A 144,179-nucleotide genomic window follows, 5' to 3' on the forward strand; every position below is an offset into this window, starting at 1 on the left:
TCCCTTTCGATAAATGAAAAACACCCCCCAAACACCAGCTGAACCCCGCAATTGGTGGGGACGCAGAAATCGCGAGGAAGCGGTGTGGACCCGCAAACCGTGGCGACTCTCTCCTTCCATCTCCCCTTGAAACGGCGTGAAATAGAAAGTCTCCATCAGATTAGGAAATATTTGCGGAGTTTCCTTTTGCTCTTTCGCGGAGTGAGGAATACCACACGCCAGCCACTGTCTGCTCAATGGGCAGATTTGTTATAAACAACGACCTGTCCTCCGCGCTCCCTCTCCCTCTTTGTATTTGCAGCAAGCACCCTGCTCATCTTTTGAGACGTCCCTTCTAGCGGGCTGCACCAGTACTTTCAGCACTTCCCAACAGGGAGATTTGCTGGAAGACTTCGTCCGCCGATCACCGCCCATCGCTGATTAAGGTTGATTTTTTTTTCCCCCCTCTTATTTTATGCACATATATCATTTATATTTTATGGGCGGGCTAGCAAAATGCTGGGTAGGTCAGGTTAAACTGCAGGGGTCATAAATCATTCGATTCGAGCCGGGGCAAAGAGGGGCTTGAAGACTGGTGGAGGGAGCTGAAGTAAGTGGTTTCATATTTTTTTGTTGGTTTCTGATCAATTTAAGGCGACCACGTGGCGCTTGTGAAAGGCACTGAAGCGCAAGTGGCAATCGCCAACATCTCCGGGCTGCACGGATTCATTCTCATGGACAATCTCAGCCAAGGTTGCCTGAGTCCCGAGGAGTGGGGAAAGAAAAGAAAAAAAATCACCAACCAACTCTCTGGCCGCCGAGTGCATAATTAACTAAAGGACCGACTGTGCAGGGCGACGGGATGCAACTAGCTAACTTGTTGGAGTGTGGGGAGCAAAGGCAGATTTAAAGTCAGTGGGGAGTTTCAAATCTTCAGCCGCACTTAAAAAGGCAGAGCAATTGTCAAATTGGAACAGTGACGGTAAGATTGGCCGCGAGTTAAACCCCGTTTAAGTAATTCCCCCCGTTGCTATTAATGAAGGTTTCATTTCAAGTCGTTTCAGCCAAGAAATGCCATGTCCCATTATTCGTGTTCTTTGACCTTCTCCCCTGCTCTTTCACGTTCTTCGATCTATTGTGTGCAGGGCTGGGTTCTCTTCTCCTGTCCCAACCCGTCCCCAACACTGGATATATGTGAGAGGTGTCACTTCGTAGAAAACAAACCAGGATGAGGTACTCGGTTCATCCGCTCCTCCTTATTCTGCTGCAATGTCTTTTGCATACGGTGAGTGGCAATTGTGCATGGTTTTTCTTTACGAACTTTTTGTATTAGTGTGGGATGAACGTCGGCTGCCGCAGAGTGGCCGAACCTTGGCGCAGGCTGGCGATTACTTCGTCCGCTGAGTTGATGTGAATTTCGCCCCCTTGTTAAATACTTCACCGTAACTGTTGCAGTTGGTGCTTCCTATTAAACTGCGTCTTACACTTTGCTTAGGTGTATGGTGCACAGTTAATATCAAGAACTTATCATCATAGAAGGGTCAGCACAATGATTTCACTGAACGTATAATACTGACGAATAAGAACGATGAACCGTGCGGGTTATTTTTTTGCGTTTTAATGGATACCAATGGATTGCGGGGATTTGCTGAAAGTTGGGGTCACGATTCAGCGTTCTCTCACGCGAGTCAATGTTTATTTTTAATCTTGGGAATTTCGAGTGGCGTCTAAAGAAAATAATTGTCTGAAGATATTGGCGAACTTCCTTGCTACTGCTTAAATCCAGCCTCCAGAGACTCCTCGAATGCAAGCGACAATCGTGTTTTATTTTGTTCAAAAACGCGCTCGGTGGTAATTCAGTAATACAACTTGCGAAGATTAAGCACTCTACTTATGCACTAGCCTCTGATGTTCCAGCAAGGAGTTGATTGATTAGTTTTTGAATAAGCTTATGTCAGAATCTAATCCGTTTTTGGATTGTGTCAGTGTTGTAATGTTTTCGACTGTGGTGCTTTATCATTGCAATGAATTACAGAGCTGCAGCCGGGAGATAAGACGTTCAATGCTTCACACCATGCCCTTCCTTTCAACGAGCCAGCCTTTTGTTCCATCCTTTCCCACAAAGTTTCAAATCAAATTGCTTTAAATTATAAGTAGACTTCTGGAGACCAAAAAAAAGCGCCTAATTTCCATTTTGATAATTGCATAAATTGCACGCAGATTTAAATCCTCGGCTAGCCTGAGAATGTAACAACGCCTGTCACTTTAATTCCGCAGCCAGACATATAGATTTTCAAGAAGAAATCTGAAACTGGATCTATTCTGTGCCAAAATCTCGAACCAACCTAGACTATTATGGATGCGATATGTTTTTAAGAGTTCACAAAAATTGCAAAAGTGGCCTGAGGCTATCAGGAATTACATCAGATGCCCTAACGATTTGAATTCCTAAAATGTGCAAAATGATACATATTTACGAGTTTATTTTTTAATATATATAACCGAACTGTGGCTTCCAGTGAGTGCTAATGCATTTGTCCAGCATTATCTAATCTCTCGTGTGTATGTATATAAGTGCTAAATAGTACTTTTCAATACAAACCTTGGAGGGTTGTTTCATTTTGCAAGCTATTGTATCACTCAATTGAGAGAAGGAAGCACTGGTGCCCAGCGTGCATGATATTACAATGCATTTGTACATTACTCTGAATTAAAAATTATAACTGAAAATATAAAACTTGCACCATTAAATATAAAATTGCATCTATTATAGTAGCTGTGACATGGTAAAGGTAGAGCAATGGTGTCATAAAGATCAGAATGAACAATATCTGTGTATCTGAAGATGTCTAAAAAACATAACCCATAACCCAAAAACAGGCCCATAACCTGTCAAATCTGCTCTGCTATTTACCAAGATCACAACTGATTAATTGCCTCAATCCACTCTGCGACTTGATCCAGTCCCTAATTCCACCTCTGTAACATTGACTGACTCCACCTATGCCTCTGGCTTAGATCTTCTGTCAAAACCTACACCCCATCTGTGATACCTCTGCTAACAATATCATCATTCACATTAGGTCCTGATCACCCATTACTCCTACACTTACTGACCTTTACTGGCTCGTGGTGAGGGAATTCTTGATTATTAAAATCTGTTTCTCTGTTTTCGAGCCACTCAATGGATTTGTCTGGCTTTATCGTTGAAATTTTCGCCACATCTACAATCTTAATAGAAGCAAAAATAAATCCAAATGCTGGAGAACTGAAATAAAACAGAAACTGCTGGAGATACCCAGGAAGCTTCTGTGGATAAAGAAGTAGAGCTAATGTTTTAGGTCAACAACTTCTATTTGTTATGATGTAAACCTTTAAAGATATTTGTGTCTGACTCTCTATTTTCCTTCTCTTTCCTTTTCCATGTCACACCATAAAATTTCTTTTTTTCTGAGTGGGTGGGTCCTATAATGTGGTATAATTTTGAACTATGTTTGATAATATTCTTGCGATATGCCTTGGGACATTTTCGTACTTTAAAGGTACATTATAGATATAGATTATCATCATTATTGATGTTGTTAATCTTCCTCCTCTTTAAACACCGAGAGTCCAAAAATCCTCTGCTCTCAACTTTAAATACACTCGGTGAATATCCATGTATTTCTGGGGTTAAGAATTCCACAGATTCACAACCTCGGATAAAAGAGATTTCAAAATTGTGAGAGGCATAGATAGGGTAGGCAGTCAGGACCTTTTTTCCCAGGTTGGAAATGTCCAACACCAGAGGGCATAGCTATAAAGTGAGAGGGCAAAAGTTTAAAGGAGATGTGCAGAGCAAGTTTTTCACACAGATGATGGTGAGGGGCTGGAACACGTTGCCAGGGGTGGTGGTGGAGGCAGATACAATAGGGGTGTTTAAAATGCATTTGGATAGGCACATGGAAATGCAGGGAATAGAAGGATATGGATCATGTACAGGCAGATAAGATCAGTTCAGTTAGGCATCATGTTCAGCACAAACATTATGGACTGAAGGGCTCGCTCTTGTGCTGTCCTATTCTATGTTCTATGAGCCAAATGTCAGTGAAGGAAGACACCTCCAACCTTTTACCAGCACAGCTTTACAGCCTTCTACTAAATGAGGAATGTTTGCTCAGAGATTTTAAAAAACCCTCAAATATTGCACCAAAGTCACCGTCTACCATGCGACAATTACCCTTGAAGAGATGGACAACTTGCTGCATACTTTCTTCCTAAGTGAATAACTGCATAAAATGAAAAATACTGGAAGCACACATGAATGGGGAAAGAAACAGGTCTTGCCTGACCTGTTGAGTATTTCCAGCATTTTCTCTTTCTTACAGATTTCTAGCATCTGTAGAATAATTGCTTTTGAATGTATTTCCCCACATTATACCCCATTTGTCAGGCCGAATGGCCTATTTCTATGCTGTAAGACTGTATGACTCTCTATGACTGTCACTTTCTTTCCTATTCAGGTAACCCATCATTATTCTTTTACAAATTAGTTACATCCACTCTGCACCATCATTTGGCATCTATATCAACTAACCGGGATATATCACATATTTCTGCATCATCTTACTCACTACTACAAAGTTTTGAAAAGATAAAATCCCATTATTTATTTTAAATTAAATATTGGAGATAATGGAAATCTGAAATAATAAAATGAATATTGGAAATATTCATCAGACCACATCTGAAGAAAAGTGGTCAGATTAGCGTTTCAGATTGAAGAATGTTCAAGGAGGCTCATTATAATGGATGTGGTCCAGCACCTAGGTAATTGGTCATTTGTTTACTATCTTTCTTTACCCAAACTAACATATTACATCAAAATCTGACCGGGAAATCTCACTGTAGTGTGAGACTTTATGAAAATTGGTAGATATTGAATTCATTAGTTTTCTTTATCTACACTGTTAGATATAACCACAAAAAACCCATGAAATTGTTATATCTAATTTTTCTTTGGTAAAAACATGATGTCGCTGCTTTATCACATCATAACTGTTTTAAGTAGTCTGTAACCTTAAAAATTCTGGGTATTTTCCAAGACTGATGTCAGGCTAATTGATCTATGATTTCCTATTTTCTCTCTCTTATCTTGAAGACCGGTTACATTTCCAATCTTCCTGTACAGTGCAATCTTTACAGAATCGAGGAAATTTTGGAAAATCACTTCCACCATCTCTTTGGCGATCTCTCTTTGGAATCAAGGGTGCAGGCCATCATTTTCAGGGCAACAGTTATATTTTATTCCCACTAATTCCTCCAGTAGTTTTCCTCCATTTCTATAAATTGCTTTTATGCCCTTTATTCCCACTTGACCCTTGGCATATCTGTTTCTGATTTCTATTGTTATGTCAGATCAAAATACGTTCATAAGTGATAGGAGCAGAATTATGCCATTTGGCCCATCAAGTCTACTCTGCCATTCAATCATAGCAGATCTATCTCTCCCTCTCAACGCCATTCTCCTGCCTTCTCCCCATAATCCCTGACACCCGTACTAATCAAACATCTGTCAATTATTACCACCTTAAAAATATCCATTGCCACAGCTGCCTCTGGCAATGAATTCCACAGATTCATTACTCTCTGACTAAAGAAATTCCTCCACATCTCTTTCCCAAAGGTACATTCTTTTATTCTATGACCTCTGGTCCTGGACTCTCCCTTTAGTGGGAACATCCTCTCCAAGTCAAGTCAAGTCAAGTCAAATTTATTTGTCACATACACATACTCGATGTGCAGTGAAATGAAAGTGGCAATGCCTGCGGGTTGTGCACAAAAAGAATTACAGTTACAGCACATAAATAAAGTTAATAAGTTACTAAACATAGCACAAAAAGTGTCGACAAAAATTTAGTCTCTGGGGTTATCAAAGTTGACAGTCCTGATGGCCTGTGGGAAGAAGCTCCGTCTCATCCTCTCCGTTTTCACAGCGTGACAGCGGAGGCGTTTGCCTGACCGTAGCATCTGGAACAGTCCGTTACTGGGGTGGCAGGGGTCCCTCATGATCTTGCTTGCTCTGGATCTGCACCTCCTGATGTATAGGTCCTGCAGGGGGACGAGTGTAGTTCCCATGGTGCGTTCTGCCGAACGCACTACTCTCTGCAGGGCCATCCTGTCCTGGGCAGAGCTGTTCCCAAACCAGACTGTAATGTTGCCGGACAGGATGCTCTCTACAGCCCCAGAGTAGAAGCAATGAAGGATCCTCAGCGACACTCTGAATTTCCTCAGTTGTCTAAGGTGGTAAAGGCGCTGCTTAGCCTTACCCACCAGTGCGGCAATGTGCGTTGCCCACGTCAGATCCTCTGCGATGCGGACTCCCAAGTATTTGAAACTGCTCACCCTATCCACAATAGACCCATTTATCTCCAGTGGCGTGTACGTCCTTGGATGTTTAGCCCTTCTGAAGTCCACAATCAGCTCCTTTGTTTTAGTGACATTCAAGAGGAGGCTATTGTCCTGACACCAGAGTGCCAGATCAGCCACCTCCTCCCGGTAGGCCTTCTCAGATCTGCTCTATCCAGGCCCTTCACTATTTGGTAAGTTTCAATGATGTCCCCCCCCCCTCATTCTTCTAAACTCCAGCGAGTAGAGGCCCAGTACCGTCAAACGCTCATCATATTTGTTCAAAACCTCAGCCATTTCCTTAGTTTCTTTTATATTTTTTCTACGTTAAAGGTACCTCCATTTAGTTCCCTTTACTCTTCTGTTTTGTATAAACAGAAAGATCACAAACCAAGGTCAACCAATAACAATCAAAAAACTTACACTGTATTGAATGATCTGCCCTGATATTACCACAATGGTTTTTAGCCTTAGCAGAGTAATTTTCTTATAGTTGGTGTTAAAAGATGTCAGAAACCTCAAAACAGTTCTGAAAGCAACCCAACAATGACAGCTCAATACTCTTCTCTGCTCCCCCCTCCAAAATAAATTAATGCCCTTTGCTGATGAGCTGAGCAAGTTTGGTGAAACCTTCAAAATTCAGCATTACAACAAGGGCCATAAGTTTCTTGCCTGATTAAAGAGAGTATCTGTCTCATGTAAACCATAAGAAATCACATCAGGAGAGCCTGATCATCCTTTCAATTACATTGTGGCTGGTGCAAATTTAGCTCCATAGCCCCCCTGCCTGCTCGTTCACCAGAACCCTTGGCTAACCTATTAAAACAGAATTTACTTTGGGTTTGAATATATTCCAGGTTTCAGCTTTCGTAGGTCTCTGCAATGAAACATATCATTATACGCTGATGATGTACTTTTGTACATCACAAAGCCTCATATCACTATACCCAATATTTTAAATTTAATTGAGGATTTCGGTTCATTTTCAGGTTACAGAATAAACTGGAGTAAAAGTGAAATCATGTCAATAAAACCGAAAGATTCTATACATCTCGTACAATTTCCTTTTAAAATAGCGGGGGGAAAATTTAAATACTTGGGCATTGAAATTACTAGAAGATACCAAGACATGTTTAAAGCAAACTATAACCCTATACTTAAGAAATTACATAATTTAATTAAATTCTGGAAAACCCTCCCGATGTCTTTAATAGGTCGAATAAATGCCATAAAAATGATTTTTTTACCTCAAATTCTATACTTGTTCCAATCAATCCCACTATATTTACCCAAAAAGTTTTTTTAAAAATTGGACTCAGATATTACAAATTTTATTTGGGATTATAAGACCCATAGAATACAAAGATCACACCTGAATAAACCCAAAGTAGTAGGGGGATTAGCACTCCCTAATTTTATGTATTATTATTGGTCGGTAAATATTAGAAACATGATTCAATTGTTGGATAACGCTCTTCATCAACCGGAATGGATCATTATGGAAAAAGAGGATTGCTCCCCATTTAATATTGGTGCAATCCTTCTTTCACCAATGACGGTGAATAACACAAACTACAACAAAAACCCAATTATACATAGTACAATCAGAATTTGGAAACAAATAAAACACAATTTAAAATTAAGAAACTTATCTCTCCTATCTCCTATTGCTAAAAACCCTTTGTTTAAACCCTCGATTATAGACAAAGCATTCATACATTGGGAAAGAGTAGGAATTAAAACTTTGGGAGATTTGTATGATACGGGAAAACTATTATCATTTAAACAATTACAACTAAAATACAATCTGGGTAGCAATCAGTATTTTAAATATTTCCAAATATGTGATTATTTGAAAAAACATGCGCATGAATTTCACAACGTCCCATCAGACTTACTAGATGAAGTAATGAATACAAAGGCGGAATCACCAAATTTAATTTCACATATATATAATATTATACTAAATGCAGTAATACCAACAACGGAAGGTATTAGAGGTGAATGGGAAAATGAACTAAGCATAAAAATTTCCACTGAAAGGTGGAAACAATACTTATTAAATGTGCACAAATGCTCAATTAACGTAAGACATACTTTAATACAATTTAAAATCATACATAGATTATACTACTCAAAAACTAAATTAAATAAATTTTTCCCTAACGTTTCACCAATTTGTGATAAATGCCATTGTCAAGAAGCTACTATAGCGCACTCATTCATCTTTTGTACAAAAATTCAAAAGTTTTGGACTGAAATTTTTGAAATTTTCACAAAAGTGTTTAAAATAAAAATGACACCAAAGCCAGAATGGATTATTTTCGGAATGACAGAAGGTAGTTCGGAATTAAATGCGTATCAAAAGAATTTATTTGATTACGGTTTAATAATAGGAAAAAAATTAATCTTAAAATTCTGGAAAAATGCTCCTATACCAACATTAAATATGTGGATTTCAACTATGTTTGAAACACTACATCTGGAAGATATGAGACTCCGCCTGGAAGGAAAATCAGAACGCTTCTATCAGACGTGGTCTGCATTTATAGAATTATTACAAAGATAGGGTGGAGGAGTACCTCGGGCCTTGGTAGGGGGGAGACGGAAAACTATCGAGTTGGTGGATTCCTTTTGCGTGATAAAAGTTTTTTTTTTTTTTTTTTTTTTTCTCTCTCTTTCTCTCTTTCTTTCTACTATTTTTCTTTTAAAGCCATAAAATTATGGGGTACAATGATTGTAACAAGATATATGTGAAGTACATTGATGTATTTAACCTCTAATAAATAAATTTAAAAAAAAAAAAAAAAAAAAAAAAAAAAGAGAGTATCTGTCTCATGTAAACCATAAGAAATCACATCAGGAGAGCCTGATCATCCTTTCAATTACATTGTGGCTGGTGCAAATTTAGCTCCATAGCCCCCCTGCCTGCTCGTTCACCAGAACCCTTGGCTAACCTATTAAAACAGAATTTACTTTGGGTTTGAATATATTCCAGGTTTCAGCTTTCGTAGGTCTCTGCAATGAAACAATTCCAAAGATTTCAACCTTCCATATGGAGAAATTCCTCCTCAATCTGTCATAATTCCGAAACTGTGCCTGTTCTCCTTTCTCCTGGGTGGGAAAATATCCTTTCACCATTTGCTTTGTCAAGCTGTGACAGAATCCTGGATGTTTAATTAAGTTCACTTCTCACTCGTCTAAACTTCAACAGACATCATCTCAATCCTTTGAAGCTTTTCACGCAAGACAACTCTTTCAGCCCAGTAATTAAAGTGAACCTTCTCAGTACTGAACCCGATGTGAATATACCCCTCTTTAAATAAGGGCTTCAAGTTTGCTCTCACAAATGGCCACTACAATTAATTTACTTACAAGACTTTTCTCCTTTTATCACCCATCCCTTTTGCAATGAAATCCAACATGTCATTTATCTTTTTCAAAATAGCAGAGAATTTCACTGCTCTAAGCTGTGACAATAAAGTGACAATAACGTAACATCATTGTCATCATCATCGTTAATTATTTGCTATCCATTCATGATGTTTTATGTGAGAAGACATTTGTTAGGCTTTTGATAATATCCCTCATGGTAGGCTGATCCAGAGGATTAAGATGTAAGGGATTCACGATGACTCGGTCATATAAATTCAGAACTGGCTTAGTCATAGAAGGCGGAAGGTTTTGGAGGAATGTAGATATTCTGGCTGGAGGTCTGTGACCGCAGGGATCTGTGCTGGGACCTCTGCTGTTTGTAATATCTGTTTGAGATGGGGGTAATAGAGATGTGCGGGGCACGTGTTTTTTTACACAGAGGGTGGGTGGGGGTTGGAACGCATTGCCAGGATGGTAGTAGAGGCAGATACGATAGTGGTGTTTAAGTGGCTCTTTGGACAGGCACATGCAATGCAAGGAACAGAAGGATATGGATGATGTGCAGGCAGCTGAGAACAGCTCAGCTAGGCATCATGTTTGGCACAATCATTGTGGGCCAAAGGGCTCATTCCTGTGCTGTGTTGCTCTATGTTCTATGACATCCAGATGTATCTGTTCTGTCCTGCATATGTTAGTGTCTCTTCATGAAATAATATTCTCCATTTCTATTCAACCAAACTAGATAACATCATATCCCATCTGCCAATTTTTTGCCTGCAAGTTTAATCTATCTGTATCTCTTTTACATCCTTGTTACAATTTGCTTTCATAGAAACATAGAAACATAGAAAATAGGTGCCGGAGTAGGCCATTCGGCCCTTCGAGCCTGCACCGCCATTCAATATGATCATGGCTGATCATCCAACTCAGTATCCCGTACCTGCCTTCTCTCCATGCCCCCTGATCCCTTTAGCCACAAGGGCCACATCTAACTCCATCTTAAATATAGCCAATGAACTGGCCGCAACTACCTTCTGTGGCAGAGAATTCCACAGATTCACCACTCTCTGTGTGAAAAAAAACTTTCTCATCTCGGTCCTAAAAGACTTCCCCCTTATCCTTAAACTGTGACCCCTTGTTCTGGACTTCCCCAACATCGGGAACAATCTTCCTGCATCTAGCCTGTCCAACCCCTGAAGAATTTTGTAAGTTTCTATAAGATCCAAGCTACCTTTGTATTGCCACCAATTCTGGGTACAATACAATTTTAATTTAACTTGTTTATTTATTAAGTCAGGGATCTAGTACTGAACCCTGTAACACTGCGTTGGTCATCGCATGTCAACTTTAAAAAATGACTCATTTATCGTGACTCTGTTTTCAGGAGACAGCCATTCCTTCATCTTTAATCCCTTCAATAGGATGATCTTTTTACATCAGCCCGATTACTCATTAGAATAAAACTACTGGCTTTCCCATCTACTAAAAAGAAGCAACTAAATAAACTACACCATAGAAGGGAGTAAAGCAGATGCCCTGACCTGAAACATTGCCTATCCTTATCCGCCAGAGATGCTGCCTGGCCCACTGAGTTACTCCAGCACTTTGTGTCTATGCAAGATTCCAGAATCTGATGACCCTTGTGTCTGTATTCATCATTAGTTCCAATTAAACAGATATATTCACAGTGCTCATCATTCACGGTCACAGACTACCACATTTTTTTTTCTCATTTTGTGGAGCAACAAGATGAATCTGTACTTCATGCCAATTGAATATAGAGTCATAGTCAGCGTGGAAACAGGCCCTTCGGCCCAACAATATATTTGAAATCCATTCACCAAACATCAAAGAAAAGTGAAAGGATGGGCAATCTGTTGCTGTGGCAATGGCATCCCTATTTCTTATTTAATCCCTCTATTTTTGTTTCCAATTCCGTTTTGTGCATTCATTTTTACTGAGATTTTTGCTACTCCTAATGCCAGCAACTCATACAGTGGTATGCTGGCACAAGAAGTGATATTCTCCTGTGCCTTACCCAAGTGTCTTATGGATAAGTGTAGTTTATGGTCTGTGCTGATGACTTATTTAATCACACTGAAGACTGCAACCATCCTTGTCCATACACATGGACTTCTGGACACTGGGTGCCAGATAGTGATCGGTTGTTGCATACCATACCATCGCAAATCAAGATCAGCGATGATACAAACCAGGGGAGATGAATCACCTCCCACCTCTCATTAATGCAACCAAGAAAATATTCTGCTCATTTTTTCTTTAAAAAATTGCAGATTCAAGTATACATTTTCTACATTCCAAATTGTTAGCCCCTGAGTATCCAGTTCACATTGTGTTTGTCAACCTCAATTGCAATGAACAATCGTTTAATTTTCACCAGATGCATGTTTGTCTATTGTTAGAATTATATTTAGATTCTGTGAGATGTGGCTGCAAATTTATTCACCATTGTAGGTCCAACAGCCAATCATCTTTTAAATCTTAGAAATATGACATGATTTAATTACCTATTTTGCAAGATTAATTTGTGAAATAGAAAATCAATTAAGCTAAACCTGCAGTGAGTATGTTGCCTCATAGTTATACACAGTGGTTGACCTGCAGATGCCAGAGTAATACATTATAAAAATATTATTTATCAATAAGCAGTAAATGTATGAATCACAATATTAAATGAATAATTACCAAGTTAAGGGCTTGGATGCATGAATTTTACTGTCATTTCTACTGGTTTGGATTAAAATATAATGGAAGCATATATACTTTGTTTTTCAAAGGAACAAAATTACTAAAAAAAAGAGCAATGATCAAAATACTAATCCACAGATTTGTTCAATACAGTAATCTAAACTAGTGATCAACAATCAGGAGCATATTTTGTAATAAAGTACTAACGCAAGCAGAAAATTCTGAAATTATTGCATCCTTTCAATATATTTCAATCACAAAGTTGTAACAGTTTGCTTCTAGTGTAGTGAAAAAGATTTATGCATTTGCAGAACCAAATTCTGAAATAATTCAACAACAATGAGCTGAAAAGATAAGTTGATATTCATAGGTTGCAGCACTCTGGGGACTGTTATTAGACAAGGAAAAGCCAGGGTGAAAACCGTCCCTTGTGCACCAACACCTAGATAATTGCATGCCTTTGAAGTGGTTCATTACGGATATGTGGTATTTTACATTTCCTGATAGAATTTTGCATTAATTTTACATTGCACGTTATTTGTTATCTGTTAACTTTACTGCAGCAGTTCTGATGCAGAACGATGAGACTGGATGAAATAAACCATTGAGCACTTTTCTAATAGTTGTCAACCAATCAGAACCTTTCATTTAGGCTGTTTTTAAACTAAGTCAGTGGTAATTTTCATTCAGGGATAATAACCATTTATGATGATGCCCCATTTTGAAAAATGTCTTTTACCTTTTGCTCCTCAACTCTTTTGTTTAGTTAGTTAAATGCTTTCACCGTTGATAATGACTAAAATGAAGATTGCTCTTGGAACCTTTCAAATTACCATAAAACCTTTTGCATCAGATCACTAAAAACATTGTCAGTAGTAATCACACAATAATGACAATATTGTTAACGACAATTTCAATGATGTTTTAAACTGTTTAGCATGTTTTCTATCTGATGTAGAGAATGCTTCAAAATCCTTTGGAAAATATCCTGCCATTTATTCAGAATTGTTTAAAAAAAGTGTAATTTGAATAAATCTTCCTGTAAAGCCTTCAGGCATTTTTAAGATCACTGGGACCATAGTCAATAATATGACATATAAAGGAAAATAATTCATATCAGAAATGAAGAGTTGGCAAAGAGTTGTTAGAATAAAAATCACAACACAAATAATCTTCCTTGATCTCTTGAAATTGTGGTGACAACATGTGGGGTGATGTGACTGTCCAAAGCCCGCTTTCATATCCCAGTTGATTTATATCAGTGAATTTCCTTGTATAATAAATGTATTCTGGCGGCTTTTTATTATCTTTTGTAGATGAAAGCAAAATATTGCTATACCAATTACTTTAAATGGCACCCATGAATTTGAACAATCGTGTGTGTTAGATGGAAATGTTAGTCAATTTTTGGTTTTGATTTAGGATTTACCATTGTTCTATATTATTTGGGTTATGTGTTTGATGCAGAACATGAACAATGAAATCATGAGCAAATAAAACCTTTAGTGAATTACAATGTTTGTAAAATTATCTCTTGTGGAGTTACAGCAGTAATATTAAACTGCATCACACGTGTCAGTAAACCTATCAACATTTGAAAATGTCCACTTATTTGATGTCTCGATATTCCTTCCCTGTCGCAGAACCATGTAGATTTTCTGATTTTGTTAACAATTATTATTAATTAACAATTTATATGTGCAGCATATCATTTGTTTCCCAATCTTTGGCTAATTTGTCCAATTTGGATGCCCCATTCTATGATTGTAATTTCTTTAGTTTTTATAAGCATTTGTGTATGGTCAGTGGGACCATTTTAAAAACACGATTTAATACCATTGACCCACAAAAGGCAAACTTATCAGAGATTATTTCTAAATTGGTACTTCATTCCTCACAATGCAAGCATTGAAACCTTCCACAAATTTGACAATTTTCATTTTGTGGTTAAATTGTCAGCCATTCTATGACACAATTAAATGTGGGCTTGTTCTGGTCTGATTTCCCCTTCAGTACGATTGCATGCAACTTACATTTTTTAATTAAAAAATTGCTGCATCTGTTTGAACAAGTATTTGGCAATTAACCTCAGTGAGAATTCACCTTTTATTTCTGTATTTAAAGCAACTAAGGAAAAAACTGATTGCAATTCTTTTGGAGGGCATTTAGCAACGCACGGTATGATGATAAAACTGCCTCAAAAATACCATTGTATTGCATTACATAAAATATAACTGTAATGGTGTGGGATTTGTCTGACCTGTCCATATTCAACTTAGCAATGGCATATCCTTAACATATTTCTCGTTTTTTTCTGGCTTCTGGCATGATTGTATCATTTTCCCACTGCTCTTACTTTTCTACGAAATATGTTGCCCCATGATTTGTAGTGACTGGCAGCCTCCTCTGTCTTGTTCAAGTGATCATTCTTCCTGTGTAAACCCAGAGACTAATAAGTGTCAGCAAGCTTTTTGACCCTCAGTCACAATACAGCTGAGCTTAAGGCATATCATTTGCTGGTATCCATGGATGGACATTTCCAGTAGACAGCTGTCGCAGGATAATGATCAGAAACAGGAATGCTGCCTGAATATTCTCTCTATGCCATTCCCAGTACTGGGGTGCTGAGGTTAATGTTCTGGCTGAGATAATCTAATTTAGCACAACTGAAAATAATAACTGGATTTAGAAATAATTGTCGGTGTTCTTGTTTTAGATTCTGGCAAGCGTAATGGTAATGACTACGGTAAATTTAACATGCAGTTATTAACAGGTAAAGTACTCCATCATATTCTGTGGAATGTGCAGCCCAGAAACAGAATCAAAATGGGTATAGAAAACCAAGATTTGTCTGAAAGGGAAAGTTCATTTAAACATAGAGATATACCTTCATCGCAGGGGAAAATATCTGAATGCACATTATATTTGTAACATGATAGGTGAATTAATGACACAAACAGAAATAAATAGGTCCAACACAATAGTGATGATAGTGATGTGGTAGATAAAAGACCAAAATTGAAAATAAAATGTCCCATTGTTAATGTTTAGTAAGTTCAACAAAAAATACAGTTGTGCAACGGTAGAATCGGTGTCTTACCTGTGTTTGATCGTAGCTACAGGCGCTGCCTGTATGGAGTTTGCTTGTTCTCCCTGTGACCGCATGTGTTTTCTCTGGGTGTTCCGGTTCCTCCTACACTCCAAAGATGCACAGGTTTGTTGGTTCATTGGCTTCTGTAAATTGTAAATTGTCCCTAGTGTATAGGACAGTGCTAGTGTATGGGGTGATTGTTGGTAGGCACAGACTTGATGGGCTGAAGGGCCTGTTTCCATGCTCAGGGACGTGAGGGACAACTTTTTTAGACAGAGGATCGTGTATATATGGAATGAGCTGCCAGAGAATGTGGTAGAGGTGAGTCCAATTACATTATTTTAAAGACATTTAGACGGATATATGGATAGAAAAGATTTGGAAGGATATGGGTTAGATGCAGGGAAGTTGAACTACCTTGGTTGGTCAACTTGGTCAGCATTGGTGAGTTGGGCTGAAGGGCCTGGTTTTGTGCTATGTAGCTGCATGAATCTTTGACTCACTGACTCTAAATTAAACAAATAATTTACATCTGACTTTACAGGAGAAGTTTCAGAAAAAAAATCCGGAAATAGTGGAGGACTTCAGAGGCTACAGTAGAGGGCTACAGATACAGTAAATTAGGAGATCAAAGAAATTAGCCAGTAAAATATTATTATGGGAGAAATTCATGGGAAAGGCAATGGATAAATATCCAGGACCAAATGACCTGTTTTTTTGGAGTATGAATGGCTTGACTACAGAGATAGTGGATGCACTGTTTGTTCACTTCCAAAATTTCATAGACTCTAGAATTGGTGCCACAGGTTGAATGGATGGCTGCATTATTTAAGAAAGAAGGGAGAGAGAAAGCAAGGAACTTCAGTAAAAGGGAAAATGCACAATCCTATTAGTAATGCAGTGTCAGGGCACTTGGAAAGTAGTAAAAGTTTTGGACAGGGTCAACACGCAGAGAAGTTATATCTGACAAATCTGTTGGTATTTTCTGAGGTTGTGACTGGTAATTAAGGGTGAACTACTTCATATGGCGTATTTGGACTTTCAGAAAGTTTTTAATAAGATGCAGTACCATAGATTGTTAAAATCAAATTCTAGTCTGTGCTGTTGAGAGTAAAATAATAGATTAATGATTGTTAATGGGTCGAAAAATATAAGGTTGGGAGTCTGTGACCTATGAAGCATCACATGGATTGATGCTGTAGCCCTCAACTATTGACAATCTATATCAATGACTTGAACGATTTGTCATTCTAATTAATTTAATTGTGATCAATTTATTAGCCAAGTATGTAAACATACAAGGAATTTGATTTGCCAACAGTCATACAAAAAAAGCAACAAGATCCATAACCACATCAAATTAAACATAGACTTAAACAGCCAGCACAATGGTGTGTGAGAATCCCCAGGGCACACAGCACAAGCAGAGACCCATAGCCATCAGTTCAATGTCCGGGCCACACACACGCTCCTTCACTCTGATGTGACAAGAGTTGTACCGACTGCTGTCACTCTCTCTGCAGTCCCTGTCTGCCCGAACAGTCAGAAAGCCGTTCACACTCGCACTGGACTCCGGGATGTCCTCTTGGAGCCATGTCTCTGCAAAACACCGAGATTGGGTGAACCAAACCGGCAGGGGTGCTGAGGAAGAGGATTTCTTAGAATGTTTGAGAGATGGTTTTCTAAACCAACATGTCGAGGAACCAACGAGAGAACAGGCCATTCTAGACTGGATATTGAGTAATGAGGAAGGGTTAGTTAGCAGTCTTGTTGTGCGAGGCCCCTTGGGCAAGAGTGATCATAATATGGTAGAGTTCTTCATTAGGATGGAGAGTGACAAAGTCGATACAGAAACAAGTGTTCTGAACTTAAAGAAAGGTAACTTTGAGGGTATGAGGCGTGAATTGTCCAAGATAGACTGGCGATTGATGCTGAAAGGGTTGACGGTGGACATGCAATAGAAGGCATTTAAAGGTCGCATGGATGAACTACAACAAGTGTTCATCCCAGTTTGGCAAAAGAACAAACCAGGAAAGGTAGTGCATCCGTGGCTAACAAGGGAAATCAAGGATAGTATTAAAACAAAAGATGAAGCATACAGATTAGCCAGAAAAAATAGCATACCAGAGAACTGGGAGAAATTCAGAGTTCAGCAGAGGAGGACAAAGGGCTTAATTAGGAAAGGGAAAATAGATTATGAGGGAAAACTGGCAAGGAACATAAAAACAGACTGCAAAAGCTTTTATAGATATGTCAAGAGAAAAAGATTAGTTAAGGCAAATGTAGGTCCCTTGCAGTCGGAAACAGGTGAATTGATCATAGGGAACAAGGAGATGGCAGACCAATTGAACAAATACTTTGGTTCTGTCTTCACTAAGGAAGACATAAACCGTCTGCCGGAAATAGCGGGGGACCGGGGGTCTAAAGAGATGGAGGAGCTGAGGGAAATCCAGGTTAGTCGGGAAGTGGTGTTAGGTAAATTAAATGGATTAAAGGCAGATAAATCCCCAGGGCCAGATAGGCTGCATCCCAGAGTGCTTAAGGAAGTAGCCTCAGAAATAGTGGATGCATTAGTGATAATTTTTCAAAACTCTTTAGATTCTGGAGTAGTTCCTGAGGACTGGAGGGTAGCTAATGTAACCCCACTTTTTAAAAAGGGAGGGAGAGAGAAAACGGGGAATTATAGACCAGTTAGCCTAACATCGGTAGTGGGGAAAATGCTAGAGTCAGTTATTAAAGATGTGATAGCATTACATTTGGAAAGTGGTGAAATCATCGGACAAAGTCAGCATGGATTTACCAAAGGCAAATCATGTCTGACGAATCTTATAGAATTTTTCGAGGATGTAACTAGTAGAGTGGATAAGGGAGAACCAGTCGATGTGTTATATCTGGACTTTCAGAAGGCCTTCGACAAGGTCCCACATAGGAGATTGGTGTACAAACTTAAAGCACACGGTATTGAGGGTTCAGTGTTGAGGTCGATAGAAAATTGGTTGGCGGACAGGAAGCAAAGAGTAGGAATAAACGGGTCCTTTTCGGAATGGCAGGCAGTGACTAGTGGGGTACCGCAAGGCTCAGTGCTGGGACCCCAGTTATTTACAGTGTATATTAATGATTTGGACAAGGGAATTGAATGCAACATCTCTAAGTTTGCGGATGACACGAAGCTGGGTGGCAGTGTTAGCTGCGAGGAGGATGCTAGGAGGATGCTAGGAGGCTGCAGAGTGACTTGGATAGATTAGGCGAGTGGGCAAATGCATGGCAGATGCAATATAATGTGGATAAATGTGAGGTTATCCACTTTGGCGGCAAGAACAGGAAAGCAGAGTATTACCTGAATGGTGACCGATTGGGAGAAGGGGAGATGCAACGTGACCTGGGTGTCATGGTGCACCAGTCATTGAAAGCAAGCATGCAGGTGCAGCAGGCAGTGAAGAAAGCGAATGGCAAGAGGATTTGAGTTTAGGAGCAGGGAGGTTCTGCTGCAGTTGTACAGGGCCTTGGTGGGACCGCACCTGGAGTATTGTGTGCAGTTTTGGTCTCCTAACCTGAGGAAAGACATTCTTGCCTTAGAGGGAGTACAGAGAAGGTTCACCAGATTGATCCCTGGGATGGCGGGACTTACATATGAGGAAAGACTAGATAGACTGGGCTTGTACTCGCTGGAATTTATAAGACTGAGGGGGGATTTTATAGAAACATATAAAATTCTTAAGGGGTTGGAGAGGCTAGATGCGGGAAGATTGTTCCCAATGTTGGGGGAGTCCAGAACCAGGGGTCACAGCTTAAGGATAAGGGGGAAGTCTTTTAGGACCGAGATGAGAAAACATTTCTTCACACAGAGAGTGGTGAGTCTGTGGAATTCTTTGCCACAGAAGGTAGTTGAGGCCAGTTCATTGGCTATATTTAAGAGGGAGTTACATGTGGCCCTTTTTGCTAAAGGGATCAGGGGGTATGGAGAGAAGGCAGGTACAGGCTACTGAGCTGAATGATCAGCCATGATCATATTGAATGGCGGTGCAGGCTCGAAGGGCCGAATGGCCTACTCCTGCACCTATTTTCTATGTTTCTATGTTTCTATCACTACACTCACAGCACTCCCTCTGAGCCCTCACCAGTCCAGGCAGCAAGTCCATCTTGTTTTATCGGCGACCTCACATTCCGCCACCGTCATGGAAGGCAAATAACATATCTTCTTTCCTCCTTTTCTCCCGCGGTCAGGGCAATTGAAACTTCCGCAGTCAGGGCGATTGGAGCTCCCGCAGTCGGCGATCGAAAGTCCCTTATCGGGGCGATCAAAGCTCCTGTGTTCGGGGTAGTCGAAGCTCCTGCTGTTGGAGCTCCCGCAGTTGATCCCTAACAAAAGGACCGCCAGCTCCACGATGTTTAAGCCGCAATGCAGAGGGAGATTTGATTTAAAAAGTTGCATTTCCGTCAAGGAAAGAGATTAAAAAAGTTTCCCCCAACCCCCCCACCCCCACATAATACAAAAACTAAAAGTAAACTAAAAACATACAAGTAAACACAGACCAAAACAGCAAAAGAAGAAAAAGACGGGACAGGCTGTCATGTATGGTACCACCCGGTGAAGATGACATCAATTGTAATATATTAGAGTTTGCTCATGATAAAATGGTAGATGACAGTATGGATCATGAGTATGCAGAGAAGTTTCACAGGGATATGCTGGATGACAAAGGCATAAGAGATGACAATGGAGAAAAGGGATCACGGGATATGGGGAGAAAGTAGGAATAGGGTACTGATTCTGGATGATCAGCCATGATTGTATTGAATGGCGGTGCTGGCTCAAAGAGCCAAATGGCCTACTCCTGCAACTACTTTCCATGTTTCTGTGCAAAAATGTGATCTCAGCTATTTTGGTAGCAATAATAGAAGTAGGTTTTGAAGGGTGCGAGATTAAAAAGTGTTGACCTTCACAGGAAAATAGGTGCCATTGTTCTAAATCATAGAAAATTGGCATTCAGGTATGCCAATATCACATGGATATAGAAGTAAGAAATCGGTCATGATCTTTGTGTATTGCTACACCAGCACAAGGGGTCCGATGATCAATCTCTGCCTCTGACCAATGCAGGTTTTAATTTTCCCTATGACCATTCTCCCACCACTTTGCATCTAACCTGACTGAATGTAATGAAGTAAGAAACTCTGGTGAAAAAAGTCAACGGATATGTCATTTAAACTAACCTAAAACAGAAATAAAGGGAGAGGATTGGAGTAACCCAGAACTCTTTTTTTTTTCTTGCAGAACAATGGTAACATGGTGCAAATATTTTGAAGGCAGAGATGGTTAGGTGGTTTAAAAAAATAGAAAATGCTGGAGCAATTTAGCGGGTCAGGCAACATCTGCAGAGCCATTGGATCGGTGACCATTGCAGCATAGCCTGCCCATTCCCTCCACAGGTGCTGCCTGACCTGCTGAGTTACTCCAGCACTTTCTGTTTTGCTCAAGATCTCAAGATTCCAGCATCTGCTGGTCCTTGTGTTTCACTGGTAGACTGATAGTTGATGAGCAAGAAAGTAACAGGTTAATGTGGATTGATAGGAGTACAGAATTAAGATCTCAGTAACATCAGTCATGATCAAATCAAATGACAAAACAAACTTGAGGGGCTGAATGGCCTATTCTTATTTCTAATTTGTTCACATGTTCATAAATAGTAACTGCACCTGATTAAAAATTATCTTTAGTTAAAAATCTGTTTGTTCAGCAATGTTAAGTGACCCAGTTAAAAGCACAATTACACATTTGAATTTTTTTAATTTCTAGTTGGCCAGCAGTGCACCAAATCCATTTTGAATGCCATGGAATTTCACAGTCTATGTTTAAAAAATATTGCTGTATTTTGTGTTCATAAGTGTGTATTGAACTTTGAAGGAGTTCGAATCATATTATGTCAGTAATCTAAAACCTTGACTATGAAGCCATTAGCACCAAATGTTTCTAAGTTGTAGACGCGTTGTTCAAATTACAACTGAATCTTTCACCTGTACACCTGATTCACTTTTTAAAACAAATAGCTGAATTTGTCACTGCATAAAAGAGCAACATAAGTTAAAAATAACAAACCTATACTATAGACAAATTTGGGTGGAACAAGCATGATTTGTGCTTCAGCAGTTAATGCATTTATTTTAATGCATGGCTATGTTTGATTTGAATGCATGTTTTAAATAATTAATCCTTGGAAAAGTTTCCTTAAATGTTCTGCCCTCAGTTAAAAATACTAATGCTGCAGCTTAGAACAGTTTCTGTTCCTTCACCTGCTCGCCATCCATCAATGAGCTAGCAATGAATATGTATAGGCTATTAAATTCTCCTGGACTGTACACTGAGACCAATATTGTCCCCACCTGGTGTTCACAATTACTTCCGAAAGAGAATCATTTGAGTATGAAGAAGAGCCTTGACAGGATTCCTGTCCTTTAACCTGGGGCACTATCTATATACTAAAACTCTCATTTGTTTGTTTGTTTGTTCCTGAACTACAGCCAAAACAGTACATGATAGCGCAAAAAGTTTAGGCTCACCTTACTCACCATCGTCCCTTTGGTGCTAATGGAAGAAGTTTCATTGAAATCAGTGTTATATTTTTAAAGTCATTCACATTTTAAAGTATACATCTATCTCTTGGGGAGGGAGGGGCGAGGGAGGGAGGATGGGGAGGGAGGGAGAGAGCGGGTAGGATAAGGGGGGTTGAGGGGGATGGAGTGGAGGGGAAGGGGGAGGGGGAGGGGAGGGGGGAGGAGAGGGTGCTGTACCAATGCAGGAGAGGTTTGGGCCCACTTGGTCTAGTTACTTATAAAACCCTAACTCTGTCATGGCTGCAACAAGTTAATTCAGTGCAGATTATTCAAACAATTTTCCCCTCTTATCTCTTTTAAGTTAGTCCTCTTCTGCCTTAGTTCTGCTTAGCGAGTCAAGAGTGAAGAGAAGAGCCTTGCTTAATCATTACTGCAGCCCTTCCTCACATATTCCTACTCTAGATTTGCTGAAAAATTTGTATCCATGTAAATTAAACCTCCAGTCCTCAGAGTTTCAAGCCATTTTTTTTGCCTTTGCCAATACTTAATATTCCCAAGTGAGCTTTTGTGCTTACTGTATAACTCACCATCCATATTCACCATATTCTCTTGTTTACATATATACATTCAAAACATGTCGTAATCTTCCTTACAGTTCTTCTCTTTACTAAGTTAATGGTTTCTTCTCTCATACTATCCAATACTCACACACCTTTGGCAACCTTATTCCCCTTGTTTTTCTGCATGCCCCTGCAATTTAGTTAAACACTCCATTTATACCAGTGAACTTTCTCTCGAGCACACTACTGAGGTGCAACCACTTGCTTTTAAAACTGTGTGTCCTCCCTCCAAAAATAATTACCTGTTAATAAGTTCATGCTCATAAGTCATAGGGGCAGAATTAGGCCACTCAATTCTACTGATTCAAGTCTACTTCGCTATTCAATCATGGTTCATCTATCTTTCCTTCTCATCCCCATTCTCCTGCTTTCTCCCTATAACCTTTGACACCCTTACTAATCAATAATCTGTCAATCTCCATGTTACAAATATGTAATGACGGCCTTCACAGCCATCTGTAATCCGGAGCTGAATGTAATGCAAGAGAGCTGGCATCCTCCAAAGACCTAATTTTCCTCTCTGCAAATTGCAACAGATTTAGAGTATCCTGAAAACTGGTGCAGATGTAGGCCATTACCAGTCTTTTCAAAGCACCTCATTGTGGCTGATGTTAGAGCTACTGGGCGATCGTCATTGAGACAGGTCACTTTATTTTTCTTGTGGACTGGAATGATGGAGTGGATAAGGACAGTAGATTGTTGAAGTGAGAGGTTGAAAATGTCAGCGATTGGTGCACGATTTCAGAAACTGCCCACGGACTCCACCCGGGCCAGCCTCTGTCCACGGGTTTGCGCTCGTGAAAGCAGATACGACTTTTGGCCACCAAAATGTATGGGACAGAGCCAGCAGTGGCTGGGGATGCATCTTGGTCAAACGTTGTTGCCTGTTCAAGATGGACATGAAAGGCATTGAGCTTTTCCAGTCGGGATATTTTGTCGCCAGAGATTGCCTAGTCCATGGTTCTATTCAAGCTCTGCCACAGTCACTTGACATCCGTTTGATTGGATTGAGCCTCCAGCTTGTTTTGTAATTCTCCAGTGGCATTCCTGATAGCCTGGTGGAGACAATGCTTGGCCTTATTGTACAGTACGAGATCATTTTTCTTGCAGGCCTCAGATTTGGACTTTAGCAGGGTGTTGAATCCCTTTGTTGATCTATGGTTTTCAGTTCGAATAGATCTTAAATTGTCCTTGGTGGAACACAGTCTATCAACGCATTTCTTGATGAACGGAGGTATTCTAATTCAGACTGAATGAAGTGGTCTTGAACATGTTCCAGTCCACAACTCAAGGCAGTCCTGAAGTAGACCCTTGGCCTCCTCAGACCACTGGTCCATTATGCTTTTTTGTTAGTGCCTCACACTTCAATGTCTATCTGTAAGCCAGCAGGAGCTGCACCAACAGATAGTTAGACTGGCCAAAATGAGGACGAGGGATGGAGAGAAAGTCGTACTTGATGATGGTGTAGCAGAGGTTAACACCCTGCATGGGGCAGGAGATGTGCTGATGTAATTTGTGGAGTTGGCTTTTGGTCAGTGGATTATATTGTTAAATTTGTTGCTATGGATAGCAACAACTAAATTCAGGACTGAAATTCCAAAATCTGCAGCATGCAGTACTAAAAATGTCAATGACATTTTATGGGATTAATTTAACATATTTTTCATTTAACTACATCAGAAGGTCCTTGTTAACTGGGATCTGCTTCAGAAATTAATGTTCCATGTCGGACCTTTCCTCTTGCTAAGGAACTAATGCAATGTGATTGAAAGGTAGGACAGGGGAATCCTGAATACAATCGTTTCTGTCCTTCTTTTGAACAATTCCTTCTGCTTATCCCCATAGCCATTTGATTTGCTTTGTCAGTGTGAGAGACAAGGGCTGCGGGAATAGCTTGAACCCATGGCTTAAAGATGCTTTGACTACACTGAAGTTGTGAGGATCAAACTCTTCAGTTGTTGTAGACCTCATATCTTGATATGCGCTCCCTCAGCCACAGCACACTAACAGTTTAGGAAACCTCTCACTTCCATAACCACTTCACACAGGCCTCAGTGAAAATGTCATAGATTATATTGAAAAAAACCCAGTTCCAGTCCATTCAACTGAATTGTCGGTAGCTGCAACCCATGACATTGATATGGCCCACAATAGTCATAAGTTGACTCTTTCACAGTCCCACTCTAAGTAAACTATCTTCTATATACTAAAACTCTCATTTGTTTGTTTGTTTGTTCCTGAACTACAGCCAAAATGGTGCACGATAGCGTGACAGTTTTAGGCCCACCTCACTTACCATCATCTCTTTGGTGCTAATGGAAGACGTTTCATTGAAATCGGTGTTATATTTTTTAAGTTATTCACATTTTAAAGTTAAAATCTATCTCCTACGGAGGGAGGGGGGAGGGAGGGAGGGAGGATAAGGGGGATTGAGGGGGATGGAGTGGGGGGGAGGGGAAGGGGAAGGGGGGGAGGAGGGAGGGGGAGGAGGGAGGGGGAGGAGGGAGGGGGAGGAGGGAGGGAGGGGAGAGGAGGGAGGGAGGGAGGGGGAGGAGGGAGGAAGAGGGGAGGGGGGAAGGAGGAAGGAGAGGGTACTGCACCAATGCAGGAGAGGTTTGGGCCCAATGGGTCCACTTGGTCCAGTAGTATCATATAATTGCTAAATCCTTGGAATAAACAGCTGCAAATGAAACTTTGAGAAGGTATTTTGGGGTTGGGAGTCTTATTAATAACTGCTGCTAACATGTGTCTGGTTGTTTTTAATGCTGGAATACATTATGTATGTACTGGCTGTAATGCTAAACATTGGAATATTCACTAATTGCTTGAGTTGTAGAATTATGGATTCAAGTCCCACTTGTTATTCACTTTTCATTCTTTCGCTGCAAGATGGGTTTAGCTCGCACTTAAAAATTTCAATGAGGTTCAGTGAGAATCGTCCAATATTTATTTATGCTCTGCGTACATCTATATATTTTGGCTCATTATCATTCTAGCAAAATACTGCGTGTGTGTATGTGAACATGGCCTGGAACCTTTGAGAACAAAGATGTATCAAAAATCCTGCACTTATGAGTGGAAATAAACATGGCAGGTACCTGAGAAATAGGAAAAATATGTCAGTACCATGCCTTCAACGTCTTTATAATTATTTATTGTCATGGATATTCAGAGATGCTTTTTATCGCTTTATGCTGCTCATCACAGTGAAATATGAAGGCTTGTTATTCGGTAGTGATTTTGTTTCTGATATGTATTTGGGTAAATCTAACCATATTTCTTTAGTAATTTATGTTATTTCTCTAACTTAGTCTGATCTAGAAAAAGTAATGAGATTTATGCCCTACTCTAGAGGAGGCAACAATGACCACCTACATTTTGCTTACCGCTATTAACTTGTTTTCTCATTCCTCTTAAAAATATTCAACTGAACAATGATTCTAAGTTAGACTAAGTTAGCACACGGTATTGTGGGTTCAGTATTGATGTGGATAGAGAACTAGCTGGCAGACAGGAAGCAAAGAGTAGGAATAAACGGGTCCTTTTCAGAATGGCAGGCAGTGACTAGTGGGGTACCGCAAGGCTCAGTGCTGGGACCCCAGCTATTTACAATATATATTAATGATTTGGACGAGGGAATTGAATGCAACATCTCCAAGTTTGCGGATGACACGAAGCTGGGGGGCAGTGTTAGCTGTGAGGAGGATGCTAGGAGGCTGCAAGGTGACTTGGATAAGTTAGGTGAGTGGGCAAAGGCATGACAGATGCAGTATAATGTGGATAAATGTGAGGTTATCCACATTGGTGGCAAGAACAGGAAAGCAGACTATTACCTGAATGGTGGCCGATTAGGAGAAGGGGAGATGCAACGAGACCTGGGTGTCGTGGTACACCAGTCATTGAAAGTAGGCATGCAGGTGCAGCAGGCAGTGAAGAAAGCGAATGGTATGTTGGCATTCATAGCGAGGGGATTTTAGTATAGGAGCAGGGAGGTTCTGCTGCAGTTGTACAGGGCATTGGTGAGACCACACCTGGAGTATTGCGTACAGTTTTGTCTCCTAATCTGAGGAAAGACATTCTTGCCATAGAGGGAGTACAGAGAAGGTTCACCAGATTGATTCCTGGGATAGCAGGATTTTCATATGAAGAAAGACTGGATAGACTCAGCTTGTACTCGCTGGAATTTAGAAGATTGAGGGGGGATCTTATAGAAACTTACAAAATTCTTAAGGGGTTGGACAGGCTAGATGCAGGAAGATTGTTCCCGATGTTGGGGAAGTCCAGAACAAGGGGTCACAGTTTAAGGATAAGGGGGAAGTCTTTCAGGACCGAGATGAGAAAGTTTTTTTTCACACAGAGAGTGGTGAATCTGTGGAATTCTCTGCCACAGAAGGTAGTTGAGGCCAGTTCATTGGCTATATTTAAGAGGGAGTTAGATGTGGCCCTTGTGGCTAAAGGGATCAGGGGGTATGGAGAGAAGGCGGGTACGGGATACTGAGTTGGATGATCAGCCATGATCATATTGAATGGCGGTGCAGGCTCGAAGGGCCGAATGGCCTACTCCTGCACCTATTTTCTATGTTTCTATGTTTCTTATGATTCTGCTCAAAACCACTAAAGACGAGCTTCCTTGTTCAACATTGTTTAATGCATTAAACAAGTTAACAGCATCAATGCTCTTGTGCAATATAAACTAATAATTATCATTATGAAAACAACTAACTTGGCATAACAGTGCTTAAGCATAAAGCATTTTGTTGGATCTACTTTTATTGGAAACATATACCACACAGTAAATGTGCTTAAATTAGCTATTAACAGGTTCAAAATGGTGGAAAATGAATGATATAACTCAACACCTGACTGCTTACAGCTTTTCCACCATTTTAGATACAGGTCGAAAGCATAAAATAATACCTCCTATTTAGATGACTGCAGCTCCAACAACACTTGAAACTTGATACCATCAAGAAAACAGGAGGCTGCTTGATTAACACAAAGCCTCTTCCACCAGAATATTAGCTCTCTCCACCAGCAGCTAACAGTAGCCACATTGCAGGCAAACTGGAGAATGTGCTACAACAATTTACCAAGGCTTCTCCTCTGGTGCCTCCCAAACAATTAGACTTATATCACCTGATGCAGAGCCTTGACCAATTGAAATGTGGACCATTCCTCTGCCTCAACAGATGCTGCTTGACCACTGATTTGCTCCAGCAGTTTGTTTCCTGCTCCAGATTACAGCATCTGCAGTCTCTTATGTCTCCGTTTTACCACTCCACTGTGAATTCTCTTCAAGGCATGCCGACATTGAAGAACCTCTGTGAGTCCCTCTCTTACTGTTCTCCCATTCTCTTTCTCCACTCTTCTTCTCTTTGGCAATGCTCTCACAAGACTCCATACTGCAGCTACATGTCCACCCTCAGTACATCTTTGCCACCATCTTGTGATTTCCATCTGTCCGGTGGCAAGGTGTTGATCTGAAATGTCGACTGTCCTTTTGCTTCCACAGATGCTGCTTGACCAGTTGACCTCCTCCAGCAGCTGCAGTCTCGAACCTCAATCATCCAGAAGGAGAAGAGCAGTTGCAAGGGAACACTACTGGGCGGCACAGTGGTTGAGTAGCTGCCTTACAGCACCAGAGACTCGGGTTCGATCCCGACTACGGGTGATGTCTGTATGGAGTTGGCAAGTTCTCCCTGTGACTGCGTGTGTTCTCTCCGGGTGCTCTGGTTTCCTCCCACATTCCAAAGATGTGCAGGTTTCTAGCTTAAATGAACTCTGTAAAATTGGCCCAAGTGAGTATGGTGTGGGTGATCGTTGGTCAGTACTGACTCAATGGGCCGAAGGGCCTGTTCCCACACTGTATCTCTAAATTAAACTAAACTAAATTACTGTCAGATGTATGTACTTCCAAGTCACTTTCTATTCACTTGGTAATAGATTGGCATTGTTTTACTGTCAGTGAGCTGAAATGCTGCCACGCTCTCCCTATAATACTGCAGGGGTTCACAAAGCGAGCTCATCTCAAGGAATGGACAATAGATTTGACCTTGCCAGTGATAGCCACATTCTGCAGATCAATAAGTTTAGTTTATTTTGGAGATATAGTGTGCAAATGGGACCTTTGGCCCACCGAGTCCATGTTGACCATTGATTACAGTTTACCACAGGTTTGGAGGTTAACATGTCCGAAACTGCGGTAAATGTAATGTGGAACATAGAAACGCTTACAGTAGGAGTTTCTCCGTAATCACATGGAAGTTCCAGTTAACAGCACTGATTTTGGCCTAAGCTGGTGATGACAACAGCCACACTGCTGCTGCTGCTGCTGTTGTCTGTGGCTACCACTAATTGGACTTTAGATAGAGGGTTAATTTGTGGAAGTGTTTATTTTTAACAATTTTCAAAGCAAAATACATTATTTTTTCAGTCGCAATTTTTATCCTGTCCTCTCGGTGTTACTGAAAGCACAAGCATTCAATGGGGCCTGATCACACTGACAGCTTAAACAACCTGTCAGTCAGGGGGGTGGTGAAGCGTTTGTAAGGGCTAGGGTTTATGGAATCACACTGGCTGTTTCGTGAGCCCAGCCAGCTGCCCGTGGCAAGGTGGCCCTAGTGCTTTCTGCGGCCACAGACAAAGACTGGGTCCTTGGATCCCAGTAACAGACTGAACCACGGACCATGTTAGAGCAGCAGTGGGTCACAGGGAAACTGGGCAGCAGCTTTGGGCCAACAGAAATACAGACCCACCGAGTTGTCATGGTTATGACTGCAGAAGCAGCACTAATTGCTAGTTTAGATGCCCCAGCAACAGGGACATTATGTGACATTTCATTACTCTATTTTGTTCACTATTAATACAAAGGGTAGATAGACATTTAGCATTGAAATATTACCACATTCATTTCAGTAAAAGAACAATAATATAATGAAAATCAGTGCTGACAGATTGAAAGTATTTCTTGAAAGATTGAATGTGATATTATTTCATAGTGTAATTACTTGCTCAATTTTATGTTCTAGTTTGATCTTATCATGGTGTAATTTTGATGCAAGGCTGCATTGCATCCGACTTTGCTGTTTGTCAGTCTATGATGATAGTCACATTGAAGGATTAGCAATTGTGTGGTTATACATTTGCAAATACATATTAACCAAAGAATCTTTTCCAGCAATCAACCACTGATTCTTTCTCAATCTTTGGTCGTTATGTAAATAGCACTGAAGTCAAGATCACAAAGTGCATAACAGCTGGCAATTTTGTCAGGTGACACAGCAGTACTCGGTAAACGAACACGAGAAACTAAAATTGCTTTATTTATATATACTTTATATATTATTTATTTATATATTACTTTATATATAACCACCATAAGCAGCTGTCCATCAGTAGAGTCAGAGGGTCATATAGCACAGAAACAGGCCCTTTGGCCTAACAGATTTATAGCGACCAAGATGCCCCATCTAAGCTGATCCCATTTGCCGGCATTTGGCCCATATTTCTCTAAACCTTTCCTATCCATCTGATGGCAAGTCAAAAGATACACAGTTATCTAGAAACTGGACTCCTAGCATCTATGTTTTACGGACGAATACACAAGATTTTATGCACAAATTCAAATATAAGCATGTCATAACATGTTTATGCAAATTTAGACTTTAGAGATATTTAGATTTTAGGGATACAACGCAGAAAGAAGCCTATCTGCCGACCAAGTTTGCACCGACCAGAGATCACCCCGTACACTAGCAATATCCTACACACTAGGGACAATTTACATTTATACCAAAGCCAATGAACCTACAAACCTGTGCGCCTTTGTAGTGTGGGAGGAAACCAGAGTACCCGGAGAAAACCCATGCGGTCACAGGGAGAATGCACATGTCTGAAGAAGGGTCTCGACCCGAAACGTCACTCATTTCCTCTCTCCTAGATGCTGCCTGACCTGCTGAGTTACTCCAGCATTTTGTGATACCTTCGATTTGTACCAGCATCTGCAGTTATTTTCCTACACGAGAATGCACAAACTCTGTATAGACAACACCTGTAGGCAGGGTCCTGGGACTGTGGCGCTGTAAAGCGGAAACTCTACTGCTGCACCACTGTACTGCCCTTTCCATTTGAAGACCACTGGAAACTGGAGCATGCATTTCCTTACATGATGCACTATTTCCGGGACAGTCATTTTTCCAGTGTTATTTACATTGATGATGACATCGTCAATGTCCGTGAAGTTCATCTCTTCCTCACTCGCAGAAATTGCTCAATAATTTGTAACCTACAACCTTCGTTTTTAACTTCCAGTCAAACCAAGAGTGGAGCCTGCAGCAAGTTGTCAAGCAAATGCGAATTAAATTGTCCCAACTGGGAAATCCAGGTTCTGTTCTGTACGGAGAAGATGTTCTGTACATTGCAATCCTCATTACTGGGTCTCATAGAAACTGATGAATGTTATCGCAGCCTGCACACCTACCACATCCTCTGCAGATTTATGAACCCATGTATTGTGGTGCCATAGAGCCAATTGCTTAATGAAACTTGGTTGATGCTGGCAGCTGCAGAGTGGCCATAAACATGTATTTCCTACTCCTTGCTCCCCCTCTCTCTTTGTCCCTCACCACCATGATGGCCATATGCCGCTGCACGGTGGTTGTAGTGGGCAGTGAAACGCAAGATGCTTCCGTACGATCAGTCATAAGGTCATAAGGAATAGGAGTAGTATTAGGCCATGCAGCCCATCAGGTCTACTCCGCCATTCAATCAAGGTTGATCTATCTCTTCCTCTATCTCTTCCTCCTAACCCATTCTCCTGCCTTCTCCCCATAACCTCTGACACTTGTACCAATCAAGAAGTACAGGTGTGGGAATGGAAGATTTATGCTCTCCATGATACAGCTGTCAGGAAACAGGCAGTGATTTAACCGTGAATGGTGCACAAACCATTCTAATGAATTCTTAAACGTGTCTTTCATCAATTTAATGATTACCCTGTTTACTGTTACCCTGTTTGAGCATTAGACGTGGTGGAACTTCAATAGTCAATATAGTCAATAGTCGTTTATTTGTCACATACACATAAATGTGTAGTGAAATGAAACATTACCCGCAGTTGAACAATAGGACCAATAAGAATAATCAATAAAAATGCAATAACACATACAATCACAACTAACACCAAACAAAAGAAACATCCATCACAGTGAGTCTCCTCCAGTCACCTCCTCACTGTGATGGAAGGCCAAAATGTATTTTTCTCTTTCCTGCCATCTTCTCCCGCGGTCAGGCTGTTGGAGTTGCCACGTCGGGGCGGTCGGGGCTCCCGATATTGAAGCCCCCGCTGGACGGTGAAAGGTCCACGGCCTATTTTAGGTCGCGCCGGACGGTGAAAGGTCCGCGGCGGGCCGACCCAAGCCCCGCGATTCGGGGCGGGCGAACACGCTGCCTCTGCCGCTGCCGGAGCTCCCGATGTCGGCCCCCATCCAGGGGCCTGCGGGCTTCCGACATCCACGCGGCCCGCGCCAAAGCCTCCGGAGACGAATCGCAGCCACTCCCGCAGCATCCACAGGCAGCCAGCGCCGCAGGTGGTGAGTCCAGGCCGTGGGCTCTGCGAACCAGAGCCCCAGGTGGTCCCAGGTGCATGGCCGGTGGTAGGCCGCAGTGGGAACGGAGACACGACACAGAAACAAGTTCGTGTCTCCGTTCGGGAGAGAGAATTTTACAGTTCCAGTTCCCGTTCCCTCCCACTCCCCACCACATAACATACAAACACTACACCATATTAAAACTACAATTCAGACAAAAACAACAAAAAACACAAAAGACAGACGGACTGCAGGCAAGCCGCAGCTGCGACGGCAGCGCTGGCTCCTCCCAGATCTTCTCAGATGTATAAGCAGATGTATAACATGTCAAGCTACATAGACACAAAAAGCTCGAGTAACTCAGCGGGACAGGCAGCATCTCTGGAGAGAAGGAATGGGTGACGTTTCGGGTTGAGACCCTTATTCAGACTGAAGATGGGTCTCGACCCAAAACATCATCCATTCCTTCTCTCCGGAGATGCTGCCTGTCCCGTTGAGTTACTCCAGCTTTTTTGTCTATCTTCGGGTTAAACCAGTATCTGCAGTTCCTCCTACACATGTCAAGCTACATGTTCAGGTAAACCGGAGACTAAATGTTCCAACCAAAGGATTTTAACCAAAATAATATCAACAGGGACACCAAGAGTTTCCAAACAAAGTACACACACTTCATTCTTGGCTAATGGCATGGCACCTCAACATGTAGTGATTATATTTGATATAATCAATTTATTTTGTCCAAAAACAACATTGTGTCTTATTTACATCTTCTGCATAAAGATGCTGCATGACCTGGTTGAAATTTTATGTTATTGTTTAAAATGTCACATAATCTCTTCACCTTTTATGATTTAGTCTGAGGACAAATCAGTTTGTTGAGAGCCATGTGGCAAAAAAATAAGTTTTATAGTTAACACTTAGATTGCACATTCAAAAATTAAAATCAATGAAATTCACTGAATGCTGGCTCCTTTCAAACAGGTCTGCTTTGAACCGCTGATATTTCCTAATTCATTAAATATTATTAAGAAGGATTGAAGAGATCAGGTGTCTTATGGTAGGTTATTGATTCAACCTCTTAGTTGTTAGGAAGCAAATTGTAATATATATTAATATCAGGCCAGACTTCTTTTAGATTTTATTTCTTATGAAAGATCTGAGGCAAAGCAAAGTTTGATTGGCAGCCATTGCAATTAAGTAAATATCACCCTGTTCACCACTAATTAGAGCACTTTTTCCCAATATTACCTGAATGCTTTGTTATTGCAGAGAAATATATGCAGGTTATGATATTAAAAAGGGCACTGTGATCAGAACAAGTTTGCATATATTTCCTCTCATTATTTTTTATTGCACTGAATTCTTAATAACTGTTAAGCTGCCAACCCAAATGGGAGGGGAGGGTGGGAGGTTAATCAATATGGTTCTCTTCTTTCCTAGCTCTCCTCAATCCTCTTCTCTCAATTCATCTTTCCCCTGTTTCTCCTCCCTTACCGCCTTCCTCCCCCACTTATCTCCCATTACTTGATACTCTCCCTCTCTTTTGCCACCACTACCTCTACTCACTGTCTCTTCCAGTCCCATTCTTTCCTCTTCTCCAATCTCTAATCATTTTCACTGCCCTCTATTGTCTCCAAAGTCTAATTTCACTATACGTCCCATCTTTCTTCTCTCATAAAGTTTCCAGTTTGAAACCTACGCTCAGTCCTCCTTGGCCCATGCAATCTCCCGGTTGCCAAACATTTTAACTCCCCTTCCCATTCCCATACTGACCTTTTTATCCTGTGCCTCCTCTACTGTCAGAGTGAGGCTACACACAATTGAGGAACAGCACCTCATATTTTGCTTGGGCAGCTTGCAACCAAGGGGTATGAATATTGATTTCTCCAATTTCAAGTAACCCTTGCATTCCCTCTCTCTTTGCCCCTTCCCCACCCTAGTTGTCCTGCTAGTTTTAGACTTCATATCCCTACTTTAACACCTCCTCTACAACCAACAGTGGACTATTGTGGGCTCCTGTGTGGTCGGTGCTGGCTCTGATTTGTTCTGTACCTTTTCTCTAGTTTCCTTCTCCCCTGACTCTCATTCTGAAGAAGGGTTTTCACAGAGAAGCTGCCTGACCCGCTGCGTTACCCAGCTTTTTGTGTCTATTTCCAGATTGATCATCTTCTTTGTGTAGGAAGGAACTGCAGATGCTGGTTTAAACTGAAGATAGATACAAAAAGCTGAAGTAACTTAATAGGGACAGGCAGCTGACTTTTCGGGTCGAGACCCTTCTTCAGACTGAAGAAGGGTCTCGACCCGAAACTTCACCTGTTCCTTCTCTCTAGAGATGCTGGCTGTCCCGCTGAGTTACTCCAGCTTATGTCTATTTTCAAGATTTCAAGATCAATTTATTGTCACATGTACCAATTAAGGTTCAGTGGAATTTTAGTTACCATACAGCCATACTAAGTAAAAAGCAACAAGGCACACAGCCACATAATATTAAATTTAACATAAACATCCACCACAGCGGATTCTACATTCCTCACTGTGATGGAAGGTAATAAAGTCCAATCATCTTTCTCTTTGTTCAACCGCGGTCGGGGCTATTGAACCATCTGCAGTCGCTGCTGCCGACTGTCCGAAACCCTCGCGTTGGGATGATCGAAACTCCCATGTCGGGCCAATTGAAACTCTCTCCGCGGCATGAAACTCCTCTTCTTACCAGAGACCGTGGGCTTCACGATGTTAAAGTCCACAGGCCCCGCGGTTGGAGCTCTCCACAGTTGATCCTCAGCAAAGGATCGCAAGCTCCGCGATGTTAAAGTCCGCGCCGCACTCGCGCCATGAAGCGCCGGGTCGGTCTCCAGGAAAGGCCACCAACTCCTCGATGTTAGGTCGCAGTGGGGGCGGAGATACGATACAGAGAAAAATCGCATCTCCGTCGAGTTAAGAGATTGAAAAAAAGTTTCCCCCAAACCCCACCCCCACATCCCACATCCCACATCCCACATAAAACAAACCAAGGAACACTAAAACATACTTTTAACACATACTTAAAATAAAAAAACAAAAGAAAGGACAGACAGACTGTTGGCGAGGCAGCGAATGTTGGTGGCGCCATCCGGTGGATTTCTTTGATCATCTTTATTCTCTTTTCTTTTCTGGTATTCCCTCCCCACATCAACCTATTTATGTGTTTACTCCATTACTGATTAATGCAAATCCTTCATGAGGCGTTACTTCCCTCGGTGCAATAAGTGAAATGTAAATATATAGCAAACATTGAACTACCACACTGTTGTGAAGCCTCCTGGAGGATCTCATTATGTGGCGCATTAAGTACAGAGTAGTTCCAATTACTTTATGTAAAACCCACTGTTGCATTTCCAATCACCTACACGAACTAATACTTTACCAAGGTCCAAGGGTCCAAATGTCCAGCTGTTTGAATGGTAGATTAAGCAGCAAATTTATTACCTTGTGGTCTTCTGCTATAGCCAAGATCACAGCTTAATTTAAACAGTAAAAACTCTTAGTAGAATTATTTAATTATCTAGGATTATTGCAGCATTTAGAATAAAATAATTTGAACTTTTCTTTTCCAATTTAGCTTCCACAATTCTTTCACAAATTTCATTTTATTGATTAACCTCTGAATCAGTTAATTTCACTAACTAGAGTAAAATGTAATTGTCTTCTCAAAGCAAATTTTATTTTTATAGATACATTATTTTTTTGAGATTTTTCTTCTAGTTTAAAATTACCATGGGATCTCTGCTTTGTGACTTATTTTCAGTTTCTGCAGCGATTCATTGTTTTAATATAATTTCATTGGAGTCCATCGATTTGTACCTCTCTAACAATTCAGCCAATAAATTAATTTGCTGCTAAACCTGCTCCAGATGTTGTCACCTTTAGACTTAATTAGTCCAAAACTCTCCTGGTCAAATTCAACTTTGGTTCATCTAAAACTATTGCTTGCATCCTATTTTACACTCAGTTTTGTTATCCGTTAACTCTGTGTTGGCCCAAAATGTTAAAATTCTCAGCTGTATAAACCTTGCTCAAAAACGTGTGGTTTCTCAAACATTTGGTATCTCCTTCTTTGACAATACAACCATCGTTGTCTGATGTCAAGAGGCAATATAAATTCAATTTGTTTTTGTTCATTCTCTGCCTCCATCAACCATTTTGCCTTTCTAGGAGAAACTTGTTAAGCTTCCTTCAGCTCTTCTACATGTCGGATCAGACCTGTCTGCTTCTTCTGCAAATTACAAGAAATTCCCACGGTGCTGGCTCGAAGGGCCAAATGGCACCTATTTTTTCCTGCACCTATTTTCTACGATCATTAAACCCGTTTGTTCTATTGTATGTTTATCTCAGAAACTACAATAAACCCAAATGGAGGAAATATGCTTTGTGAAGAAAATAACAGCAAATAAAAGCAAAGAAGTCATGAAGTGATGATGCAACTTTACAGGACTTTGGTTAGGCCGCATTTAGAAACTGCGTGCAGCCTGGTTGCCCCATTACCCGAAGGATGTAGATATGGATGTATATACGATTGCGAGAGGCATAGATAAGGTAGACAATCAGAGCCTTGTTCCCAGGGTGGAAAAATCAAATACTACAGGGCTTAGCTTTAAAGTGAGAGGGGTAACGTTTAAAAAGGATGTGCAAGCAACTATTTTACACAGAAGGTGGCAAATGCCCAGAACGTTCTGCTGGGGTGGTGGTTGAGACAGATACAAAAGAGACATTTAAGAGATTATTGGATGGGCACATGGATATGCGGGGAATGGCAGGATATAGATTCGTTTTTTTATCATCATCTTGTATAATTTTATGTGCGGGTAGATAAGAGATGGTCTTCACATCATGTTTGGCACAGACATTGTGGGTCGAAGGAACTGTTTTGTGCTCTACTCTTCTATGTTCTATGTTCTGAGAGATAACAGTCTCTCAAAGAAAATGGGTAAAACCTGGTCAAATCCTCAGAAGTTTCTAAATTTTACTTATAACGTCTCTTTAAAAATACGTCACACGCATTCCCAATGAAAATAATTTGTGTTCATGTGGGAGACAATCACCTGGGATATTGTCAGTCCCAGAATCAGCATTAAACAGGCACTTAATCAAGACTGGGGAGCATGATTGGCAACATTCTTCAATTTATCTTCTAATTTCATTTTGAATTTGAAATGAACTATGTCTAACAGGCAGGTGTTGATTCTTTTATACATTTGTTGAAATTCACAGTGATCCTCAGCATTGGCCCTGATGGAATACACGTGTTATATCAATGCAAACAGACATATTCTGATAAAACTTTCTGGCATGGCATCAAATAGCTTGAGAGAAGCACTTCCTACAATAATCCTTCTTCCTGCAAAGTTACAGTTATACTCTAAATTCATATTATTTGTAGAATTTGCGGAACACAATAAATTGTGAACAGATAAGTTACAGTGAAGGGTCTCGACCCGATAGGTCACCCATTCCTTCTCTCCAGAGATGCTACCTGGCCCGCTGAATTACTCCAGCATTTTGTGTCTACCTTCGATTTAAACCAGCACCTGCAGTTATTTTTTTGTACACAGCTGTGCTCGTTCACTCACATCTTTATGCGTTGAACTGAACTCGCAGAGAGGGAAAATAGGCCTAACTGTTCCATCATATTCAGAATTATGACTGCGCAAATTGCATAATTCGTCAGAAAACCACAAGAGATTTGACTGCACGTACGAGAACATAGAATGAATTTCACATAAATCCTTCAGCAATCATTTGTGGCATCTGTTCGATTTCTGTGATCACTGTTGGAGACATTTAGTCTTCGGATAGCATCTTTTATCGGCCTGGCATTCTAATGAACAAAACGTGCATTATGCTACTAAACTTGATTCTGCCAATGTCAAAATCTAGGGAAAAAATAAATCTCAAGGAGTGAATCCCAGATAAAAAAATATTTTATATTAAACAAAACTACGAGGTTGGCGCGGTCTCGGTGAGCCAAAGGGCCTGTTTCCTCGCTGTATTTCTAAACTGAACTAAAAGATGAATACTGGAATTTCGCAATGATATTTCTGATAAATATTAATGACCAAAACTTTGGAGGGGGGGTGGGGGGGGGTTATAAAACAATGGTCTAGATTCAGCTAATATATTATGTACAATTGTGAGCAAAACACTAAGTGCCGGAGGAACAGTCAGTCTTTGGAGGAAATGTGGAGGAAATGTATAGGCAACGCTTTGGTTTGGAACATTTGCTGTGTCACCATCGTGTTTAAACTCTACTATCTCACTGCAGGAAGGATGTGGAGGCACTGGAGAAAATTGAGTGAAAGTTTCCATTAGTTCCTGGGATGAAGAATTATAGGTAGAAAGATGGACTGAGAAGCTGAAACTGTTTTCTTTAAAGAGAAGGTTAAGCAGAGATCTGGTAGAAATATACATAAAATTATGAGGGTCTCGGAAAGAGTGGATAGTAAATTATAGCAGACTGTTCTCTGGAGGTCACGTTTAATGAAAATAAAATTAATATCAACACCAGGAAAAAAGTTTTTTTTCAACATATGATTGGAATCTAGAACATGTTGGCTGTAGAGGTAATGGAGGTATGTTTTGTGTCGAAGCAAGGAACTGCAGATGCTGGTTAATACACAAAATAACACAAAGTGCTGGAGTCAGCAAGTCAGGCAGTATCGCTGGAGAACACGGATAGGTGGCATTTCAGGTCAAGGCCTTCAAGAAGACATGGATGCAGTGAAGAAACATTTGTAAGCCTATGGACAAGGTGCCAGAGTATAGAATGTTGGTTTCTCTGAGGGAGAACTGGTATGGAAAAGCCGAATTGCCTTTTTTTCTGCTGTGACCATTCTATGTTCCCATAATTCTATCCTTGCAACTCCTTTCACACTTCAGCCAGCAAGCAGTTCAAATTTAAGGTCACAATTCTTAGTTTTTTAAAATTCTCATAATCATCTCTCACCCCATCTTTGTTTACAATGTCAGGATGTGTTGAGTGAGGGATTCAGTACTGAAGGCCACAGAAATTATGAGAGATGATCTGTTGACAATGGAGGCTGATAGGTGGGGTGAGGCCAATGGGAACCCCATCATTGCACTGGCCAGGAAGAGAGGGATGAGAGCAGAAATCTTTGAACAGAGAGGAAGGTAAAGGGGATGGCATGGTTAAAGATTTAAAAATTCTGACACAGATAAAAAAGAAATGAGGCTGAGGATGTACATTTGGCATGGGAGGGTTATGTGGAGGATTAAAGAATGGGATTGTGATTTAGCATGTGCGGTAATGTATGGGTGAGAGAGGGACTGGAGGAAGCACTAGCAGTGATTTGATTAGAAGGTGTATTGTAGGAAAATAACTGCAGATGCTGGTACAAATCGAAGGTGTCACAAAATGCTGGAGTAACTCAGCAGGTCAGGCAGCATCTCAGGAGAGAAGGAATGGGTAACATTTTGGATCGAGACGCTTCTTCGGACTGAAGAAGGTGTATTGTGGTAAATACATTGATGCCCATAGCAAAGAAAACTTCAGGCAGGTGGGCAGAGGAGGTGGGGTAGCTCTGTTGGTGAGGGATAAAATTCAGTCCCTTGCAAGGGGTGACAGAAGGACTGACGATGTAGAGTCACTGTGGATAGAATTGAGGAATTGTAAAGGTAAGAAAACACTAATGGGAGTTATCTACAGGCCCCCAAACAGTAGCCTGGATTTCGGGTGTAAGTTGCAGCAGGAGTTAAAATTGGCATGTAACAAAGGTAATGCCACTGTGGTTATGGGAGATTTCAATCTGCAGGTTGGTTCTGGACCCAAAGAAAGGGAGTTTGTAGAGTGCCTCCGAGATGGATTCTCAGAACAGCTTGTGCTGGAGCCTACCAGGGAGAAGGCAATTCTGGATTTAGTGTTGTCTAATGAACTAGATTTAATAAGGGAACTCAAGCTAAAGGAACAGCTTGGAGGTAGTGACCATAATATGATTAGTTTTAATCTGTGATTTGAGAGGGCGAAGGGAAAATCAGAAGTGTCAGTGTTGCAGTTTAACAAAGGGGACTATGAAGGCATGAGAGAGGAGCTGGCCAAGGTCAGCTGGAAAAGGATCCTAGCAGGAATGATGGTGGAACAGCAATGGCAGAAATTTCTGGGCATAATCCAGAAGATGCAGGATCATTTCATTCCAAAGAGGAAGAAAGATGCTAAGGAGAGCAAGAGGAAACTGTGGCTGACAAGGGAGGTTAGGGATGGAATAAAACTAAAAGAAAAGATGTATAACATAGCAAAGAGTAGCGGGAAGCCAGAGGATTGGGGAACTTTCAAAGGACAACAGAAAGTAACAAAAAGGGCAATACGGGGTGAAAAGATGAAGTACAAGGGTAAGCTGGCCAAGAATATAAGAAGGATAGTAAAAACTTCTTTAGGTATGTTAAGAGAAAAAGATTAGTAAAGACAATTAGTGGGTCCCTTGAGGGCAGAAACCGGTGAAATTATTATGGTAACAAGGAAATGGCAGAAGAGTTGAACAGGTATTTCGGACCTGTCTTCACTAAGGAAGACAAAAACAATCTCCCATATGTACTAGAGGATGGAGGATCTAGGGAGACAGAGGAACTGAAAGAAATTTGCATTAGACGAGAAATAGTATTGGGTAGACTGATGGGACTGAAGGCTGATAAATCCCCAGGACCTGGTGGTCTGCATCCCAGGGTACTCAAGGAGGTGGCTCTAGAAATTGTGGACGCATTGGTGATCATTTTCCAATGTTCTATAGATTCAGGATAAGTTCCTGTGGATTGGAGGGTAGCTAATGTTATCCCACTTTTCAAGAAAAGAAAGAGAGAGAAAACAGGGAATTATAGACCAATTAGCCTGACATTGGTGGTCGGGAAGCTGCTGGAGTCAATTATTAAAGAGATAATAACGGCGCATTTGGATAGCAGTAAAAGGATTAGTCCTGGTCAGCATGGTTTCATGAAGTGGAAATCCTGCTTGACTAATCTTCTGGAATTTTAGGAGGATGTGACAAGTAAATTTGATGAAGGAGAGCAAGTGGATATAGTGTATCTGGACTTTCAGAAAGCCTTTGATGAGTCCCACACAGGAGATCGGTGGGCAAAATTAGAGCACATGGTATTGGTGGTAGGGTATTGACATGGATAGAGAATTGGTTGGCAGACAGGAAGCAAAGAGTAGGGATTAACGGGTCCCTTTCAGAATGGCAGGCAATGACTAGTGTGGTACCGCAAGGCTCGGTGCTGGGACTGCAGCTATTTACAATATATATTAATGACTTAGATGAAGAGATTAAAAGTAACATTAGCACGTTTGCAGATGACACAAAGCTGCGTGGCAGTGTGAACTGCGAAGAGGATGTTAGGAGGTTGCAGGGTGATTTGGACAGGTTGAGTGAGTGGGCAGATGCATGGCAGATGCAATATAATGTAGATAAGTGTGAGGTTATCCACTTTGGCGGCAAAAACAAGGAGGCAGATTATTATCTCAATGGTGTCAGATTAGGTAAAGGGGAAGTGCAACAAGACCTTAGTGTCCTTGTACACCAGTCACTGAAAGTAAGCGTGCAGGTACAGCAGGCAGTGAAGAAAGTGAATGGTATGTTGACCATAACGAGAGGATTCGAGTTTTGGAGTAAAGAGGTCCTTCTGCAGTTGTATAAGACCCTGGTGAGGCCACATCTGGAGTATTGTGTGCAGTTTTGGTCTCCTAATTTGAGGAAGGACATCCTTGAGGCAGTGCAGCGTAGGTTCACGAGGTTAATCCCCAGGATCGTGGGACTGTCATATGAGGAAAGATTGGAAAGACTTTAAAAGGATTTAGAAGGATGAGAGGGGATCTTATAGAGACGTATAAAATTATGCAAGGACTGTACAAGCTAGATGCAAGAAAAATGTTTTCAATGTTCTGTGAGTCCAGAACCAGGGGCCACAGTCCAAGATTAAGGGGGGGGGGCATTTAAAACTGAGGTGAGAAATTTAAAAGAGAGTTAGATAGAGCCCTAGGGGCAAGTGGAATCAAGGGATATGAGGAGAAGGCAGGCACAGGTTACTGATTGTGGATGATCAGCCATGATCACAATGAATGCTGGTGCTGGCTCGAATGGCCATATGGTCTCCTCCTGCACCTATTTTCTATGTTTCACTTTTTTGAAGTTCTGTGCATTTTTATAATACAATTTTACATCCTAATTATAATTCAAAATTTGCTCCTTGATTTATATCAGAATTTCTTAATGATTGCAAACAATCCTTCAGGTTTTGGTTTGCCTGGAATTGTTATGCAAGCTCAATTGGTTAGGGAATATTTGAATTTTTTTACCAATGCATTTGGCTAATTTTAATTGGCTAATTTTAATTGGTAATTTTCCAATTTAAGTTAATTAGTAAAAAGATTATATTTTTAAAGCTTGCATTTTCTTACTATCATCATTGTTATTATTAATTGACTTATTATTGGTGATGCGCCTGTGATTTGTGATAGCAATTAAGTTAAAAATCATAGCTGAACTGTACTAATAAACTAAATCTGTTTGTGTACAGTGCATAATTTTATTACTCCCTTGTAGATAAGGTAGATACTGCATTTAAGTGGAAAAATTGTTAAATCAGGACAAAAAAATCAAGTTTGCAATGAAGATATATAGCACAAACTGTCATTTCTGTCAGACCCAGCCCAGTCACGGTGGTGCAGCAGTAGAGTTGATGCCTTACAGTGCTTGCAGCACCGGAGCCCCGGGTTCGATCCCGACTACGGATGCTATCCGTACGGAGTTTGTACGTTCTCCCCATGACCACGTGATTTTTGGTTTCCTCCCACCCTCCAAAGACGTAGGTTAATTGGTTTGGTGCAAGAGTAAATTGTCCCTCGTGTGTGCAGGATAGTGTTAATGTGCAGGGATCACTGGTTGGTGCGGACTCGGTGGACTGTTTGTATCTCTAAACTAAACTAAACTCTAACTGCAAATGCTTGGAGCCACCAGATAACACCACCCCACTCCCAACCACAGGCATACCCACGTGCTTCTTGTGAAGGAATCTGAGTTATTAAATGCAAACAGAAAATTTTGGAAATATTCAATGGGTCAAGCAGAATTTGTATGGTGAGAAAGGTGTTAATGTTCCATATTTAGGGCAGCACGGTGGCGCAGCAGTAGAGTTGCTGCCTTACAGCAAATGCTGTGCTGGAGTCTCGGGTTCGATCCCAACTACGGGTGCTGTCTGTAAGGAGGTGGTGTTATCTGGTTGGCATGGACCCAGTGGGCCAAAGGGCCTGCTTCCACGATGTATCTCTAAACTAAACTAAACTAAACTAAACTAAACTAAATCAGTGACCTTTCATCAGAATGACTTAGACATGTTTGTATTGCATATTACACACTTAAATACAATTAAAGTTTAAGTTCCAATCCTCCACAAAAATGTTTTCTTGTCATTGCAAAGGTTAAGTCAGAAAAATATGGATTTAATGCATCAAAGATATGTTGGAAGATGTTGCTGAAAAGAGTTCTTGTTTAAAATTGTCCTTATCACTTATCCAAAAGTATTTTGATGCTTTTGCCGTTCAATCCAAACAGCAGATGCTTATCTCTTCCATCAAGAATAAATACTGTTAGGAGTAATCTTCACCAGTTCCCCTTTGATGGAGCTGACAGGATGATTTAACTCATCACTGGTGAACTTTAAGCTAATTAATGGATGGTCATGGATAATAATGCAGGACTTGTTGATGGGATTATTAACAAAGAGAGGAAAATATTTCACAATTTTATCAGCATTTTTAAAAGATGGTGAAGAAGGCAACCATACCATGAGCACAGTCAAAATTCTCAGAACTTGTTTTTAGAAAGCAATTCTCAGCCCCGAGAATCATGACTTTGAGAAAAAATTTCCATTCAGATTCTTCAATATTCTTTTGAAATATCATACATTTACCGCAACATCTGAACTTGCGTCCTTGATTAAAATGGTCAAATTACCAGTTTTATGAGGACTGTGAAGTATAGTCATATATAGCACAGAAGGAAGCTTTGTAGCTCTTCTTGTCAGTGCAGAAAGAATCAAGTGTGCTTTTAAGTATTCTTTAAATGTAATAAGTTTTTCTGCTTCTATAGTTCTTTTGGCACATGTTTTTGAAGCAGGCTCCATTCCAGTCAATAAGAGTGAATTAAATAAATATATGATGATGAAAATTTCTAAGTCCATGTGTGGCATTAAGCATAGATCCCAGGATGTGATCCCAGTCTGAAGAAGGGTCTCGACCCGAAACGTCACCCATTCCTTCTCTCCAGAGATGCTGCCTGTCCCGTTGAGTTACTCCAGCATTTTGTGTCTAACGTCAATCATATTTCACCACCATTCCTTATTACATTCTCAAATTTTTCAATCATTTGTCAGACAAAGCTATTCCTTAAACAGTCCACGTTGACTGTCCTTGAATAATCCATTACTTCCTTAAGGGTTTTTTAATGATATGCACAGTACAGAGTCAAAATAAAGAATTGCAGATGCTGGTTAATACACAAAAGGACACAAAGTGCTGGAGTAACAGCATTCAGGCAGCCTCCCGGGAGATCTTCTTTTGAGTCTGATGAAGGGTCTCGACCTGAAACATCACCAATGCATGTTCCCCAGGGATGTTGCCTGAACTGCTGACTTTGTGTCCTTTTGAACACACTACAGAGCAGAAATCGTCATGTCTATCTCTATAACTTCTTAAACAATAGTCCCCCAGTCCTCCTGCACCATGTACAAAGCTTTGAAAATAATGATGAGAGCCTCCAGCATTTCCTTCCTCGCATTTTCTAACAGTGTGGGATACAATTTTTCCAGGTCAGCAATTTACTGAAACCTTTAATAGTTCCTCTCTCATTATTTTTATTTCATCTATTAATTCACGCTCTACCCCGTTGACCATTGAGTTTGCATTGTTCTCCATTTGCAGCTCAGGGATCAGATTAATTAGAAAAGATTCTGGCTTTTCTAGAATCTTTTCTCTTAACTAACCAAGCAAAGGAAACTGTAACTATATCTAAGAGCAGTGATCTTAAATCCAGTTCCTGAGATGAAAAATTGTGTGCTAACATCATCCATCAGCCCGCAAGGAAATTTATATTGTTGTCAGCTGAGCCAGTCTTCAATATGTTTTTCAATATGAGCCTTTAAATGTGAACATCTTCGAGATTGTAATCAGAAAATGTGATTCATTTTGCATTCAATTTTCAATTTATGTCAAAAATAAATTCTAAACTGATAGAACAATTCAAGTTCAATCACCAAATGTACTGCATAGTAAGGAACAAAGTCAATATATAATAACATCTGCTGCATAACTGCAATAAAAACAGTTGTTTGTACTTACTATTGTGTTATGATTTATCACATCATGAAAATATACAGGCAGTATACAATATTTAATAAATCTGATGTTTTGCAGGTGACCTTATTAAAAAGTGCAAAGCTGGAAACAAATCTGTTTATAACACACACAATTTTCATAAAATATCAGAATAATCTGACTCATGTTAGATTATTAGTTATCTAATATCCAAACTCTTGAGGTTGAGATTCTCCTTATTGGACTGATGAAAAGAACATGTGCAAACTGCTATTCACAGAACATAGAACAGTGGAGCACAGAAACAGTACGTTCAGCCCATCATGTCTGTGCCACCTACGATACCAATCTAAACAAATCCCATCTACCTGCAAATGATTCATACCTTTCTATTCTATGCTTATTTCATGTATCTATCTAAATGGCCTTTATGTAAAGAGTATATAGTATTTAATTATAGTATTTGCTTCCATCGCAACCCTGGCAGTGCAAATCCTGGCACCTATCACTCTGTGTTTAAAAAACCTGCCTCTCACATCTCTTTTAAACTTTTCTATCTTGGATGGCACAGTGGCGCAGCGGTAGAGTTGCTGCCTTACAGCGCTTGCAGTGCTGGAGGCCCGGTTTTGATCCCGACTATTGGTGCTGTCTATACGGAGTTTGTACGTTCTCCCCATGACCGCGTGGGTTTTCTTCGAGATCAGAAAGCCTTTGATAAGGTGCCACACGGGCGACTGCAAAGGAAGATGAGAGCCCATGGTATCAAAGGACAGATACGAGCATGGATATCATATTGATCACCCATACACTAGTTCTATCCTACACACTAGGGACAATTTACACAAGCCAATTAAGCTACAACCTGCACGTCTGTGGCATGTGAGGAAACCCATGCGGTCACAAGGAGACTGTACAAACTCTGGACAGACAGCACCCATAGATACACCAGGGTCTCTGATGCTGTAAAGCAGCAATTCTACCACCGCGCCACTATGCCATCCTAGTTCTTTTCTTCCTCCATATTACAGCATCTGCAGTCTCTTGAGTAACAGAATAACTAGTTAGCTAAATTACTGAATCTACTACTTTTTAGTTTGTACTTTATTTTGGAGTAATATGATGGAATTTTTTTTCTGCCAGGGAATGTAATTCTTCACACCCTGCTTCATGTAGAGACTCCCATTTCATTCCGTCTACACCGCATCTGCGCCCAAGATGAGGTGTTCCATACCAGGACATCTGAGATGTCCTCATTCTTTACGGATTGGGGGTTCCCCTCTTCCATCATGGATGAAGCTTGCTCCCCCTCCACCCAGTCTCAACAGTCCTCACCTTTCACCCCATCAGCCATCGCATACAGCACATAATCCTCAGGCACTTTCGCCAGCTCCAACGAGACCCCAACACCAGCCACATCTTCCCATCTCCAGCCCTTTCCGCTTTCCACAGACAGTTCCCTCCACAACTCCCTGGTTAACTCATCCCTTCCTACCCAAATCATCCCCTCCCTAGGTACTTTACCCTTCAACTGCAGGAGATGCAAGACCTGTCCCTATACCTCCTTCCTCGACTCCGTCCCAGGACGCGGACAATCTTTTCAGGTGACGCAGAGGTTCACTTGTACCTCTTCCAACCTCATCTACTGTATCTGCTGTTCCAGGTGTGGACTCTTATATGTCGGCGAGCCCAAGCGCAGGCTCGGCGATCGTTTCGCTGAACACCTCCCTCAGTCCGTCTAAACCTACCTGATCTCCTGGTTGCTAAACACTAACTCCCCCTCCCATTCCCACACTGATCTTTCTGTCCTGTGCCTCCTCCATTGTCAGAGTGAGACCCAGCGCAAATGGGAGGAACAACAGCTCATATTTTGCTTGGGCAGCTTACACCCCAGCAGTATGAATATTGACATCCCTAACTTCAAATAACCTTTGCCTTCCCTCTCTCTCCATCCCTCCTCCCTTCCCAGTTCTCCAACCAGACAGACTGTCCTTGTTTACATTTTATCTCTGTTTGTTTGTTGTTACTTTCTCCTAGCTAACAATGATCTATTCTACATCTTCCTTGCCTTCATCCCCTTTGTCTCATTTTCACACTTTACATTTCCTTATCTATGTATCTCCCTCCCCCCTGATTCAGTCAGAAGAAGGGTCTCGACCCGAAACGTCACCCATTCCTTCTATCCAGAGATGCTGCCTGTCCTGCTGAGTTACTCCAGCGTCTAATTGGCACCAGAAGTTCATTCTTATGACCCACATGATAAGTATAGATTTTCTTTTTATAGATCTGCCATTGTCGACTTTCTGGCCTTTGGAGTCCCAATCCCCAGTTATGAAGCTCTGTGCAGCAGCTGGGTTTTACATCATGTAATGGCATGAAGATAAATGGGAAAAAGATGTCTCACAGCTGGCTCAGCTATATCACTGGCTAAGTTACATCACTAGATCTCCTTCTGATTCATTCCTGCTCATACCACTTTTGCTACCTTTCCAATTGACACCTCCACGCCACCAACAACCCATCACACATTTCTATCTCTTCCCGCCTCCCAGTTGCATTCACCAACTGTTCACACATTTTACACACTGGATCTCCTCATCTATCTGGGTGGGTCCATCATCAGTCCACTTATCACCTAACTACCCTGTCGTACTCATTCCTCTCATCTCTTTATACTGGTTATCTCTTCTCTCCACTCTCGGTCCTTGTGCAGGGTCTCGCCCCAAAACAACAACAAATATTTTCCCTCCACAGATACTGCTCAACCCACTGAGTTCCTCCAGCAGTTTTTTGTTTTGTTTTATTAAATATTGGTTAGGTCATGTTTGGTCTCCTAATTTGAGGAAGGACATTCTTGCTATTGAGGGAGTGCAGCGTAGGTTCACCAGGTTAATTCCCGGGATGGCGGGACTGACATATGATGAAAGAATAGATCGACTGGGCTTATATTCACTGGAATTTAGAAGGATGAGAGGGGATCTTATAGAAACATGAAATTCTTAAGGGATTGGACAGGCTAGGTCCAGGAAAGATGTTCCCGATGTTGGGGGGGGGGGGGGGGGGTCCAGAACCAGGGGTTACTATTTAAAAATAAGGGGTAGGCCATTTAGGACTGAGATGAGGAAAAACCTTTTCACCCAGAGAGTTGTGAATGTGTGGAATTCTCTGCCACAGAAGGCAGTGGAGGCCAATTAACTGGATGTTTTCAAGGGAGATTTGGATATAGCTTTTAGGGCTAATGGAATCAAGGGATATTAGGAGAAAGCAGGAACGGAGTACTGATTTTTGATGATCAGCCATGTTCATATTGAATGGTGGTGTTGACTCGAAGGGCTGAATGGCCTACTCCTGCAACTATTTTCTATGTTTCTGTGTTCAGACTGCGGCATCAAATTCTGATCAAAAATCGCCAAAAGAGGCAGCAGAATGTGATTTACTACCGGAATGAGAGATTTTGGCTATCTGCATAAGATAGAAGAAAAACACAATAGCTTTGGGATAAAAGGTAGAAGCAGGTCATTCAGCAACTCTCACTTTGTTGTTTTATAAGGTAATAGCTGACTTCTCTTTACTTCAGCACCACCTTTCTGCCGTGACCTTGTGTGCTTTGATCTGTTAATATCTAGTAACCTAAAGAAGAAGGTTTAAAAAGGTTTAAAAAGATGACATCAGACAGGGCACTTGAGGAGTGTAAAGCAGTAAAGAACACTTGGCAATCAAGCAGACAATCACATGCAGGCACGGGAGATTAGTTTAACTTGGCATTATGTTTGACATGGGTGGTGTGGAGCTTGATCCTTAGCTGTACTGTTCTGTTTTATAATCTATCATTTTCAGTCTGACCTACTGTCAGGAAATGTCACCTGATCTCTGTCCTGGTTTGCAGACCCCTTATTTTGAGATTAGGGGTCCAGTTACTGCAGATGCTGCCTGACCTGCTGAATGTTCCCAGCATTTTCTGTTTTTGAGGATGTAACTAGGAAAATTGACAGGGGAGAGCCAGTGGATGTGGTGTACCTCGACTTTCAGAAAGCCTTCGACAAGGTCCCACATAGGAGATTAGTGGGCAAAATTAGAGCACATGGTATTGGGGGTAGGGTACTGACATGGATAGAAAATTGGTTGACAGACAGAAAGCAAAGAGTGCGGATAAATGCGTCCCTTTCAGAATGGCAGGCAGTGACTAGTGGGGCACCACAAGGCTCGGTGCTGGGACCGCAGCTATTTACAATATACATTAATGACTTGGATGAAGGGATTAAAAGTAACATTAGCAAATTTGAAGATTGATCCCTGGGATGGCAGGACTTTCATATGAAGAAAGACTGGATAGACTGGGCTTATACTCGCTGGAATTTAGAAGACTGAGGGGGGATCTTATTAAAACATATAAAATTCTTAAGGGGTTGGAGAGGCTAGATGCGGGAAGATTGTTCCCGATGTTGGGGAAGTCCAGAACCAGGGGTCACAGCTTAAGGATAAGGGGGAAGTCTTTTAGGACCGAGATGAGAAAACATTTCTTCACACAGAGAGTGGTGAGTCTGTGGAATTCTCTGCCGCAGAAGTTAGTTGAGGCCAGTTCATTGGCTATATTTAAGAGGGAGTTAGATGCGGCCCTTGTGGCTAAAGGGATCAGGGGGTATGAAGAGAAGGCAGGTACAGGTTACTGAGCTGGATGATCAGCCATGATCATATTGAATGGCGGTGCAGGCTCGAAGGGCCGAACGGCCTACTCCTGCACCTATTTTCTATGTTTCTATGATACAAAGCTGGGTGGTAATGTGAGCTGTGAGGAAGATGCTATGAGGTTGCAGGGTGACTTGGACAGGTTGTGCGAGTGGGCGGATGCATGGCAGATGCAGTTTAATGTGGATAAGTGTGAGGTTATCCACTTTGGTGGTAAGAATAAGAAGGCAGATTATTATCTGAATGGTGTCAAGTTAAGAAAAGGGGACGTACAACGAGATCTGGGTGTCCTAGTGCATCAGTCACTGAAAGAAAGCATGCAGGTACAGCAGACAGTGAAGAAAGCCAATGGAATGTTGGCCTTCATTACAAGAGGCGTTGAGTATAGGAGCAAAGAGGTCCTTCTGCAGTTGTACAGGGCCTTAGTGAGACCACACCTGGAGTACTGTGTGCAATTTTGGTCACCAAATTTGAGGAAGGATATTCTTGCTATTGAGGGCGTGCAGCGTAGGTTTACTAGGTTAATTCCCGGAATGCGGGACTGTCGTATGTGAAAGACTGGAGCGGTTAGGCTTGTATACACTGGAATTTAGAAGGATGAGAGGGGATCTTCTCGAAACATATAAGATTATTAAGGGGTTGGACATGTTAGAGGCAGGAAACATGTTCCCAATGTTGGGGGAGTCCAGAACCAGGAGCCACAGTTTAAGAATAAGGGGTAGGACATTTAGAACGAAGATGAGGAAAACCTTTTTCAGTCAGAGAGTTGTAAATCTGTGGAATTCACTGCCTCAGAAGGCAGTGGAGGCCAAGTCTCTGAATGCATTCAAGAGAGAGCTAGGTAGAGCTCTTAAGGATAGTGGAGTCAGGGGGTATGGGGAGAAGGCAGGAACAGGGTACTGATTGAGAATGATCAGCCATGATCTCATTGAATGGTGGTGCTGGCTCGAAGGGCCGAATGGCCTACTCCTGCACCTATTGTCTATTGACACCTCCACATAGGGCCAGCCTGGGCATGATGGGCCAAATGATCCCAACCACTGTTGTAACAATTTTATGCTACCATGCCTTTCACATTGCTATCAAATGTGCTTGCATAAAGCATGTTTAACGAGAGGAACATATTTGTTGCAAAAGGAGCAATATTTATGGGAAATAATGAATTCAAGGTAAAGCAAAAATGAACAGAAAATGCAAAGGAGATTTTTTTTTAAGAAGACGCAGCTTCATTGGGGGATGGAGAGCAGCCAGCAGCAGACTCAGGCGGGCTCCTTAGTTGCAGATGGCATTGCCTGTAAGGGACTTAAATTAAATGTACGCGCAATGCAAATGAGCTCTGCATATGTTGGTAATACTGCTTCATTGGAACTGTGATAATCACTGTCTGGGAAGCTTTGTGCACTGCAAATTAGGCACACATTGTCACAAGGCAAATTTAGTGATGTTCGCCCTTTCCTGCAAAGCTTCAGATAATGAGAGCTAGCATTCCTTTGAGATGTATTCAAGGTAAATTAGTGCACGGTGAATGAGATTGGTTTAAGAAATTCATTTGTGTACGTTACACAAAAATACGAAAGGCAGAGTGAAAAGACATTGCAATTCTCACCATGAACAAAATTTAATGACGTTAAACAGACAAAGGTCAATCACAATAATTATGTATATAAGTCGATAAATCAAATAAAATATAAACGTAGGCATAAAACATGCAAGATGTATGCAGAATTTCCAGATATATAAAATCTCAACAGCAAATAAGTATATTATTGAGAGGTGATTTCAAGATTTTGAGCGTGTGATCCATTTTCCACTGTTTATCATTAGGAACTGCTTTTCCTTTCCAATTTTAGCGAATCAGGAAGTTATCAACAAAGTTGGATTGGGTAAAGGGAAATTCCCATTGATATGGCCTATCATTTGAGATGACAGAATATGACAAGATGTGTTTGTATGTGTGAAGCTTCTGTGTATAGCAGGTGACAGTAAACCAGAATTGACAATAAAATGATGACTTGTCAGATCAAAAATGAATGAGGATATATTACGAAAAGAATTGGCACTTGAAAAAATAAAAATGACAGTAGCAAGAACACAGTAATAAGAGATGGCAATCAGTCGACTAAGCTGTCTGGAGCAACCAAAGTCAGCTACACTTTCTCTGCAGAATGTCAGAAACAACATGGCAGATGACTGCATCATAGAAACATAGAAACATATAAAATAGGTTCAGGAGGAGGCTATTTGGCCCTTCGAGCCAGCACCGCCATTCATTGTGATCATGGCTGAATCATCTTATCATCTGTGAATTAATTTTGATATACCTGTTTGGAATGCTGATATACTTAAGATTTAGTATTGTGAAATCTTGTGGCACTGGGGTTCATTTTACTTTAGCAAATATCCCACCAACAATTTAATCTAATTGATTTTCAACAATGCTTTTGTAAAGGTCTTATAAAGAAATAAGAGAAATAGATATGGTCATACAGTCGAAGATTAAGCCCTTTGGGCCATCAAGTCTGAGCCAACGTGCAAACACCAATTTATGCTAATCCTACACGAATCTCAATATATTCTTCATGCATTCCCATCAACTACCCTCTGATTCTACCATTCACCTACTTATTGGGAGCAATTAACAGTGGTGTATGGACAGCACCAGAGGTCCCTGTTGCTGTGAGGCTATATTTTTACAAGCTGTGCCATTTTACCACTGCTATGTATATTATGGATGAAATATATCAAACTGTTCTAACCCAGGTTAACTGTCCCAGGTTAAAATGGTGATATGCTTGTCCTAATTACAGTGGATTGCAAACATTGGTTGTAATCGATGATTGCCTATGGCAGTTCTATATTCAATCTTCAGCAAACTGTTCGTGGGTGGTATAGGTTGTGCTATCTAGTGACACTAATTCACCAATAACATGTTCACTGAGATACCGTTAGGAATTTTCCAGACCTCATCGCTGCCTGTCAAAACATTGACCATGGAGCTGAATTCTAAAGGTGAGATGAAAGCAACTGCCCTTGACTTCAAGGAGGCATTTCTCTGAATGTGGCATCAGAGACCCTGGTAAATACAATGGACAATAAGAGTTAGATAGAGCTCTAGGGGCTAGTGGAATTGAGGGATATGGGGAGAAGGCAGGCACAGGTTACTGATTGTGGATGATCAGCCATGATCACAATGAATGGCGGTGCTGGCTCGAAGGGCCAAATGGCTTCCTCCTGCACCTCCAATGAATCCAACTCCACCCCCAGGACGGAGCCAGCCTTCCCGATGAGCTTGTTGATACTTTGGTGTCTGCTGCCTTTGCCCTGCTACTGTAATTAAACACTTAGTGATGATTCTGGATACTATTATTATCTGTATAAAGCACAACAACATTCCAGTATAATGCAACAACAAACCTGGTGCTAAATGAATAGTTAAAAACTCAACATTTTGAAATCAGCAATTACAGAAAATACTCAGCAGGTCAGACAGCACCTGTGGAGAAATAAACAGTGTTAATAATTCAGGTTGTTGAGCTTTCATTGGAACATCTTTGATACACGTGGATTTGCAGATTATTTAAAGTCATGCATTATCCAATTTAAAATATTGTCAATATTGATTGTAGCACTCTTTATTTAGTTGTACAAGCAAATAATAAAATATTTAATATTTTAATAAATTAATAATACTTTGATAAATTTGATCCAAAAACTAAATTGGGGCAGAACCTTTGTGTGAACATGACCAAACTGTCTTTGCAAATGTTTGCACTTCTCATTGTCTACAATATTGCACTTGTCTACAATATAGAACTATAACTTTCCTCAAGAAAAATAACGAACTTTAACTGATAAGCTTTGAAGAGTGAAAAATAATATGTATGACATGTCATTTGTCATGTGAAACATGAATTTACATCTAATTATCATTTTATCAAATTCTCAGAAGCAGTGGAGCAAAGTCACAACCATTTGGTGGGTAATTTACCAGAGAATCATTCTACAATTAGCAAATAAAATAACAAAAATAGCGTTAGTAGGTAGTAGGGAGGGAAATGAGTAGCACGAGACGTAGAGAGTTGCAATACTTCAAATAGCACAATAGGATCCTTTCCATTCATCCACATGACAAAGCATCAGTTTAACATCTCCTCTTCCAGACAGGACCAGACAGCAATACAAAACCTTTCACTGCTGCAGTGAAGTCTCAGACATGATTTTCTGGCCAAGTGCTGGAGCAGGATTTCGACTTTGAACCTTATGACTCAGAAGAGAATGCTATCAACGAAGCCAAATTGAAACTTGAAGTGTTTGAGCAAAATTAGATTCAGTGTTTGAACATTAAAATTATGAGCCTGTGTGCAGTTTTTAGGTTATGATTAAATAATTCAGGAGAAGGCATTCATGTACTGCAATGCCACCTCCATAAGATAAATTCCATAATTGAAATTAAAATTTTAAAGCCATCATATTACCTGATCCCTGACACAACTTACTGTGTCTAAAACTTTTTTTATTTAATTTTAAATCAAAACATTTAAATTTGAAAGAGAATAAGTGGACATTTAAAATATTTATGTTCAACCATGCACTTCTAAAAAGATTCGTTTGTTTTGCCCATTTGCTTACAATAGAAACTAAAATGATAAAATTACTGTAAACTTATTTTATGCTTTATGTAATTAGTATTAACAGAAAAGGATCATATCTCTGTGTACTCCCAACACCAATGATAATTCGTATGTTACGAAGTTATATGTGTTTTTCATCTCAACACCATATGTAGAATATATACTGCCTCATGGGCAAGACATTTGTTTCCTCAACTCCAAACAAAATGGTGCTCTGCTGCTGAAAATTGGATTAATCTGAGTGGAGAAATACAGCTCTGTGTACCTTGGCATTTATCGGGAAGTTCATCTCCTGAATTTTCAATGGTATTTTCACTCTTTAATCTGTTAAAAGCATTTTGTTCACATGTAAAACTCCTCCAAATGACACCAATAATAAATAATCTAAATTAATTTGCAGTAAGATTTTCAACCTCAAATTAAGTTCTCACGGATCAATTAGTTTTACCATGTTTCCTTTGACTGTTTGCTTTAAAGCTACAGTACTCAAACTCTATTCATCATCCTCTTAGTCAATAATCTTCTATGATTTCAAATACATCATAATGGGTGTCAGAAGAAGGGTCTCAACCCGAAACGTTACCGATCCATGTTCTCCGCAGATGCTGCCTAAGCTGCTGAGTTACTCCAGCACATTGTATCCTTTTGTGTGTGCGTGTGTCTTGACTGGTTTGTCCATGGTGGTCAGGGTCAGGTAACATCTCAGCTTCTAGGCCACAGGATAATTCCACACTGTTACTGCTGACCTCTGCCACATTGCACAATTTGCTATTCGCTGCGGCATCAGGAAGGTCATTCATTATCATACTCGAGAGAATACCTTCCCTTTTTCCCACAACAGCGGACACTTCAATATGTCTGCATTTCAGGCTTCTCCAAAGTGAACTAGGCTTATTTTTTGCATTATCTCTTACAGACACAGGTACCATGACTGGCTAGCTGTATCTCTGGTGGGACCGCATCGCTACTACACACAAAGAACATGCTTTCACCAGGCACTGTTTCTAAACAACCTGCCAAAGTATCTCTTCAAGGTCTCTCCCAGACCCTTACACAAATACAGTATCCATTCATTCAATAGCATTATTCAGTGAAGTTTAGTTTAGAGATAAGGCACGGAAGCAGGCGCTTCAGCCCACCGAGTCTGCGCCAACCAGCGATCCCCATACACTACGCTATCCTACACACGAGGGCCAATTCATAATCTTTACCAAAGCCAATTAGCCTACAAACCTGTATGTCTTTGGAGTGTGGGAGGAAATTGGAGCACCCGGGGAAAACCTACGCAGTCATAGAGGAATGTACAAACACCGTGCAGACAGCACCCATAGTCAGGATCAAACCCGGGTCTCTGGCGCTGTAAGGTAGCAACACTACCACTGCACCACCTGTGCCACCGTGCTCCCCTATATTTGGGAGAGTGTTGCTCGTACTGCAGTATGTCCTTTAAAATCTACCTACAAAATTCACTTGCAGACAACGGTGAGAAATTGCAAGGATTCAGTAAAGAACCTTGGACTGAAATTGGCAAAGTCAGTTTCACCAGAACACTAAACAGGGATGGCTAACAGCACTGCTCTGTGAACTATGCAAATAAAACTCTTGATCGTTATACAACTTGTACAAGATGCATTGAGTGATCAACAGCAGTAGTTTAAAGCCAAAAAAAGGATTGTAGAGCAGTTTCTAGGGTAAAAATCAAAATGCTGCAGGGGCACAGCTCAGGCTGCATCTGTGGAGGGACATGAAAAGACAATGTTTCAGGTCAGGGCGCTCTTTCAGACTCAAGAAAAATCTGTTCCTTTCTTCGGACCTTTCTTCAGACTACCTGAAAAAGGGTCTTGACCTGAAACCTATGCATGGTTTTATGAGATGCTGCCCGACCCGTTGAGGTGCTCTAGCATTTTGTCTTTTCTATTGTAAACGGTGAAGGTGTGGAATTCTCTGCCTCAGAAGGCAGTGGAGGCCAGATCGTTGGATGCTTTCAAGAGAGAGCTGGATAGAGCTCTTAAGGATAGCGGAGTGAGGGGGTATGGGGAGAAGGCAGGAACGGGGTACTGATTGAGAGTGATCAGCCATGATCGCATTGAATGGCGGTGCTAGCTCGAAGGGCTGAATGGCCTACTCCTGCACCTATTGTCTATTGTCTATTGTCTATTGTCTATTGTCTAAACAATTGTCCACAGTTCCTTCTTTCTACCATCCAGGACGCAATGGCCCACTGATGGCCCACCCAATCAATCAACTTAAAAATCCATTGAGCAAAAAACAAACTGCTGGAGGAACTCAGCAGGTCAGGCAGCATCTGTGCAAAGAAATGCACAGAGAGTATTTTGGGCCGGGACCCTTCTTCATACTGAGCCCATTTCTTTCCACAGATGCAAATCTGTGGAAGGAAATTGAGTCCGTATGAAGAAGCCTGACCTACTGAGTTCTTCTGGCAGTTTGTTTTTTGCTCAATGGGCAGCACGATGGCGTAGCGGTAGAGCTACTGCCTTACGGCGCCAGAGACCTTTGTTCAATCCTGACCACAGGTGCTATCTGTATGGAGTTTGTGCATTCTCCCCGTGACCTGCCTGAGTTTTCTCCGAGATCTTTGGTTTCCGCCCACACTCCAAAGGCAAACAGGTTTGTAGGTTAATTGGATTGCTGTAAATGTCCCTAGTGTGAGTAGGGTAATGTTAATGTGTGGGGATCGCTGGTCGGTGCGGACTCGGTGGGCCGAAGGGCCTGTTTCCGCGCTGTATCTCTAAACTAAACTAGACTAAAAGGTTCCAGCATCAGCAGTCTGCTGTGCCTCCATTTAAAATTCATTGTCTCCATCACCAGTGTAGTGTGGCTGCAATATGTTCCAACTGCAACATGCACTGCAGTTACTCTCCAGTCTGCTTCAAAAGCACATAGCAAACCTTCAACCACTATTATCAATAAGGAAAGGGACAGAAGGCAACTGGGAACATGTCTATCTGCCAGTTTCCCTGGAAGTTCCATGCCATCTGCGTGAAAGTATATCTCTACTCCCTCATCATCCAGGGTCTCTCTACCCTCCAGCAATGTCCTCAGTAGAACCCATCAGTACCCTCACTTCAAGTGCTGTCGCATTTCAAAATGATACTATCGCCTCAGTGGCAATTAGGAATGGGCAATAAATAAATAGGCAAAATGGGCCAGCATTTATCGCCAGTTTCTAGGAAATGAATAGAAAAATTGCATAGAGTTGATGCTTTGTCATCATTCTAAATTAAACATGATAAATTTCATTAGTGTAATTAACTACGTGAATGGCTATTAAAAAGAATTGGCACCACAGAGACTCAGATTAATCAAGTAATGCTGCTCCCACAGTGGCGACAATCAGACCACACATCAATTATCAACAGTGTTATTTTTTCATGATAATCTGTACCTTCCTACAGACTATATTAGTACCATTGCAATTTCTTTAACTGGTAGGTATCAGCAGTTTGTAGTGTTGGCAATCCTTTCTCCCAATACACTAGAGTGATAAAAATGTAATATTTAATTGCGAGCTCACAGTATTCATTTGAATGTCATAAACAAAAGAAAACAATAGTTTAGAAATTGGACCCTTTGCGCTCGTATTTATCTGCAAACCTTGCACAAAGGTGATTATTCCAGGATTTGTTCACGCTGGCCACCATAACTTGGTCCAATTGTGCTAATCGTGTAATTAGACCAGAAAATTCTATGTACATTTACCTTAATGCAGCCAATAGTCCCAAACCTGACGCACATTTAATCATTCGTGCACAGTGACCGTTTCCATGTGACATGGCATAAACTGGTGCATGAAGTTGCAACTTCAAACCGTTGTTTATTAGTCACAAGAAATCAAGGAGCAATTTTGAAGTAGTTCAGCAGAATGACAGAGATTTGAATTAAAGGGATCCCATGAAATATCAATGCTTAACTTCCAGCATCTGCCTGACCCTTTTTTTATTGGTGAGCGTATGTGCAGACTCGTCACTGTTTGGCCTCTCAGTGATTGCAGCAGTATCACGTTAAGTGTTGCTGTGACATTTGCTAGACTGATGAGCCCATACCTAGCAGTGGTGCAGGGCATGATCGGATCATTATATTGCAATGCGAGTACAGGCACATGGGAGATTCCGGCTAGGTTTGCACTGTCATTCAATCCTGGTCTTGGGTGATCTCTGTTTGGATTTTTGTATGGTCTTCCAGTAACTGCATAATACCATAAGAGATAGGAGCAGAATTAGGCCATTCGGCCCATCGATTCTATTCCACCATTCGATCATGGCTGGTCTATCTTTCCCTCTCAACCCCATTCTCCTGCCTTCTCTCTGTAACCTTTTTGACGTCCTTATTAATCAAGAACCTATCAATCTCAGCTTTAAAAATACTTTTAAAATATCTTGGCCTCCACAGCCATCCGTGGCAAAGAAATTCCACAGATTCAGCACCCACTGGCTAAAGAAATTCCTCCTCATGGCATTCCTTCACATGCCAAAGCCTTTCTGGTTGATAGTATAATTGACAGGTGTGTTTGGGAGAGTGGAGGGGAAAGGAGAGGAAGGAAATACATGAGGGATAATGTGATCAGTCAAGATGTGTGCGTGCTGATTGCCATGAATGTGCTGGACCGAAGGCCCTGCTTCCACACAATGTCGCTGCCTTTATATCATTTTCATGGAGCTTCAACTAACCATTCTGCTCCTATTCTCTTCCTGTCATCTTTCTGATAGCTGGTTGCTTCAGTAGATGTGTCGATCAGCAGGCAGCCCAGCTGCTAATTAATGCTCTGACACTTTTCAATTATTTTCAATGAATCTGGATATACAAGTTAATGCTCAGATTGCCATTAGTTAATAATTGTTAGTGCCTAATGGGGAACATCATTCTCCAGTTTTAAATTACAATCATTCATAAGTGGTGTCTGCTTTGTATTATTATCAAACCCATTTTCATTCTAATTCATGTCTTTACCCTCCCATCACACTGCAGTTTTTTAAAAGTCTTCCTTTGAAGCCCTCTGCCCAGTGCATTTTAATGTGGGCTTGAAAGTATGGCATCTTCATTTAATGATCAATCACACTGGCACGACCTCTCTTCAATAAATCCATTCTTCCTCCCATTCATTGTGTGAGAATCTTAACTATTCTAATGGCCATCCATTACTTTGAATTTGTGGCCCTTTGTTAGTTACTGTTATTGAAAGTCAGGTTTTTAAGCTAATAAAGCTAAGCAAAAGAGCATAAGGCTTCAATTAATACAATTTGCACCAGGACAAATTTAGAATTAACTGAGAAGTTTTTAATTATTTTTATTTATTATTGAAGTTAAGCTTAGGAATAAACCATATTATCTTTTTTTAATTTTGTAACATATTTTATACCATCCGTCTCATTTTTTTCCATTTTCTTACAGTAATATGTTAAATATTCACGTCAATGCATTGTATTCGACCTGCAAAATTCATTCCACTGGAGAATGAATTCTGGAGGGACAATATGACACACAAATATAGCATGCTCAGCACTATTGATCAGAGATGAATATTCTAGATGCACAGCACATACCAAACAGAGTTTGGTCAGTCTGCAGAAGGGTCTCGACCCGAAACGTCACCCATTCCTTCTCTCCAGAGATGCTGCCTGACCCACTGAGTTACTCCAGCATTTTGTGTCTACCTTCGATTTAAAGCAACATCCGCAGTTTTCTTTCGTAAACAGAGTTTTGTATGCAACTAGATACTTAACTTACTTATTGGCAGTCTTCAATCTGTACAGATTGGCATCAACACCTCCTCTTCACTGACCATCAGCACAGGGGCAGCTGTGAGCTGTGTGCTCCATTCCCTTTTCGACCTGCCTTTATGCCCATTACTTTTTAGCCATATACAGCTCCGACACCATCTTTAAATTTAACAACCTGGTTCTGTGCGTGGGAGACCAGGCCTCAGAATTTGATTGTGTTATTTGAAGAAATAATGAAGAAAGCTGATGAGCGCAGGGTGGAAGACATAGTCTATATGGACCATCAAGGCCTTTCTTAAGGTTTCACATGGTAGGCTGCTCTGGAAGGTTAGATTGCATGGGATCCAGTGAGAGCCAGCTAACTGGATACAGCATTAGCTTCACGGTAGAAAGCAGAGGCTTGTGGTGGAAGGTTGTCTTTCAGACAGGAGGCCCATGAACAGTGGAGTGTGTCAGGAATTGGTGTTGGAACCATTGCTGTTTGTCATCTATATTAATGATGTGGATTAAAATGTACAAGGCATGAGTAGCAAGTTTGCAGATGATGCTAAAGTAGATGGTATGATAGATAATGAAGATGGTTATCGGGAATTACAGCAGGGTCTTGATCAGAAGGGTAAGTGGACTGAAGAATGGTAAATGGAGATAAGAGGATTCAGATAATTGTGAGGTGTTGCATATTGGGAAGTCAAACCAGGCAAGGATCTTCATAGTGAACAGGAATGTCCTGGGTAGTGTTGTAGAGCAGAGGGATCTGGGAGTAAAAGTACACTGTTCCCTAAAAGTAGCATTGCAGGTGGATAAGATGGTGGACAGTTCATCAGAGATGTGAATACCCAGGAACATTAAGTTTTTGACTCTCTCCACCACCATCCCACTGATGAAGACGTGTATAGCCTACCATGAAGCTAATGCTGTATCCAGTTAACTAGCTCTCACTGGATCCCATGCAATCTAACCTTCCAGAGCAGCCTACCATATGCAACCTTAAGAAAGGCCTTGATTGTTGGCACACTGGCCTTTATCAGTCAGGAAATTGAATATAGTTGGGAAAATATGTTGCAGTTGTACACGACATTGGCGAGGATGCTCTTTGAGTATTGTGTTCAGTTATGCTCACCCTGCTATAGGAAGGGTGTTGTTAAGCAGTAAAGAATGCAGAGAAGGTTTATAAAGATGTTGCCAGGACTAGAGGGCCTGAGATATCGGGGGAGATTTGGCAGGCTGTGACTGTTCCTTGGAGTGCAGGAGGCTGAGATGTGATCTTATAGAGGTGTATAAAATCATGCGAGGAATAGATAGGGTGAATGCAGTCCCGGGTGCTCCAATTTTCCCCCACACTGAGCCTTTTGACCAGGTTGGGGGAATCAAGATCTAGAGGGCATAGGTTTATGGTGTGAGGGGAAAGATTTAATAGGAATCTGAGTGGCAACTTTTTCACACAGATGGTAGTGGGTACATGGAATGAACTGCCAGAGGAGGTAGTTGAGACAGGTGCAATGACAACATTAAAAAGACATATAGACAGATACATGGACAGGAAAGGTTTAGAGGCATATGGTCCACACACTAATGACGTTAGCTTAACAATACAATACAATACAATACAATATATCTTTATTGTCATTGTACCCAGGGATACAACGAGATTGGGAATGCGCCTCCCATACGATGCAATAATTTAAGTAATTTAGACAGCAGCAACCCAACGAAACGAAACAGTTGTAACAGTTTTGGACGGGGTAAAGTGCAAGTTGATCTATGCGTTGTGGCCATCCGGCTCAGCAGGACCGGTTCATAGCAGCTATGGCCCTGGGGATGAAGCTGTTCCTGAGTCTGGAGGTGCGGGCGTAGAAGGCCTTGTATCGTCTGCCCGATGGAAGGAGTTCGAACAGACTGTTGCAGGGGTGTGAAGAGTCTTTGTGGATGCTGGTGGCTTTTCTGAGGCATCGTGTGCTGTAGATGCCCTCTAAGTCTGGTAGCTGTGTTCCGATGGCCCTCTGAGCTCTATGGACTACCCGCTGTAGAGCTTTCTTTTCTGCCTCCGTGCAGCTGAGGTACCACACAGGGATGCCATGCGTTAGGATGCTCTCTATGGTGCAGCGGTAGAAGGTCGTCAGCAGCTGTTGGGGTAGACCAGACTTTTTCAGTGTTCTTAAGTAGAACAGTCTTTGTTGTGCCTTCTTGACCAGCGCAGCAGTGTTATTGGACCATGTTAGGTCCTCCGAAATGTGAGTGCCCAGAAACTTGAAGCTGGACACTCTCTCCACATTGTCCCCATTGATAGAGATCGGGGCATATTCCCCGTTATGTGACCTACGGAAGTTGATGATCAGCTCCTTGGTCTTGGTGGTATTTAGGGACAGGTTGTTATCCGAGCACCAGTCCGCCAGGTTCTGCACCTCCGCTCTATAGTTTGTTTCATCCCCGTTGGTGATCAGCCCGATCACAGGAATATCTTAGTCAGCATTGATGAGTTAGACAAAGGGCCTATTTCAGTACTGTATGACACGATAATACCCCCATTCTTGGACAAATAACAGATGTTGATGAGTCAGAATATGGGAGTGAGGTTCTGAGAAGAAGGGTCTCGACCCGAAACATCATCCATTCCTTCTCTCCAGAGATGTTGCCTGTCGCGCTGAGTTACTCCAGCATTGTGTCTCTCTAGGGAGATTGACAATATTGTTGAGTGGTGCCTGGACAACAATCTTGCTTTCAATGTTAGCAAGATCAAGGAGCTGATTGTTGACTTCAGGAGAGGAAAGCCGAGGGGCTCTACACGTCTTCATCAGTGGGATGGTGGTGGAGAGAGTCAAAAGCTTAATGTTCCTGGGTATTCACAGCTCTGATCAACTGTCCGTGATCCAGAATTTTGATGCAATTTCAAAGAAAACCCACTAATGTTTCTAATTCTTCGGAAGTTTAAAAAGATTCGGTATGACACTGAAAACCCTCTTGAATTTCTACAAGTGCATGGTGGAGAGCAGATTGACTGATTGCATCACGGTCTGGTTTGGAAATTGAAACCCTCAAGAACAAAATAGGGTGCAGAAGACAATGGACATTGCCTGGACCATCATTGCTACTAATCTCCCCACCATCAAAGGTGTCCATAGGAAGCGCTGGCTCAGAAAGATACCTAATGCCAGCAAAGACCCAGACCATCTAAGCTATTCTCTCTTCTCACTGCTACCATCAGGAAGATACTGTAGTCTGAGAGCCATCAGGTTCTTGAATCACCCTGCAGATCCCTGCAGAATCAAACACGGTGGAGCAGCAGTAGAGTTACTGCCTTACAGTGCCTGCAGCGCCAAAGACCTGAGTTCGATCCCGACTATTGGTTCTGTCTGTACGGAGTTTGTACATTTTCCCTGTGACCGTGTGGGTTTTCTCTGAGATCTCCGGTTTCCTCCCACTCTCCAAAGACCTACAGGTTTGTAGGTTAATTGGCTTGGCATAAGTGCAAGTTGTGCCTAGTGTGTGTAGGATAATGTTAATGTGCATGGATGGCTGGTCCATGTAATGTGCCTGTAAAGCTGCAGGAAATAAGAATTTCCTTGTTCTGGTGCGTATGATAAATAAGCACTCTTGACTCCTGAGTTTAATTTAACAAAGCTCAACAACAATAACGCAGTGCATTATGTACGAGTATTTAATTGGGTGACGGGGGAACAATATGTTCTAATTAATTAAAATTACTTATCACAATAAGTTAACACATTCTCCCTTTTGGCAAAATAAATCCATTCACCAAGTTTCGCAACTATAATTGTTTTCCTATGCTGCTATGTCTAATTGCATATCTGTATGACCAATTTTCCTTTCCCTTATTCTCTAGTACTTTGCTGTATTGAATTAATTAAGGGGAAAAAAAGCTCCTAATTTTGAACTCTGTCATTCAATAAAAACAAATGTAAAGTTTACATGAGAGGGAAATGCTTGTTATTTGGTACAGCATTACCTTCCAAACTTTACAAAAAATTACAAAAATAGACATGAAATGAATAATCTGCTTATTTATCTTTTGCTAGATGGGTTGAGGCAAGACATTGAGAGTTTAATCTCCCTTTGAAATTAGCAAGAGGGGTTTGGGATCATTTTAACTTTTACCCACCCCCTAACAAGGTAAGTGTGTGCAGTTCAGGCCAGTGGTTAAAAAGTTAGATATCTGAAGCAGAAAGCCAACCTACCTGCAATCCAGTGTTGCTGCAGGTGGGACTAGCAGCAGGATGAAAAGTCTATTTACCAGGGAAACACAGCAGCTAAGAGAGAGGAATTCATGACGTAAGCATCTTCACAACATGCTTGCAGTGGGAAGGAACAAAAATGCCGTCATCAAATCCAAAAATACCTTCAGTAATTCTGATCTGTGAAATCTATTAGTTTTCCAACTTCATGGACAACCACAGACCCCCAAACTAACTATGATTACCCCCTACTCTGACCTTCATCTTCTCCTCAAATGCTCTTCAGACTATTGTCTATTGTCTAATCCCAGGCTAAGGAAGCATATTATGTAGTGGTTAGCCATCATTGTTAATGTGTTATTACAAATTTGTTTAATTAGCTGAATTTAAGTCCCCTAATTCTATGGTGGGATTCAAATGCAAGGTTTTGCTTCACTAATCTAGGCCTTTGGATATTCAGCATCCAATTTAAACAACAAAACTTGATAATTTTCCAATAATCAGGAACCATACTAGGGTTCATGATATTAGTAATGTTTCATTGGACTACCAACCCGTAATAGTCAACCTTACTGTACTTGGTGAACTTATTACAATCATTGGGACAGGAGACATGGCTAATAGAGTTGGAGTCAAACACCTGGGGTCAATCCTGAGTTCGGCAGCTGTCTGTGTGGAGTTGGTTAGTTCTCCCTGTGTTCACAGTGTTTCCTCTGTGTTGCTTTGGTTTTCTTCCACTTTCTAAAGTCATGGGAATTGGTAGGTTAATTTAGGGCACTATTAATTTCTCCTAATGTGTAAGTGAGTGAGAGAATCTGGAGCCAATTAATGAGAATATGGTCTTTATGTAATTGGTTACATGGGCTGAAGGGCTTGTTTCTGTGCTGTGTCTCTATGTTGTTGCTGTGGTTTGTCACTCGTTCTCAGGACATCTAGTTTATAGTGTTGTAATGTGTATGATGGCTAATCAGGTGACTGATTACACCAGCGTTTCTCAACCATTTTACCCTTGCGGAACCCTTGAAATAATTTTCATGTCTCAGGGAACCCCTACTTAAAAATTATTATATATCTTTATTAATCTCTTTCTTTTTCTTTCATAAACTTAAAGTTCATAAGGCAAACATAATATATTTTTCTGATAACTGGTTTAAGTTTAGTGATAATGCAAAAAAAACTGAAATCAAACTGCTTGAACATAAACTTTTCATAAACTAATAAAAACATATATAAACACAAACTTTTCATAAACTAAATTTTAATTTACCATTTTTGGCACCGTTGGCCTACGTACTCGATGTACGGGAGCTATCCCCACGAACCGACGTCCCTCTCCTCCCCTCTCCCGGCCATTTTTATGTCCCGGGGGCGCCTCCTGCAACCTAGCTTGAAGGTGCTGGAGGCATTACCCCGATTCACCCTCCAACCGGCCCACTGCTGGCGCCTGAAGTCTCCAGCTCCCTCTTGGTCCTGTCGATCGCCAAGGCTTTGGGCGGGTCCCTTCCGGGCGGGCACCGCGCCGCGGCCATGGCACCTCTGGAAGGCCTCCGCCATGTGGCACCTCAGGGAATGCCGTCACTGAAGATGCTGTCGTTAAAATTGGTTCCAATTCCATCACTAGCTAACCTCCTAGTTTCGAAGATAGACACAAAGTGTTGGAGTTGGCCTGTCCAAATGCAACAAACACACAACACTAATTTCTCTCGGAACCCGTAGCGACCTCTCGCGGAACCCTAGGGTTCCTCGGAACCCCGGTTCAGAAACGCTGGATTACACCAATGTGGCTCAAATGTTCCTTTCAGAAGCTGACAGAGGGATATGGATGCTACAGTCTCAGATGCTCTTGATTTTGGAGGTTCTCTTTTCCTCTTTGCTTCCTTCATTCCAACTTCCAACTATGAGAGAGCACCACTTTTTATATGGGTATGCCGAACTGAATGATCCAATACTTGTTGTTCCCAGTGTTGTGTGTCAATGTTGGAACTCTTCAGGGATGTTCCAACACTCTTTGAATTTTGTCTTTCTGTCTGCCATGTGATCATTTGCCCTCAATCAGCTCTCCAGAAAGTAGATGCCTTTGTATTCTGTCACAAGCCATTCCTGTAAGATCTCTCTATGATCGCATGATTCTATGACACTTATTATTGCAATTAAACAATTTGTCAAAATTACTATTAACTAATTTGGGTATCATTCTGAAATATCAAGAGCTTACCTGCTGGTACAGGAGTGATCATGTTGAGATATAAGAACAGTCTAACACTTTTGAAAACATTCACAGTTTTCAGATTTTTATTTACCAAGACTCATTATAAAACAAGAAAAAGCACAGTGCTGGAATAACTCAGTGGGTCAGACAGGATATCCCTGGAGGACGTGGATAAGTGATGTATATGGTCTGAAGAAAGATCCTAACATGAAATATCACCTATCCCTGTTTGCCAGAGGTGCTACCTGACCCACTCAGCATCTCTAACATGTTATAGCTTTTTAATATAAAATAGCAACTGCATTTGCTTGTACTTCCTCATTATAGAACATGCCATCTGCATCTCCACATAACCTAATTATATAATGAAACAACTATTGCTCTATATTATAATTACCATCTTTTGGCAAGGAAATCATGGGTAACTGCAGGAAAAAAATAAAATATTTATTAAAAACACCATGCATAAATGTATGGGCAATAATTAACTCAAAGGTTGACTTTATTGAAAACAGCACCCAAAAACATATGGGTAATAATGAACTCCAGGCCTCAACAATTGTCTTTGTTTAATGCTAAAGCCATCAGTGCTATACTTGATAAATTAATACTTACTGACTCATTATATTTCCTGCAATGCACTTGAATCCAGAGTTGTCATTTATGCATTTTGTGATATCATTAGAAGAGTAGTTGGTTTGAGTCCCCCTGTTCTTTATTCACATGCAGCCAGTTCTGATAGTGGCATTTTTCCTGAGATTCAAGGTGGTGATAACCACAGAATGAAGCACAGCAGTAATCAGTTACAGGAATCTATTGTTCAGCAGGTATCAGTTTCAAGCCGATGGCATTGCTGCTAACTGCTGTGAGCAAAGATGTTCTCTGGAGGCTAATACTGTACATGAATCACGTTGTGGCCCAAAGTTTAATGCACAATAAAGTTATAGCTATGTGAAGGATTTATCTGCAGTTATAGCTTGCCTCATGATATGACCAAAGATATTAAAAAATGACATTCTTAAAAAATGACATAATTTGTGAAAACAATTTGTAGATTAGATTTTTGGATGGGATGCTATAGCATCCTTGCTCTATAATTTCTATTCGTTGAAAAGTAAATAAAGAGCCTATTAACTGGAAGAATGAGTTGGTTTTATTAAACTAAACCTCAGGCTAAATTTTCTAAGTTAAAAAGCATAAGATCTCCTCATAACTATGCTCAATGTATTCCCATTGGGTACTGCACAAAGGGATTTATTCAAACTCAGCTTCATAAACCAACTGAAATCAGAAATTCCTATTTTGTTTTTCAATTTTACAACATATAAATATTTGCACATCTTAATGGTGATATAATTTGGAACAGGCAACTGTTCTTATTTCTGATTTTTTTCTAAGGTTATCTTTGTTAACTGTCACAAAGATAGGATAAAGGAAACAGAATTGTTATGAAATTATAGATTTCTTACTCCATGCAATTTCATTTGGAACTTTTGCTGCTGAATCTGCCTGTCTGTCAAATCTGAAGAACTTATTGTAAAAAGATTTCACCACATCTTTTTCCTTGTTTATTTGCCAGACTTCTTAAAACTGTGTATCATGTTGTAAATTCTGTCAATGGAAATTGCTTCTTTTTATCTATCTTACTAAAATCATCATAATTGTGAACTCATCCCTTAAATTTCATTTTATCATTCCCCAATCAAAAGCCAAAAATCCCAGTTTCCTTCATTTCTCCATTTACTTAGCTTCTCATCCTAATATTATTCAAGTTAATCTCATTTGTGTCCTCGCCAACATTTGTGCTAACATGGCGTGCCCACAATAGGCAGTGTTCTCACTGAAACCAAACCAGTGATGTGTGAATTTGTAAATTGAAATAGTTGGCAGCTCACTGATTGTTTTATTGCATCTTATTTTCTACCTTTGCAGAGCATCTATTTTTTTAAAAGTTTGTAAAACATTTTTTTCAACATAGAAAATGCCTGAAAAATTATGATTTGATTCAATTTGTTTTACTTATTTTTGATTCAGCTTTTACATGTAGTAATTCTTGCCTCATACTTTGTGTTAGATTGTTTTTTGTTATATATCATGCATTATATTCACAGGGTGGGTTTTGCAAAAAATCAATCATGCTAACTCTTCTCATGCATTAGCGCCAACGGGTGCATGAGAGGAAAATACAGGGTAATATAGCATGTCCCTTTAAGCCCATTGCTCAGATTCTCACAGCAGGAAAGCAATTTAAATAAGCACCTTCTCGAGACCAGAGGATAATTTTCTGTATATCTCCAGCTGTTTACTCTTGGTAACTGCCTTTTGGGAAAAGTTAATGAAGATGAACATGCAACTATTTATTTCTTTGCAGTAATTTTTCTTCTTGAAATTTTTATGAATGAATTGGGACAAAGCATGCTACTCACTGAAAAAAAAGCATTTATGATTGTACATAGCTGCCAGTTTTTTAAAATTCTAATTAGACTTGTTTTTGTAATCTGAAACGTTTTGGCAAAATACACTCTGCTACTTTTAATTAACATAAACTGTAAATGCCTCCACTGTTAATGGCAATCACTTGAGGTTTGGAAATTAACTTTCATTAATGATGGAAATGATTTGTCAGAGGATGGAGTGAGAAATATTTTTTTGTACTGTCATTTTTGACTTATCTGAAAATTGCATTCAAACAATACATCTCTAAAACTGCTACATCAGCTTCTATTGGTCTTTTGTGGAAAGACTCTTAATATTGCTATGGATTTCTCTAATCCCAAGAGCATACTTGTAAACAGTAGAATGGAAGAAACACCAGCTTAAGTAAAGCAACACATCAGCATGTTTGCAGTGCAAGCTGTTTTTAGCAATATTACGAACAAATCAGATCTAAGAAAAATGCACTTTTGCTTTTCATCCCAATTATAACAATAGCGAGTTAATTCCAGATAAGATATCTATTACATTTTATTATCGATAGAACTATTTGGAATTTCCAAAAATCTGTAGCAAAACCTATTCTACCTTCAAACTTACATAATTAAAAATCAGGGCAAAAGGAGTGCAAGTCAATGGGTGAAATGGTCATATGTAGTGAACATATAGATAGGCACAAAATGCTGGAGTAACTCAGCGGATCAGGCAGCTTTTCTGGAGAAAGGAATAGGCGATGCTTCGGGTCGGGATTATTCTTCAGGGATATATGGATGCAAATAATGGAAGTAGCAGGACGACTTGGGTAGGCGTTTGCATCCATATATCCCTTTGTTATCACCTTACCACGGCCAACAATGGAAAATTGTGGGCACCACCTATCTTTGGTCATCGATTCCGGCTCGGATTTGTTCTGAACTTTTTCATACCTCCATACCCCTCTCCCCTGAATCTCAGTCTGAAGAAGGGTCTCGACCAGAAACGTCACCTATTCATTTTTTTCCAGAGATGCTTCCTGACCCGCTGAGTTACTCTGCAATTTGGTGTTTATCTTCGGTGTAAACCACCATCTGCAGTTCCTTCCTACACATTTTATCATGCACATATGATGCTTGTTGGTTTGTACAGGCCAATGGTACCAGTATATTTTTACAATGGGGAGACCTGCAAGCAATTGGTGTTTTTGAAATGTATTTTTTCCTGATTTTTCAGCATGAATGGAGCAATAGATTAGGTGGAGTGCTAATCAACATTTAATTTTGTTTTATACTTCCAAAGTTTCCTTTCTTTTTATCAACATCAAAGAATGAATATATCTAGTTTTCTGAAAGCTGCTTCAATTATCTGTATTAACTCAATAGGAATTAGGCAATATCCCCAAAGGAAACTGGATTTGCAAACATGATAAAAGACAGGAAAAGCAGATGGTCCCTTGCTCTACATGGAATTACTTGCTCATACCATGAAGGCTTCCTGATTCCATTTTTGAAAATGTCACCTATTTCTTTTCTCCAGAGATGTTGCCTGACCCGTTGAGTTACTCCAGCATTTTGTGTCTAGCATCTTCAATGTAAATTAGCACCTGCAGATCCTTCCTACACATTGAATGCTATTTGTTGATTATTTTACATAATTTACTGTTTAAGTACCAAGTCGTGTATGAAAATTATTTTACAGAGATTAATGTTATATATAAATTAATATTAGCTGCAATGACACTTAAACATATAATTCTGGTTGCAGTGTTATTTACACCCTAATATATTTTGCATTCCTCAGCAAATCTTAGCTGACAGAGATCATCTTTTGCAAACTAAAATGTTCAAAATAGAAATTATGCTTTGTATGACATAGTGGTTTCTATTGCAACTAATATACTAAATGTGAAATGAGACAAAAACAAATATATTTTCATACTCATTAAAGATCTACCCACCCAAGTTCAGAGGAACAGTCTTCATTTGAACGCTTCTAGATCTGTAAATGTTCTACTTTTAGGTTAATGCAGCAGACCTCAAACAATTCCATTCACTCCACATGAAGTAACAAACAAGGCTGCAGTGACGACCAGCTGCATTCCAGAACCTGTTTTGATCTACAATCAAACTATTCTAACACAGTTATGAAACTGGTATCTACCCAAACTGTGGAAGATTAAGAACATTATATTCAGGTATAGAAACAGTCCTAGGCCCCCTGGAACTTACTGTGTTTTCATTAAAATCATGAATGATCTGACCATGATCTCAACCCTTCTTTCCAGAATCTTTGGCTCCACTACCAACCAAACATCTAACGTGGTTTAGAACATATCAAATGACTAACTCTCCTCAGCTTTGGAGAGTTAGATTTCCAAAGCTTTAAAAACGCTCTGAGCAAAGAAACTCCTTTGTCTTCTCCATCTTATAGGGACAACCAAATTTTGAAAATGGATTCGCTTATGGCATGGGGTGGAAAAAAATCTCTCAACTTTTACTCTATCATTTCTTCTCAGAATCTCTAATGTTTCTCTTTTTGCTCTGAATGCCAATGTGTACGGGCAACCTGTGCAATAATTTTCATTCAACAATTATTTCACCCAGGAAGCAATCCAGTAAAACTCTTCTAAAATGTTTTCAATGTAAGTATGGAGACCAAAGGCAAGTACACTGGGTGTGGTCTATTACTACCCTGTACACTTGTAGCTTGGCTCTCTGCTTACCATATGTACATAGAAACATAGAAACATAGAAAATAGGTGCAGGAGTAGGCCATTCGGCCCTTTGAGCCTGCACCGCCATTCAATATGATCATGGCTGATCATCCAGCTCAGTAACCTGTACCTGCCTTCTCTCCATAACCCCTGATCCGTTTAGCCACAAGGGTCACATCTAACTCCCTCTTAAATATAGCCAATGAACTGGCCTCAACTACCTTCTGTGGCAGAGAATTCCACAGACTCACCACTCTCTGTGTGAAGAAATGTTTTCTCATCTCGGTCCTAAAAGACTTCCCCCTTATCCTCAAGCTGTGACCTCTGGTTCTGGACTTCCCCAACATCGGGAACAATCTTCCCGCATCTAGCCTCTCCAACCCCTTAAGAATTTTATATGTTTTAATAAGATCCCCCCTCAGTCTTCTAAATTCCAGCGAGTATAAGCCTAGTCTATCCAGTCTTTCTTCATATGAAAGTCCTGCCATCCCAGGGATCAATCTGGTGAACCTTCTCTGTACTCCCTCTAAGGCTAGAATGTCTTTCCTCAGATTAGGAGACCAAAACTGTACACAATACTCCAGGTGCGGTCTCACCAAGGCCCTGTACATTTTGTTTTCAGTATAAGGATCCCCAGATTGCTCAATGTAAAAAAACAAAAACAAAAACAAAACAATTTAGTTGTTGGAAGTCTGAAATAAAAATAGAAAGTCCTGGATATGCCCAGAAGTTAAGTTAGCTTCTGTGGTGAGAGGAACAGGATTAATATTTCAGAGCAATGACATGATGAATGATCTCAAATGTTAACTGTTTCTTTCTCCATTGAAACAATATTCTGCTCTTCTATTACCCAACTTTGGCTTGCCTGCAATAAAACAAAGCAATCCAATCCAGCTACTATCATCCAATCAGTCTACTTCCAATCATTGGCAAAATTGTGAAATACATTGTGAATAGTCCTGTGAAGAAATATTTGCTTTCCTGTTGAATGATTTTCCTTCTGGGAATTTGCCAGACCTTATTATAGCATTGGCACAAATGTAGTCCAAAGAGGTGAATTCCAAATCAGAGTTAGGATGAAGTACTCTTCATATGCTTATTAATCAGAGTTTCAACAATTCTCAAGAAACCTAACAGTTACAGTACATTCAGAAAGTATTCAGACCCCTTCATTTTTTCTACATTTTGTTACGTTACAGCCTTATTTTAAAATGGATTACATTCGTTTATTTAATCATCAATCTACCCACAATACCCCATAATAAAAAAGGAAAAACAGGTGTTTAGAAATGTTTACAAAGTAAGTAAAAAGAAATAACTGAAATATCACATTTACATAAGTATTCAGACCCTTTACTCAGTACTTTGTTGAGGCACCTTTGGCAGCGATTACAGCCTCAAGTCTTCTTGGGTGTGATGTTACAAGCACTGCACACCTGTATTTGAGTAATTTCTCCCATTCTTCTCTGCAGATCCTCTCAAGCTCTGTCAGGTTGGATGGGGAGCATTGATGCACAGCTATTTTCAGGTCCCTCCAGAGTTGTTCGATCGGGCTCTGGCTGGGCCACTCAAGGACATTCACAGACTTGTCACGAAGCCACTCCTGTATTGTCTTGGCTGTGTGCTTAGGTTTGTTGTCCTGTTGGAAGGTGAACCTGCACCCCACTCTGAGTTCCATAAAGCTCTGGAGCAGGTTTTCATCAAGGATCTCTCTGTACTTTGCTCCGTACATCTTTCCCTCGATCCTGACTAGTCTCCCAGTTCTTGCTGCTGAAAAACATCCCCACAGCATGGTGCTGCCACCAGCATGCTGCACTGTAGGTATGGTATTGGCCAGGTGATGAGCGGTGCCTGGTTTCCTCCAGACGTGACGCTTGGCATTCAGGCCACAGAGTTAAATCTTGGTTTCATCAGACCAGAGAACCTTGTTTCTCATGGTCTGAGAGTCCTTTAGGTGCCTTTTCGCAAACTCCAAGTGGGCTGTTATGTGCCTTTTACTGAGGAGTGGCTTCCGCCTAGCCACTCTACCATAAAGGCCTGATTTGTGGAGTGCTGCAGATATAGTTGTCCTTCTGGAAGGTTCTCCCATCTTCACAGAGGAACTCTGGAGCTCTGTCAGGGTGACCATCGGGTTCTTGCTCACCTCCCTGACCAAGGCCCTTCTCCCCTGATTGCTCAGTTTGGCCGGGCGGCCAGCTCTATGAAGATTCCTGGTGGTTCCAAAGTTCTCCCATTTAAGAATGACAGAGGCCACTGTGCTCTTCGGGACGTGCAATGCTGCAGAAATTGTTTTATACCCTTCCCCAGATCTGTGTCTCGACAAAATCCTGTCTCGGAGGTCTACGGAGAATTCCTTCGTCTTCATGGCTTGGTTTTTACTCTGACATGCACTGTCAACTGTGGGATCATATAGACAGGTGTGTGCCTTTCCAAATTATGTCCAATCAATTTAATTTACCACTAGTGGACTCCAATCAAGTTGTAGAAACATCTCAATGATAATCAATAGAAACAGGATGAACCCAAGCTCAATTTTGAGTGTCATAGCAAAGGGTCTGAATGGTTATGTAACTGTGATATTTTAGTTATTGTTTTTTAATTACTTTGCAAAAATTTCTGAACACCTGTTTTCGCTTCTTCATTCTGGGATATTGTGTGTAGATTGATGATAAAATAAAAAGAATTTAATCCATTTTAAAATAAGGCTGTAACGTAACAAAATGTGGAAAAAGTGAAGGGGTCTGAATACTTTCTGAATGCACTGAAGGTGCCTGGATAGACAGCTCATTCCTTCTATCCAGAGATGCTGTCTGTCCCACTGAGTTACTCCAGTGTTTTCTGTCTAACTTTGGTGTAAACAAGCATCTGCAGTTCCTTCCTACACACTTAGGTGCCTGCTTTCCCTTTACCACCGGATTATTCACTACCTCCACTACCTTCACACCTACTGCTGTGCCTGGTATGCACAAATATACATCAATCTATCCAGGCTACTGCAATACCCCTTCCCAAAAATATAATCTGCGCCACCAGAGGGAAAGGGCAACAGCTACAAATTACACCACCCCATACAAATCACAGACCAAGCTGCCTTGAAAATATATAGCCAAGTATTGCAAGTGCTGTTCCATAATAATTACGAACTGTGTCTGCCACTTCATCCTTTTTATTGGCAAAATCACTGTGATCCATTTTCAAGGAAGAAATATTGCTCCTGACCATCTTTCTTTTTCTAATGTACATGATTTTGCATTGAATTTTTACATCTACTGCAGTTTTCTCTGTACATTTGTTTGTACTATCTGGTACAGGCTTAAATCTCTTGGCTTTAAATCTCACAGTCACCATTATCTATTTTGATAAATGGCATTGACCTGAAACATTAATTCTGTTTCACTCTCCATCGTTACTGCCTGACCTGCTGAATATCCCTTGATATTTCTGTTTTTATTTTAGATTCTTAATGCCTGCAGGTACTCCAAAGACGTACAGGTATGTAGGTTAATTGGCTGGGTAAATGTAAAAATTGTCCCTAGTGGGTGTAGGATAGTGTTAATGTACGGGGATCGCTGGGCGGCACGGACTTGGAGGGCCGAAAAGGCCTGTTTCCGGCTGTATATATATGATATGATGATATGATGATAGGTGTTTTGTATTTTCCTTTTTGACCAGAATTTGTGCTATTTTTCCTTTCCTTTTATTTTCCGTTGTCACTTCCTTCCATTTATCTAGGGAAACTTATTTTGGGAAGTAGAGGCTTTGATATGTAGTGGGATAAGATAGTACAGTTACATTTTCCATGTTTCTTTCTATTTTACATGCACAAATGCTCATAGCTCACCATGATTTGATCAGTACGGGTGTCAGGGGTTATGGGGAGAAGGTTGGAGAATGGGGTTGAGAGGAAAAGATATATCAACCATGATTGAATGGCTGAGTAGACTTGATGGGCTGAATGGCCTAATTCTGTTCTGATTACTTCTGAATCTTTGAACCATAGACAGTTTCCATCTTGTCTCTTGGAGATTACCGTTTCCTATATCAAGATAGGTTTCTTCCTTTCAATCATATTATGATTGTTATTTGATAAAGTTTCACATACTATCAGACTATTAACTAAATTGATCTCATTATTCTTTGTGATTATTCATATGATCTGCTTCACGTTTGGTTCTGGGACATACTAGGGTATAATACTCTTAATATCACTTCATACAATTTACTAGTTTTTAGGTGTTTGTTAGGCAGTTTCACTTGATCTAAATAAAAGTTACAATACCTCATTAAAACGTTTCTGCATTTGCCAGAGGTCTGTCTAATCTCCACATTTATGCATTGTAATGTTTTACTGTTGCTGCCAGAAAGCTGAAACAACTCCCACTTCAGTCTTAAATCTTCTTCATAATTTTACCCATAAAGTCTCCATAGACTGCCTGCTTCTCATTATATTTTCTCTTATCTTCGAAGTAATTTCATCATTAATCATTGCCAATTTCTTTTTGTGCACCATTTTCCCCAATTTCTTTTGTAAACCCTATAGAACCTGTTACATTTAATTTCCAGTCCTGACATTTTATAGATAAGTTTTTCATCACATATCAATGCTGGAAAAGCTTGTCTGAAAATGACCAGATCCTATCAATATGACACAGGAGATTTGTATATGTGTTGAAGTGGTACCTATGCTCTCTAAGGAACAAAATAGCTGTGTGTTTTTCATCGAACAAAAAAAGGACTGAAAAATACCAGAAATGCACCATGTTAGGCAGCATCTATGGGGAGAGAAACAAAAAACATTCAACAGTAGCAATGAAACAATAAGTCCGATTTTCTCCCTGCTCTTTTACTTGCTGAGTAGCTTCAGCATTTTTCTTTGAATTTCAGACTTTGATAGTCTTTTGTTTTTGTGATTTTTGTTTTACTTTGCCTATCATGGGCAAGCAATTGTAATCCAAACTTCCTCTGTAATGCTGAGGTATGATAAATTGGCAGTTAATTCACTGACCATCTATCTTCATGAGGAAAGAAATACTTCTGAAAAGGATAAAGCCTGGGACACTTAGAAATGGAATTGTATTGTGAGTAATAGGCAGGTAAGATCTGAAAGACTTATTTGCCATTCAATACGATCATGGCTGATATCCATGAGACCCACACCACCCTGGCCACACTCATTTTACCCCTGCCATCAGGAAGAAGCAACAAGAGCCTGAAAACTGTAACGTCCAGGTTCAGGAACAATTTCTTCCCGACAGCCATTCGGCTATTACACACTACAAGCTCAAATAAGCTCTGAACTACATAGACTACTATTGTTATTATTACACTATTATTGTTGTTTTTGTGTGTACACATATGTGCGCATGTGTGTGAGTGTATATATATATATATATATATATATATATATATATATTTATATCGATGTTTCCGTAAATAAGAGTACGGAATTTCACAGCAAAGAAGGAGCCAATTCAGTCGATTGAGTCTATGCCAGCTCTCACTTGGAACAATCTCATCATCCCATTCCCTCTCTTACTTCCTTGTAACCTATTCTATCTCATGTATCCATTAAACCTGTGACATGGGTGACCAAATTTGAAAGTTATTAAATCATAATGAAATGCCACAGCATTAGAAATGGACCTACCTATGATCCTTTTGAGTTAATTTGTGATCAAAATCGACCAAAATTTAATACTTCCAAAATTTGAAAAGATAAACAAGAAAAAATATATATTTATATGACATATAAGACATATGGGACACTTACTGATTTATAAGCTCCCTTACAAAATGTTAGCACGTAACCCATCATGAGGCCCGTAGTTCACGCCAGGGTCATTATAATCGTGTTGTTTGATTTTTTTTGTTAATCACAACGAGTGCAAAAAATAGCATTGACAATGGGAGGAACTACAGAATGAGACATCGCTAAAATAGGTGAGCAAACTAGATATTTATTTCATGATTTTATGTTCTATACATTATTAAGTATTTCAATGGAAACACAAAATATAAACAATAGAAAAAGAAACAATAAATATTTTAAAAGGTTACTCTGCTTTTAATTCACACATTTCATACTTGACCAAATGGACACTGCTACTCACGTTCTGCTGCAAAAAAAGTGAGGCATCAGAAAACCATCTTATCGGGTGATAAATGATAAAAAATCATAAGCATAATTAGAATTTGGCTTGTATAGAGTTATTTGATTGCAAAATTAATGTAATCTTTCTGGTGTAAATTAGCCTAAGGATTTGATGAAATCCTGCTTGAAAAACGTCACAATAAAAGGCAAGAAAACACAGGGACATATCTGATATTTTTCTTTGTAAAAACTGATTTATTTATTTTTGCTTCATCTGATTATTTTGGCTATACACCATGATCTATACTACTTAAAATACAGGATATGAAACAATGGGAATATTACATAAAAAACAGGAAAATAACGTGGAAGTTTGGAGACAATAGACAATAGACAATAGACAATAGGTGCAGGAGTAGGCCATTCAGCCCTTCGAGCCAGCACCGCCATTCAATGCGATCATGGCTGATCACTCAATCAGTACCCCGTTCCTGCCTTCTCCCCATACCCCCTCACTCCGCTATCCTCAAGAGCTCTATCCAGCTCTCTCTTGAAAGCATCCAACGAACTGGCCTCCACTGCCTTCTGAGGCAGAGAATTCCACACCTTCACCACCCTCTGACTGAAAAAGTTCTTCCTCATCTCCGTTCTAAATGGCCTACCCCTTATTCTCAAACTGTGGCCCCTTGTTCTGGACTCCCCTAACATTGGGAACATGTTATCTGCCTCTAATGTGTCCAATCCCCTAATTATCTTATATGTTTCAATAAGATCCCCCCTCATCCTTCTAAATTCCAGTGTATACAAGCCCAATCGCTCCAGCCTTTCAACATACGACAGTCCCGCCATTCCGGGAATTAACCTAGTGAACCTACGCTGCACGCCCTCCAGACCTTCAGTTTCACTACTGAGTGCTGTATTTATGGAAACACCCATATTTCTGATCTCTATATATGTGTATTTGTGAGTATGTGTATATACACACACTGATTTTTTTTTCTCTCTCGTTTATTATATTGTTTACATATTCCCTTGTGCTACTGCAAGTAAGAATTTCATTGTTCTATCTGTGACATATGACAATAAAACACTTGACTCTTTCTTTATCCTATTTCAGTATGATTTTAGTGCCCTTTTCCCACATGGGTTCTGCGCCTAGAAATTTACCCATTCTCATATATTTTCACAGCAAAGAAGGAGCCAATTCAGTCGATTGAGTCTATGCCAGCTCTCACTCGGAACAATCTCATCATCCCATTCCCTCTCTTACTTCCTTGTAACATATTCTACCTCATGTATCCATTAAAACTGTTCTGGCACTCCTGCATTAGAGGGAATTAAAAATGGGGAATTAACCTGCTAACCAGTAGGTCTTTGAGATGCAAGAGGAAACTGAATTAATGGTTGTCAGGAGACAGTACAAATCCCACACAGGTAGCACATGATATTTGGGAGTGAAGGTGAGTTGCAAGACCACCTGCTGCACCACAATGCCATTCCATTGCACGGTTGTCTGTCATCTTCAATATATTCAGCGACCTGGCCACTATCTCTTCTGCAGTAGTCCAGTACTCAATAAGTGACACAATTTCTCCCCATTTCAGTCACACATGTCTTACTCATGTGTGACCCCTTGATCTAGACCCCAACCAGAAGAATCATCCTCCATGAGTCCAACCTTTTGAACCCAGTTAGAAATTTGCACATTTTAATTAAGGTCCCCCAACATTACCTCAATCTTCTAAATACTAATGAATATAATACCCAATTTCTCCTTGTCTATTCTTTCATCTATCCAAGAAGGATGGCAGGAGTATCTGTGAAAGATTTATAGTACTTGGACGAAATGCTGCATTGTTAGGGTATTGATCCGTGTGTGCAGCTGGTCTGCAATTGCTCATGGAACCAGTAAGGATGGCATGTTGTCCTGAGTGGACAAAATGGTTGTGGGCCAATGTTTGATGTTCATGATGCCTGGTGAAGATCACAATCCCTGTGACCGAATCTGCTCCTTGCATTTTTAGAAAGCAATTAAACTAGAACTTTTGAAGAGAACATGTTTGTTTGACAATATAAATAATACATATGGGAATGTATGGTTCCATTTTGAAGAGATGCTGGTGGGAGGGGAATAAACAATATGCTCAGCTTTATTCGTTGCATCCCAGACACTGGTTCTTGCCTCAGCAATGCTCACTTAAAAAATTGTGATCATATCTCGGTTCAAGCTAGCTTTGTGCTGCTAATTCTAGGGATGGCACAGTGGCGAGGCGGTAGAGTTGTTGCCTTACAGCGCTTGCAGTGCCGGAGACCTGGGTTAGATCCTAACTACGGATGCTGTCTGTACAGAGTTTCTACGTTCTCCCCGTGACCACGTGGGTTTTCTCCAAGATCTTTGGTTTCCTCCCACACTCCAAAGATGTACAGGTTTGTAGGTTAATTGACTTGGTATAAATGTAAATTGTGATATAAATGTAAATTGGCTCTTGTGTGTGTAGGATTGTGTTAATGTGTGGGTGTTGCTGGTCGGTGTGGACGGTGGGCCGAAGGGCCTGTTTCCGCACTGTATCTCTGAACTAAACTAAACAACTGCAGGATAAGTGGCTGACTATTCCTACGTTACCAGGGCTGAAAGGCCATGATATTTGTGTCAAAGATGATGCCTAGTTAAATGATCTCATCTGCCTTTACATGATCCATGTAATGATCTAGGGTGCTGCACCAATGCAGGAGAGGTTTGAGGCCAATGGGTCCACTTGGTCTAGTCTCCATTAAACTTTCCAGAATATTTGATCCACCATGTTTCACGTGAAAGTTTATTTTACTTTTTTTCTGTGATAATTCCCATCTGTTATAGTTGGGATGATTTAATACATTGGAGTCGGCAACAATAATTGTGTGGTAGTTGTGTGGATTAGTCGTTTGAGAGTTGGCCTCCTGCAGTGTTAACGAAGTACAGGAACACAACCATCCAGGCTGGGTTTTGAACCACAATGACTGTGAGATGACAGACTTTAGCGTGAACAAGGAATTAAATTTGCTACTTTTGTTCAATCACTTGCATTAAACAAAATTTGTCTTTAACTTTAACAATAGAAAGCTTAACAATTCAGCCTACAGTGAGGCTGAATATATCTGTCTAAATTAAATCAATTTGTGCAGAGTAATTCTGTAAGTGATCTGGGATAAACTATTTTATAAGTAAATGACAGACAATGAAAATTGACAATTGGAACTTAAGGACTTTGAAAGATTTTCCAATATTTTTTTAAAGTATGGGCTTTACAATGTTGCATTGCATGCAAAGCCTAATTGGGATTGGTTAATGCCTTGGAAACCAAGGGATATCTGTGATATGCATTTGTCATAGATGGTGCTGATACAATAGCAGAGAGAACTTGAAGTGTAGAAAAGGGCAGGGGTGCACAATCTATTGACAAACATTAAAACTATATTTCTAAGATAGCTTTGCATGACCTTTGGTTGTTCTTTGAATGACGAGCCGTAGAGTCATATAGCACAGAAACAGGCCTTTTGGCCCAACGTCAATTCCATTCAAGATGCCCCATCTACGCTAGTCCCACCTGCCACATTTGGCCCATATCCCTCTAAACGTTTCTTATCTACATAGCTGTCCAAATGCGTTTTCAATGCTGTTCCTTCCACAACTACCCTCTCTAGCAGCTCATTTCATATCCCCACAACACTCTCCGTGGAAAAGGTTGCCCCTAAAAATAATTTAGAAGGGGTTAATGCTTTTATTAAATTTGCATCCGAGGTGCATAAGAACTTGGAAATTAGGAGCAATAAAAGACCAAATGACCACACGAGTCTTTGCGTTATTAAATAGGATTACAGCAGATCATCCAGGCTATTTCCCTGGCTGATCCTTATACTTCACTATTCAAATTTCTACAAGCTCCAGAGATAGCTGCTTGCAGGGAGTCTGCAACCTGCTTTCTTGGGTTTCCTCAGCTGATAGATCATGGAAGCCAACATTAATTCAATGGGTTTTCTCATTGTTTGGCATTGGAAAAAAAAAAAAAAATGCTATAACATTTATTAAGAAAACCTTCTAAATTTTACAAATATTTAGTAATGTATTACAGATATTTTGTCATACTATAAAATTTATTTTCTGTTATAAAACCATACCAAAATGGAAAAGCTGGATGGGGTTCACAAATGCATGTTGTGATTTAGTTAACTAACTTATTTGATTACTCATTTCTTGTGTATGGTTATTTTCTTTTAACTTCTTAGTTATTGTAAGCTTGTGATTGCTCTTTGGTATCTTCCTGATTAGTCAATATAATCTGTTGCTATTTCATAAACAAGCTTGTCCATGCGGAATGTGTACCTTTTCCCCGTGACCACGTGGGATTTCTCCGGGTGCTCCGGTTTCCTTCCACACTCTAAAGGTGTACAGGTTAGTAGGGTAATTGGTTTGGTTTAATTGTAAATTGGTCGTAGTGTGCGTAGGATAGCGTTAGTGTGCGGGGATCGCTGGTCGACGCGGACTCGGTGGGCCGAAGGGCCTGTTTCCATGCTGTATCTCTGAACTAAATGAGAAAAATTGAAATCGGGGTGAAAGAAATTAATTTAAAATAAAAGAATTCAACATAGATCAACCTAACAAGGTTTTAATTAAATGTTGGCTTGGCATCCATTTACAAACCTAAAGGGACCAATTTTCCTCTGCTGAAAGATTAATGTATGTCTATTCTGTCAGCATTTAGGGGAAGGAAAATGAGAACCTGTTGTGGGTATTTTCTGTCCTTCCTATATATCATTGATAATGGACTAAACCTGAAGGGAACAGCACTCCGGAAAAAGATCCCACATCTTAAATTCAACGTATAGCAAAGGAGCTGTATTATAATGGTTCCAACATTGACACTCTCCCCAACATTAGTTATGGAACAGAGATACGAGAGACTCCAAATGCTGGAATCTTGTGCAAAAAAAGCGAATCACTGGAGGAACTCAGCAAGTCAGGCAGCATCTGTGAAGGCAAAGGGACAGATGACATTTCAAGTCAGCACCTTTCTTCAGAAAGGAAGGGCTTGGGAACAGGAGCAGGAGGAAATAGGATAAACCTGGCATGAGAAACAGGAGGGTCTGGGGAATGGGTGGAGGGCTGGTTTACAGGAGCAGCCAGGTAACAGGAGGGGATACACAAAGGGATAACTTTTGGGAATGAAAATTAGGGAAAACCTGTGCATCCTGAAAAGGGTGGCACCATCGCAGAAGGGGTTTTCTACCCAAACCTTCTGAAAGAGTCTGTAGATCACCATGGGGATGGCGGCAGGCTGTCGGGGACCAATGCTGCCTGATCTGCTGAATATTGTAAACTGTGGTTGCTTACAGTACAACTGTATGGACATACAGTTCTCCAGTTTTAGCTAACCACCCTTCCCCTGTCATCCCTTTCCTCCCCTGTCTTCCCTGTGCCCCACCCAGATGCATAGCCACTTTTCCCACTATCTCCTAGCCCCTTCCCCCTTGCCCCATCCCCAAGGTCCACCTACATCCCTTCCTCTGCATCTCACTCCTCTTCTCACCTTACCTTACAACCTTTTATCTTTATTTTCATCTGTGACTTTTGTCCACCCACCTGCCATTAAAAACCCGCCTCACCTGCATCCACCTATCACTTGCCAGGCTGTGTCCCATCCCCAGCTCTTTTCCTGTTTTCTCCCCCTCTCCAACAATTAGTCTGAAGAAGGGTTCCGACCCAAATCATTGCCTATCCATGTCTTTCAGAGTTGCTGTCTGACCCACTGAGTTACTTCAGCACTTTGTGTCCTTTTTTTGCTGAATATTTCTAGTATGTTATCCTTTTTTACTATTTCTAGTTTTTATCCAGAGTTTTACTACTTGCAGCAGTTTAGTTTGCTTAAGAGAAAAGCTGGATCCATTCCAAAAAACTCCTAGGTGTGATTCGGTTTGTAAACTCATTTTGTAAACAGTTGCAGCAGATTGCTCATTTATTATTTGTCATTTTCTTTAAAATTTCAGGTTACTTGCACCTTGCAATTGCTGATCGGTATCTCTACAGTGCCAATAAAGGTGACGAGTGTTTTATTTGTTTGTTTGCCTCAGGCGCGTTCTAGGGAGCATAAGTAGCAGCAGCAGCATTAATCTTCTCTGCATTGTTGCACAAGACAGTTGGCAAAGTTTTGCTTGAGAAAGTACTAAGGTGCATCACTTTCCTCATTTGCAAACTGTGTTGCATAATAGATCCATAATTTTATTTTTGAATAGCAGAATCCCCAAAACACCACTGTGCCACAGGTACCACATGTGGCGCTCTGAATAATCCTGCAGGAAGGCAACATGTATGAACTGTGGGCATTTACCTGCTTAGGAGATTGCAGATGAATGCAAACTAATCACCCCATTTTATAACAGTTAATGGTGCCACCATTAATGTCTGAACCAAACATGATGCCAAGATAAACAAATCTCCTCTGCCTGCACATAATCCATATCCCTCTGTTCTCCGCATATACATGTAACTACATTAAGAAAAGTCTTTTAAAATGTCATCATTATACAGTGCCCTCCATAATGTATGGGACAAAGACCCATCCTTTATTTATTTGCCTCTGTACTCCACAATTTGAGATTTGTGATAGAAAAAAATCACATGTGATAGAAAAAATCACATCAACAGAAGATAGCAAAAAGGGCAATGCGGACTGAAAAGATGGGTATGAAGCGAGTCTGGCCAAGAATATAAAGAAGGACAGTAAAAGCTTATTTAGGTATGTTAAGAGAAAAAGATTAGTAAAGACAAATGTGGGTCCCTTGAAGGCAGAAACGGGTGAAATTATTATGGGTAACAAGGAAATGGCGGAAGAGTAGAACAAGTACTTCGGATCTGTCTTCACTAAGGAAGACACAATCTCCCAGATGTATAGTGTACAAAGGATCAAGGGAGACAGAGGAACTGAAAGAAATTTGCATTAGGCGAGAAATAGTATTGGGTAGACTGATGGGACAGAAGGCTGATAAATCCCCAGGGCCTGATGGTCTGCATCCCTGGGTACTCAAGGAGGTTTCTCAAGAAATCGTGGACGCATTGGTTATCATTTTCCATTGTTCAATAGATTCTGGATCAGTTCCTGTGGATTAGAGGGTAGCTAATGTTATCCCACTTTTCAAGAAAGGAGCGAGAGAGAGAAAATGTGGAATTATAAACCAATTAGCCTGACATCGGTGGTGGTGAAGATGCTGGAGTCAATTATTAAAGAGGTAATAACGGTGCATTTCGAGAGTGGTAAAAGGATTGGTCCAAGTCAGCATGGATTTATGAAGGGAAAATCAAACTTGACTAATCTTCTGGAATTTTTTGAGGATGTGACAAGTAAAATGGATGAAGGAGAACCAGTGGGCGTAGTGTATCTAGACTTTCAGAAAGCCTTTGATAAGGTACCACACGGGAGGTTGGTGAGCAAAATTAGAGCACATGGTATTGGGGATAGGGTATTGACATGGATAGAGAATTGGTTGGCAGACAGGAAGCAAAGAGTAGGATTAAACGGGTCCTTTTCAGAATGGCAGGCAGTGGAGAGTGGAGTGCTGCAAGGCTCGGTGCTGGGGCCGCAACTATTTACAATATATATTGATGATTTGGATGATGGAATTAGATGTAACACTAGCAAGTTTGCAGATGACACAAAGCTGGATGGCAGTGTGAACTGCGAAGAGGATATTAGGAGGTTGCAGGGTGACTTGGACAGGTTGAGTGAGTGGGCAGATGCATGGCAGATGCAGTATAATGTGGATAAATGTGAGGTTATCCACTTTGGCGGCAAAAATAAGGAGGCAGATTATCTCAATGGTATCAGATTAGGTAAAGGGGAAGTGCAACGAGACCTTGGTGTTCTTGTACACCAGTCACCGAAAGTAAGCATACAGGGACAGCAGGCTGTGAAGAAACCCAATGGCATGTTGGCCTTCGTAATGAGAGGATTTGATTACAGGGGCAAATAAGTCCTTCTGCGGTTTTTTGGCCCTGGTGAGACCACATCTGGAGTATTGTGTGCAGTTTAGGTCTCCTAATTTGCTATTGAGGCAGTGCAGCATAGGTTCACGAGGTTAATCGCTGGGATGGAGGGACTGTCATATGAGGAAAGATTAGAAAGACTAGGCTTGGACTCACTGGAGTTTAGAAGGATGAGAGGGGATCTTATAGAGATGTATAAAATCATGAAAGGACTAGTCAAGCAAGATGCAGGAAAAATGTTCCCAATTTTGGGGAAGTCCAGAAACCAGGGGACACAGTCTAAGAATGAAGGGAAGGCCATTTAAAACTGAGGTGAGAAGAAACTTTTTCACCCAGACAGTTGTGAATTTGTGGAATTCTCTGCCGCAGAAGGCAGTGGAGGCCAATTCACTGGATGAATTTAAAAGAGAGTTAGATAGAGCTCTATGGGCTAGTGGAGTCAAGAGATATGGGGAGAAGGCAGGCACAGGTTACTGGTTGTAGATGATCAGAAATGAATGGCGGTGCTGGCTCGAAGGGCCAAATGGCCTCCTCCTGCACCTATTTTCTATGTTTCTATGTTTCTATGTTAAAGTGCACATTGTCAGATTTTATTAAAGGGGGTTTTTATACATTTTGGTTTTACCTTGTAGAAATTACAGCTGTGTTTATACGTAGTCCCCCCATTTCAGGGCATCATAATGTTTGGGACACATGGCTTCACAGGCGTTTGTAATTGCTCAGGTGTGTTTAATTGCCTCCTTAATGCAGGTATAAGGGAGCTCTCAGCACCTAGTCTTTCCTCCGGTCTTTCCATCACCTTTGGAAACTTTTATAGCTGTTTATCAACAAGAGGATCAAAGTTGTACCAATGATAGTCAAAGAAGTCATTATGAGATTGAGAAACAAGAATAAAATTGTTAGCAATATCAGCCAAACCTTAGGGTAACCAAAATTAACTGTTTGGAACATCATTAAGAAGAAAGAGAGCACTGGTGAGCTTACTAATCGCAAAGGGACTGGTAGGCCAAGGAAGACCTCCACAGCTGATGACAAAAGAATATAATAAAGAAAAATCCCCAAACACCTGTACAACAGATCAGAAACACTCTTCAGGAGTCAGGTGCGGATTTGTCAATAACCACTAAATGCAGAAGACTTCATGAACAGAAATACAGGGGCTATGCTAGTTGCAAAAATAGGATGGCCGGGTTACAGTGTACCAAGAAGTACTTAAAAGAGCAACCACAGTTCTGGAAAAAGGTCTTGTGGACAGATGAGGCAAAGAGTAACTTATATCAGTGTGATGGCAAGAGCAAAGTATGGAGGAGAGAAGGAACTGCCCAAGATCCAAAGTATACCACCTCATCTGTGAAACACAGTGGTGGGGGTGTTATGGCCCGAGCATGTATGGCTGCTGAAGGTACTGGCTCACTTATCTTCATTGATGGTACAACTGATGATGGTAGTAGCATAATGAATTCTGAAGTGTATGGACACATTCTATCTGCTCAGGTTCAAACAAATGCCTCAAAACTCATTGGCAGGCAGTTCATTTTACAGCAAGACAATGATCCCAAACATACTGCTAAAGCAACAAATTAGTTTTTCAAAGCTAAAAAATGGTAAATTCTTGAGTGGCCAAGTCAATCACCCAATCTGAACCCAATTGAGTATGCTTTTATATGCTGAAGAGAAAACTGAAGAGGACTAGCCCCCAAAACAAGCATAAGCTAAAGATGGCTGCAAGACAGGCCAGGCAGAACATCACCAGAGAAGACACCCAGCAACTGGTGATGTTCATGAATCGCAGACTTCAAGCAGTCATTGCATTCAAAGGATAAGCAACAAAATACCAAACATGATTACTTTCAGTTACATGACATTGCTGTGTCCTAAACATTATGGTGGCCTGACATGGGGGGACTGGGTATAAACACTGCTGTAATTTCTACATGGTGAAACCAAAATGTGTAAAAATGGCCTTTATTAAAATCTGACAATCTACACTTTAACCCACATGTGATTTTTTTTCTACTACAAATCTCAAATAATGGAGTACAGAGGCAAATAAATAAGTGATGGGTCTTTATCCCAAACATTATGGAGGGCAATGTATCTGCCTCCACCATGTCTTTGGTCGGGGTGTTCCAATCACCCTTTTTAAAATAAATTTCCCCCACTCATCTCCTTTAAACTTTGCCCCTCTCACCTTAAAGCTATGCCCTCTAGTCTTTAACATTTCCACTCTGGGAAAACGATTCTGACTGTCGGCATGTTCAACAAATTTGGTAAAGCTGATGATAATTCGATCCTAAAACATTTTTGATGTACAACCTTTCATTTGAACAATAAGATTAAAATAAACATGTAAGTATTTGAAATTAAAGTGAGAGAACCTAATTCCTGTTGGGGCTAAAAGCAATCTCAATTTTTGCGTAAGAGGTAGTTAGTGGGTGGGATATAGACATGTTTCCCACTTATGGTTAACTAAAGTATTCAAGACGCTCAGAAAGAAATGGTTGGAGTTTATTTAGATTAGAACATCCTTGTACTTTATTATTTCTACCATTAGAGGGAGCTTGCTGTTTGTGCTACATCATGATCAGTGGTGCTGACCGAAGATCCATGTACAGAAACCTATGAAGAGCCATGTAGTCCTGTTTATTCTTTCAACATCTTTAGCCATTCCTACGTTGTGCAAAGATTGCTTCAGTGGTCTAGATAGAGCTCTTTAGTACAGCGGAGTCAGGGGTTATGGGGAGAAGGCAGGAACGGGGTACTGATTGAGAATGATCAGCCATGATCACATTGAGTGGCGGTGCTGGCTCGAAGGGCCGAATGGCCTCCTCCTGCACCTATTGTCTATTGTCTATTGTCTAATGGATCTACGTTGGATTGTCTGCTTTTACACATCTTGTATTAATTTCTGTAAAGGCAGCATTTGACCAAATGTGGCATCTAATAAGCCAAGTAAAATTGATGTCAATTGACTTCAGGGAGAAAATCCTTCAATGATTGGAGTCATACCTGGCACAGAGGAAGGTACAGAGGAAGATGGTTGTGTTTGTAAGAGATAAATCTTACCGGCCCCAGAATATCCTGGCAAAAGTTCCTTGGTGCTGCTTGTTAGGCCTAACCATCTTCAGCTGTTGTATCAATAACATTCCCCCCATCATAAGGCCAAAAGTGATGATGATTACACAATATTTAATTGTGGGGCGGCATAGTGGCTCTAGAGTTGCTGCTTTAAAGCGCCAGAGTCCCCGGGTTCGATCCTAACTACGGGTGCTGTCTGTACGGAGTTTGGACATTCTCACCGTGATCTGCGTGGGTTTTCAACGGGTACTTGGTTTCCACACACACTCCAAAGAAATACAGATTTGGTAAAATTGTAAATTTTCCCTAGTGTGCAGGATAGTGTTAGTGTGCGGGGATCGCTGGTCGCCGCATACTCAATGGGCTGGGGGCCTGTTTCCTTGAGAAGTCAAGTCAAGTCAATTTTATTTGTATAGCACATTTAAAAACAACCCACGTTGACCAAAGTGCTGTATATCAGTTCAGGTACTAAGAAACGAACATACATAACAGCACATATATAAACAGTTCACAGCGCCCCCTCAGAGGGCCTCAAACGCTAGGGAGTAGAAATAGGTTTTGAGCCTGGACTTAAAGGAGTCGATGGAGGGGACAGTTCTGATGGGGAGAGGGATGCTGTTCCACAGTCTAGGAGCTGCAACCGCAAAAGCACGGTCACTCCTGAGCTTAAGCCTAGACCGCGGGATAGTGAGTAGCCCCAAGTCGGCCGACCTGAGGGACCTGGAGATAGAGTGGTGGGTTAGAAGATTTTTGATATAGGGGGGTCTTGGTGAGTTACCTTCTTGAAGCACTTCTGGTGAAGGTTTTCTCCTGTCGGGTATTGAGATCCAGGACTTAAACCTGGTGACGATGAAAGATCAGTAATGTATTTCCAGGTCAGGATGGTGATCAACATGGAGGAAACTTGCAAGTGGTGGTGTTCCACCGCACTGATCCCTTTGTCCTTCGTGGCAGTGATGGTTGGGTATTTAAGAGATGCTATAAGGGTAACCTGGGCAAGTAACTGCTGTGTATTTTGTAGAAGATATTCACTGTTACCACCTTGTAACAGTTCAGGTGAAAATGAATGTTCCTAATGATTGAAAGGGAGCCATTCAAGTCAGCAACCTTTCCTGCATGGTTTTGTGCTCCATGAGAATTGCTGGCACTGCACTCATCCAGGTAAGTATTCCATCATTCTAGATTTGTATCTGGTAGATGTTGGAAAAATCTTGGGTGGCAGGACTTGTGTCAGGTTCTTTGAAGCCATAGTGTTTATGTGGCTGGTCCAGTTGAGTTCCTAGTTCCAGGATGATGATGTGAGACTCCAGAGTGGTAATACTATTTATTGAATGTCATAGCTAGATTATCTCTATACTTGGATATTGATGTTCCTAGCACTTTGAGGGCATAAATGTTACTTGCCACATTTCAACCCATGCCTGAATGTTGCCCTAGATCTCACTGCATGCACACTGGACTGCTTTATTTTTCTGAGAAGTTGTGAATGTTATTGAACATTGTGCCAGCAACCACCAAACACCCTACTTCTGATATAATGATGGAAGGAAACTCATTGATGTGATTAGACCTAGGACATTGTCTTGAGGATTTTTTACCGTGGATTTTTAAATATTTTTAATATATTTTATATTGGAAAGATTAACTCCAGCACCCACCACAATAGACAATAAACAATAGACAATAGGTGCAGGAGTCGGCCATCGGCCCTTCGAGCCAGCACCGCCATTCAATGTGATCATGGCTGATCATTCTCAATCAGTACCCCGTTCCTGCTTTCTCCCCATACCCCCTGACTCCGCTATCCTTAAGAGCTCTATCTAGCTCTCTCTTGAATGTATTCAGAGAATTGGCCTCCACTGTCCTCTGAGGCAGAGAATTCCACAGATTCACAACTCTCTGACTAAAAAAGTTTTTCCTCATCTCTGTTCTAAATGGCCTACCCCTTATTCTTAAACTGTGGCCCCTGGTTCTGGACTCCCCGAACATTGGGAACATGTTTCCTGCCTCTAACGTGTCCAACCCCTTAATAATCTTATACGTTTCGATAAGATCCCCTCTCATCCTTCTAAATTCCAGTGTATACAAGCCTAGTCGCTCCAGTCTTTCAACATATGACAGTCCCGCCATTCCGGGAATTAACCTAGTAAACCTACGCTGCACGCCCTCAATAGCAAGAATATCCTTCCTCAAATTTGGAGACCAAAACTGCACACAGTACTCCAGGTGCGGTCTCACTAGGGCCCTGTACAACTGCAGAAGGACCTCTTCTTTCTTGTGCGGCTGGATCCCAGCCATTAATGGGGTTTTTTTCTCTCTCCTTGATGCCCATTGACATCAATTTTAGCTCATGAAGCCACCCTCGGCCAAATGTTGCCTTTACATCAAGGGCAATTTTTCTCACCTCACCACTTTGAATCCAGCTTTTTGGTTGATGTTTGAACCAAGACAGTGATAAAGGCTAGAGCCAAGTAAAACACAAACCGGGCGTCAATAGTAGGCTAATAGTGAGTAAATGTTTAAATATGATTAATGCGAAGAAAAATGGATCTTGTAAGTTTATTTAAATTATTGCATACATTTTCAATCTTCTTATTCAGTTTTTGATTGTTGCTTTGTTTTTGTCCATTTATGTATCTATCTTCCTGTTTTTCCGTCGGGTAACAGCTTTAAAAGGAGTATTCACATTTATTCATCGTTGTTTATACACTGGAATTTAGAAGGATGAGGGGGGATCTTATTGAAACATATAAGATAATTAGGGGATTGGACACATTAGAGGCAGGAAACATGTTCCCAATGTTGGGGGAGTCCAGAACAAGGGGCCACAGTTTAAGAATAAGGGGTAGGCCATTTAGAACGGAGATGAGGAAGAACTTTTTCAGTCAGAGAGTGGTGAAGGTGTGGAATTCTCTGCCTCAGAAGGCAGTGGAGGCCAGTTCATTGGATGCTTTCAAGAGAGAGCTGGATAGAGCTCTTAAGGATAGCGGAGTGAGGGGGTATGGGGAAAAGGCAGGAACGGGGTACTGATGGAGAGTGATCAGCCATGATCGCATTGAATGGCGGTGCTGGCTCGAAGGGCTGAATGGCCTACTCCTGCACCTATTGTCTATTGTCTATTGTCTATTAACATTTATTCTGCAATATATTGATAAATCCAGTCAAAGAAATTCACTCCATGAACATTTATGGTTTTTATTTAAAATATTGGATAAAAACAGCTTTTATCACAAGCATTAATTCTGATAGTTGTTAATAAATACAATTTTTAATAAATGTGGATGTTTCTGTTGGCATTGGTTGCCAGCCTATAATCTATATTCTAAACCTGATGGTAGCCAAGCACTTCAAACAAATCTAATTTCTATTTAAACGTTTGTTGCTAATCAATCATATATTGTTGAGTGACTGTCACTGTGTCCACATATAGTTAAACCATAAAGTCAATATCTGATCCAGACAAATTGAATCCTGAACTGCATAAATGATCATAGAAAACAGGATTGCAAGCTTAAACGTAATTTATGGTTAAAATTTTCTTACCTTCTGTGCAGCTTTATCTAATTTCACCCAGATTTGACAGCACAAATAAATGAAACTCAACCCCATTATTCTTTCCACACATTGCATAGTGAAAATGCATTGCAGGACAACAATTTTTACCGAATTTTAAATTTTAGACAAACTGATTTGCAAGCAGTGCACATACTGCGTAGGCCCGAAAGCATTCACTTTTGGGAGCAACACTTCAAATTAAAATTTCCTGTGTTGATTTGCAAATGTATCGATTCTGCCGAAGCTGAATTTGTAATATCTTTCACGTGATATGTATTTACTAATTCAGAAAAACCAAACTGTACTTTCATCCAGATGTATTCTTGTGCTACTGATGTTGTTCCAACTCTCCTGCAGTCATTCACATTCCATTTTAAAGAGTGTCGTGCTATTCCCCACAGGCAATGAAAAAATCCTTCCACCTATTAGCCACGGGAAAGAGTCAGAATCTAATTGGTAATAAAACTCAAAATCAAATAATGATGCTGAATTATTGAGCATGATCAAATGGAGCAGGGGAAAAGAAAGTGTGGATTGCATCTCCCTATTTTACTGGAAGTAGTGTATCTCTTTAATTATCATGGTTTACACTGGAGGAGAAACTGCTGAACACACTGAAACAACAAATGACAGCAAGGTTAATCCATGCAACAATCATGTTTGGGGTTGTTTAGTTTAGTTTAGTATAGTTTAGAGAACAGCGCAGAAACAAGCCCTTTGGCTTAGCGAGTCCGTGCCAACCAACGTTCCCCGCACACTAACACTATCCAACACACATTAGGGACAATTTACAATTTTACCAAGCCAATTAGCCTACAAACCTGTATGGCTTCAGAGTGTGGGAGGAAACAAGAGCTCCTGGAGAAAACCCACGCATGTCACGGGGAGAACGTACATACTCCGTATAGACAGCACCCATAATCAGGATTGAACCCAGGTCTCTGGCATTGTAAAGCAGCAACTCTACTGCTGCACCACCTTCCCACCCAAACCACTCCCTCCCCAGGTGCCTTCCCCTGCAACCGCAGAAGATGCAACTCCTGTCCCTATCCCTCCTCTCTCGACACTGTCCAGGGACCCCAACAGTCCTTTCAGGTTAGGTAGAGGTTCACTTGCACCTCCTCCAACCTCATCTACTATATCCATTGTTCATGATATGGAATCTTATACATTGGTGAGACCAAACATAGACTGGGCGATCATTTCGCTGAACACCTTCGCTCAGCCCACCTGAACCTACCTGATCTCGCGGTTGCTAAACACTTTAATTCTCCATCCCATTCCCACACAGACCTTTCTGTCCTTGGTCTCCTCCATTGTCAGAGTGAGGCTAAATGCAAATTGGAGGACAGCATCTCATATTTCGCGTGGGCAGCTTACAGCCCAGTGGTATGAATATTGATTTCTCTCACTTCAGGTAGCCCCAGCATTCCTTCTTTCTCTATTCCTCCCCCACCCAAGTCAAACTAGCTTCTTGTTTTCACCCAACAAACAGCTAACAATGGCCTGTTTCCTTTATCGTCATTATTTTTTGCATATCTTTTATTCATTGTTCTTTATCTCTCTACATCATCATTTATATCTCTTGTTTCCCTTATCCCTAAACAGTCAGAAGAAGAGTCTCGTCCCAAAACGTCACCCATTCTTTCTCTCCAGAGCTACTGCTTGTCCCGCTGAGTTACTCCAGCTTTTTGTGTCCATCTTCAGTTTAAACCAGCATCAGCAGTTCCTTCCTACACAAAATATAACAATCTTCCTGACTATTCCTGACATTTTTTTCTGATCCCTCAACTCTCCAATTAACAGTGATTATTTCCATTAACCCTATCATTTCGCATTAATTCCCTTAAAACGTTAAATCAAATCATTTCTTAGTTTCTATTTTAAGAAAATATAATCCTTCTTTGTGTAAATGCTACTCATAATTTAATCCCGGAGGTTTACATTGCATGCTCTCCGAGGCCAATTTATCCTTTGCAAGGGACAGTGACAGGAACAGTATTTGAGTTGTGGTCTAACCACACTTTAATTTGCATTGTGGTAAAACCTGTACCCTTTTGTACTCTAATTGTCTAGACATAAAGGCTAACACTCCATCAACGTTTTTAATTAATTTCTGCAAAAGTCCATGACATTTTAATGATCTTTGTACATGGGCCTCCACAGCTCGAATCAAGATTAATTAATAGCCTTGTAATAAAGGAAGCTCCAGGGAAACAAGATCGTATATTGACTAGTTAAATCTGAAATTAGTAAAGCAAACCGTTTATAATATGCCGGTCGTCCTAGGCTGTGGCACTGTTCTGCTCCTGTGAACTGGTTGTAACCCAAACAGTTTGCATGTCAGAAATGTGGCCATGATCCATATTCCCACTCAGTAATAGATGCCTGCAGCCTTGCAACAGCTAGCGAATCCACACCACTGATCTCGCAAACACTTGTTCTTATGTACAGGTTTTACGCAAGTCGAACATTTGTAAACTATGACGAACAAGATAGCCGCATTATTTGTGGACACCGCATTAAAAGACATAATGGTGGATAAAAATTTAGATGGTAGTTAAACATCTCAATAAATTATTGAGATGAACAAATATTTATTTTATGACTCATAGGAATGGCGATCTAACAATGGGTGTTACTAAAAGTAGCATTATTACAAGGAGAAGCTTATAATTTTGAAAGCAATATTAGTAAACCTGAAGAATGGGAGGATAAAGACAGACAATGTGGATTTGTTAAGGAAACATCAAGCATGACCAACATTTGAGTAGATAATAAGAAGGGTAAATGAGGATAGCAAAGTTGACATGGATTTTTTTAAATGTTTGAAAAAATCCCATGTGGCGCGTTGATCAGGAGAGTAATGGTCTATAAGATCGAAGGGGAAATGGAAAGTTGGGTTAAAATGAGTTCAGTGGAAGAATATCTAACAATCCACCAATCTCTCTATTGAATATATTCAATCCACCAATCTCTCTATTGACCAAACCTTCTCAAATCTCTTTGGGTTGGAGATTTTATACATTCACCAATCTCCAGGTGAAGAACTTGTGATGTATTAGTGATGTAAATTATCTGGCATTAGAAGCAGGGTGATTATATTTGCTGACAGCATAACATTTGGAGGCATGGCAGATCATGTTGAGTACTATTGAAAACTATAGGAGGATGTAAGAAGCCAACCAGAGGACATAAGTAGACAAGAGACACAAACAACTATAAATGCTGGAACCTGCTGGAGGAACTCAACAGGCTGAGCAGCAACTGTGGAGGGAAAGGGAATTGTTGACATTCTGGGACATCATTCCTGATGTAGGGTCTTGACCTAAATTGTCAACATTTCCTTTCCCCCACAGATGCAGCTTGACCTGTTGCATTCCTCCAGCAGATCTTTCTTTGCTTCAGTATAAATAGACTATCAGGAAGGAAGGGCTTATGGCAGAAGCTGTTCAGTATGTATTAGACGCATTAGACAGTAAATACACCTTAATCGTTGCGATTTTATAGGATTTCTCATGGTGGGATCCAAATTTACTGAGTGGTAGTGCAAATAGATGACAATTGTAGGTAAAATTAAAATTGATCCTGTATTTTGCATTTAGGCACATTAAACTGCAACCCATGGAGGTGACATTGAACAAGTAGAGCATTTTAAGAAATGTCCAATCTTGGGCTTTTCATTTCAGAAAGTATAGATAATTAATGGAACCTGACTTGAAGATTTCATCAAAAGTCATTTGGATTGATATATAGACAGGAAAGATATGGGCCAAATGCAGGCAAATGGAACTGGTCCAGAATGCCAACTTGGTCAGCATGGACTAGGAGGGCCGAAGGGCATGTTTCTGTCCTGTATTACTCCAAGCTTCTATGATTCTATCGATTTATGAAGGTAATAGTACTATGGGATTTGCTACTACAAGAGGAAAATGAGTTACGATTGGAGCCAAGCTAACTCAACTGCATCGAGCAAAATCCCGAGTAATTTGCTACTGAAAACTCATCTCTTTTTGCAGCTAGTTTGACATCCCAGAAATCCTCAGAAATCCTTGCAATCAGCATAGGGAGACTTTTATCTCTGGACCATGAGCTGCATTGAAATCCTGTCCAAAGGAATGAAAACGTACACATTTGGCAGGCATGTTTCACTTTAAACGTGCAGACCTCCCAACCCGTCCGAATTTGGCAGAAAGTTTCCGTTTTCTTATTTCATTTCCGCCATTCCGATTTCGCCTCACATTTTTCCGCAAAACACATACCTCGCCGCTCTCCTCGCCTTGCCCCGCCGCTCGCCTTGCCCCGACCCGCCCCTCACCCCGCCCCTCGCCTCGCCCTGCCACGCCGCTGGCCCGGCCTCGCCGCTGTACTCGCCCCACTCCGCCGCTGGCCCGGCATCGCCGCTAGTCTCGCCTCGCCGCTGTACTCACCTTGCCGCTGGCACGGCCTCGTTGCTGTACTCGCCCCGCCACGTCGCTGGCCCAGCCTCGCTGCTGGTCTCGCCTCGCCGCTAGCCTGGCCTCGCCACTGTACTCGCCTCGCCTCGCCTTGCCTCGCCGCTGGCCCGCTCTCACCGCTAGCCTCGCCTCACCTTGCCGCTGTACTCGCCTCGCCGCTGGCCCAGCCTCGCCACTAGCCACGCCTCACCTCACCACTCACCCGGCCTCACCTTGTCGCTGGCCCGGCCTCACCTCGCCTCTCGCCGCTGACCTCGTCTCGCCGCTCGCCCAGCCACGCCCCTGGAGGGAGGGGAGTGGGGGAGTGAGGGAGAGTGGGGGTGGGAGGGGAATGGGGGAGGAGGGGTGGGGGAGTGGATTTGGGGGGAAGGGGGGAGGAGGGGTGGAGAGGAGGAGGGGTGGAGGGGAGGAGGGGTGGAGGGGAGGGGTGAGGGGAGGAGGGGTGGAGGGGAGGGGTGAGGGGAGGAGGGGTGGAGGGGAGGGGTGGGGTGGGGGGAAGTAGGGGGTGGGGAGAGGGGGGATGGGGGGAGTAGGTTTGGGGGGAGTAGGGTTGGGGGGACATGGACCATTGTGATTTGCTGTTGAAGACCACTGGAGCAAGTATGTCTTCAATTAAATTAGGTATGTGCAGTTTTTTAAATGAAACTCTTTCTTCATAACTTAGTCATACATGTTATGACCATTTTTCTTTTATTCAATACCAAGAGAATTGGGATGGGCAAGGAAAAAGCAAAATAGAGGAAAAAACAGTTCTTTGTTGTAAAAAGTATTTTTGTTCAATAACCTTTCTATAATAGTAGAATATACTCATGATAGGCCTGACATTGTACATGTAGTCCAAGAACTACAGACTGTTGGAAATAATAGTCATTTTTCACACGTACGCGCATTTGGCGTGCATACTTTTTTTTGCTGAAAAGTTGCATTATATGCATCCATAATATGAATTTTGATGTAAAATTCTGAATTTTGGACATCAAAATTCTGAATTTGTAAAATCAAATGTTGGGAGGTCTGTACGTGTTAAAAATTGTAGGCATTCTCCTGTAACATAATGAAGTAAGAAAGTTTGATCAAGACATTTTGATGATTTTTTAATAATGTATAACAAATAACAGTTTCCGCTGCATTCCTGCTCTAATTATTCCGGAGACCTATTTATGTCTTGTGGTGTGTGGTCCTCTGAAGGAAAATTATTTATTAAAAAAAATAATGAGCCCAATTGAGGCTGCTTGGAGAGAGGATCTAGGAAACCTATTATTTTTTAAACGACATGCAGCTGATAGTTTCCAGTAGACAGGCACAAAAAAAATAACAGTATCTGCCACTTACTGCTAAGGTATTGGTATTGGCTTATTATTGCCACGTTTACCAAGATACAGTGAAAAGCTTTGCTTGCATGCTACCCAGCCAAATTATACTACACATTAGTACAATCAATGTATTGAAGTACAACATGTAGTGCAATGAAAAAAGTACCAGAGGGTGGAATATGGTGTTATGCCTTATGCATAACAGCATTATGATGTTACAGTTACAGTGGAAGTGCAAGGTCCGCACGAGGTAGTTTGGAAGATCGAGACTAAAACTTCGGTTATGGGAGGACCATTCAGTAGTCTGATAACAGTGCGGATGATGCTATTGTTGAATCTACTGGTATGTGCATTCAAATGTTTGTATCTTCTGCCCAACAAGAGAGGGGAGAAGGAATGAAAGGAGTGAAAATGTTTGATTATGTTGGCTGCTTTTCCGAGGTAACATAAAATGTAGATGGAGTTGATGGTGAAGAGGCTGTTTTTGCATGATGGAATATGCTACATCCACAAACCTCTGCAAGTTCTTACTGTCTTGGGCAGAGCTGTTACCACATCACGCAGCGATGTATTCCAATAGGATGCTTTATACAGTGCATCTGTTGCTAAGAGTCTTGGAGACATGCCAGACTTCCTTAGTCTTCTGAGGAAGTAGAGGCCTTGGGCACTTTCACATAATGAAAACCAATAAACAGTACATATTAGATATCATAAATAAAAGAGAAAATATTGGAAACATTCATCAGGTCAGATATTATCTGTGGAAGAAAGAAACAGAGTTTATGTTTCAAGTCTGAAACGGTGTCAGAAATGGGAATGAAGGAAGACAAGTTGCAGTAGCAGAGAAGATGATGGTGGAGATTAGCGGAGTGCTTGCAAAATGTTCTACTTTCACACAATGAAATTGTGGGTTATAAATTATACATTTTTGCTCAAATTAATAGGTAAAATTTCTCACTGCACTATTATGCAAAATGTACATTGCTTTGTTGGAGATCTATGTGGCATATCGGTCATCTAGAAGATTTGGGCTGGATTGTTCTTGACTAAGCCTATGCCTTGCATTCATCTCCCAAGGAATCCCTGCAGACACACCTAAGTTTTGTGGCTACCAATGTTATACGGCCTCATTGCTGCAACTAATAGAACATAGAATTATAAAGCACTGAAACCGGACTTTCAGTCCACTGTGTCTGCACCAACCATGAATCTAAAGTCACTTATCCCATCTACCTGTACATGGTCTGCATTCTCAATATTCCCTGCCTGTTTACCTGTCTGTCTAAATGCTCTAAAATGTTGCTATTGTCTCTGCTTTTACCACCTCCCCTAGCAGTGAATTCCAGGAACCTACCACTTTTTGTGCAAAAAAAAAGTAATCTTACATTTCCTTCAAACTTTTTCCCTCACACCTTAAACTTATGCCTGCCAGTGTTTGACATTTCCACCAAAAAAGACACAAAGTGCTGGAGTAATTCAGCAGGTCCTGTAGCATCCCTGGAGAACATGGATAGGTAAGACTTCAGGTCGGAACCCTTCTTCACACTGACTGTAGAGGGACGGGAAAAGGAAAGCCGGAGAGAGGAAGGACAGGTCAATGAAATAAGTGGAAGATGGGCACAAAAAGCTGGAGTAACTCAGCGGGTCTGACAACATCTCTGGAAAAAAGGAATAGGTGGCGTTTTGGGTCGAGACCCTCCTTCAGACTGAGGTCAGGGGAAAGGGAAATGAGAGACATAGATGGTGATGAAGAGTGATATAGAGCAAATGAGTGAAAGGTATGCAAAAAAGTAACAATGATCAAGAAAACAGGCCATGGTTAGCTGTGGCCTAGGTGAAAACGAGTAAAGACAATGAGACTCAATAAGACGACTTTGAAGCTGGTACAACTCGTGTGGGGGAGAGATGGGGAGAAGGGAGATGCAAGGGTTACTTGAAGTTAGAGAAATCAATATCATACCGCTGGGTTGTAAGCTGCCCAAGCGAATATGAGATGCTGTTCCTCCAATTTGCGTTTGGCCTCACTCTGACAATGGAGGAGGTCTAGGACAGAAAAGTCAGTGTGGGAATGGGAAGGGGAATTAAAGTGTTTGGCAGCTGGGAGATCAGGTAGGTCCAGGCAGACTGAGGGAAGATGTTAGGCAAAATTATCACCAGGTCTACGTTTGATCTCGCAATAAGAGTCCACACTTGAACAACGAAGTCTAAACCTTCTTATAGACTTGGACTGCAAGATCCCATTGTACATTGACCTGTGTTTATCCATTATCTCTCTAAACCTTTGCGATCTATGTACCTGTCCAAGTATCTTTAAAATGCTATTTCCGTACCTGCCTCGACTACCTCCTCTGGCAGCTAATTCCATAGCCCAGCCCACCTCTGAAAGAAAAAGTTACCCCTCAGGTTCTGATTAAATCTCACTGCTCTCTCCTTAAATCTATGTCCTCTGACTCCCTTGCCCCAGGTAAAAGACCCTGCGCATTCACCTTATCTGTTCACCTTTTAATTTTATACTCCTCTAAATGAACACTCCTCAACCTCTTGCACTCCAAGGAAAAAAATCCTATCCTGACTATTCTTTCTCCTTAGCTCACGCTCACGAGTCCTGGCAATGTATTCATAAATATGCTCTGCACTCTTCCCAGCTTAATGACGTCCTTCCTGCAGAAGGGTGCCATAGCTGAACACAATGCTCCAAATGAAACCTCACCAATGTCTTGCACAACTGCAATATAATGTCCCAACTTCTCTACTCAATACCCTGATTGATAAAAGTTGATGTACCAAAAGCCTTCTTTACTACCCATTCTACCTGTGATGTAACTTTCTGGGAACTATGTACCTATACCCCTGGGTCCTTGTTTGAGTTATTTCCTGTTTTGCTTATGCTCCTCAAAGGCCCTATTCGATTTCAGCTTCTTAATTCTTACCTCTGCTTCCTTTTCCTTTTTGACCATAGTCTATGATCCATAGTCATCCAAGGTTCTCAAACCTTGCCATCCTTGGCCATCTGTGCTACAGTATGTAGCTCCATGACGCTCTGACTCAAATGAGAGATATTGCTATCTGTGCAATGTTTGGCTTAAAGCCAAGCGGGCAAGTATGGTGAATCCAGCCTCAGATCCGCGAGGTTAGCAACCGCCCTTGAACTCAATGTTTCTTGGGATGGAGTTGCCAACCTTCACTAAACAAGTAAGTGAATCTGCATGTTCTTTGTTGCATAGAATAGCGAAAGGCTTGGATAGAATGGATGTGGAGAGGATGGTTCCACTAGTGGGAGAGTCTAGGACTAGAGGTCATAGCCTTAGAATTAAAGGACATTCTTTTAGGAAGAAGATGAGGAGAAACCTCTTTAGTCAGAGGGTGGTGAATCTGTGGAGTTCTTTGACACAGAAGGCTGTGGAGGCCAAGTCAGTGGATATTTTTAAGGCAGAAATAGATTCTTGATTAGTACAGATGTCAGAGTTTATGGGGAGAAGGCAGCAGAATGGGGTCAAGAGGGAGAGATAGAAACAGAAAATAGGTGCAGGAGTAGGCTATTCGGCCCTTTGAGCCAGCGCCCCCATTCAATATGATCATGGCTGATCATCCAGAATCAGCACCCTGTTCCTGCTTTCTCCCCATAGATCAGCTATGATTGAATGGCAGAGTAGACTTGATGAACCGAATGTCCTAATTCTACTCCTATCATTTATGACTTTATGACCGTATAATTGTAAATAACATTAATACTTTCAATTACAGTGCTGAGCCCAAATAGACTGGCATCTGCTCTCCAGTGCATTCCCTTCTGTTGCAATGCAGTGAGAAAACATGGAAGTCAGATCTTGCAATATGCTGCAACTAGTCAATGTTTCTACACAGAGCAACCTATTAGTTATTAGTGTACTCCATACCTTCTTAGTATTAATGCAGTGGTAACAGCCACTTAAAGTGGCAATCTGAGTATCAAATGCAAATACAATGCACAATAGAGTTAAATTGTATTAACACTTTATTTTATTTTATTCTAGATCAATTCTCATGAGAATCCTTTAGGAGGACGACTGGAATTGTTGGAATTACGACACAAAGCAGCTGGTCCAACATTTGCTGAAAATTTGGCTGCTCCACAGAGAGTAAATCCGTTGCGACTGTTTGTGAAGGAGATCCCGAAGGCAAAACAGGACATCACTCATAACCCATGGATAAAAATTTCCGATGACTTGTGGACATGGTTAAATAACCTAACAGATACTCGGGAATCTCATTCACGGACCAAACGCAGGCCCATTGTTAAAACAGGAAAGTTCAAGAAAATGTTTGGGTGGGGTGACTTCCATTCTAACATCAAAACTGTGAAATTGAATCTTCTCATTACTGGGAAGATAGTTGACCATGGGAATGGGACTTTTAGTGTGTACTTTAGACACAACTCGACTGGTCTTGGCAATGTATCTGTAAGCCTCGTTCCACCGTCCAAGGTTGTGGAATTTGACTTCTCTCAGCAGTCAACGCTGGAGACCAAGGAGTCCAAGACGTTCAACTGTCGAATTGAGTACGAGAAAACAGACAGAGCAAAGAAGACCGCGCTGTGTAATTATGATCCTTCAAAGATATGTTATCAGGAGCAGACCCAAAGTCATGTGTCATGGTTATGCTCCAAACCATTCAAGGTTATATGCATATATATTGCTTTCTACAGTGTAGATTATAAACTTGTGCAAAAGGTTTGTCCTGACTACAATTATCACAGTGAAACCCCTTATTATTCATCTGGTTAACAAAATAGCCATGGCATGATGGGTGAAGACTGCCATTCTGTATGTAACTTATTTATACATAGTCAATGTCATGGGTTAATAATGATAGTAACTATTTAAGACAGGCACATCTGGTTTAGCGCAGCTGCTACCTCAAAGGGAGCATCTGAGAGTGTAATTGCATGATAAGCATTTGTAAAACGGAGAGTCAGTTTTGAACAGTCCTCAGAGCAAGAAGAAAAATAATGTATGCAGATATAAAACTTTGTCTCTGAAACATTAGCCTAAGGCTGAACTGCATATTTATATTCTGATTGCAGCTCCCTGTTACGAGAATGAATATGTTTCTAAATGTCAAATCTGCACATTAATTCATAATCAAAGTTCTTATAGGGAATTTTCTTTGTGGGGGGTGGAGGAATAAAAATAAGTATTGCAAAGTAGGTTCATCAACTAGCCAAAACATAATATAGGATTGTAAAAATTGGTTAAACACATTTTAATGTATGAATATAGTGTGTTTTGGAAATGTGGTCCTGTAAAACTGCTTCTTTATAAAAGGCTGTGTATGTGTCAATAAAGTATAAATACTGAGAATAAAGTAGAAGACACAAAGAAAGCAACTTAGAAACTGAATACATGGTCCTCCCTTTGTTGTGCAACCCTTCAATAAAACATCACAGAAAAATTTCAATGTGTAGTTGTATTTAATAAGAATTTTTGAATGAAATGGATGTGGCAGCAGAAATATGCGGAATCAAAGCTAACTCATTTATAAACAGGTGCATTTTCTCCTGTCAATTATTTTGCTTAATCTTAATTATTCCACCGATGGAAACACAAGAGACTGCAGATGCTGGAATCGGAAGCAAAGAGCAAACTGCTGGAGGAACAACAGCAGGTCAGGGGGCATCTGTAGGGCGAGAAAGGAATTGTCGACATTTCGGATGAAGAAGGATGCAGGGGTGTAATAGCAAGTCCCAATAATAACATTGTCGGAGAGTAGGAGAGGAGTGGAAACTACAGAGGGGCAGCAGTGAGGGATGGTTGAATAACAACATTCCTTTCCCCCCACAGATGCTGCCTGACCCACTGAGTTCCTCCAGCTGCTTGCTCGTTTCCACTGATAACTGTTATTTTTAAATCAGCCAAACCTAAGCTTACATTGTGGGCAAGACTTTTAAAATATGAACAAAGATAACATTTGCTTTTCAGCATTGCTTTTTAGCAGTACACTCATTCTTTCTTATTTTAGTTTAGTTTAGTTTATTGTCACATGTACCGAGGTACAGTGAAACATTTTTGTTGCATGCTAGCAAGTCAGCAGAAAGACAATACATGATTACTATAGAGCCTTTGACAGTGTCCAGAAATGTTGCTGCCAGAGCGGAGATTTAAAAGAGTGGTGTAATTGTAATGCGTGATTGCAGATCCACTTCTATGACTAGCACACAAAGAGTCACCAGGGTTGATCGCCATCTTCGTTGAAGCCATTTATTTACATGTTATTATTATAATATTGTTTTGAGAGTTTGAACGTGGACTCCTTAATTGCTCTTCAGCCTTCAGAGTTTTCAAATGCAGGCTTGGAGTATCCTAATCACAAGTGCTTGGTTTCACTTACCTTTTAAAATATTTCCAGTCGTAGAGCACAGAAACAGGCCCTTCAGTCTAACTTGTCCATGCTAATCAAGATGCACTATCTAAGCCTGTCCCATTTGCCCGCAGGTGGCCCAGCTTCTTTTAAACCTTTGCTATTCATGTACACTTTTGGTTGAAAAGTGTTCTTCCCTGACCTTCGGATTAATTTTAGTTTGTTAAAATAAATACTGTGTTTCCAACACACACTAATTCCTAGTGTCTGTGATCTTGAAACCAGAATGTGAAATTTTATTTTCCCCAGTAAGATGGAATTGATCTGGACAATGCACGATGTTTATGATTTGAAACATTTTACAAAATGTGGAAAATGCCCACTCAGCGAATTTCATTATTAGACCTTTTTACACATACATATGTTTCTAGATTAAATTTCAATTATCATCTTTTACGTTCTTAGGTATTGGGTTTTGATTAAATATATTCAATTCTAATATAAACAGAGAAGTCTAAACTTCAAACATTTATTATTGTACGATCCTTAAATCAAAAAGAAAACTATATTACAACAATGGGGCATAAAAAAATTAACACATAATGTAGTTATTTAGCCATTTGACAGTGTTAAATTAAATGTTAAATTTAGTATTTATCAACATATGTACAGTGCAAATATGTCATCACAGGTGTTGCCTAACTGCAGTAAAATGTATGACGTTTATAAATGCAAACATGTAAAACTACTGTTCTGCGTGCAAATACTTCACTCTGGTTAAATATCTCGCAGCTGTGTGTGCATCTTATTATGTATGAAGGGATGCACCAAATAAAGGAACATTGAGTTACATTTGTAAAGCAATAAAATACATTAAAACATTTTACCTTTGATAAATAATTTATGAACTCCATAAAGCAGTGCGTCTAATCGTGCTCATTTTTAAGCCCAGGGATTTGTTTGATTTCACACAAACTAAAAGGGTGCAGCTTAACAGTAAGAAATGAGCAGTTACAAAAAAAATCCAACCAACTCATATAATGTTTTCTAACCTTTACTGCTTACTTAATTTAATTAAGTTAATTTAATTTATTTAATTGCTCACTTAGAAGGATCCTTTTCAGATACTTTGAGAACAACTAATTTTCAACTGATGATGAAAGTCTAATTAAGTCTGCCTGAGATTTGCAAACACAGCAGCATTTTCCTTTTTAAGGGTTTTGTCACTTCCACTTGTGCTTATTGAAAGTAAGAAAGGTAGTGTGACTCAGCTCGATATTTTGCTTTATTTTCTTCCATACTTCTGCTTTTTCCATTAGTCCTCATTACTGTATACTGAAATCAAAAGGTTTGTTTCTGAGCCTTGACAGTAGGTGCCAGGGTGCTTGCTAATTTTTATGGTGTGCCATAAGCTACCCTGATCCATCCATTTGCTTGATGGACACAAGCAAATTTACAGGTATTTTGCTGGACAACAATCAAAGGTCAGCGATGGAGGATATTCTCGCTGGATCAAAGATTGCAAACCTCGGCATCTCACTAGTATTTGTTTATTAAGATTCTGCAAGTCTTCACAAAGAGTACTGGGCCACGCAGATAATTTACACCTCAGCCTCTATTTTTGTGGTTCAGACCAGTCATAAAGTTATACAATATGGAAACAACCCCTTCAACTAAATGCCCCATCGAAACTAGTCCCCTTTGCCCACTTTTGGCCCATATCCCTCTAAACCCTTCCTATCCATGCACCTGTTCAAGTGTCTTTTAAATAATGTTACAGTACTTGCTCCAATTATTTCATCTGGCAGCTAATTCCATATACCCACCATCTTTTGATCGAAAATGTTGCCCTCATGTTCCTATCAAATCTTTCCAAACCCTCCTTAAAACTATATATATAATTTTTATTTTTCCTCAGGCCCACTAGTCCTGGAAACAGCCTAATAAATCTTCTATTTAATCTTTCCAACTTAATGATATCCTTCTTATAGAAAAGTGACCAAAACTGAACATAATACTCCAAAGGCAGCCTCACCCATGTCTGGTGCAGCTGTACATAACCTCCTAACTTCTATACTCAGCACACTGACTAATGAAGGCTGATATACTGTAGCAGAAGCCTTGTTTACCACTCCCAAACTCAGTACCTGAAGTCTCCAGATTCCCAGATGAGGACTTCCTGTCTTGCTGGCCCAAAGCATACTAGAGTCCAGCAGTGTTATAGACAATAGACAATAGACAATAGGTGCAGGAGTAGGCCATTCAGCCCTTCGAGCCAATGCGATCATGGCTGATCACTCTCAATCAGTACCCCGTTCCTGCCTTCTCCCCATACCCCCTCACTCCGCTATCCTTAAGAGCTCTATCCAGCTCTCTCTTGAAAGCATCCAACGAACTGGCCTCCACTGCCTTCTGAGGCAGAGAATTCCACACCTTCACCACTCTCTGACTGAAAAAGTTCTTCGTCATCTCCGTTCTAAATGGCCTACCCCTTATTCTTAAACTGTGGCCCCTTGTTCTGGACTCCCCCAACATTGGGAACATGTTTCCTGCCTCTAATGTGTCCAATCCCCTAATTATCTTATATGTTTCAATAAGATCCCCCCTCATCCTTCTAAATTCCAGTGTATACAAGCCTAATTGCTCCAGCCTTTCAACATACGACAGTCCTGCCATTCCGGGAATTAACCTAGTGAACCTACGCTGCACGCCTTCAATAGCAAGAATATCCTTCCTCAAATTTGGAGACCAAAACTGCACACAGTACTCCAGGTGCGGTCTCACCAGGGCCCGGTACAACTGTAGAAGGACCTCTTTGCTCCTATACTCAACTCCTCTTGTTATGAAGGCCAACATTCCATTGGCTTTCTTCACTGCCTGCTGTACCTGCATGCTTCCTTTCAGTGACTGATGCACTAGGACACCCAGATCTCGTTGAACATCCCCTCTTCCTAACTTGACACCATTCAAATAATAATCTGCCTTTCTATTCTTACTTCCAAAGTGAATAACCTCACACCTATCTACATTAAACTGCATCTGCCATGTATCCACCCACTCACACAACCTGTCCAAGTCACCCTGCAGCCTTATTGCATCTTCCTCACAATTCACACTACCCCCCAGCTTAATATCATCTGCAAATTTGCTAATGGTACTTTTAATCCCTTCATCTAAGTCATTAATGTATATCGTAAATAGCTGGGGTCCCAGCACCGAACCTTGCGGTACCCCACTGGTCACTGCCTGCCATTCCGAAAGGGACCCATTTATCCCCACTCTTTGCTTTCTGTCTGTCAACCAATTTTCTATCCATGTCAGTACCCTACCCCCAATACCATGTGCTCTAATTTTGCCCACTAATCTCCTATGTGGGACCTTGTCGAAGGCTTTCTGAAAGTCGAGGTACACAGCAATAGGCTTCCTTAGAGTGCTGAAGAAGCTTTGCTTTCAAAATGTGCCTTTAAATGTGTTATTTAATGAAGCCCCAATTCTGCCAACGCTTCAAGCTAAGGGGATAATTTAAGTTCTTCTATAGGTCAGAGACATTTAAAAAAACTATTCAAAGAAAATAAACTCATGAAAAAAGTAAATACACAACAGGTCGAAACACATTGAGAGCTAAAAACACTAAACCAAATCAAAATAACGGTTAAAAATAATTTTGCTGCCTTTTTTGCTTTTAAATGTCCCTCCTGTTTACAGCACTACAAACCCCACTGAGGTTATTGTTGCAGATCCTGTGCCAGGTTTAATCAGCACAGAGGCAAAATCACACTACATTGCAAAATGAACCATAGCCATTGGATACTACATACAGCACAGCAGTGGACTGAACCAACAAATTTGGCATTCAGAATTCATAAAAAGGTCTGGGACCTCTGCCTTTCATGATGTTCAGGCACAAAACCTGTATAGTTTTTCTAACGTAAATGTCGCGGTTCTGTTGGGAACCATTGGAATTTACCAGCAAGACCTCGGCCTTTTGCTCAGTGGAACTGTTCTTCAGCAAGAAAATGATGGAAACCTACTTTTTACCTTTCAACAGACTTTGCCACTACAATAGAAATTACACCTCATAAAATCCTATCGAGATCATTTTATGAACTATTTCAATATTCCTCTGACACTCAGCTCCATATACAATAAGTGGAATACTATTTGTGATTTGCAAGTGTGCAGGTTCATCATCATCAAACACTCTTACCAGGACACTCACTCAACATAAGTCATGTCTGGCATTATTTGGTAAAAGGTTTAGATGAGAACCCAAAATCACACACACACACACGCACGCGCGCACACACGCACACACTCGCACACACACACACACATACACACACACACATATAGTGAGAGAGAGCAAGAGTTCCAGTCATGGCTTTCAAAAGAATATCAGGCTGATTGGGTTGCTCTTGCAGAAATCTTATGCAGGCTCCAGGCTCCGCAGGGTTTCATTTAATGCTTTAATGATTCTCTGATCCTATAGAGTTGCTGCCTCAAAGCTCGCAAGACCCATGTACATGGAGTCTACACATCCCCCTGTGGCTGTGCAGATTCCTCCAGTGTGCTCCTGTTTCCAAAAACATGTAGGTCAGTAGGTTGACACTAAATGCTGGAGTAACTCAGTGGGACAGGCAGCATCTCTGGAGAGAAGGATGTTTCAGGGTCGAGACACTTCTTCAGACTGATGTCAGAAGAGAGGGAGGTTCTGATGTCAGGGTGGAGGAGGTATGTCGGTAGGTTAATCGGTCACTGTGAATTGCGCTGTGTGTGTTGGTGAGTGGTAGAATCTGTAGGGCATGCCAGAGAACCAGTGGAGTTTTCACCTTCGCCCTGTGACCGCCTGGGTTCCTGGTGCCATGGTTTCCTCCTACACCCCAAAGACAAGTGGATTTTACGTTTAATTGACCTATGTAAAATTGTCCCGAGTGAATACAGAGTGGATGCAAAGGTGGGATAACAGAACTAGTGTGAACAGATGATTGATGGTCAGCATGGACTCGGTGGGCCAAAGGGCATGTTTCCATTCTGCACCTTTCAATCAATCAATCAATTGTCATTTAATGGGTTAAGTGTAAACGGATACAATGCTTGGTGCAGATCTGATTGGCCACGAGGTTCATGTTTGTGCTGTATGATTGTACTATGTGGAGATTCATGAATATTTCAAACACCAGCTAGTTTATGGGATCAGCAATACTTTAGAGATTTTATTCATGAAACAGGTGCCATTTTTCCCCATTTTATATGCTTGGTATTTTTCCACATTTTACTGAGCCTTTGGGACTCCTTTCCCAGGATTGTTTTGATGATTCCAGTGAAGGTTGAAATGTTGCATTTGGGGCCACTCATAGCAACAATGTTAAAATATGCGATTGGAAATCTCAGCACTGTATATTTGTAATTCTCTGTACTACAATGATATTTGATAGTGCTGAACAGAGGTTACAAATTGCTGCACCATTATTTCTTTCCACAAAATGCTTTGACTACCTTGGCCTTGTATTGACCTGAACTGAGATTCTGAAACATCTCCTAAGGTTTGAAGTTTGGAAAAGGCTCACTCCCAAGTGAATGCCCATAGAAAATTGGCCAAAAATGGTAATAATAATAATAATAATAAACATTTATTTTTTATAGCGCTTTTCCAGATGCTCAAAGATGCTTTACAATACAGTCAAGACATAAAAACAAACAAACGAACTGTCCTGACGGAGAAGCGGCGAACAAATAGCGCCAGCGTCCTCTCACGTCAGGGTCCGGCAGTAAACAATAAAGAACACAAGACACACAATTACAATTTTAACACAAACAGCCATCACAGTGATTGCTCCAGGCACACCCTCACTGTGATGGAAGGCAAAGAAAAGTCTTATCTCCTCCTCATTCTTCTCCCGTGGTGCCACGAGGCGATCGAGGCTCCCAACTTTTGAAGCCCCCACCGGGCGATGGAAAGTCCCAGGGCCGAGCCGAGCAGGCCGATGAAGGTCCTGAGCCCCCACCGGGCGATGGAAAGTGCCGCAACCAGGCCACGCAGGGCGATGAGGGGCCTGCGAGCGGGTCAATCAAACCTCGCGCTTCGGGGCGGTCGAAGTTGCTACGGCTGGAGCTCCTGAAAGCCGGTCGCCAGCCAGGGACCTGCGAACTCCAGATGTTGCGGTCTGCAGGGCCCACGGCCGAAGCCTCCGAGATGGTAAGTCCAGGCCCTGCGACCGGAGTCTTCAAGGTCGATCCCAGCTGGAGACCGCCGACTCCACGGTGTTAGGCCGTAGCGCGAACGGAGATACGACACGGTAAAGGTCGCATCTCCGTTGAGGAGGAGTTTGGAAAAAAAGGTTTCCCCCACCCCCCCACCACCCCCCACATATACAGAGTTAAAAATAAATCAAAAGATACGTTTAAACGATAACAATAGACAAAAAACAAAAAAAAGACAGAGAGACTGCCAGTGAGCCGCAGCTGCAGAACACAGCCACGCCCCTTATGTTTAATGGATAAAATAATATTCAATACAGAATGAGAAAGAAATTAAGTTTGGTATTTGCAATGGTTTGCTTTTGTTATGTGTACCAAAATACAGCATAATATTCTGTTTGCATGCTATACAGTCAAATCATATTATGTACAGTATGAGCAAAATCAAACCATACACAATACAACAGGTAGTGCAAAGAGAAAAATACCAGAATGCAGAATATAGTGTTACAGCTACCGAGAAAATAGGGTTCAGAAAATATGCAAGGGCCTTAACAGGTAGGTTCAGAGATACATCCATAGCTTATGAGAGGACTATTCAAAAGACTGATAATAGTAGTGAAGAGGCTTTTGCTGAATCTGGTGGTACTTGCATTTAGGCTTTTATACATTTTGCTTGATGGGAGAGGGGAGAAGAGAGAATGACTGGGATGTAAATGGTTAGGAAAAAAACTGCAGATGCTGGTTTAAATCAAAGGTAGACACAAAATGCTGGAGTAACTCAGCGGGTCAGGCAGCATCTCGGGAGGGAAGGAATGGGTAACGATTTCAGGTCGAGACCCTTCTTCAGACTGATGTCAGGGGAGGGGGCGGGACAAAGATAGAACATAGTTAGAGACAGGAAGACTAGTGGGAGAACTGGGAAGGGGGAGGGGATAGAGAGGGAAAGCAGGGACTATCTGAAGTTCGAGAAGTCAATGTTCATACCGCTGGGTAAACTACCAAAGTGAAATATGAGGTGCTGTTCCTCCAATTTGTACTGGGCCTCACTCTGACAATGGAGGAGGCACAGGACAGGAAGGTCAGATTGGGAATGGGAGGGGGAGTTGAAGTGCTGAGCCACCGAGAGATCATAGGTTAAGACAGACTGAGCGGAGGTGTTCAGTGAAACGATCGTTGAGCCTGTGCTTGGTCTCTTCGATGTAGAGAAGTTGACACCTGAAACAGCAGATGAGGTTGGAGGAGGTTCAGGTGAATCTCTGCCTCACCTGGAAAGACTGTTTGGGTCCTTGGATGGAGTCGAGGGGAGAGGTTGGGGGGTGGGGGGGGGGTGGGGGGTGGGGGTTGGTGGGGGTGTGGAGGGGGTGATTGGTTTGTGTGATGGGCTGAATTACATCCACTACATCCACAACCTCTGCAATTTCAAGCAATCCAGGGTAGAGCTGTTGCCAAGCCAAGTTGTGATATTTCTATGGTTAAATGTATATATACCTAAGACGCTAATTTACCTGTTATAAGAATTTTCATGATAGAGAAAAATAGCAAGGAACAGCATAAAATAAAAAGGGGAAGCGGAACCAAATGCAGTTTCTGAATACTTAGAGAGAGAGGAAAGTAATTAACAGCAAGAACTCCAAAAATGAGCCTGTAAAGAGATTTGCAAGGGAAATCTAAATCAATACAAAAAAGATTACAGTTATATTAGAAAAGAGTGGGTGGTTATCAGCAATGTGGGTCACTCATATAAATGGATGAGAGCAATATTTTAAGCGGTAAAATAAAACGATTACTATGTTGAATTGCGCCAACATTTACAAAAGAGGAAAAGGCTGGTATCTGGATCGTTTAGTTTAGTTTCGTTTATTATTGTCACGTGTACTGAGGTACAGTGAAAAGCTTTTTGGTGCATGCTAACCAGTCAAGAAAATACTATACATGATTACAATCAAACCATCCACAGTGTACAGATACAGAATAAAGAGAATAACATTTAGTGCATGATAAAGTCTGATAAAGTCCGATTAAAGATAATGAATAAAAGAAACCTAAAGTTCATTCAAAGACAGAGTGCTGGAGTAGTGGGTCAGGCAGCATCTCTGGGGAACATGATTAGGTAATGTTTTGGGTCAAGACTCTTTTACCAAGGTTTTCTAGAGATGCTGCCTGACCCGTTGAGTTAAACCTGCACTTCTTGTTTTTTTTGTAAACTGGCATCTGCAGTTCTTTGTGTCTAAATTTCATTCAGACAGTTTAGATCCTAAGGTTTTAATAAGATCATGCAAATGCCCTCACTGTACATTTACAAAGCACTAAATACAGAAAACCTACCTTTAGACTGGATAATTGTGTGTTGTTTAAAAAAGATAACGGAAAGAAAACAAAGGGACTCCACTTCTTAAGCCAACATGAGTGGTTGGGGAATTAGAAATTTATAATAATCTATATTCTAAAACACTAATTTGTTTGTTTGTTCCTGAACTACAGCTAAAACGGGACACGATAGCATGACAATTTTAGGCCTACCTTCCTCACCATTGTCCTGTGGTCCTAGTGGAAGAAGTTTCATTGAAATCGGTGTTATATTTTTAAAGTTAATCACATTTTAAAGTTTTAAAAAACGCGCAGTTGGGGCCGTTGATCTGATACGTGAGATGGGCGGACAACAAGAGTCACACGCACAGAGATTGTGGGTGGATGGGTTTGTTATTTGGAAAATCATGTAAAAGTTTAAGGGGAATCGGGAAGTGAGTGAGCACTGCTGTGAGTTAAACTGCTGGCTGTATCGATTAACGCTTGCTGCCCAGAAGTGGAATGGACAGGGGAGGGAGGAGGGGGGGGGGTGTTGTGGAGTGCTGTGTTGGTGAGATATGACTTAAGAGCGTGGGTGAGTTAGGAAGCTGTGTGTGCAGAGCGTGGAATGCCACCAGGTTGCCGCTCTGTGTCAGGGCTCCTGTGAACCGGTCAGTCAGTCAGTCACACGGGCGCTGTCTGTGGGTGTGAGGACGGTGAAGTGCGGGTGGGCGGTGCCGAGAGCCGAGCCGTGCTCACCCGCGGTGTGTGTCCGCAGGCTGCTCTTTCACTCTGCGGTGTGTGGGGTGTGGGGGGGGGGGGGGGGGGGGTAACCTCCCACTGAAACTGGGACAGAAACAGACCCAGGCTGAGAGTGGGGCAGTCTGCAACCCGGGGGAGGGCGGGAGGAGGGGGGGGAGGGAGGGAGGGGAGAGGAGAGAGGGAGGGAGGAAGGGAAGAGGGGGGGGAGAGAGGAGGGGAGAGATGGAAGGGGAAGGAGGGGAGTGTGGGGGAGGGAGGGGGAGGGAGCTGGGGAGAGAGGGAGGGGGGAGAGGGAGGGGGAGGAAGGGAGGGGGGAGCTGGTGGCAGAGGGAGGCGGTGAGTTAGGGGGAGGGAGGGAGCAGGGAGGGAGGGGGTGAGGGAGTGGGGAGGGAGGGGGTGGGGAGGGGGGAGGAGAGGGTTGGGGGGAGTGGGGGAGGAGAGGGTGCTGCACCAACGCAGGAGAGGTTTGGGCCCAACGGATCCACTTGGTCTAGTTAAGATTAAAAGTGACTGAACAATTTAAAACTTTTCAGATGCAAGCATGTATTATTAAGAAGTAAATCACATCTGACAAACCCTATTAAATTTTTTGAAGAAGTGAACTAGGAAGAAACTCGGAATGCATATAAAAGTAGGGAGGTTGTGTTGCAGCTATACAAAACTTTGTTTGGGCCACATTTGGAGTATTGTGCAGACTTCTGGTAGTCAAATTATAGGAAGGATGGGGGAGCATTGTTAATGGTGCAGAAGACGTTCATCTTTGTTGTGTGGTTTAGAGACCATTAACTACAAGGAGGAGTTGGACAAGCTTGAAATGTTGTCTTGGAGACTGGGGAGAAACATGATGAAAGTTTATAAAATTATGAAAGGCGTAGATAGGAAGAGTCTTTTCCAGGGTGGATGTATCAAATACTAGATGGCATAGTTTTAAGTTCAGTGGGAGAATGTTTAAAGGAGATGTGCAAGGCAAGATTTTTTTTTACACAGAAATCCTTTGATGGGAGGGGTGGGTGTGGTCAGTGGAGGGGAAGCAGACACGATAGTGATATTTGAAAGGCATTTAGACAGGGACATGAACGAGCAATAAATGGACGAATATGGATGATAAAGTCATAAGTGATAGGAGTAGAATTAGGCCATTTGGTTCATCAAGTCTACTCCGCCATTCAATCTTGGCTGATCTATCTCTCCCTCCTTACTCCTTTCTTCTCCCCATAACCACTGACACCTGTACTAATCAAAATTATATCTATCTCTGCCTTTAAAATAACAACTGATGGCCTCCATAGCCTTCTGTGGCAAAGAATTTCACAGTTTCACCACACTCTCACTAAAGAAATTTCTCCTCATCTCCTTCCTAAAAGAACGTCCTTTAATTCTGAGGACACCCAAAGAGTCTTGGTCCATGTATACATCCTTAAAATGTTATAGATGTGTACAGAATATAATCATTTAGATTTATAGAATACAAGTCATTGTACACAAAGGACTTCAGTAAGTTAGGGAAATTTATGCACAATTTATATAAAACCTCTAATTGGAACATACCTGCACTGATTTAAGAAGGTCTAGCAAAATTTAAGAGAGGTATATCAACCTTGGAGAGAGTGTGGCACCATAACATGAATGCGAGGATTCAATTAAAAATAAAGATTACGTGATTTACAAATCTGGTTTTTACATTTCACTCCTCTTCTCTCCTTACCTGACACACTTCTATCTCCTTGTCTAATTTTTGTCCCCTTTTGTCACCCTCTTGCCTTTTCATCTCTAGCCTTGGTCCACCCATCTGCCAACCAGAAAACTCCTCACCCATATCCGCCTATCACTTGCCAGACTTTGTCCCACCCCCACCTCTTTTCCAACTTTCTCTCCTACTACAATGTCTGAAGAATGGTCCCAAACAAAAACGTTGTTCATCATGTCCCCCACATATGCTGCTGATCACTGTGTTACTCCAGCACTTTGTGTTCTACGTTAGATTCCAACATCTGCAGTGACTTGTGTCTACAAAAATTCGAACTGTTTGTTTTTGCAATTTAGTTTTAGATTTTGCTTCTACTTAAGAAGGGCTGCAAGGAAACGTCTGGAAACTAGAGCCCAGTTAACTTAACATCTGTGACAGGCATGTTGCTGGAGAAGATAAGATATGTATGCATTTGGATAGACAAGGGCTGATTAGGGATAGTCAGCATGCTTTTGTATATGGGAGATCATATCTTCTGAATCTGAGGGATATGAGCCAAATGCAGGCAGGTGGGACTAGCGTAGATGGGAAATGTTGGTCAGTGTGGGCAAGTTGGGTCGAAGGGCCTGCTTCCACGCTGGATGACTTTATGACCCTGTAATCAGGTGGTGAGAAAGTGCAGACAACTGTAAAATCAGTACTGTGCAAAATCTCTATTTATGCAGAACTCAAATTAAGTTCAAAACCTTCCAAATCAGATCAGTGTGGAGTTATTCTAATGCTGAACAAGCCTATTAAGTGTGCATTATTAGCTTTCCATGAGGAGCAACTTCAAAGCTAGTTTAGAGCCTTTCTTTAAAACATCGATTGGTACGCTATGTTATGAAACATAACCTTTCAAAACAATTAATTTCTTCCGCAAAACCTTACCCGAGAAGAATGGTCAAAGATCATGAAGTGTGACTGTAGATATAAGAAGTAATCAGCTTCTGGGACGGAGTAGATAATTCACAGTTTCATATATCAGAGACTAATGATTACAACAGAGGCTAATGATTGTTTAACTATCACCAAATCAATGAAAAACATGTTGGTAAAAGAATAAAGAAATAAACCAACTCTGACAATGGATCATTGAAGTGGCAGCTGTCCCTGGAGATCAAAATCTCCTTTTACTGGATCTGAAGCTTACTGGCCTAATACTGCACCACTATTCTTAAACTCTCTCTTCCATTGACAAATAATTTAAAAATCTCAAGCCAAAGGACCTGAGTTTAAGAGAAAAAAATGGGAAAAACAAAACCAAAAGAAGGTTCTATGGAACATTATTAGTTCAGAGCAGTGAATTGCAGAATTTGATTGGTCTTACCACTAGCTGTGAAATAGACAATGTACTTCTGTCTAGAATAAAACGCATTGCATTAATAAGCATGAAATTAAAATCATCTACCCTTGAGGAATAAAACAATATTACACATAAAGATGTATTAGCTAAATATATACTCTTGAAAGCATTCTAATTGAATTCAGATTTTTAATCTGGCAAATGAATGCAATTATGATTTACATTATTAACCCTTTTAAAAAAAACATAATTTCCAATCAGTGAAACAAGTGCAATGAAGGAGACTGTATTCATGAAGTTGTTAAGATTAGCACTGTATCACAATGTTTATCAGACCAATAAACAAACATGATTTGAGCTTGACTACAGATAAAATATTCCCACACAAATTGATCATCAGGACCGTAGCATCTAATGAGAAATCACTCAGTCCCCAAACACCTGGGTCATATTCCTAGCAATTTGATAAATCTGTAGTAAATAAAGCATGAACATTAAAAAAACAGCAAATGGTGGAAGTATGAAAAAAAAATCACCCAAACCATTGACCCAGTTGAATCACAAAGATAAGCTCACCGAGGAGCAGCACAATTCCCACATTGACAAAGAATCATTCGTGAACAATCCCTTGCAAAAAGTTGCTGTAGGATTTCCATCTGTCATGTAGGGAGATGTTAACAGCTCAATTTATTTCAATGCTTACATTTCTATTTATTTTAAATGTTTCTTTGGTATTATCTTATTTTTCTCTCTTCCCTCTTCTTAGACCACCACACTGTCATCTTCAAACCTCATTGCCATCTATCTTTAAACCACAATTCCTACGATAACTATACGTAAACCAAAATGACTTAATGCAGATGCTTCTGGAATGTCACTGGTAACATCTTTCCAGTCATAAAAATGTCCATCAACTGCAAATCTTTGCTTCCTGCCAGTGAACACACTTTATCACTTCCTTTCATCCACTGGGTTTTTACATTTATTTGCACAGTTTGTTCTTTGCAATCATGTCAAACGTCTTGGTAAAGCCCAGCTGGACAACATCAAACACATTGAGTGTAGGAAGGAATTGCAGATACTGGATTACACCGAAGATAGACACAAAATTCTGGAGTAACTCAGCAGGACAGGCAGCATCTCTGGAGAAAAGGAATAGGGTCGAAACTCTTCCTCAGACTGATTGACATGATCCTCGTTATTTTGATCGGTGGTCAGCGCAGACTTGGTGGGCCAAAGATCCTGCTTTGCGCTTACCTCTAAAGTCTAAAGGTCCTGCTTTGTGCTTTATCTCTAGTTTAATCATAGCAATGTCTATAAATTGCTTTTCAAGCACTTCAAGAACAATTAGGGATTGGCAATGGATGTCAATCCCTCATGCTTTGTGAGGGATTCACACATCCAGCAACCAAATAAAACATCCCTAAAGGGTATTTTATCTTTTTTATCCATTGAATGAGTGTTGATAAAGGAAAAGGAAAGAAGACTGGAGGCCACATGATTATTGTGGATTCTGCTCTTTCTTTGCTGTGAAGAAAGGCAACAGGTTGTTTTGTATACCATAGAAATTCCATTAATTTCAATTGCATAGAATAGCTTTGAAAAGCCTGGAGATAGATACATTGTTTTAGATCACTTTTGATGAGCCGAAAATGGTGCAAAATCTCATCAAGTTAACGGTAGTCATTGAAACTTCTCCAACAGCTCCTAACCCATAATCTTAAAGCACAGGCAGAAAATGTTGGTGATAGTCAGCAGGTCAAGTTGCATCTATGGAAAAAGAAACAGAGTTAGTGTTAAAGGGTGGTTGCTGAAAGGACATTTCCTCCTGTGGGGCATCGAGAACCGGTAGGCAAGGATTCAGCATGAGAGAATTTATTTCAGATTCATGTGTGGAGGAATTTATTATCAGAGAGAGCCATGATTCATTTGAACTCATCATCCTAGACAGACTTAGTGAATACATTTAAAGAGGAGCTTGACAGTTGTTGAATGTACAACAGAGTGAAGGAGTACAGGGAGAGTGTAAGCAAGGAGTGTTGAGGCCAAGACTATAACAGCCAAAATGTTATTGTATGGTGGACCAGGCATAAAGTGAGGAATCACAATCAGTACCCCTCTACCAACACTCTCAGCGATCTGGCAGAACTTGTTCGTACCCTGAACAACTAATCTTTTAATTCCTCTCATTTCCGACAAATCAAAGGCATAGTCATGGGCACTGGCATGGAACCAGCTACATCTGTCTTTTAGTTGGCAATGTGGAACAGTCCATGTTCCAACACTTCCCTGTACCACTCCCCAGCTCGTTCTCTTTTATATCAACACTGCATCGATGCTGTTTCTTGTACTTGGGGTGGACTGATTTTATTACCCGTGTTACTATCTTACCCCTACTCTCAGATTCACTGACAACTGACAATGAAAGATGATTTCTGACAACATCTCCCTTTCCTGGATCTCCTTGTCTCTATCTCAGGAAACAAACTATCCACTGACAATTACTATAAACTGATTGACATCCAAAGATACCTGAACTACTTCTCATCCTGTCTGATGAGGGGGGATCTTATTGAAACATATAAGATAATTAGGGGATTGGACACATTAGAGGCAGGAAACATGTTCCCAATGTTGGGGAAGTCCAGAACAAGGGGCCACAGTTTAAGAATAAGGGGTAGGCCATTTAGAACGGAGATGAGGAAGAACTTTTTCAGTCAGAGAGTGGTGAAGGTGTGGAATTCTCTGCCTCAGAAGGCAGTGGAGGCCAGTTCGTTGGATGCTTTCAAGAGAGAGCTGGATAGAGCTCTTAAGGATAGCGGAGTGAGGGGGTATGGGGAGAAGGCAGGAACGGGGTACTGATTGAGAGTGATCAGCCATGATCGCATTGAATGGCGGTGCTGGCTCGAAGGGCTGAATGGCCTACTCCTGCACCTATTGTCTATTGTCTATTGTCTCTTGTAAAAACACCACTGCTTTCTTCCAATTACTGTCTTCACTGCATCTGCTCTCAAGATGAGACCTTCCAACACAGGATATCTGAAATGTTTGACCTTTTTCAGGAAACATGTGGTTGATGGGGCTCACTCTTGCATTTCCTCCTTTGTCCAGACTTCTGCTCTCATCCCAATCCCTTCCCTCCTCCCACCTCACAGGATTAAGATAGAGTTCGATTGGTGCTCACCCATCACTCTACTAGCCTCCTTATCTAAAACTTAATCTTTGTAATTTTTAACAAGCTGTAATGGGATCCCACCTCTAGCCACAACTACCCCCCCCCCACCCCCTTTGCTCACCCCTCTCTGCATTGCTCAGAGACCACTCTCAATGACTCCCTGGTCTGCTCCCCACTCACCTTCCCTGACCCCTGCACTTTCCACAGGAGGTGGCACTGTTTTTTTTCTCTTCTTCCCTCACCACCATCCAGAGAGACCTTTACAGCCCTTGCGGATGACGTAAAGTTTCACGCACACTTCCTCCAACTTTTATCTACTGCATTCTGTGCTCCTAATATGCCCTCCTCTACATTGGTGAGATCAAGTGTTGAAAAAGCAACTGGTTCTCAGAAAATCTATGCGCAATGGCCATCCCCTGAGCTCACAGTTGCATACTATTTCAATTCCCCTTCCCATTCCCTCACCGCCTTGTCCCACCTTAGCCTACAATCACTATATGTGAGACCCGACACAACTAAATGAATAGCACCTCATATTCCACTCAACACTGAATCTTCTAATTTAGAATCATAGAGCCATACAGTAAAGAAACAGAACCTTCAGCTCTACTTGTCGAGGCCAACCAAGATACCCCATCTAAGCTAATCCCATTTTACCACGTTCGGCCCATATCCCTCGAGATGTTTCCTATCCATGTAACTGTCCAAGTGTCTTTTAAATGCTGTAATAGTACCTGCCTCAATTTCAGGTGTCTTCTCTTCTCCCTCCTTCTGATCCACCTCCTGTCCTCTCATTTTTGTTCCCTTTTCCATACCCTTATCATCTTCCTTATTTATCAGATTCCAGTATATGTAGCATTAGTGTTCCCACTTATCACCCTCTAGGCTTCCCTATTCTCCACCTGGCTCCATCATGCTTTAAATTTTTTTTATTTCCCCTTGTCTGCTTCCACTTATCACTCTCCTGCCTCTGCATCCCGACACCACCTCTTCTTTTTCCACACCCGGCTCCTTCTGCCTATCATTCCTCACCCCTTCTCAACCCACCTACTAGCTACCGACTTGCCCACCATCTCCTCTATAACAGTCTGTCTTCACACAGTCCTGATATAGAGTCACATGATTATTTGTTTCCCATAAAATTATGATAATAATTTCCTTGCTAGGAAGAGTAATAATCCAAATTGTGTATGATTTGGGCCCGACCCATTACCATGCTATTACCATGCTTACTAATGGAAGGCCTCAAATAGAATCCTCGACAGGTCCTATATCCCCCCCCCCCACGCCCAAATCTGCTTGACCTGCTGAGTTATAGAGTCAATCAACATGGAAAAAGGCTCTTCAGCCCAACTTGCCCATGTTGACCATGATGACCCATCTACACTAGTTTCGCATGTCCACATTTGGCCCATATCCCTCTAAACGTTTCCTGTATACCTGTCCAAACACCTTTCAGATGTTGTTATAGTACCTGCCTCAACTACCTTCTCTGGAAACTCGTTCCATATATGCATCGCCCACTGGGTGAAAAATTTGCTCCTCCGGTTCCTATTAAATCTTTCTCCTCTCACCTTAAATCTATGCCCTCTGGTTCTTGATTCCCCTATGCTGAAGGACTCTGTGCATTCACCCTATCCAGTCCCCTCGTGACCCTGTACACCTCCGTAAGATCATCCCTCATCCTCCTGCGCACCAAGAAATAAAGTCCTATCCTGCCCAACCTCTCCCTATAGCTCAGGTCCTCAACATCCTCGTAAAAAGTTCCTCCGCCAGTTTATTTTGTTTTCTCCTCCCCTTGTTTTCTGTGGTTTAGGCAGTTTGCTTTATTTTATGTTATGCAACATTATTGTTGTTAATTTCTTGCAAATTTCTAGTAAATGTATTGCATTTGTTTCAGATTTAGCATGAACACAGGCCCTAAAGCCCACTAGTTTAAACCCTTTTTGAAAAAATACATTTGTAAACAGCTTGGAAAACCGCTGATTATAGTGAGCTGGATAAAGACGATCAGGCAAGTTTATGTGTGAAAAATGAAGACTATTCACCTGATGTGTCACTAATCACTGCTTGCATCTATTTGATTTCAAAGACGGAGCCACGAGAGGTAACAAAAGATAAGTGTATCCGTAGTAATGGCATGAGAAGCGAGGATGGGTAGCAGTCCAGATCGAAAACAATCTGCCGTATTACACTTCCTAGTATGAAAATTAATCATCATTATTTTATCAGAAACAAGTGATCAATTTAATTTTAAAATCTTTCTACAGACGACTAAATGAGCAATATTTCAGAAATCCTTCACTGAGCTGTTATCAGGAGCAATTTATCTAGCTCACACCTCACTGGGCAGGCATTTCATTCTTCAGCTCACCTGGTTTCATTTGTATTTGTCCAGAGAATATCCGACAGCAGGCTTTGATTTCCATTACCACACAGTTACCGTATGTCTCCAAGGAGCTTCTCGACCTCCTTTCATTTTCAATTTAGTTTAGTTTAGAGATACAGTGTGGAAACAGGCCCTGTGGCCCACCGGGTCTGCTCCGACCAGCGATCCCCGCACATTAACACTATCCCACACACACTAGGGACATTTTATATTTCTACCAAGCCAATTTACCTACATATCTGTACGTCTTTGCAGTGTGGGAGGAAACCGAAGATCTCGGAGAAAACCCATGCAGGTCACGGGTAGAATGTACAAACTCCATACAGACAGCACCCGTAGTCAGGATCGAACCCGGGTCTTCGGCGCTGCAAGTGCTATAAGGCAGCAACTCTGCCGCTGCACCAGCATGCCATTGCAACATCACCCAAAAACATGATTGTTGGGAATCCCTAGATTCTCACCTACACTGATCACACCCAGATGCATTTTACCACCATCATTCTTGTTCCTTCTGCTAGACTATGGTACTTTGTCACAGAGCATTGAATCATTATGGCAGAGAACTATTCAGACTTTGTAGACTAATCCTGAGTCCCTTTCCCCTTCCTTTGAATCAAAGAATCAGATATCTGTGTGACACAAAGACGCCCCTCAACCTTGATCATTTCCAGCTGTGTTCACACTGAGGGCCCAGTCTGTAAAAGGCCCACAATTACACTTTAAAGTGAAGGATGTGAAAATTTATAACAACTTTAACAAGGTGAACAGTCTGAAGATACTTTACAGCAGAATGAACAGATAAAGCTGACACTGAAATTAGAACTGAAAATGATGGAGAAACTCTGTAGACCAGATGGCATCTGTTGAGAAAGAAATAATGTTAACATTTCAGGTTGATAATCTCCGATTTTGAAAAAAATATCACTAAGTCAAAGAGGACGTCACTGGGACAGATGGCCACAACTTCAGACTAACAGCTGTTAAGAAGGGTGTTAAGGAAGGGAACAAGAGAAGAGATTTAGGGAATGAGTTTCAGAAGTGGAGACTAGAGCTTGGTCATCTGGGAAATGATGGACTTCATTGTGGACAGGGGCCCAGAGCTGGGAGTTATTGGCATTTGAGGCAATATTGAAAGAGAGGAATTAAGCCATGAATAACTTGACGTACCAGATGTGAAGTATTGTTACAGGAAACTAGTATTCTAATTCATACCAAGTTCATTCTTGCTGATTTACACTGGATCCCTTTACTGCTATGTATAATTTGAAAATTCAGTTTTGTTTTCCAATCCCTCTTTGGCTGCACCCTTGCATTTTTCAGAAATCTCTCCCAGCCCTACAATCTTCATAAATTCATGTTGTATGAGCAGAATTCGGCATTTCAGCCCATCAAGTCTACTCTACCATTCAATCGTGGCTGATCTATCTTTCCCTCTCAACACCATTCTCCCCATAACACTCGACACCCGTACTGATATCGCTGACGTGTCCTTCAATTCTGTACTCTTTATCAGCAAAGGATTTAATCAATTTCCCAGTGGTGGCTATGGCCTAAGCTGATAAATCATTGTTTTTGATCAACTACCAACAACACCTTGTTAGAGTATTGTTTTGTGTCATGATCATCATATGAAGCACCTTGGGACAATATTAAAGTTGCTTAATAAATAAAGAGGAGGCACAAGGAACTACAAATGGTGGAATCTTGAGCAAACCCTGAAGAAGGATTCCAACCCAAAACATTGCCTGTCCATTCCCTCCGTAGTTGCTGCCTGACCCGCTGAGCTACTCCAGCAATTTGTATTTTGTTTATAAATAAAGAAAGAAATAGGAATAGGAATACTTTATTTTCACATATGGCTAGGCGTAGAGAGATTCTTTCAATGTATACATATAGCAGCCACCTATAGCGCTGACAAAGTTACAAAGCACGTCGGCTCTCCCTTTTGTCCCACCCCAACAGTTCCCCCACACCGGGTCTCCATTATCCTTCCCCTCCCCCCTCACGACGGCACCCCATGCCAGGTCCTCCATTGTTCTTCCCCCTTCCTCACAGATAACGTTGTTGACTGAGAGATCTGTTGAATATTTCGAGCATTTTCTGATTTTGTTTTGCGTGACTAGCATCTGCCATAATTTGCATCTTACTCGTAATTTCAAAAACCAGATAAGAGCAATGGGTGTTCATAATCTCAAAACTGAACAGATCTAATGAAAGCTTTCATTCTCAAGCCAGCCAGAGATCAAAAACTTCATCATATCAATCGGCAGGTCATTCAACATGAAGCCAGTTGAAATGATCTGTGTTCTGTGCTGGCAAAGATTTTTATCCATCAGAAACATTAAAGACCAGACATGCTTCCACTGCACATATGGATGGTAATTTACCATCATCTAAACTGCTCATTCTGCATTTACTAAACAGAATGCAATTTATTTTTCTCAAAAATAAAGCCCAGTTCTACACCATTTTCTGTTCCTTTGATTTATTTAGAGAGAAAATAAAATGTCTTTAAACATTCCATTCCATTTGATATGGTGCTTTCAAGAAGGCCATGCATTAACAATATGTGGCAAGAGTCTGTCATATTATTTGCTTTCATATGATAATTTCTTCATTGGTAGAGAAGTATATATGAACATGTGAACCAGTAAGCAGAGTTGGCCTGAAAACCTTAAATGGTGCACATTGGTTGCTTCTTGATTTCTTCTTTTTTTTAAAAATGTATCAAAAATGCAAAAATGCACTAATTAAAAATGAAGTATATTTTGTAATTAAAGACATTTTAATTGCAAATAAAACGACGGATTTTCTTTGTTTTAGCACAACGTCTTTGAATCTGGCAACTCATATGTGGGTGCCCAACTGTAAGTGACCTACTACATGGAACAATTATGTCACTGAGAATATGTGAATATGTGGAGCCGGCTAATCATAGAAACATAGAAACATAGAAAATAGGTGCAGGAGGAGGTCATTCAGCCCTTCGAGCCAGCACCACCATTCGTTGTGATCATGGCTGATCGTCCCCAATCAATAACCCGTGCCTGCCTTCTCCCCATATCCCTCGATTCCACTAGCCCCTAGAGCTCTATCTAACTCTCTCAAATTCATCCTGTGATTTGGCTTCCACTGCCCTCTGTGGCAGAGAATTCCACAAATTCATAACTCTCTGGATGAGAGTTTTCTCACCTCAGTGAGAAATGGCCTCCCTTTTATTCTAAGACTGTGGCCCCTGGTTCTGGACATCTCGTGAACCTACACTGCACTGCCTCAATTACAAGAATGTCGTTCCTCAAATTAGGAGACCAAAACTGTACACAATACTCCAGATGTGGTCTTACCAGGGCCCTATACAACTGCAGAAGAACCTCTTTACCCCTGTACTGAAATCCTCTTGTTATGAAGGCCAACATTCCATTAGCTTTCTTCACTGCCTGCTGTACCTGCACGCCAAATTTCAGTGACTGGTGTACAAGGACACCCAGGTCTCGCTGCACCTCCCCCTTACCTAACCTAACTCCATTGAGAAAATAATCTGCCTCCTTGTTTTTGCCGTCACATCTATCTATATTATACTGCATCTGCCATGCATCTGCCCACTCACTCAATCTGTCCAGGTCACCCTGCAACTTCCTAACATCCTCTTCACAGTTTACACTGCCACCCAGCTTTGTGTCATCCGCAAACTTGCTAATGTTGCTTCTAATTCCCTCTTCCAAATCATTAATATATATGGTAAACAGTTGCGGCCCCAACACCGAGCCTTGCTGCACTCCACTCGCCACTGCCTGCCATTCTGAAAAGGACCCGTTTACTCCTACTCTTTGCTTTCTGTCTGCCAACCAATTTTCTATCCATGTCAACACCCTACCCCCAATACCATGTGCTCTAATTTTCGTCACCAATCTCCCATGCGTGACCTTATCAAAGGCTTCCTGAAAGTCTAGATACACTACATCCACTGGTTTCCCTTCATCCATTTTACTTGTCACATCCTCAAAAACATGTTGTTAATCAGAGTGCAATGTTGATTTGACTCCAGCAGCACCCAATTGGACCACAACAGTTCATGTGATAATAGTCTTAGGCCTCCCTCGGACATGGCTGACCATGGGTGATGCATCCTAGTTGGCTGCTTGCTCCACACCTCGGCTAGAGCAGTGTCGCTTGTGGCTGAAGAGACCAATGTGGGAGTGACAGTCTCTGTCGCAAAGGTCACATTTGTGTGTGGTCTCTGGTCTGAAGTTGCTGCACTCCTTTCTGCGTGCCCGCTTGTCTGCTTCAACAGTTTCTCTTCCCCCGTTTTGAGATGTTGGGTCAGGGTACCTCTCCACCTTGTACGGTCAGCTGCAAGGCTCTCCCAGGACTCCACATCGATGTTGATGTGGTAATAGTAGGCAGGTAAATTCACGCTTAACAAGATGAAAGGACATCAACAGACCCCTTACACATTTATTGCTAGTTAATTTGTACTTGTTGTCAATTTAGGTGTTTATAAATAGTATAAATGTAGTTGATTGATTCAAGGTCAGTCAAAACAATGTCATTTGACAAACATTTTAATAATGGCAGTTGGCACATGATCTATATGAGGTTTCTTATCTTTTGCTAAAATTTGGCTTTAGCTCTTATTTAAATCACAACACTGTCAAAAATGTGATATGTTTATTGATTATTTCATTTTTGAAATAACAAATGGGCTTCATCCCTTCTCCGAGAACAACTTAAATGACAAGAAATGTCACGCCCACGGTGGTGCAGCGGTTGAGTTGCTGCATTACAGCGCTTGCAATGCCAGAGACCCATGTTCGATCCCGACTTCGTGTGCTGTCTGTACAGTGTTTGTACATTTTCCCCGTGACCACGTGGGTTTTCTCTGAGATCTCCAGTTTCGTCCCAAACTCCACAAGACGTACAGGTATGTAGGTTAATTGGCTTGGTGTATGTGTAAAATTGTCCCTCTTGTGTGTAGGAGTGAAGTGTTAATGTGTGGGGATCACTGGTCGGTGCGGACTTGGTCGGCCGAAGGGCCTTGTTTCCGCACTAAATCACATATGTCATCCATTCCCCTGGATATTATTTGAGAAATCAGATTTTTGATCATTTTTTTGTTTGGAATAACATAGCTTCCGTTATTCAAGTTTTAGTGAACCGAAAAATACTGCAAATGAAGTACCATATATTTACTCTAGTATTATATAGTCATTATGAACCCCAAATCCCAATGATATTGAATAAATAAGCGGTTTTTAAATATTTTAAAGTCTGCATAACATGAAAAGCTTGATTCTGTATTGCTTAGTAAAATAATGTTTTTTTTAAAAAGATTCTTTGAAAAATTGCCTTTATTCATCAATATCTGGAACCAGGAGTGAATTTGCCATTTATTGAGATGGCAGTCAGTAGTTATCACAGCATTATAATTTCTGAACTTGGGACTAATTAAATCAGGCTATGTTCTATTTTCCAATCATATAAAGTTATACTCGTTAACAATAAGTCTCCTCTGAAGTAGAGCTAAACATGGCATGGAGGCAGGACTAATATCAGCTTCAACTTGATTAAAGTCAATGAACCCTAACCACAACCCAACCTCAGCATTGATCTGCTATGGACTTTGGTTGCACTATATACTTCGGTTTTGCACTAATATGGTCTGGTTACGTTGTATTACTGATTATTAGTTTACTGTATTATCGATTATTTTATATTTATTTGTTGTGTTATTGCATTAATGGGCCAGTAGATGTACAGCAAAAAAGAATTTCATTGTTCCATTCCTGATGCATATGACAATACAACACTCTTGATTCTTCCCTCCTGAAGCAGTCTTTTCCTTAACCTTCGAAAGAAGAGAATTACAGAAATTCACCACGTTCTGCAGGAAAAGACATTGAGTTCAAGATATTCTAACAGGCCTTGGGTTAATTTCATAGACTTTCATTCAGTCAACCTGTAGGTGATGCAATTTAGTCATTTGTCAATGTACACGAGTCACGATCAACAATAAGTCTCTGCATCTTCATTTGTTCACTACTGGCTTTTGACAAATAACTTTTGTTCAATTGTCCTCAGGGGTAAAATTAACTTTCTTACTGACACAGTCATAATGGTAAACATAGCCTATTTTACCTCTTTGTACCAAATCCTTTGGCCATTCTACTACCAGTACGTCGCACTGGCCCATGCCAGTTTACTTTCATAGAAACATAGAAAATAGGTGCAGGAATAGCCATTTGGCCCTTTGAGCCATTCAATATGATCATGGCTGATCATCCAAAATCAGTACCCCATCCCTGCTTTCTCCACATATCCCTTGATTCCATTAGCCCTAAGAGCTATATCCAAGTCTCTCTTGAAAACATCCAGTGAATTGGCCTCCACTGCCTTCTGTGGCAGAGAATTCCATAGATTCAAAACTCTGGGTGAAAAATCTTTCCTCATTTCAGTCCTAAATGGCCTACCCCTTATTCTTAAACTGTGACCCCTGGTTCTGGATTCCCCCAAAATCGGGATAATTTTTCCTGTATCAAGCCTGTCCAATCCCTTAAGAATGTTTTATGTTTCTATAAGATCCCCTCTCATCCTTCTAAATTCTAGTGAATATATAACAGGTATAACAGGTATAACAGAGCTTTATTTGTCGTTCAGTACCGAAGTACCGAACGAAACTACATAGCAGTCATAGAAAAAAAGAACACAAGACACATAACCCCAACACAAACGTCCATCACAGTGACTCCAAACACCCCCTCACTGTGATGGAGGCAACAAAACTTCCACTCTCTTCCCCATGCCCTCGGACAGACAGCTCGTCCCCAACCGACCCGCACAGTCCACGCACCGGGCGCTGAAACGTCCCGCGGCCGAACCGGGCGATGAAAGGCCCGCGACCAAGCCTTGCGCAGCTAAGTCCCGTGGACGAGCCGCACCGGGCGATGTAAAGTCCCGTGGTCGAGCCGCACCAGCGATGTTAAGTCCCGTGGCCGAGCCGCACCAGCGATGTAAAGCCCCGCAGCCGAGCCGCACCAGGCGATGTAAAGTCCCGTGGTCGAGCCGCACCGGGCGATGTTAAGTCCCGCAGCCGAGCCGCACCGGGCGATGTAAAGTCCCGCGGCCGAGCCGCACCGGGCGATGTTAAGTCCCGCGGCCGAGCTGCACCAGGCACTGTTAAGTCCCGCGGCCAAGCCGCACCGGGCGATGTAAAGTCCAGCGGCCAAGCCGCACCGGACGATGTAAAGTCCAGCGGCCGAGCCGCACCGGGTGATGTAAAGTCCAGAGGCCAAGCCGCACCGGGCGATGTTAGGCCCCGCAGCCGAGCCGCACCCCGCGCCGTGAGGAAGAGAAAAGTTTCCCCCACCCCCACCACCCACCCACCCACACCACCACCCCCTCCCACACATACACAACCAAAAAAATATATAAAAACCATCCCAACACCGACACACAACGAAAAAAAAGGAAAAAAGACGAACAGACTGCTAGCAAGCCGCTGCCTTTAGGCGCCGCCACTTCCGGGATACAAGCCCAGTTCACTCCGATTGTCCTTGAAACCCATCCTTAATATGGAACAGGTGGGCAGCCATTAGAATGGAACAGTACTGTAAGTATCTTACATCAGTCAGATCTTATTTGTTTCCTTTAAAAATGCACTGTGAAAAATCTGAAAAAATAAAATAACTGAATTTAAAACCAAAAATGAATATTTTTTAAGGAAAATGTATTTAAATATTTCATCCATGGTAGTAAACCATAATTCATAAAATTCAATGTTAAATTTTAGCAGGTTACACAGATAAGGCGTTTTTATGAAAATATTTGTGAAAATAACCCATATGTGCGATGAAAGAAAATAGCTGACAGTATAACACTGACTTTCCGCTTGGCATTACCCATCCATTAATACAGCCCAGGGGACTTAACAATGATAAAGCTTTGACCAAGACCATCAGTCAGGATACACAACAGACTTACTTTACTTCTCATTCAGGCAGTAATTAAACGAAGCTCCAACCAGTCTCTAGTAATTGCTGCTGTGATTTAAACTCTCTCACTGAAGGCATCAAGGGGATTTAGGCATGCTCTGCTCTGAAAAAGAATTTCCTTCCCCTCCAGATAGATTACATTCCATTAATAAGAACACTCAGTTTGGGAAAACATTGGTCAGGTTCACACTGCTTGACTGTCCACACAAGCTAATGGAAAAATTGCACATTTAGACAAGGAGCAGAGATTGAAGTCCATCTGATCTATTACTGGAATTGCAAAAATAAACAATCATCTTATGTAGGTTAATTAAATTTATGTTCAGCATTATGATTTAAGTGTTGTGCTTTCTTGCTTTTCAATGCTGTCAACTTAGAAGAACTTTCGTTTCTGTTTCTTATGTCCTCCCATAATAAGATAAGTTTAATGAGACGTTTTCTATCTTCTTTCCACCTGAAGTTACACAGTGCAATTTAGTTCTAAACGTGTTTAACCTGGACCCGCTCTATGCTTGTACATTTGCTGTGGTCTCTCTTGCATCTCAGAATACAATTTACCATCTGCTTTCCATTTGCTGTGGTTTTGTCATTTTTGACCACATTTAGCTTCCCTAAATTTTTTCTGCATGTATTTCTATTCACATTGTTTGATGACTCCATTACCCCTGGTCACTAGTCTGTGTTGCTGGCCACACTTGCTTCCTTCTGCTGTAGTGATCAATGCAACTTATTTATTGATTTCCTAACCTGTAAATATTACATATAAAGATCCAAATGTTCCAGAGATCCAAGAGGCCAGCCCAGCAAATAGTTTAAATTCGAAAGCAACTGACCATGGCTAAGAAAATGAATGGAGCAAGAACATTTTAAGATTTTTATGTTAAATGAAATGAGAGTTTAGGACCAGATGGCGCAGCTTCAAAATAAAGGTATTTATTTAGGCAGAGGAGATCTTATCGCAACGTATAAGATTATTAAGGGGTTGGACACGTTAGAGGCAGGAAACATGTTCCCAATATTGGGGGAGTCCAGAACAAGGGGCCACAGTTTAAGAATAAGGGGTAGGCCATTTAGAACTGAGATGAGGAAAAACCTTTTCAGTCAGAGAGTTGTGAATCTGTGGAATTCTCTGCCTCAGAAGGCAGTGGAGGCCAATTCTCTGAATGCATTCAAGAGAGAGCTGGATAGAGCTCTTAAGGATAGCGGAGTCAGGGGGTATGGGGAGAAGGCAGGAACGGGGTACTAATTGAGAATGATCAGCCATGATCACATTGAAAGGCAGTGCTGGCTCGAAGGGCCGAATGGCCTCCTCCTGCACCTATTGTCTATTTTCTAATTGTCTATTGTCTATTGCCAATTCACTGGATGTTTTCAAGAGGGAGTTAGATGGAGCTCTTAGGGCTAATGGAATCAAGGGAATGTGGAAAAAGCAGGGACAGTTTATTGTTTATTGCATTTAGTTAATTTAGACTTTAGTCCAGTTTATTGTATATAGTGTTTACAATGTGCTCTTTTCAATAATGGAGCATCCGCTTGCCGATTGGATGAATGCTTTGTCGATTATCTGTGTTCAGTCCGCATGTCTAACCTTGAATTCCATGTTGCCTGACCCACTGATTCTCCATTCCTTTGCCACACTGACTTACCTCTATGTGGCCTCCTGAAGTCCAAGATAAGCTTAAAGAACAATACTTTATCTTTCATTGAGTATATTGCCAACTTCTGGACTCCGTATCAAATTTGACCATGGCAGGTAATTCACGTATGGTCTTATTTAAACTGGCAAAGACAAGTATGATATTGGCTCAACTTATTTCTCCATTATTGCAGCATGCCTCACAGACCTGCATTTCACAACGTTTATGTTGCTTTGTCCGCATCCTCACTCTTTCAACAACGTTGTCATAGTTTTATACTCCCTTATTGACTTCCTCATTTTTCTAATTGTTCCCATTGACCAGGTGGTCTGTTTACTGCTTATCCGCTCAGCAACGCTGGTCTCACCTTATCAGATATATTCTCTTTGTCCAATCCACCTCTCTCTCCACTTTCTGTAACTTAAAACCAACTTGTTTTCCCCATTTTCCAGTTCTGAAAAAGAGTCTTTGACCTGAAATGTTGACTGTTTCTCTCTGTACAGATGCTGCCTGATCTGTTGAATGCTTCCAGCATTACAAGATTTTTATATCCGATCTCCAGCATCTGTAATTATTTTGATTTTCAACAGACTAAATGGCCAATTACTGCTATCAGCAGGCTTATGGTTCAATTTTGTTCTTCTAAATTGTTACTTTAAAAAGTCAATCTGTCTTTATGTCCAGAGAAGTATATATTGGAAACTGGGAATGAACTTGTTTCACTTATTCTCAATAATTAAAAAAATTCAAATAGTAATTTCACCTTACAAGTTTCTGGTAATTTATTGTAGCTGAGCCCATTAAACAGTAAACCGTTTTAATTAGGAATAATTTCCCCTTACCGCACAGAAGCATGGATATGATCAAATTCTAATTTTACAAGAAGTCATTCATTCATGATTAATTATGATCAGACACAGCACTTTCCTTTCTTTCTTGTAGAATTTGTCCGCTTCAGCTGTGACTCAGTGAACAAGACTCTCACCCTTATCAGAAGGCCTTGAGTTCAAGACTTCATCTAAGATTGGAAGACAAAGCTCAGGCTGCCATTAGCGTGCCATAATGAAGGGATTTTTTAAAACTAGGGCAAATTATCCTTGAAACTTGATGCATGAAATTTCTCAATCTCTGAATAGTTTGGCCAAATTCATATGCATTGACCTGAAAAAAAATAATGCAATTCACCGAAAACTCCAGCGCATTTTAAGATTTATAATCTTCCAGTTCATGCAACCCCAATCCCAGTGTATGGCCTCTTTTAATCATTAAAGTAAGATTACTTAACAGTTCAAACCTGGTGTTCAATGTCATTGTCTGTATGCAATTCTATATATTTTTTTCCTGACAGCAATGTGACAATAAATTGTTCAATGGTTCTTTATTGTCACATGTACTGGCGTGCGGTGGAATTCTTTATTTGCAGACAAGTCAATAGAATATCACTATATATAAGATTTAAGTACAAAATATATAGAAATAGTCCACTGAGATAACATACAAAAGTCACCAGGTTTTGGTGCCATTTTCAAAGTCCAAGCTTGGTTTCTTGGAGTGGCGCCTGATCCAGTCGAGCCACAGCCTGGTACAGGGCCTCCGACCACCATCTCTTTCGCAGGGCCATATCCTCACATTAGCCAGTGAACCGTCTTCTCTCTCCTTGCCCAGCCACTGTGCAGCCTTTGTATCCCAGGGGGGTATCTCCTGCAATTGACCTCAAGGATGTGGAAGGTAAGACCCTGGTTCCTCTTTTCGGCCCTTTGTTCTTTGTGTCAAGTCAAGTCAAGTCAAGTCAATTTTATTTGTATAGCACATTTAAAAACAACCCACGTTGACCAAAGTGCTGTACATCTGTTTAGGTACCAAGGAAAAAAAATGAAACATACAGTAGCACACAAACATAACAGCACATACAGTTCACAGCGCCTCCTCAATGGGCCTCAAACGCTAGGGAGTAGAAATAGGTTTTGAGCCTGGACTTAAAGGAGTCGATGGAGGGGGGCAGTTCTGATGGGGAGAGGGATGCTGTTCCACAGTCTAAGAGCTGCAACCGCAAAAGCGCGGTCACCCCTGAGCTTAAGCCTAGACCGCGGGATAGTGAGTAGCCCCAAGTCGGCCGACCTGAGGGACCTGGAGTTAGAGAGGTGGGTTAGAAGATTTTTGATGTAGGGGGGGGAATGTCTATTTAGGGCTTTATATGTGAATAGGAGTGTCCTCTGTAACTGCCATCTTCACACTCCCCATCCTCCTCTCCAGTTCCCTGATTCTCGGGGATGGGCAGGGCTGGGTTAAGCGGCTTCCCTCTCAAGAGTGGGCTTTCCGGCTCCACGATGGGTGAGCCAGGTCTGCTAATAGGGGCGGCACCATGACCTGCATTGTTTAGTTTAATTTATTTAGTTTAATATTCTTATGCTAAATTAAATATAGTGAGCAACATTGCAAGGATTGGGAGATTAGAACTTGTTCACCAAATTCCTTCACTTCCAACATCAACGGAAAGTGATCCATTGCTGAATTAAGTACTATTAAGATAATTAACATCATATTGTCGGAGGGCCGAATTATTATCACAATAATGCACTTACACTGAATCTATACATTGATTGGTACTTTAAAGCAGATTTTAAGACTTCATTCCAGACTGGCAATATAGGTTTTCAAACAAACAAGTTGGTAACACAAATCATTGCAAATCAAGTCAGTGAAAGCTTATGAATTTAATTAACATCAAAATTACAATGCTTGAACTGTTGAGGAAGGAGCAGAATTCTTTTGGGTGGAATAATCCGATCTGTTGAAGAGTGACTTTTAATCAACTGGGCCCAAGGGAGTAGAAAATAGTTAATGAAAACGTACGATTCATATTGTCCTTTCACACCAATATATCCTGTGAATGATAATACAGAAATTATTGTTTTGGAAATTAACATTCACGAAACATAATTGAGAATAAACACGTAAATATAATCAGATGGAAACCCTGCAGAGGGAGAGAAAGCAAACATGTACCAATACAAAGCATTAACATAATTTAACAAGAATAATATCTTGAGCAATAGTGCATGCTATGATAAAATGTCTTTGATTTGAAATTTTAATTCTATTTCTATTTCCACAGATGCCGCCTAACCTGTTGAGTGTTTTCAATACTTTCTGCTTTTATTTTAAATAAAATCTGAAGTTTATTTAGTTTTGGTTATGCACCTCATCTCATTTTTACCCAATCTGAACTCTACTCAAACGCACAGTTAGTTCATAGAAATGGGAGAGCATAAATTAAACATAGTTATATCATTCGGATTTCATCCGATATTTACCTGCTAAGGCTCATCCCCATAAAGCAAGTACTTATTTGAAAAGCAAACCCAATTATCTTTAAATCTGCTACAGTCCATTTGTTGTCTCTTTATATTTAGGTTATCGTACTTTTTAAGCATTTGGGAAACAAGAAACAGAAAGGTTATTTGGAACCACAAACCATGAAATGTTCAATTTAAGACATCCTTAATATAATGGTGAATTTAGTCAATGAACAATAATATTAAAATAATATAATGATTACATCTTGACAGAAATTCCCTTCAATCAATCATTGGAACAGCTTGAAGATATGTGTCTGCCTGGGAAAGGATGCTGGAAAGATAAAATAATGCTTGAAATTACAGAATTAATGGATAAATTCATTAAAACTATATAGTTCTATAATGATATACAGTGGAATGGGAAATAGCAGAAAGCTGAGGTGATGAACACAACTTAAAATATGATTCAAGTCTGATCAACCTGTAAAACTGAGGTTGTCACTGTGACATGCTTAAATTCTTTGGCTAATGCTCAAAAGGTTCTGTTTAATTGCTTCTGTTAATTGTATGTTTAATTATTGGATGCTTAATAAATCTGAGACATTTGACATTTATTGTTGCATACCTTGTTATTTTGAGCAATTAATTATAAGTACGACTACTGCTCTTCGAACACATTCCCTATGAACCAGAATGCGACCTTATCTGCACAATATTTAATAATCTGGCACTGCACATGGGTTTGAACAGAAGGCTATGTAACTATAATTACCACACACGATTGACAAAAGATCTTTGCATATTCTCCATGCTTTTGGACACACTATCAAGCTCAGAAAATAAAAATAAAACATGCTGCAAAGCTATGAAACATGCAGCAAAAAATGGTTTAATAAAAGTAAAAATAAAACAATTGCAAGATAATTCACCAGATTTGAGAACTTCTAAATAAAACAAAGATGATGGAAAATACTCAGCAGCAACTGTCGAGAGAGAACCAGAGTTAACATTTCAGATTGCTAATCTTTCATTAGAACTGGAAAACTAAGAAAACGAATGTGTTCCAAGTTGCAGAAAGGAGAACAGTGGTGAGAACAAAAGAAAATGTCTGTGATAGTGGAAACTAAAGCTGGCCAGGTGACTAAAATGTCTTTCAAGCCATTCAGTTTATAGACGAATGAGGGCAGTTAGAGAAAAAACAACTTGCTTCAAATACTCTGACCTTCTGTCATCCCATACGATCAGTCTATTTATCATTCAATCTCTTCTGTCTTACCACTCTATCTCAGACCACTTCTTTTATATCATATAATGTGGGGGGTTTTCTCACACTTAAATTTTTTTTTTAAATTTCCGGCCATTACCAATAATGACTAGAAACATGAACTCTCTCTTGCAGATACATCTAACTCCCTGATTTTTTTGCATTCGCATCTGCAACAAATATGAATATATCTGTTAAGGAGGTAAGAACATGCCACCAAAATATTATTATCGTATGGCTTAAAATTTATATTTGTGGGCAGAAAATTCCGGAAATTTCCAATTCCAATCTACATGTTCCTGTACTCTGCAAATAATACTATTACAATGAACAAGCTGAAAATATATACTTAATTATAGGGGGTATGGGGAGAAGGCAGGAACGGGGTACTGATTGGGAATGATCAGCCATGATCACATTGAATGGCGGTGCTGGTTCGAAGGGCCAAATGGCCTACTCCTGCACCTATTGTCTATTGTCTATATTCTGAAGCCTATATTGCTGTTCCCTTACCTTACACTTCATAAACTATCTTCTTTAGTTTTGAAACTTTCTTACTATTTACAATGAAATAAAAGTAACTTTTATTCATGGAGCTTCTTTCATGGGCTTAATTTTGGAAATTAAACAATCTTAAAAACATGTTTACTGTTGTCATGTAGGAACAAGCAATTTCACCTATCAAACACTATTATGGATTTTTCCAATCATGTTGGTTGAATATTAAGTATTTCCCAAGAAAATATATAAATTACAAATTACCGATGGCTTGGCCATCTTGATAGTTTAGCCACAGTGTTGAGTAAGTGACACAACCATATTTAATATCACATTTATTGCAATAGATAATATGTAGCTATTGGATGAGTTTCATTGCAGCCATGATATTTCCTGCAATTGGATACTGTGCCGATACAAACAGCAAAACAGAGTTACAGATTCAAAGGTACATAGAGTACAAAAATAGCCTTTTGGTATAAGTTATCCATGCCACCCGAGATGCCCATCTAAGCTAGCTGCATTTTCCCGCGTTTGGCCCATATCCCTCTAAACCCATCTTATCCATCTACCTGTCCACATTTCTTTTATGTTGTCATTGTATCTGCCTCAACCATATCCTCTGGCAGCCCATTTCATATATTTACCACTCTCGCGTGAAAAAAATGCCACTCAGTTTCATATTAAATCTTTTCCCTCTCACCTTAAACCAATGCCCTCCAGTTCTTGATTGCACTACCCTAGGATAAATAAAAACTATGTGCTTTCATCCTTTCTATTCCCCTCATTATGTTATATACCTCTATATCCCTCATCCCTCCACCTCCTGCTCTCCAAGGTATAAAATCCTAACCTGCCCAATCTTTCCCAAGAGCTCAGAGCCTTGAGTCCTGGCAATATCTTTTGAATTGTTTCCAGCTTATTGGCAGGTTTTTTTCTATAGCAGGGTAACCAAAACTGAACACAATATCCCAAATGTGTCCTCCCCAAGTATTATACAACTGTAGCATAGTGTCCTAACTTCTATATTTAATTCCCTGATCGATGAAGACCAATGTGTCGAAAGTCTTCTTCACACCCTATATACCTGTGCCACCAATTTCAGGGAACTGGGTTATTTTACTCTTCAATCCTTCTGCTCTACAACAGTACCCAGGATCTTACTGATTATTGTGAATGGTCTCCCCTGGTTGAACTTCCCAACATCCAACATCTCATACTTACCTGAATTAAACTCAATTTCCCATTCCATGGCTTACCTGGCCAACTGATCAAGATCTCTCTGTAATTCTTGATAACCATCTTCACCATCTATGATCATCTATTTTAATGGCATCTGTAAATGTCTTGCCTTGTATATTTCCATACAAATGATATACCAGGCCCATGTAATAATCTCCTGTAAGGAATCAACTCTTGAAAGTCTAAAATCCGGTGAGAAAATTGTTAAAAATAAAAAATTTAAAAATGACCAGCATCATGTATAAGACAATAAATCATTGCTGCTGATCTGTTAATGCCCATGAAGTGAAAAAATAACTGCTCTCACCATTTTACCAAAAGCACTCAATTAAATTGCTGCCTTGTAATTCACTAGGCAAGGCTTGTTTTACATAAATTTGTGAAAGTAATTTTTTCAATTATTTTTCTTTTTGATGAAATAAGGGTTCCTACTGTTACGTTTTGCAATTTAAGCATGAAAGTGAAATATATTCCCCAACGTGTTAATGAAAACATTAAAAATCATAGTTTGTACAAGAATAAGCAGTGTGAGGTGACATTGAAAAAGGATGTTAGAAATTGTGATTAATGTAATGAAAAGTCATAGTTTGAGGGAGAATATTAATGCACCAATTAAAAATAAAACATCATAATCAAGTAACATCAGAGCTGTATTTTAACAGGGGGTGGTATCGTGATTAAATTTATAGCCCTTGAACATAGTACATTCTACATAAAAGGAAAAAAAAAGATAGTAACAAAGAAAACCATCAGCAAAACAATCTTCATATAGAATCTAGCTCTAGCTATTGTGCTTGAGTTTTGCTTGATTGTATATATGTATGGTATTATTATAAACTGATTTAATTGGATAGCATACAAAATAAAGCTTTTCACGGTACCTTGGTACACCTGGCAATATTACACCTATAACCCAAAACAATGCATGAAAAATCAGCACCAAAGATCATGGAATTTCAATTGTGCTGAACATAATAAGTACAGCTACATGGCATATCTTTAGTTCATTTGTACTATATCTCGCTATATCACCGTCAATATATCTTGTTTCCTTTTCCCCTGACTCCGTCTGAAATGTCACCTATTCCTTTTCTCTGACCCACTGAGTTACTCCAGCTTTTTGTGCCTATCTTCGGTTTAAACCAGCATCTGCAGTTCCTTCCTACAGAAGTACTTAATCAACATTATTTTATCCCAATCAAGGTGACTTGCAGCACACACAGAACAATCTTGATGAGATACATAAAGTTGAACACCCGATACATTGTACAACATTTTCTTTTGAAGAGAAGAATTTGTGATTATTTTAATCATAAAATGCAGTCAAACAAATAGCAGTATGTACGAATAGGTGTGATGTAATTTATAATGTGATTGCTCTTCCATGCATCATTTTGCAAGTGCACAGTCTAAGAAAGACATCAAATAAACAGAACTTTCACAGCTCTTCATGTTTTCTGAAGTTTTATTTTCAAATTCTGTAAATTACTATTCAAAGAACTCATGAGGATATACTTTTCACAAATATTCCAGTAATTTCAATGAAGCAATGTAACCCATTTAAATGCTACATATCCTAATTTGATCCATGATTCGTGACCTTTTAATAATTCAGCAACATTTTCTGCATTGTATTTTTTTTAATGCCTCAGATTTCAACCTGCACAGCTTGGCTTGATCACAGTACAGTGAAAACAGTAGTTCCAATCTTCAATTGATATCAATAGAGAAATATCTGTTGAGGTACAGATTCTGTTTCTTATCTGATCAACTATCTAGAATTGAAATGTGAACACAAATTAAAATTATGAATGTGGTTGAAAGAACAAGATAATGTATTTCATGAAGTATAAATGCTGGATTTTCACACCCAAATTCCTTGAGCGATTTTTCTCTTACTATCAGAGATGATAGATTTAATATTGAATTTAAACACTATATATGCTTAATATACATTCTCCAGATGCTAAGCATTTATTGTTGTTGCTCTAAACTTTAGACCTTTAACTGCAACATCTATGGAATGCCCCACTTAGCTAGATTATTTTAATTGGTGTGCTTGTTATTTTCTTTCAGTGAATCTTTCAGGAGATATTCTACCACATTTTATCCTTTGACACTTTGCCTCTTCTTGTGTTTTTTAATTTTTTTCTTTCACAGCAGGTCATGTTTACATTTTGATGTTAAGAACTAGGACTTCAAGATTAAGCTGCCCTCTAAATCTAATTGCTATGACATTCAAAATACTTTTATCATCACTGGCTCCAAAACCTGGCACTCACATCACAAAGTCATATGTCTTTTGATAACACTTGCTTTGATAGTTATTAAAAAATGGACACATATAAAGCAAGCCTGGAAGGCAGATGTCCCGTTCCAGCCCCACAAAGTACTTGAATAAATGGAACTGCTAATGCTATATCAATTATCGATTATTTCAAAAGGGGCTGAATATATCTCCAGTTGGGAACAAGATTGAATGTAATTGAGATAGAGACATACTGGGAAGATAAACCATTTCATTGGGTTTAGTGATTTCTGGCCTTTAGGTCTTAAAAAAAGCAATTATCTTGTCCGGAGTGGGTTGTTAAACCAGCTGCAATATCAAGCTGGTAGATTAGACATTGAGTACCATTTCTTCTTCAATGTTAGTCATTAATGGCAAATAATGTTTGCCAGAAAATGCCAGAGCAAAATCCTAAATGAGGTGATTAAACAAAACATTCTGCATTATTGTACCATAACTCAGCATTATAAAAAATAAATCAATACTTTAAAAATTCCAACATAATTAACATAAAGGAAACATACAATTAGACTTACAATTTAGTAAATCTATCATTTACTTAAAAGTAAATGAAATATAATGGTGAAAGGCTGGATAATCTGTGCACCCATGGGGCCATGTTTCACAGTTTTTTTAGGTGTGATCCCATTGAATGTGAAGACACCAATGTGAGTACTTACATTTATAGCCATGAAGGAATTCAGAGTGTGGAGCAATTTTGCCAGAGTGTAATTTGAGATATTTTACCTTTAAAGCTAACATCAAGGTTGACATAAAAATGGATGAACTTTGTATAAACAAGAGGCAAACAAATCCCACTGTGTTTCACTATTGTGGCGTCAAGTACAAAGCATTTTGTGTTGTGACCTTTTTCCAAGTCTGCCGCTCGAAGCAATACTTTCTTCAGTGTCCACATTTGACAGCAATCAGGCAAAAGCACGTGGAATTTTAATACTTTGAACACTATAAGTGGGTTTTTTTGCATTGAACATGTTGAATTAATTTAACCCAAATAAGAATTAATGATTGGTAGGATGCCTTTCAATTAAATTGGCCCTAAATTCTGTTGCCCTGTTGAGAAAAAAAAACAAGGGTAGAAAACTTTGCTTCTAGTAACTTCCCCTTGACTTTCATTCTGAAGTTGGGTTCCAACCCGAAACGGCACACATCCCTTTTATCCAGAGATGTTGCCTGACCCGCTGGATTATTTCAGCATTTTGTGTCTATCTTCAGTATAAACCAGCTTATGCAGTTCCTTTCTACACAATATAAGAGTAATTCAGTTTTGAGATAAAACGCAGAAACAGGCCCTTCGGCCCCCCCAAGTTTGCGCCGACCAGTGATCCCCGCATACTAACATTATACTACACACTCTAGGAACAATTTACATTGATACCAAGCCAATTAACCTGCAAACCTGTACATCTTTGGAGTGTGGGATGAAACCGAAGATCTCAGTGAAAACCCACGCAGGTCACGGGGAGAACATAGAAACTCTCGTAGTCAGGATCGAACCTGGGTCTCTGGTGCTATAAGGCAGTAGCTCTACCACTACGCCACCGTGCCGCACCATAGTAAGGTTCTCTGATACATCTATTAGAATTCAACATTTTCTCTGTAGGGCAGTCTTAAAAATACTTCTTTGATGACATGGACCACAATATCAAGGAGAAATCACCATATAAATATTGCTTTGGTGGGTTTCATGCACTTTGACGTAAAATGCTCACTATAATGAATTATGTGTTATTACTCTAGATGCAAAATGACCACGATATATTTACCCAGCCTTTTTGATTAACAAAATCCTGCTGAACAAGTGCATTTTGGGGCAGTACAGTGGTGCAGTGTAGACCTATAATGGCAGAGACATGGGCTCAATCCTGACTACAGGGGCTATCTGTTTGGAGTTTGGATGTTCATCCTACGCCTGCGTGGGTTTTCCCTGGGTGCTCCGGTTTCCTCCCACATTCCAAAGATGTGCAGATTTGTGGGTGAATTGGGTTTGGTAAATTATTCCTAGTGTGAAGGATAGAACTAGTGTATGGGTGATTACTGGTCAGTGGTGGACGGTGGGCTGAATGGGGTGTGTCCATGCTGTATATGTATATCAAGTTAAAAATTGATTTCCAGGAGCACAACTGTTTCATGAATTGAGGAATAGACATTTTTTGTTGGAACCGTTTTCAGAGGAAAATTATATTTGATGTTGAAAAACAATTTTAGTCATGTTAGCCTCTTCCACAGTCATACCTACAAAGTGTCACATTAGGAATTTTCTTTCCATTAAGTTGTGGAACATTAATGCATTTGTACGCAATTGCATCCAGCAAACTGCCAGGTGCTTCCACATAGCGTGATAAAGGGTTGAAATAAAACTAATGCATTTCACAGCATCTTGAGAGGGGAAACATTAGAACTTGTGGTCCCACAGCAGCTATTGCAAAGCAATTAAATTGCTGTTATTGCGCAGTCTATCTAAATGGTGCACAGTGCCTGATGAAGACTGCAGTAGTGATAGCTGCTGGCTGTTTTTCAATTCACCTTAATTACTTCTGTGCAAATGAAGGATTTGCATCGCACATACATAATTTCTTCAGCCTTACCATGTGCAGTGTGTAAATAGCAGTGTGTAATTCAGACTACCAAGGAAGAAAAATAACCACAACAGAAACATTAAAATAAAGCCTTTGAAGCAGATTCATTTACAATGAAATTTAAGGTTTTATCAAAAATGGAAGAAGATAAACACTATTGGCATTATGTAATATACTACAGTGTTTTAATATCATGTCTCAATTGCAAACTAATTAATTTGATAACATTTCAGTCGTTATATATTAAAAATGGTAAAAGGACACTAAAGTGCTGGAGTAACTCAGTATATCAGGCAGCATCAGATGCTGTCTAGCCTGCTGCATCACTCCAGCACTTTGCTTCCTTATTGAAACTGATACTCAATGGTTCAATAATACCTTTTGTCAGATGTACTGAGGTACAGTTAAATTATTTTTTGCATACAGTTCAGTCAAGGTATTACTGTACATAAGG

The 144,179-nt window shown here is 40.7% G+C and overlaps 1 protein-coding gene across 3 annotated transcripts; it reads left to right on the plus strand.

Moving 5' to 3' along the window:
* The first annotated feature begins 310 nt into the window (after nucleotides 1-310).
* Nucleotides 311-104,152, plus strand: nxph2a (neurexophilin 2a). 3 transcript variants are annotated; one of them, XM_078404419.1, is made up of 3 exons: nucleotides 311-425; nucleotides 1,125-1,264; nucleotides 102,746-104,152. In XM_078404419.1, the coding sequence occupies exons 2-3, from the start codon at nucleotides 1,208-1,210 to the stop codon at nucleotides 103,493-103,495; spliced, it is 807 nt and encodes a 268-aa protein (XP_078260545.1). In that variant the 5' UTR covers nucleotides 311-425; nucleotides 1,125-1,207; the 3' UTR covers nucleotides 103,496-104,152. The 3 variants fall into 3 exon arrangements, with proteins under 3 accessions (XP_078260545.1, XP_078260542.1, XP_078260544.1); XM_078404416.1 differs by having other exon boundaries at nucleotides 338-589; XM_078404418.1 differs by lacking the exon at nucleotides 311-425 and adding an exon at nucleotides 708-961.
* The last annotated feature ends 40,027 nt before the right edge of the window (nucleotides 104,153-144,179 follow it).

The sequence above is a fragment of the Rhinoraja longicauda genome, chromosome 8 (genome assembly GCF_053455715.1).
Source record: "Rhinoraja longicauda isolate Sanriku21f chromosome 8, sRhiLon1.1, whole genome shotgun sequence".
NCBI classification, from domain to species: Eukaryota; Metazoa; Chordata; class Chondrichthyes; order Rajiformes; family Arhynchobatidae; genus Rhinoraja; species Rhinoraja longicauda.

What these genes read in the sequence shown, in the direction of transcription:
- nxph2a (XM_078404419.1), top strand. Translation starts at nt 1,208, where the DNA reads ATGAGGTACTCGGTTCATCCGCTCCTCCTTATTCTGCTGCAATGTCTT. An exon ending in TGCAATGTCTTTTGCATACG is followed by an intron (nt 1,265 to 102,745) that starts GTGAGTGGCAAT and finishes ATTTTATTCTAG; the next exon opens with ATCAATTCTCATGAGAATCC.